General features: G+C 35.8%; 3 protein-coding genes across 3 annotated transcripts; 2 read left to right on the plus strand and 1 right to left on the minus strand.

Moving 5' to 3' along the window:
* The first annotated feature begins 21540 nt into the window (after nt 1–21540).
* On the plus strand, nt 21541–49316 carry LOC126816269 (adenylate cyclase type 2). Its single transcript, XM_056099586.1, has 23 exons — nt 21541–21575; nt 24905–25261; nt 27490–27639; nt 28963–29096; nt 30195–30306; nt 31882–32009; nt 32606–32764; nt 33400–33538; nt 35087–35233; nt 35730–35785; nt 36170–36250; nt 36863–37027; nt 37672–37756; nt 38921–39049; nt 40046–40138; nt 40740–40891; nt 41428–41512; nt 42558–42725; nt 43088–43234; nt 43660–43761; nt 44875–44989; nt 46123–46247; nt 47260–49316. Exons 2-23 carry the CDS (start codon nt 25043–25045, stop codon nt 47389–47391), a joined length of 2823 nt encoding a protein of 940 aa, XP_055955561.1. The 5' UTR covers nt 21541–21575; nt 24905–25042; the 3' UTR covers nt 47392–49316.
* Nucleotides 48717–57598, minus strand: LOC126816276 (centrosomal protein of 290 kDa). Its single transcript, XM_050542572.2, has 7 exons — nt 57525–57598; nt 56589–56728; nt 55484–55600; nt 54433–54523; nt 53539–53632; nt 52197–52291; nt 48717–49965 (listed from the first exon to the last, which is right to left on the minus strand). Exons 1-7 carry the CDS (start codon nt 57555–57557, stop codon nt 49810–49812), a joined length of 726 nt encoding a protein of 241 aa, XP_050398529.1. The 5' UTR covers nt 57558–57598; the 3' UTR covers nt 48717–49809.
* Nucleotides 57599–62250: 4652 nt separating this feature from the next.
* Nucleotides 62251–120941, plus strand: LOC126816270 (speract receptor). The gene is made up of 4 exons (XM_050542564.2): nt 62251–62439; nt 108930–109752; nt 113694–116280; nt 118044–120941. The coding sequence occupies exons 2-4, from the start codon at nt 109442–109444 to the stop codon at nt 118362–118364; spliced, it is 3219 nt and encodes a 1072-aa protein (XP_050398521.1). The 5' UTR covers nt 62251–62439; nt 108930–109441; the 3' UTR covers nt 118365–120941.
* The last annotated feature ends 16937 nt before the right edge of the window (nt 120942–137878 follow it).

Consider the following 137878-nt stretch of genomic DNA (forward strand, 5'->3'; position numbering starts at 1 on the left):
TTTTTAACTTGTAGGCAGTCTAGAAGTCACAATTTTTATCCGATTTTGATAAAACTTGAAATGTATGTTTATATCCCAAAGATCTTGGTTCCTCTTATTATTGTCGACAGTCAGAATGTAACATCCTGGATTATGGCCAGTGGTTACAGTAAGAAAAATGCTTTTTTAGCTTGTTCTCTGTTCATTTCTTGCAAAATGTGGGCGTATCTTCCATGGCAATAGCATGCTTCTTCCCTTTAGCCCTCTTTTCTGTACCACAGACAAGGGGAACCTTGGCAGAAAATCCTGAAAAAAACTTTGTCAGTCAACACACAGACCTCCAGTTTAGCGAGTCAGCGCCTTACTCACTAAGCCACTGCTGCCCCCAGCTGTGATGTGGGATTTTATACATTTGTAATGGTGTTCAAATGTTGTGACCATCTGTACACACCATCAAATGAAATGGAATGGGGTTTAGCATCCTTCTATCTGCATCAATCAACTGTCCAATCACGATTTGGGGCAATCTGACACACTCCTCTGCTCAACATCTACATTACGTGACTTTATTAGACACTTGGTCATCACACACTAGAAATGGGGGTCATGGTTTTGTTTGGATCTTGTTTTGTTTGAAACATCTGATATCACATTTTCTAGCTGTTATCCACATAGCAGCTAATATCTATTGTATTAAGTTGGAATAATTGCAATGTGTTGGGAGGTGGGGGAGGGGGGATTGTGTGATTGTGTGATCATTAGGTCTGTTATCTATGCATGTCCCCTGCTTTACTTATATATACTCTTCAAAAAAAAAAAGTAGGGGATATTCAGAAACAATACAAAACTGTGGAAATCCACTGCTGTTTTTATTAGAGGTAACCAGTGTATGTTAATAACAGGCCAATTGCCTACACATGAACATAAACAGTTCATATGGGCGGCTTATCTGACGGCCCCATTTCACTTGCAGAGAGATACACCGTCAAAAGCGAAAATGGACGTTTTTGATTTTTGTCTTAATAATGAGTAATTGCTCCACCAATCCTCAGACATTCAGCAATTCGTTGTGGCATGCTCCTAATCAACCGTCCAATCACGATTCATCAACCCTTCCTTGAAGTGTCAAATTTGACAATGAACCCCTCCCACGTGTATGTGCAGCTCAGGGGTTCTGTTGGGGCGATAAGTTCTTCATCTGTGAATATACTCTCAAAGCATATCAAATGTCCATGACTATTTATCATATCGCAATCTACATAGGTATTTGCATTTCAATATCCCCTACTTTTTTTGAAGAGTATATTATCAAACTGACTTTGCTGTTGTTTATTGCAGATTTAATGTTCTATACAATTATGATATTATGGACAAGTTGATATAATTAGATTATTTACATTTAAAGGGTTAAAAAATTGGTAAAAACAAAAATAAAAAAGTCCTCGTTAATCAAAAAGTCACCTTAAAACACACTTATAAAATCGCTGTCGTGAGAAGAGAGGATGGATCATCTTCTCCATTTGTCATAATAAAAACAAATTTAAACAGGAGGTCCAGCTGACTAATGTTTGGCATCATCAGTGCAGATAGAAAAAACCCATGGGGAAAAAGAATCCACTTGCTTTATGTGGAAAAGCAAAGTGCTCACAGTAAAACACATATAGCTGGACCCCCTGGGTTATTTACATATTGAAAACTGTTTGTCCAAAAAGTTCCACATAGTTCCTCATACCAATTTTATGTGATTGCTTTGTGCCACAAACTTTGTGGACTATTTAAGTAAAGCACCGTTCAATCAATAACAAGAATGTAATCAAGGGTTAATTAAACTAGTCCATAGAAATTGTCAGTCAATTATCACTTGATACCATGACCAAAATAGCTTTTTGTATAGAACTACAGCTTAACTTGTAGCATTAACTGCATATTAGATTACCTCTTTTTATTTTAAAGGTAGATTAACACTTTTTTGTTATAAATATTGAATAGAAATATTAAATGTTGATTAACTTCTATTTTTAATATTGAATTTATTTTAAATATTAAATGTAGATAAATGATTTTTTAATTTCAATATTAAATTTCAAATTGTTGAGTTGATATCATAATACCTATTTCTGTCTGTGAGTAGATACTAATATTATTTATCATTATTATTATTACATAATTTATATAGCACAGATCCACTATAAAATTTTGGAATGTGTTTTACTTAAAAATATAAAATTATACAAAAATGAAATAAACAGAGTCTTATAAATAAAAGTATAATGGATAAAATTATTCCAAGTAAAATATTGTCAATAAAGATATGGAACCTCTATAGAATTATTAAACATAGATAAATTATGTAAAAGCTTGTATCTAAGGCACGCTCATAACTAGCCCAAAAATGGGGGGAGAGGCTTCTTACACTTCATTTATGGGCGTCTAACCAATCTCTCTCACCATTATGGGTGCACTGCCAGTTATATTATGTGTGGCCCAACAATCGTATATTGTCATTATAAGGCACCCCACTAATCATGTCATTACGGGCGCCCCTCCGGGATAAGGAACCCCACAGATCGAGCCGTTTTGGGCGACCCATCAATCAAGTTGTGGTGTTAATCATGTGATTCATTATGAAGTGCCTCACCATATATATAACGACATGATTGGCAAAGGTGCCCATAAAACCAAATGACATTGGCATGAACACCCCGCCAAGGTCTCTCTGTTTTATGGAGAGCCCATACTGATATGGGCATGTTGGTTGTTGGCTTCGTATTGCGTCAAATGCAAAGGATGCCTTTGGTGCCCATTGGGGGAGACAGTTTTGTCCCCTATTCAGCCTTCTTGGTGTTGAGACTAGTTTGCAACAAGATATTGTCACTTTATCTTGCCCTTAACGGTTTAAGAAGTGAATTAAAAGTTGACAAGGTGTGACACATACAAACATTGATCAGAAGTCCATTCCGGGTATATAATATTATAAATACAAAAATAGATGTAGGCTTGTGAATGTCAAATTTAACATAAAACATTTTAAAATGTCAGCAGAATGTAATTGTAGAGTAATCCTTATTACAGGGTAGGCTTAATGTATTGAATAAAATATGTCTGATTACTTGAAAGAGATGATATTAAATACAGCAGATTAGGATTACATTAGACATATCTATTTGAGAATTATGTCGAATAATCAGTAAGTTTTGGTGTGTTTAATTGTGCTGTTTGTGTTTGTTAACAACCTTGCAATATGATATAAACACATGACTTTTAAGTATGTTTGATAGCTTGGTATTTGATTCTGGACCTCTTTATTTACATTCAAGACACTTCACGTGATTGGTATTTTTCATCTTGGAGTTTGCTCATGCATAATCTATTTCCCCATAACAGGACTACAAGACAAAAGTTAGAATGGAAGACCAAACAGCTCTTTATTCAGTTCTTAGTTCTTAATTCATAGTCTTTCATTCTTATTTCTTCATTTGTTGTGATATTTCGACATCTGTATACTAAGATTAACATTTGTATCTTAAATCAGTATTTATTTTACAAATCAGACATTTGTCATATCAGATTTATAAATTATATCTTTGTTTAAAGATACATTATGGGAGATTAGATAAAGAGCTGGCAGTTCTCACTATAATAGTTAAAACTAGATAATGTAAAGGGAATTTGCTGAAAATTTCAGTCAAATTGATCCACTCTGAACCAAGATTTTAGCAATTGAATTTTCAGCCTAGCCTCGATCATGATTACAGAAGTCGGTACGATAAAAAACATAGGCTCGATTATCCATTTCAAGATTAAATCAAGAATGGAGGTTGAACAGCAAATCGAAACCTAATCCAATAAACATCCCAGGCTAGTGATGACATCGAGAGTTGATTATGGTCTGGATAAGTTAATTAATGTCTAATTAATAATTTAGATAACACCTGCAATAGGCAGATTTAGTTCTTGCATAATGTATGTTTAATTTAATTGTATTTTAAAGTATTATTAGGTAAGATTAGATAAAGAGCTGACATTTCTCGCTAGAATAGTTAAAAAAAAAAAGGTAATGTAAAGAGAATATTTTGAAAATTTCAGAAAAATTACTTCACTTCAATAGTTAAAAAAAATAGATAATGTAAAGAGAATATTTTGAAAATTTTAGAAAAATTACTTCACTCTGAGCCAAGGAATCGGAGATATAATTATAGGGCAGCCTCTATTGTTATAGGGTACCTCTGCATGCATTTTTAATATAATTGTAACCAGCTTGGTTCTCAGTACTGTTGTCAATTCTTCATTGTGGTCTCTTTTTATTCATAGATCATAAACACACGATTCAGTTAGTTGAAGTACTTTATGTCGATACAGTAATAACAATTATAACAGAATTAACATAAACACAACAATTTAGACATAGATTAAAATATTAAAAGAATACAAAGAAGATTATAGCCATAGAAAATAAGCTTATAATATTAACTATATAGACCGGAGGCTCAGCGGGGGGGGGGGGGGGGTGTCCATCAAATGGGCACAAAACCAGACCCAACTTTTCTAGAGTAAAATTTTGCGTAGAATACGATGCCGAGTGGTAATCAGTCCGCCGTTGGGGCGTTTTCGAGATATTCGGGGTCAAAGGTCAAATGAGTTTATTTGCACTGAAAGTGAATGCGCAGTCATGGAACTATTTAATTGTTTTTTTCAGACAACTAGTATCATTATGTATAGCATTCGTTGTAAAACTAATTCGAAGAGATTTTGATTTAACAGTTTTTACATATTTTTGAAACAGGCTCCGAAGCGTTTTGGTTCTGTTATGCAAGATCATTTTTGATGTTCCAAAGTAAAAGTTTGGTGCTAAGACCACCTAAAGATAAATTTTAAATGTTCCTATTATTAATTAGAACAGGTTTCGCTTTAGTTTTTATATTTTACGTTGACATTTTATTGCTTTAAATCTTCCTAGTGCAAAAACGGTATATTTCACCTTTTGACCTCCAGGGTCACTAAGACTTAAGGTGAATTTAGCAAGTTTACATTTTTATTGAAAGTGTGATTACTTTCGATCATTTTCAACTTTTTTTCATAATACAAGAATGACTGCGCATTCACTTTCAGTGCAAATAAACTCATTTGACCTTTGACCCCGAATATCTCGAAAACGCCCCAACGGCGGACTGATTACCACTCGGCATCGTATTCTACGCAAAATTTTACTCTAGAAAAGTTGGGTCTGGTTTTGTGCCCATTTGATGGACACCCCCCCCGCGCTGAGCCTCCAGACTAATATACATGAATTAAAATATTACCATTAACATACATTCTTATTAGAATACCCGTTAAGAAGAATATGCTCTAAGATTTTATATCAGTGTTAAGGTAACCCATCATTAATTCAACCAAGGAAAGGTAATTATAGGGTCTTGATAGACCGTGGTGACATAATTATAAAATTTGTTTTAGAAAATCAAAAAATTACATTTACATAAACAGTAACAAGGAAACTGTGTCTAGTCGTTTGGATGGATAATTACTGATGGGGTTATTGTTCATGATAATTTTTAAGAATCTTATAAGAGGGCAAGTTTATCATCTAAGACTTGTGGTGAGGATGTTTGCTTGTCTGTCAACCTATTTATTGCACAGGAGCCAGGCTATTCACTCTATTATTAAGCAAGTTGACATTCATTAGACCAGGTCCCGGTTCCTAGAAAATTCTTAAAGTAAGCACAAAGTCATGCTTCACTTTTTCTTACGTAAGAAACTTATAAAAATACCGTCCCTAGAAAATTCTTAAGACCATTCTTACGTAAGCACAAGTGAAGTATAAGTCTAAGCACATTGTGACTGGTAAAGTTTACCATAAACTGAGACTACGATGCTCTTTAACGTCACAAAAACAACTTTGGTATGCGAATTACGTCATAAATTTATCGTCTGCTTCATTGACGTCATATGGTTGATTTAGATGCATTTGACATGTCCCCTATACACATATAAAATGTGCCACAAGATAAAAAAAAACGCAGACACATACAAACTAAATGAATAATTGTGAGAGCGCCTGATCTTAAAGTAGCCTGTGTGTTTGTAGCCTATTGTTTACTAATTGGCAAATAAATAAAATGGTTTCAGGGTAGAAGCAAAATTTTCTATAGCATTCTTAATTTCTTCTGGAGAAGGATTTTCTCTGTCGTCTGTTTGGTATCAAAAGGTGTCGGAAATGCCGTCGAAAAACTCTACGGTCAGCCATCTTTTTGAAGCAGAAACAGACTTAAGCCGTATACCTTGCTTGGGACTTGTGCTTAGATTGACTATGTTTAAGTACGAAGTTGTGCTTAAGTTTTTTCTTGGAACGCATAATAACGTTCTTGTGCTTACAATGTAGTCTACTTATAATCTTAGCACAAGAACGTTCTTAAGAATTTTCTGGGAACACAAAATAAGGTATGTTTACTTAAATGCAAAGTCTACTTAAATCTAAGCACCAGAACGAGCTTAAGAATGTTCTAGGAATCAGGCCCAGACTTTCACAGAAGACCTGGTCAAATGAACTTTTAGGATTTTCAAGCCAGTTTTCACATATGACAAGAAAAGTGTGCTCAGATGGTACGAAAACACGAGAACCCTCAATAACAGGACAACAAAGAGATGGTAACGCTTTTGTTTTATTGAAAGCTTGCATTTTATAACTAATAAAATAACAGAACGGGACATTAAGTAATGTATTGTAACAACAAGAGGGTCGTAGGCCTGAGTGTTTTTACAATATATTATGCAATGTCTTAAGCTTGGGACCATTAAACATCTTAAAATACAGACACTCCCCACGTGCTTTTACAGTGAAATATGTCACGTGAGTCCAATATTTCACTAGTATAAATAATGTACGATTGGCAAGTTGCCCATACGATTATTTGAAATAATGGTACGCCAACATCAAAGGGTGACGTCACATCTGTATTTTAAAAGTATATAATGTGTTGATGGGACATTGAACCACATTCCATACAATTTTTCATGTTGAAATCTGTGAAGCTCTTCAGATCACAAAGGATTAAAACTTGTTGAACAAATATGTTCAGGTTGATTATTGCTGTATCTAATTTCAATTTTTATTCCAACTTCCTGTCTTTCTGTTTCTGTCTGATGCTGGTATCTGTCCCATTCGATTCCATGCATATCACATTCCTAGATCATATAACCTTTATGTGTCATTCACAGGACTCTGTAGGCAAATGTTTTACTGTTATTATAGCAATCAAAGATGGTTGACTATTTGTACAGGCATGTATGTATGTATGTGCATGGGTATTTTTTTTTTTCCATTTACTGCTTTTTAACTCTTTCAGCCATTGTTATACCTTTTTTAATTGCTTTGTGATGGTAGTCTGTCATGATGTACGTACGGTACGGATGCATACTTTTTCCAGAATATCAGAATACCATTTGGCTCATAGCTAAAGCAGGGTCAATGATTAGAACATTGATTTCACAACCAGAATGTCCAATGTTTGAATCTTGGAATGAGCTAAGAAGAATCGTCTGGAATTTTCAAGTCTGATTCAAAATTTTCACAATGTCAGGGCTTTCTTTGGATGTATGTAAAAATTCTATTTGCAGTGGGAATTTGAAGAAAAGTAGGTGGCAGAGATGCTGTCTGAGTCAGTTCTCCCCTTTGTATATATATTCACACATAATTACATAGAAATAAATATTACTGTCTCCAGTAAACCCATTCCATTCTATACATGAGAGGGGATGTTGTCTTGTTGGGGATTTACGCCACTCAGATTAAAATCATATGCTATAGTTCTCCTTCATTTTATTTTGTATGATGTACTACATAAACATCTAATATTCTTTGTTTGAAATCGACATGCAATTGATGTAAACTTTTTGGTTAATCAAATTGTCTGTATTGGTACACAAGACTGTATAACATGGAAATGATTCCGAGTGGTTTATAACTATATGGAATGCAATTACGTATATAAGTGTTGCTGGTTCTGGTAGAAAATGTAAAAATCAGAAAAATTAATCAATATGAAACTGCGTATAATAGGGAATTATGGGAAAGCATTTATGAGAAAGATTGTGAGTGGTTTATAACTATTTGGAATGCAGTTGCATATATAAATGTTGCTGGTCTGGTTCTGGTAGAAAATGTCAAAATCAGAAAAATTAATCAATTTAATTAAATTCTGTTGATGTCTTGATTCCCTTCCAAGATTTAGTATTTTTGTGTTGAAACTTTGTATGTTTTTATTGTTGTTTTATTCTATTTATATACAGTTACGGTTTGTTGTTGTTGTTGTTTTTATTGTTGTTTTATTCTATTTATATACAGTTACGGTTTGTTGTTGTTGTTGTTTTTATTGTTGTTTTATTCTATTTATATACAGTTACGGTTTGTTCTTGGCCTTACTGTACTGTATATTAAATTAATAATTCATATCCAATAACTTAAAATCTTCCATGCTCTTAGATTGCTCACATCAATTGTATACATTACCTTGATTAAAATCAAGAGACTTTGTGATTTATGTCAAAAAATAGATTAATGTAAAGAGGCTATTAATTTCACAGGAATATTATATACTTACACACAGTAATGCCATCATAAAATCTCTTACAAAGAGGATGAAGTTTTAAAAAAAAAACCAGGTTAATGTAATAAACTGCCTTCAATCCAGACATAAAGAAGTATTATATTCATGCTAGTCAGAATACTATTTTTGACTTTAATCAGCTTTCAATTAAACTAATAGTTAAACATTTTAGAAGTTCTGATAATGTAAGCTTTACCTTGTGTGTTTTCACTACCTTTCTCCCTCTTCTAAAAAACTTGCATTTGAATTATTAAAATAAAGAAATATCAGGTGTTAGTCACAAACTGATCTAGTTTGTATTGAGTAGACATTAAACCCCATTTGTCTTTTTGTCCCTCTCTCGCCCTTTCGAAAAGGCAGGGGACTGATGAAATGGGTTCATCTCAGTCTGTCTGTCTTTCTGATTTGCCAATGCTTTAGAACATGATAACTTTGTCTATAGTTTCATTAAATCAATACCTTGACTAAGTTCGATAATTAGCATTTTCTGCTCAGGTCAGGCATAGATATATGCAATTTGATTGCTCGATGCTTCATAAAATTATAAATGTATAAGTAATGAATGAGTATCGACTATTTATGTTTGGAATAAGGTGGTTGAGGGACATCAACCTTAATGTTGGATTGCTCTCTTTACTATGTACATCGTTAGACAGGATTTTCATTCTTTAGGGGATATTATAAACATTTGATATTCACATCAATCATCCTATCTATTGTTTAACGGTTTATCCTGCTAACAGTCAATCAAATACGGTGTTACTATAGATTGATGGTTTGATACAAGGTGATTGGTTGGTTGTCTTTTAACTGTCATACTACTTTATTATTTCAGATGAAACAGTGAGCTGTAATGAACATCATTTGTCATGAGTGAATTACTTGAAGTAGCAATGTAACCAACCAGCATATCAATCGGAGCAATTTCCTCTGTATTAGAGTAGTCATTAGGATTATTGACAGTTAATTTGAACGGGATTCTTCAGTCAGGTAAGCTTTATTAAACTTAAAAGGAGAGAACTTCTTTGATTCATGATATACACAGTAATTAATGCTTAATTTGAATGTGCTGTAGCATGAGTTGTTAAGTACATTTAACTGTTGATTTAGACTCTAAATTTTAGATTACTTTAATGAAATATAATTAAAGCTCTTTTCATTGTTGTTTTTTTCATAAATGGTCTAAATTAACCCTTTAGGGATTCTTCTTTGACATGGGTCCTTAACCTTATGGGTTTTCTATCGGTCCTGCAGTTTCCCCCATTTCTAAAGCCCTCTTGATGCAAGCAAATGATTGAAATAAAATTGTACCATATGTTAGTCTCGAAATGTCTTAGTTTATGTTGAGTGGATGTTAAACTCCATTTCTCCTTCTCTCTTCCTGACATAGGTCATTGTAATCATTTACTATATATAGGGAATTTTCAACAAAAAACTTTCACATTATTTTTGTACAATTTTTTCTTTCTATTTTACAAAATTGATACAGATAGTTTAACATCAGTTCATTAATTTACGTCATAATAATAATAATAATAATGATGGACATTTATAGAGCGCCAACATCCAGCTAGATTAGCTGCTCAGCTGCGCTGTTACAATTCTCATAACGGTGGGGGAAAAAAAGTTTAAAATTGCACCGGGGAATCACGAAAACTTCGTTAAAAAAATGAGTTTTTAGTTTCTTTTTGAAAATGTTTATGTTGTCTACACTTTTCAGTTCAAGTGGAAGCTCATTCCATAGTGTCGGAGCAGCCACTTTATTTTTTAAAATTTCTGTTCTTGCAAGAATAAAACGTATTTCAATGTGACACATGGTGAATATTTGTATATATATACAATTATCATGGTCAATTATATACAAATTAAACAAACAGACTCAATCATCAACATCCTGTATGCCCTTACATATCACACTTATTTTCATGGAACTCAAAAATTGTTAAATTTGATAAACTGGTACTTGACAAAATGAACTACAATAGATTGATGTGCATACAAAGTTTCATAAAGAAATGAAATGGGGCTTAACGTCCTACTGTTCTGTTCCGACTGGGCTAATGAAGACGGACATATGCCATATTGTGTGCTATGAGGGAAATTTCGCTCGGGCAACGGCACTATGGCCTACTCTTATATTGTATTCCAACTGCCAAGGGATCTATTACGTGAATGCCCATGTATACACGGGACATCGTTTTTTCATCCCATCCAAACTACTAGACAGCTGTCCTTGTCAGGCCCTCAGTCCTCCACCACTGACAAGGGAAAACCATGTCGGAAAATCAAGATGAACTTTCTCAGCCAATGCAGCTAGAGATCGAACACAAGACCTCCAGACTAGCGAGCCAGAGTCTGACCCATTTAGTCACCGTGGATCCCTTCATAAAGATATCTGGGACAATTTATGAGATATGAAACTAAACCAGGAGAGATAGATCAAAATCTCTCTCTTAACTTTGTTCAATATTAATGTCTCAAAATTAATTTGAAACTTAACCACGGAAACCTACCACAATGAAAACATGTTTTGCAAAAACGTGTCAAAAGCCAGAAATTTTATTAGCTTAAAAAGAATTCAATGCGCTGAGTCATAGGCCTATGGCATAAATCATTATTAACTTATTATTATTATGATATGTTTATATACATGTAGCTCATTATTCATAAAAGTGTTCAGATATCGCATGACAGACAAACAAAGATACGTAAAAAGTAGATAGATTAAGACTTTGAAAATGAAAAAAGATCCAGAAAGATAAATAGTATTATAAGGTAACATTTACTGAGGCATAAAGTCATTAAAAGCTGATAACAATAAATGGTTTTATTCACAGGATTTGCATCTAATAAAAAGTATTAGTATATCCTCTTAAAAAAGAGCTTTAAAAAAGGGTATTTTAAAGGACCTGTATATTGTTTATGACCAGATTTACTGAAAAATGGACCCTAATCTACTGTATGTTGATATTAGATCATGGAATTATATAACTTTCGCTTAATAGAGGTACAAACTAACGTTATGCACAATAGAGTGGTAATTTGGAGTCTTGTGACACTTTTTCAAATCTGATATTACAACTATAGTTATATTACATGTATTAACAAATGTCCAAGATATAAATGCAGTGTTTCTGTTAAATATACATAAAGGTGAAATCTAATTTGTACTTTCTGTACTGGATAACACAACACTGATGATTGGTGTGAAATGATAGGCTATTATATGATGTCTGGAGTATGGGTTCTTACAGTAATTAAATATCTAATTAGATTGTATTAAAGATCATGTGCTTAAATAAAGACAGTTTTCATGTTATATATATATAGGCCTATCTAAAAATAAAACATAATTATTGCCAGATTGTCTGGTGAATGTAGATGTGCGTGCTAACAGGTAACTAAAGTTGCCATCTTTGATTTAACCATTATTGATTATCAAATGATGTGTTAAAACACATACTTTAACAACTTCGTCTTTAAACTGTTTTTTTTTAAAGAAATTTTCCTATAATTTCAGTTATTTTCTGACTTTCTTCCTACCTTTTACGTTAGGCGGTTGATAAATCAATGTTTTCTGTGGAGAAATTGATCTTTTAAAAAGTTAGACCATCTCTTTTTACGGTAAATGGCGGGCTTGTATTACTACTTGTAATTTCCTTTCAGGATCTCAAAGGCTTAATGTAAATAATGACTGACATGTACAGAGATAAAACAACAGACTTTACATAATGTAAGGCTTTGCCCTTAAAAAATACCACCTGGTTTTTACCAATGTTTTTCCCACCTTTTCATTGTCCAAAAAGGTCTAAACTCATTTTGATGAAAATAAGCTTTCAAATTGATGGAATTATTCACAGTTTTAATTAACAGGTAACACTGTAAAACAGGTAATAGAAAATGCAAATAGTTTAAGCATTACAAAATTGTGAAAAATGGGTGTACATATACTTGTATTATATACTCTACATCTAGCTTTATAAAAAGACATAAAAGAAAACACAAAATGTTCTTAAAATCCTATTTATTCAAAATTCAAGTCCAAAACAAGTCCTTTTAGAAAAAAGCATTTAGATTATTGGTAAGGCCTAAGCATTCCATATCTGTTCTGATTCAATAAGAATTCAATAAACGCAAAAGTGAACTCTTTAGTTTTACTCATTGGTCCGTAGGTTAATGGTAATGGTCTGGTACATTGGTCCCAGCTCTGCCATGTATGCTGACTTCATAGTTAAAACTCAGTTACCTCGGTATACAGGATTTGTTCTTTTTAGAGTTGGTCCACACCTCTCTGTTCAGTAATTCCGGAATTCCTGCTTGATGTCACCCACAAGATTTGGTTTTGACCATATCTAGACCTTATATTAAAGCGATAATTTCATATTTTCTAAGATAGTCAAAACATAATTATTTCTATGTCTTTTGCTCAATTATAGGTTGTCAACTCATTATTATACAATCATAGGTATTATTCTCCCTCTTAAAAATCCTTTGACCCCGGAAATAATAACACAATTACCTCCCTTGTTTTTCTATTCCCCCCATGGAATAGCTATCTTCAAACGTTTGAATTTAAAGTTGAAAATGATATTTTTGCCAATTTCTCAACTGGCAATAGTGAATTATAGGATTAATAGGATTATTCTTAAACAAGGTAGGACTGTTTATAGATACCATCTATTTTAAGGCTTTATTTTAATAAATTTTAAAAATATAACTTAAAAATATGAAATTGCAGCTTTAAGAGTTTTGCAATATCAGTAATATTAGTCTGGGGCGTTGTTTGAGAAAACTGAAATATGACCATCATATTTCTTAAAATATTTTAGTTTATTCTTCCCGTAAATATTGAATTCCTATAAAAACTAATACCAGATATTTTTACACTTATTTTTGAAGAAATGAAATAAAAACTTAGTATAAAAATAGATGTAAATGGTGAATAAAAAGTGACCTATGATCTTTTGATGTTATATATATATATATAGATATATTATGTTTCTTTACAATAAATTGTCACCTGATGTAGATTTATTAATGAGATATCCTGTCGATAATATTCTGGGGTATGTTTGTTCTATTTTCTTTAACTGTTTCTGACTTTGTCTTGAGTTAAGGATGTAGGTACAGTGAGTTAAGAATTCTGACAATTAAGGATATCTATAGACTGAGTTAAGAATTTAGACAAAATTAGGGATATAGACAGAGTTAAGGATTCAGATTGAGTTATGGTTTTAGACAGAATTTAAGATGTGCCCTGAACAAAAAGAGCAGTTCATGCATATTTAATACACCATGTTTTAAGACTGTTCTCAACCTTTTTCAACCGACAAACTCAGGACATTTTACAAATCTATGAGCATCCCCACATCTGCATTTACTCTGTTGAGTTATCTTAACAAAAATTAGGGTGTTTTAGGAATTAGAGAGTATCACCAACGGTTTCAGGGCTATTCTTTGTTTAAATATGCATACGATACATATGGATGAGCTATGAGTGGAGGGTGGGTGTAGCTCATCACTAATGAGCAGTATTCTGGAGAATACATTATATGTCTTAACCCTATTTCCTATCTCTCATCTCGGTCTGATCTCCTGTTCCCGTTATCTGTGTAGGAACATAATCTTTAAGTGGCATTTAGCGATCGGAAACACATTAATAGATAACGATAAGAGGATACTTGTCGAAACGTCGTGCTTTTAGAAAAAACTAGTGATTGTATCCCATAAAAACTGTGTTCTGTTAATCTGTGTAGGAGTCTTTTAGAGAAACTAATTTGCATACAGACAAAAGGACAATCATTTCAACAAATCAGATTAAAGATGGAATTAAGAATAAAAATATATTGTAACCAATCAAATGAAAGAAGTTAAATTAATATATAAATTTCATAGTAAAGTTTTATAGTAAAATATAATTAATAGAATCATTTAATAAGCTTTAAGCCATAAATAAAGTAAAAGCATTGACTCTTGATTGGCATTGATCTGACTGTATTGTTGATTCTATAAACCTTGCTTCAGGTATCTCTTAATAAGCCTATTGTCACCAAAGATTATAACAGTGCAGTCAAGGCCATTCTTGCTTAAGGCAATCACTTTAAGAGCTTTAAATTAAAATATTAACATATTAAATCAATGACAGACAGGCTGATAATATTAAAATCAGCCATGTTGTCTGTATATATGAATATAGAATTAAGAAATAAATTATGCATTCTTTAAATAAAATTTGAAAAAGAAATTAAAATTAGTAACAATTTTTCAGTGATAAGAGCATGCCACCACTTTTAACATAAATCTTTGATAAACCCTACCATGGACCTTCTTAATCTGAAAAATTAAATTATGAAACAAAATTGTAATTTAATAACATCATACAATCCTGTTTGTCCACAATCCACATTTTGCTCTAAAACATGGTACATTAACATGACAATCCACATTTTGCTCAAAAACATGGTACACCAACCCATAGCAGAATGATTACCATTCCTATTAATGTGTTTCTGATATTTATTGTCTGTTTACCAACAAGTTCATAATGAGTTTTACTGCTTTTGTATTGTTTTCTCTGCTCACTCCATGTTGGGAAACTGAAATGAAATGAAATAAAATGAAATGGGGGTTCTATTGTTCTGCACCGACGGGGCTAATGAAGATATGGGCATACGTCATGCAGTGTGGTATGAAGGAAATTTTTCCCATATTTCAAATTCCAAATGTCATGGATTCTTTTACGTGCATGTCAATGTGTACACTGAATCTCGGTTATTCATCCCATCCGTATGACTAGATAGTGTTCTTGGCAGGCCCTCTGTCCTGAACCAATGACCAAGGGGAAACGATGCTCGGGAACTTTCTGGTTATTGAGCCAGCACCCCACAGACTGAGCCAGTGGCTTCCAAAGTTGGGAAACACAGTTTATGAGACTTTTTTTTTGATTAGCTTATTGTCAGTTTGATTTTATCAATAAAGATGCGTGTGTCATTGGACTCGTTGGAGATATATTATTTATGATGGGACAGTCTGGGTGTATTTGGCAACCCGAGAACTAGACTGGGTTTATTTGAAACTATGTTCATGGTAATACAAGAACTAGACTGGTGTCCAATCATCTAAAATAGTAATAAAAGTTCATAAATAATTAGATAGAAAATATGCTGTTTCAAGCGATCTGTGATTTATTTATCATTTTGCCAACAACCTGTAAGCTAACCATCTTAAGTGACAGCTAATAGAATGTTCTAAGACACTATTTGAGACTACTACAATGCTTGGTCATTTGTCATCATATTGTCATCCATGTTTTGTAATTCAAAAAGCAATTGGAGAGAGCTCAGTGTGAAATATTATAATAATGTTTATGGCAAGTTTGGACATCACTCCATGTTTGATGGTATAATGTTCTTCTTTCTCAGCTTAAACACCTTGAAAATTGAGAAGTGACAAGAAAAATGTATTTTATATACATGTTTTTAAGTACTCACCAGGCAGAAAATTAGATGAAAAGAGCTTGAATTCAACTTCTTCTGGTCTCATTATTTCGTCGTAGCAAGAGACAGTGTTTGTTGCCGGGGACACCAAAAGAGACCTGGAGGGGTAGGTAGCCGAATGGTCCAAGACTTGCGATTTAGTTCTTAAGGTCTGTCATTGATTCAAGTGCTGTGGTTTTAATTCCCAGCTTGTACATGACAAGGAGTAGAGTTCCCGGTCCAACCTTGTTAGTTTTATCCAGGTCCTCGGTTTCCTCCCACTGCTAATGACCTCTATGCGCAAATGAATTATTGAGATAAAAAGGAACCATCTGTTGGTCCCGAAATGACCTGCTTTGTGTTGAGTGGACTTTTAACCCCATTTCTCTACTGAAGATATATTTTAATCATATTTCTCTGGATGCTGGAAATCAGCTTTACCTATTGTAATATATATTACAATAGGTAAAGCTGATTTCCAGCATTTAATATCCTTATCCAGAGAAATATGATTAAAATATGATTTATGGCATTCTTGTTTTTATTTGATAAAAAATATGTAAAACATGTGACATCAATTAAACTCACCTTTATTATTGTAATTACTTGTTTTAAAAAACCCCAAATCCCATGATTTTTAATTAAACTGTATTTCCTGTTGATAGTATTGTATATTGTTACATTCCATTGATGTGAACATACTGAACAGTAGGTTATAGTTTCTGAAGACAAAGTCTTTCTATGTGTTTGTGGAACTGTATTTTTCAACAAAGTCAGAAGACCAAGTATTTATGGAGCTACAATTTGATTTTTGGCAATAATGGGAGACCATATAGATTGACTTATTGTTGTGTGTGGACTTGGTATTTGGTTTTTAGAAATGAATCGAAAGACACTGTTCACAAAACCATTCAAAGGGTTTGCGGACCTATAAGCTGATTTTTAGAGCAGATCACAGAACATATAGACATACGTATCCAAAGTGTTTAAACACCCATCACTTGGTTTCTAGAACAAATCATAGAGCTAACAGATTAAGTATCCGAAGTGCTTAAAAACCTATGACTTGATTTTTAGTGCAATTCATAGAACCCACGGACATATAAGTGTTGAAAGATTCATGACTTTCTAGTGCAAATCATAAAGCCAATAGACATAAGCAACCCAACTGTTGAAAGACCAATTATAGAGCCTATAGACAAAAGTATCTTTAGTGTTTAAAGTACTATAACTTGGTTCCTAGTGCAAATCATAAAGCCTATAGACAAAAGCATCGTAAGTGAGGTAACAGATATTTCTAGTGATCAATAGATATAAAGCTACAAAATTGATTTACGCAATTTATTATTTACTATCTTCACTGTTCGTCGACTATAATCAATTCTTTTTCTTTCTTTATTTGACAGCTACCAATGTCCGAAGCTCATCAATATGTACTTATATATGGGAATTGTAGAGTGTGAGGAGATAGAGTAGTTAGCCGGCAGGGTCATGGGGTCAGAGAGAAGTAGCAGTATATTTAGCTTGGCTTCCAGTTCTACAGATAGTTGTAGTACTAATCGAAAGAATAAATCGGCCAATAATAATTCTTATAAAGACAACCAATTATCAGATCAAGTTTCTATCAAACAAGTTAAGGTAAGATATTGATATCTATATAGTGTTAATTGAAGAGGTTACCTAAGTAGCGAGTTAACTTTACATGGGTCTAGATTAAATACCCAGGTAATTCTTCTAACACATTTCTTTAATTGTCCCCCAACTTTGGTTTTATTCATAGTCAGCATTCAGCAACTTAAACTGTCCTGCAACTTTCTTTTTATTGATAGTTAAAATTCAGTATTTTAAATTGTTCCTCCACTTTGCATAAAATTATACTTGTCCCCTGCCTTTTCCCCTGCCTTTTCCTGCCTTTTCCCCTGCCTTTTCCCCTGCCTTTTCGAAAAGGCAGAACACCATTGAAATGAGCTTGTTTGTCTGTCACACCTTGTGGAACACAATAACCCTGTCTTTAAATGAGATGGCATGTTCACCCATTGACTGAGTTAGATGATCTGATGAGTATTTTCTGCTTTTGTTAAGCAGAGATAAACAATTTGATTTTTTCGAAGTTTTATTATAATAATACCTTGACTAAGTTCCATAATAAGCATTTTCTGTTCAGCTTAAGCAGAGTGATAAGCAATATGATTGGTTGAAACTTGAGTGAGAGTGATGAAACTTGGTGTATAGTTTCACTTCACCATCACCAATACCTTGACTAAGTTCGATAATGAGCATTTTCTGCTCAAGTTAAGCAGGGTGATAAGCAATTTGATTAGTTGTGGCTTTGGAACACAATAACTTTTGTTCTAATTACGTGAGAGTGATGAAACTTGTGTATAGTTTCACTACATCAATAACTTAACTAAGTTCGATAATGGGCATTTTCTGCTCAGGTTAAGCAGAGTGATAGAAGTTTGATTGGTTGAGACTTTTGGAAGACAATAAGTATTCTAATTGATTGAAAGTGATGAAACTTGGTATATAGTTTCACTACATCAATAGCTTGACTAAGTTTGAAAATGAACTTCTTTCCTGCTCAGCTTACAGAATAATAAAAAGTTTCATTGGTAGATGCTTTATGAAAAGAAATGTCCAAGTAATTGTACTTGCCACTGTAGGACAAAATCACTGGTCAAATATTTTTCTGCAGAACTATATGGACTGATTTAGTTAGCCTATAGTCTTCAAATAATCACCACACTCGATGCTTATATAAACTTTGTTTACGTCATTGTTGTACATCATTGAGAAGTTGTTTTAACGGAATTTGTAGAAGAAAAGAAATATCATAGTTTGTAAATTTAAAAAAAAAATTATGTGCATTATTTTAATCTGTGAATTTTGATATTTTTTTTGTATTTCAGATTTCGTTCAAAGATTTAAACCTAGAACAAATCTATCAGAATTATTGTATCGAATCTAAACAGACATTATTATTGGTTTATCTGACTATATTACTATGTATAACAGTTGTTACTATTATAGCTCATCTAGCTCCAGATCAGGTAATTATAACTTTTATATAAACCTATTATATTATTTCCTTATATATGTATCATTCACAAGACATTAATCACTTACAATTGATTATAACTTAAGATTTAAGAGAGAGAGTATTTAATGTCCGAAAGAGAAAGAGAGAGGTCGACAAATATAGCCAATGTTGAGATATAACATGATTTTATGTTCATCAGTTGGCAGTTTAAACCAAAAAACAAAACCAAAATTGGTAGATCTGGAAATAATGATTTTAGATGTTCCTGACAAAATTTCATCACTGTTTAACGGGTACTGTCATATAAATGCCTTTTTGAACTGTGTATTAATAAAATCAATAAAAAGACAGAAAAAAGAAAAATATGTGCCTGACATAATGACACGCACCAGAGGGATTGTGTTTGACAAAGCTTGAATTTGTACCTGACAATATCTGTATTACCAGATGCCATATTTCCAGGCTTGAGTAAACAAACCAACTTTCAAAATGAAAAATCTAATCAAACAGATCTTGTTCCATCATAACCATAATTGAAATAATTCATCAGATCATGTCAGAACTTTATTTTGACCATTATCAAACAGATTTAGCACCTTTGTGGTTCACTCCATTCAAAGACGAACTACATTTATATACATGAGTAAGACTGGACTTACTGGAGTAACATGACCATTAATTTTACATGTATTAATTAATTACATGTAGTTGATGAAGCTACTCTTACATAGAGACAGTTAATCTCTTTAATATTTAATGGCTGAAATATTTTGAACATAAATCCACCTCCTGTCTTCCTCATTGATTATTCTTTGATTAGAAATATCAATAATCTTGTCAAATATATCAATAAATGTGTCAGGCTGAGAAAGTCCAGGGAAAAATAAAGTCATTAGCATTTAACTGTGAAGGGAAATGAAAGTAATATTTATGTAATATTATATAAGTAAATACATTAGCACAGGATATACATGAATAATCACTATTAAAATGATTGATACTAGTTCCACTTTGAAAATTCCCCAAACATCAATTGGTTGATTTTCAGAGATAAAAGTGAAATGTTGTCGGTGTTAAAGACATTTTCTGTATAAGCATAGGCTTCTATTTACAAATAAAAAATCAGGAAAAATAAAAGACACATGCTGGATTTTTTATTTGTGGATTAGGAAGTTAGATTTCTAATAAAGTAGCAAATATACTTGGTATTTGTCATCCTCTACTGTGTGACAGATATAGCAAAATCATCAATTATTAAACTATTTTATCAAATTTTTAAATCGTCATACCTCTTAATTTGTTTTTATAGGTGAATTAATCTTTGTAGTTGACCAAATTACAGTATCAATTATCAATGAAGTTCATATATCTTTAAATGATTTATTGATCAAATCACTTTGTTAGAATGTCCTATAACTTGTTCATAGGGCAATTTTATTTTTAGTTTAATTCAGTTAAAAAGTTCATCATTTAGCTACCTGAGATACAATTTAAAATATTTTGATAAATAGCCACTATAATTCCGCCACATCACATGAAAGTTATTAATAATAAAATAATAAGCTTTTATTATAAACCACAAATTTATAAATATCTTATCAGGAAAATAATTTCATATTTGATGTCTGGTATTAACTACATGTAGGATTGTTATTTCTATATTTAGAATTGGTACAAAAATGATTTATTGTTTTCTTTGATGTTTTAAGAGACATAAGTTTAAAATACCTGAACAGGAAGATTAAAGGGATATAACCTTGTTGATATCTGTTTGAAAAAAAAAATTAAAGACCCACTCAGAACTTGATCTGGTCAATAAAGATAAAGTTTTAATAATGGCACATATTGTTTGTTATATTTAATCAGCTAACTGTGAAAAACTTTGAGAATCAATTACCTGGGTTTTTTATAGTTTCATAGTTCAAGAAGCTAAACGCCTAACTCAGTATTTTGCAAAATGTTGATATAAAAAACACAAATGAAAATTCGATACCTGACCATTTTAATAAATATTGATGTTATCTTATGGTGAAAAGATACAAAACATTTAAAATCAGTACACATTGAACTAAAAACATATCCCACAGGACAGCCATTAAATTATTAGAATTTAAATAATTAAAAAAAAAAAATGAATGTAAATCACTTTATTTTATACTCATTTTGTGTTATTATGTGCTTTTAGAACCATTTTCGTCTATTATAATGTTTCAAACAATAGAGCTACATGTACCGTATATGCCCTTCAATCTAGCTATGAAGTGTTTGGTTTATATTAAAATTGGAGTTATTTGAATTAAGTCAAGTTTATACAATAACCCTAATTAAAAGTATTAGATTTATAAGAGTTTGCTATACTGACTTCCAAATTTAAACATTAAGTCACGGGTAGTATGTCAAATAATAAAAATAATAGTTTCTGCCATTGGACAAGCTAATTTTTAGTCTTGAGATTGGACACAATGTTTACATCACCAGGTAAATTTTTATTTGGTACAAAGTTAACCTTTAAAATGTATTATTGAAAATCAATGATCAGGCTTTTAAGACCATCTTATTCAAATGCTTTCTAGAAAATAAACCCTGATGTTTATGAATAACAGTTATGTACTTTGAACTTTGTCACATTGGAAAAGGTATGGAAAGCTTTTCAAATATAGATGTATGTTCAAAATATTTGTTTTACTTTTCATTATTTGTCTGTACCGGTATATAGATTTTGTTATGGAACCTGAAGTCCCATGTACGCGTTGAGGGCATTTAAAATAAATTAATTGAGAACTGGAATTTGATAAAGAAGATTCTAATCACTGCTGTCAAATCACTTGCGTACATACGGACAAAAGGCACAATAATAATTTTAATTTAAATTCCTACATGAATTATTAAAACATGCATTATGTAAGAGGTAAATCAGCCTATTTCTTTGGACCTTAAATGTTATATAAATTATTAATTAGACATTTATTAACACAACAAGACCATAATAAACTCTTGATGCCATCGGATGGCTCTGATTTTAAGTAGATTAGAACGGTTCGGCCATTTAATAATTTAATTTAAAAATGGAGAAGCAAGGCCAAGATTCGAATGACCAGTATGCTGGTTACAATCAATGCACACATCTTGTCAAATCTACAACTATTGATAACTTCACACAAAATAAAGTAATTTTAATGAAATTTTTCAATATATTCATTTTGCATTATCTATTTTTGAAATATTATAGTAAGAATGGCCAACTCTTTATCTAAACCTTTAAGTTTATGGAAGTTTTAGGATTAATATACAAGTTTATAAAATTAGTGACTGAAGGATTGTGTTACAATGAACCTTGAGCAGACAGTTTGTAAATATCTTCCATGGCCAAGTGGTCTGAGCTGACGTAAGTGGTGGTATGATATTTTTGTACATCATCATGATTCTTAACTGCTCTCCTGAACAATTTCGCAAAACCCTGATACAATATTTTGACTTGACAGCAATGATATATCATTTCTGTAAATTAAATATTGCGCAAAACAATATATTCATGCCCCAAGGAGAAATAATTTGCCTGTGAAAAATTTATTTAGTGACATCTCTGTTAACCGATCCTTGATTATAAATGATTTTTCATCATGTATCAATTCATCATTGTCTTGTTTAAATTCTCAAATGTTAAAATTGACACAAGGAAACAACATTGACGTAAGAAACAAAAAGAATCCTTTATGAAATAGAAATTCCGAATATTTGGAGTATGTCATGTTTCCGTTTGTTGTAGTTGTACGTCACTGTCATTGTATAGTGTATAAATATTAAATAATGGTTATTGTAGTTTTGCATCTAACAATTAATTAATGAACTATTCAGTACCTAATTAAAGGCTCAATACCATACTCTTGTTGTAACTGAATAATATGTCCCAATCTTTTTTTCCAGTCAACAAATTGTACTATTTTACAATATTCCAATTAATTGATGATACAAATTTCATCTTAACACACCTAATATAAAAAATTGGAAAAATTCAACTAAATGATTTGAAAAGCCTGACGTAAAGCTTTTCAAATGTGACTTGGATTTAAAAATATTTTTGAACCCTCTGGACAAGTAAAATAGGATTTAATGGATAATTTACACAACAGGTAGGAAACTCACACATCTAGTACTTAGAATAAGGCTATTTTTTATTTTCTGGAGCTGTCAAGCAAGCAAGAGTGTTATTGTCCCTTTAAGGCGGTTAATAAAAACAAAAACACATGATTAAAAAGCGATATATATTTAAAAATGTTTATTGTTATAATAATAAATATGAACCAGATTGTTTGACTTACATCGTAAATAACCTGCAGATAATAAATTGTGTCAAATTGTACTTTTACATGAGGTTGTAAACATGATTTGGGTTGATGGATCACTGTTCAGTTATATAGTTGAACCGGATCAAAAAATTACTGACTGATATTCGTTTTTATATAATATCTGTCCGTCAAACAAAGGAATCTTAGCTGCCTCATTACAGTATTTGTCTAGAGACCACATTCACAGAGTCAGTTTAGAGGCCTTAATTTTAACAGAATCTCTAAAATAAAAGTCTGTGTACGTATGAAATTTAAGCACCAAAAAATAGAGGTTAGGTGTATTTACCTTGTCTCTAAATTTCAGCTCAAAATATTGAGTTGTTTGGACGTGAATGTCAAAACCGCTTATCTGAACACGTAACCCTTTTAAGATGTCAGGTCAGTTTTTTCATTGGGTGACCTGTTAATCTATTGCCATTCTTTTTGAGGTCTATACAGTGCATGACCCACATGCTGTACTTAATAACGAGAGGTAAATTTCACCTACACATTTTTTTTATAAAATAAAAGTCTGCTTTTATCCAGACACCATATAATACAGCTTTGGACACCAGTCTCCATTTCCAGTTGAAGTTGTTTGAAAACGTATCATGTATATTGAGTTAGTTGCTCAGTCCTAAGCCCTTAAGGCTTTTAACACAAAAATAAGCAGCTTTATTCTCCAAAATATAATCGAGATTGGCCCTTTAAATACGGATTTATTCTGAGAAGCCGTGGATAGGTTTTATTTCGATCATCTGAATAATTGACTTCTAGTAGTAGATGTGATGCCTTGAGGCAGGGAGGGTATGATTACTTTTATTTCAAACACCTGACATCTTCACATTAATAATGATACCGACCACCTGAAATCTAACACGATTTGCTGTCCATCCTCGCTCTTACAGTTTTTATAACACATAACTAATACCAAGGACATAAACTGATAGATATGGCCATGAAAAAAAAACTTGTTTGTCAAATACTTCTGCATCTCTTAAAAAGTATAAAACATAAAATAAAAATATTCTCATTAATTACCACACGTCCATAATTTCCCCCAGTTACAGGATATTACTCTATAAAAGAAAATTTAAATGAAATAACTTAAAAAGGGCTGCATGACCCGTTTTTATATCCAAAAACATAAAATAAAACATTCTTATTTTCCACTGGTTACAGGAAATAACTCCATTAAAAAAATTTGAATCAAATCATAAGCACAATTATCAGGTATGCAACCCTGATAAATGTTCTTGACAATCATAATTCATATAAACAATATGATCCCTTGAGAATAAAACCACAAAATTTATAAAAAAAACCCCTGAGGATAGCCTAAGAACCAGACCATTTTTTTAAAGCCTAAAAATCAGATGCACAAACAAAATTAGACAAACAAGCCAAATTAGAAAACTTTACTGATATTAAATATATTTCTAATTATTTTAACAACTTGTTTTTTGTTTTTTATTCTTACAGAAGATAGATACCCAACATGAATTGGTACAACTTTGTTTACTTGGTGTGGACGTGGCGCTTATTATTATCATCATAGTACTGGTAGCCATTAAAAAAATCTATGTTCGCTGTCCGAGGATACTCGCTGTTATAATATGGATGAATATACTCATATTTACAAACATTCATTTTGGATTAAGTCATCTGCGATCGCCGTCTGATTCTGTACCTATTGTGTTTTATACAGTGTTAGTTTCGTATATTGTATTATCGTTATCTAAACGTGTGTCGTTTTGTCTTGGTATGGTACAGATTATTTTAGATGTGACATTAAGTGGTATATTGTCTAATTATAGTACTGATATTCTCGCCCATCAGGTAATTATAAATAAATAGTATTTTTAACTTGTAACCTTGGACACTGTATGTCTGCCCATCTTCATAGGTCCAGGTGCAAAAAAGTTAGTAAACCCCATTTCATTCATATAGGATTTTCTGGTTTCCTCATGTCAATGATGCGAAACGAGAGAGAGAGAAATGGGGTTTAACATCCACTCGACACAAACTAGGTCATTTCGGGACTAACACATGGTTCAATTTTATTTCAATCATTCACTTGCCCGTAGGGGTCTTTAGCAGTGGGAAGAAACCGGAGGACCCGAAGAAAACCCACGAGGTTGGACAGGCGACCCTACTCCTTGTCACGTACAACCGGGGAATCAAAACCCCACCAGTTGACTCATTGACAGACCGTATGATACAGCGGGCGCGTGCTAACTATTCGGCCATCCAACCCCCCGATGCGGAAAGAAGGATCCGACAAGGAAAGGCATCTAGTCATTTAGATGGGAGCTAATGTTAAAGGGAGCAACAGGATCCCTTTGTTGGGCGAGAAAGTTCTGGATTTTCATGTTTGGTTTTACATTGTCAGTGGTATAGGATGAAGGGTTTGGCAAGGAAAAGCATCTGCCAGTATCTGATGGCATTGAGAGTTGGTTATGGTTATGATTTATATAATATTTAAGGCCTAAGGAAGACTTGCAATAGGCAAATTTAGCACTTTAATAATAACATTTGTAAACATCCTTCTAAGCTTTCTATTATACATGGTATTAATGGAGTACTGATCTACAATCTATTAAGAAACCCAACACATACATCAAATCTCGTCTATTTGCGGAAATAAAAAAAGGTAGACTGTCTGTAAAAATCATTAAAAAATACACTTTGGCTTTAAGCAATATTTTGATACTGTTTGAAAAAGTATTATTTCAGATGTTTGGTACTCTATATACATTTGATTTAAAAAGTAATAGTATGATCTTTTATTCTAAAGTATATTTATAAGAATAGAACTTAATGGTGGCTCTAAGCCATTAAAGATACTTTCCTGCATACAAACTGTGTTATATGATGATATATTTGGACTAAACACTTATTCAAACTAATGAATATATCAAAATTTCGCTTCAAATTCCTCTCAAAACTTTGTATTCATCGGGAGATACCACAAGCTATAAATCAACTGTTGTTAGGCGCCATGTCTGTCAGCTCAGTTCATTGAGGGAGGGTCCATTTTTCAGAATGTATTTTACGTTACTTATTTTCCATTTATCACTTATTGAGGCCTAAGTAAATTATTAATTATTTTCTGTCAACTACTTTTTCCGCCGTTTAATTGCAGTCTTTTGTACGCTGAGACCCCTCAAATTTCCCAAAACCGCCTATCCATTTGATCAAGAAATAACAACTGCTCCCTCAGTCAATCTAGCACACAATAAGCTGGCAGACAACTGTCTGGTTCCCAGTTAGTGATGCCCTGACATTTTTGCCCAGTGCTTGCCCCATGACTGTTTTCCGGGTCATCCAGTATTATTCTAGTAAGATTGGATGTCTATACTTTCCATATAGCCCCTATACCAAATTTGCCATACTTTTATTGGAAATAACCACCCAATAAATACTTTTGGGACAATATGTATTTAAATATTTGCACAATATAACATAACTGAACTGTAATTAGCATTTGGCCTGTTATAAATGATAAAGCAACGTTCATCCGAGGAATTTTTAAAGACCTGTTCTCACTTATCAGCGGTGACACCTACAGGGCTATCTGGGAAAGTAAGCCTAGTCATTCAGATGGGAAGAAAAATCAATGTGCACCCCATATTCACTTTGGCATGTATGTAAAAGAACCCTTGGCAGTTGGAAATCGAATAAAAGGAGACGAAAATGCCATCGTCCAGGCAAAATCCTCCTGTGTAGGGCACCAGAATTAACAATGGTACAGGGAGAGAGAGAGAGAGAGAGAGAGAGAGAGAGAGAGAGAGAGAGAGAGAGAAATGGGGTTTAAAGTCCACTCAACACAAACTAGGTCATTTCGGGACTAACATATGGTTTTTATTTTTATTTCAATAATTTGCTTGCGCATAGGGGTCTTTAGCAGTGGGAGGAAACCAGAGGACCCAGAGAAAACCCACGAGGTTGGACAGGCGACCCTACTCCTTGTCACATACAACCAGGGATTCAAACCCACAGTGGTACAGGAGATTGCAGTAGTTATTAACATAAATCTTTATAAATATTTTTATTTTTATTTCCAGCTAGCAGCTAACAGTATTATTTATATTTGTGCTAATTTGATTGGCTTATATCACAAGTACTTATCTGACTCAGCACACCGAAGAGCTTTCCTTGATGCTCGCAATTCTATAGAATCTGTGATAAAACTAGAAAGAGAGAAAAAACAGCAGGTACTTTATCTAATTAGTTCTTTTCTTGTCACAACTAAAGATACATTATGGAAGATTAGATAAAGATCAGACAGTTCTCATTATAATAGTTAAAAACTAGATAATGGAAAGGGAATATGCTGAAAATTTCAGTCAAATTGCTTTACTCTAAGCCGAGAAAACCTTATTTTAAAAATTACTGTAACCTTGATTGTCATTGTTAGCACTATCACGATAATTAACAAAGTCTTTATTATCCAGTTTTGCGTTTAATCATCAATGGACGTTGAACAGCAGATCAGATTCAAATCCAAAGAAAGTCGGACACATAAGATGGCATTGAGAGTTAATTATGGTCTTTTCATGTTAATAAATGTCTAATTAATAGTTTATATAAAGAAAGACCTGCAATAGGCAGATTTAACTCTTGCATAATGCATGTTTAAACTTTAGAAAATTGGTCTATTTTGCAGAAAAGTGTGCAAGACTTAAAAATCTGGGCATTCTTGCTATAATAGTTGAAAATAGATAATGAAAAATGTATATTGAAAATTTCATTCAAATTATGAGTGTTTGAAATTTGTAAAGTGCCATTACCATAATAATAAACAAAGTCTTGATTGTTAGTACTTTTATTGAATGACGTTCATTTTAATGTAACCGATTATATGGTGCGAATGGTCTAATCCATTCAATATCTCAGCCATCCGATGGTTTAAAGAGTTGATTATGAGTGCGTCATGTGAATAAATGTCTAAAAAATAATTTATATAACATTTGAAGCCAGAAAAAAGACCTGCAACCCATTGTTTACGGAAATATAGTCTCTTTTTCACTAGCTTGAAATGGTAGGTCACATCATCGGGTGGCAATTGTCAGATATCAATTATTATGGAAAATTCTGCTGAAGATAAGATTTCTGAGCCTTCTGTCGCATCTTATCAAATTATTACATTACTATTATTCTCCATGAACTCAGTGTAAATAAGTGTAAAGAAACACCATCTAAAATCATACCTTTGTTCATTTGGTAAGAGGTCTGCGATATTTATTGTAGCTCTTTAAACCTCTGGTTGCCTGTGGAAGAAGTCCAGTAAAAAAAATTCTTACTTAAATTTAATATCTTGGCCTTGATGTTCATGGATAGAAAAGAGTTATCTTTCATAAATTGACAGTCAATTATGCGAGAAAAAAATAAGACCGCAAGATTTCAGTACAAAGTACTGGAATTTTAAATTTAATACTTTTCGGATGAATATGCTTTTTGGTAAGAAGATTTGTCTGGTTTATTGTTTTAATAGTGGGCCTTTAATGATGAACTTAATGTATGATTTATATTATTAGGAAGAGTTGTTAATGAGCTGTATACCAGAAACACTTGTGACAGAAATGAAAGTAAATTTACAACGAAATATTCGAGAACAAACTCCAAAATCACCATTTCATGAACTATATGTTAAACACATTGACAATGTCAGGTAAATAATCAGTCCTTGTTGTTTATGATTTTCTCTACATGTACATCCTTAAGGCCAGATATGCCACTCTAACTTTTACTTTAACCATACTCTAAGTCGTTTTTATTAGAAACCGATTATGGCTAATCGATTTGCAAATCCTATTCAAACACCTTTACGGCAAAAATTAGTCAAAGCGGTTTCACCTAATTGTCATATTTACCTCAACAATTTGCCAAATCGATTATGCAAATCTTGCTCGCCTGTCGGATTGACGATTGGTGTACCCCAGAAGCGAAACAATGTGCCTGACATTTCATTTTCTTTTGAATTTCACGTGAAATATGAATATCATGGACTTTCCTAATATGAATACGGGGCATTTGGGAACAGTCAACTGGTACAATATCTCGTTTTTATTTTGGGGCGGTGTTTTCAAGAACAGAATAAAGAAAAATGAATTTTTTAACATTTTTCCTCAATAATCTTCAGTCTTCAGCCATCTTGCGAGGCAGCTCGGCACATTTACGAGAACCGATTCAAATACCAACTCGAGACATACGTCATGTACAAAACGTGACAGGTAATCGAAACCGATTTGTTTTCTCGTTAAAACGCCTCTAGTTTTGTCAGATGTAGCTCTAACCTCCATTTTCTTTTTAAAAGCGATATCAGACCTTTCTGTTCAAGTATCAGACCTTGCATTAACCCATACATATATACCATCGCCTTAATATTAAAAGAAGGAGAGCAACATTCCAATCACATCAGGCATCTTTGGGGGTACGGGTGGTTCAGTGGTCTGATTCATGCACTTCTGATCATAACGCTGGTCTTGTTAAAGACTCTTATACACAATGGCATTATTAAAAAAAAAGTACCATGTTTTAGTTCTAAAATGAGCTAGTTTGTGTTGAGTACACATTAAACTCACTCCCTCTCTCCTGCAATAAACACCCAATCACCTTCTTATAAAATCTTGTGAGAGTGATCCTTAGATCGATGATACTTAGTTCGCCAACAAACTGTACACTCAAAACTTGGCTTCTATAATCAATCCCAGGACATGTCTATTGCACAATATAACACCCCTCTAAATATTTTTATGTTATATTTCAGTATTTTATATGCAGATATTGTAAACTTTACACCACTAGCATCAGATTGTACATCAGGAGAATTAGTCAAAATGTTAAACGAATTATTTGGTAGATTTGATCAACTGGCTAGAGTAAGTAATTGTCATGAATTTTCTGTCTTTCTAAGCATGAACTATTTCAGTTATTTAAAATAACTAGACCCCTTTTATTTGCCCATCTTCATTAGCCCATTTTATTTCCTTTGAGATATAACTGATTTTGTGTTCCACTGTTTACAAAAATAATTCTTTGAATAATAAGGTGTGTCATTGTGTGAAACATTGTTGTATTGACCTATATGCTTTTATGTGGCAAAGTAGCAGAGAATAAGATTGTCAATCTGAGCTTGCCGGTTTTCTCCAATTGTTGAAGACCCTTGTATACAAGTCAATTACCGGGCAGTGAATAATGATTTAACATATGTTAGTCTCAACGAGACTGAGTTTGTGTTGATTAACCACCATCTCTCTCCCTCTCTCTCTCAATCTCTCTCTCAGTTGTCATGGGTGCATCCTTCAGGGCTGGCAAGTGGGTTTAGTTATTCATATGGTATGAAAAACTGAGAGCCATTGCGCAATGGAATTTTTCAAGCCAGGTTCTCTCTCTCTCATTTGTGAAGAGTGTAGTGGAGCCTTCAGTGCTGGCAAGAAAAATGTGTTCAGTCATTCTTATAGAACCTAAAACTAAAGTGTGTTAAGTCATTCTTATGGAATGACGTTCGGTGTACAAACTGGTATTATATACATGCAAAATTCTCTTAAATCTACATTTATTCTTATCTTTGTAATAAAGTGTTATTCTATCTGTAATTACCTGATGAAAATGTGTTTCTTTCTCTCATATGTACTCGTTTATATCAAAGGTAATTAATTATGGATACATGCATAATTAAGGGGTTGCTTTATCTTTGAAGAAAAATTTCCCTGTACATTAATTATTAATCTGTTAACATTCAATATAATTAAGTGACTTGTTATGATCATGATGATAAAAGCAGATACTTGAAAGCCATCATAATATGTAAACAATGCGATTAAATAAAACAATGTTTTGTTTTATATTTAGTCCAATGTGAATGTCCTGTAAAAGCCAAATGTTCATTTTATCATTCTGACCATATGTGTACTGGCCTTTTTTATTGGCGTGGGTAGAACTGCTGCCCAAATTTCTTTATTTTTGCCCAAATGTCACCAGGCACTAATTTAGTATTTTGTCCAATGTAAATGCCCTGTAAAAGCCAAAAGGTTTTTTTTATCAAATAGGCCTAAAGGACTATTGGATTGGTGTTGGGGGAGCCAGTGAGGGGAATTCAGATGCGAGGAGATTGCTATTCTTGGATATCATATTTTTTATTTCAGTAGAGTTACTGTATGAGAAATCCATTGATTTGACAATGACAATTTTGTATTTACTTATGTTACAGATCCCCAGACAGTTAGAAATGAAAATAGCAGTATTCCGTTACGCAGATGTTTTAGCAAAACTTCCATGCACTACATAGCTGATGTCTGTTTTCATTGTCCTGATTAGTGCAGCAAAAAAAGACATTAAACTCCATTTCATTTATATAAAAAGATGTACTCAATGAAATGAATTTTTAAATGGATATTATATATTAATATATTGTTATTAACAACCATAATACATTTTTATTATATATATTGTAGAAGAGTAACTGTATGAGAATCAAGATATTGGGAGATTGTTATTATTGTGTGTCCGGTGTGCCTGAACCAGATATAAACCATGCAACAAACTGTGTTAAAATGGGACTGAGAATGATTGATGTTATTAGGTATTAATTTACATATTTTCTGTATTCAACTTCCATATATAAAGCCTATTTAATTTTTGGGGCACAAATTTTAATATTTTCTGAAGAGGTCCAAGATGGGTTATCTCCCTTTAGTCTCCTTGTTCCCCCCCCCCCCCCCCTTCCCTCCCAAAAGCAAAGCTCATTTTTATTTCAAAAAATAGAATACCCTTCTAGTAGTTTCAGTTATCAAATATACAACTTTATTACTGTTATTGACAATCATTAATGACACTGGACAATTGTAAATTGACTAATGGTTATAAGGAACTGCTTGTGGATGATAAATCCTGTGAAGCACTACATCTAGTATTGAAAAAGAAATGACTGAAATTCTGCTCCACATTTAAGCACTACATCTAGTATTGAAAAAGCAATGACTGAAATTCGGCTCCACATTTACACATTCTTGAGATTAATATTTTTCTTTTGACATTCTTCGTCAACCCGGTCCAAAACATGTGTTGTATCTATTGTATTGAAGTCATAAAATATATTACAAAATAGAGTAGTTCTGAAGTTAGGAAACAGAAAAACACTTATAAGTATAAGTAAATATGTAAATGTATCATTTTCAGGGATGTACGTGAAGCTACAGGTGTTAATGTAGATATGCGTATAGGTATACATACAGGTTCTGTATTATGTGGTGTATTAGGGTTACAGAAATGGCAGTATGACGTATGGTCAGATGATGTCAGTATAGCTAATCATATGGAATCGGGTGGCGTTCCTGGGTACGTACATAATCTTTTTAGTTCTCACATAATTTGGGTAAAGGCTAAAAGCTAAGAACCATTGAAGATTTCGTCATAAATCACAAGATGTAAATAGGGTTAGGGCTTGTGATTGTTGACGAGAACAACCCTGATTACATCCCGTGGAGCAATCTGCAACGGACCATGGCTTTTAGACCTAACACATCATCCTAGATTATCAAACAGTAGTTATTTAAACAAACAATGTCACTACAGCATCTTCAGTTTTCATAGACTGTCATCATAAGTCACTTATTGTCATTTCAGTGATTTTAAATCTGTTGCAAAATTGTAGAATCTCTAAATGGATTATTTGTCCAAAAATGGTTCAATTCTCCTCAGTTTGTTGAATGAAAAATTTTGACATCGTCTGCAAATAATATAAACAAGCCATGGCCACCTAAAAGATTTTGATGGGCCTCTTATTAATTCAACTTGATCCATGCTGGAAGATTATCTACCGTTGATAATTTTGCTTTTTTTTTCTTAATTAAATGTTAAATAATCAAACTGAGTACATGCTAGCATGAATATTAGTTGTCAAATATTAGACATTGTTCGAAAAATGTATGATCGGGATCAGCGTTGAAATAAATATGCTGTTTGTTTTTCAGGCGTGTTCATATATCCAGTAGTACGTTAAAGTGTCTGGGTGATAGTTATGAAGTAGAACCAGGAGATGGTCATCTGCGAAATACATTTTTGGCAGATAATAACATTACGACATATCTTGTTGTTCCACCAGTTAAACGGGTAAATTTTTGGTTTTTATATTAATATGTTTCTAGTTATAGCCAATTTGAAATGGTCTGTCAGTAAAGATGTATGTACAATTATTGAAGTTATACTTCAATTTTCACTTTCCATTTGTGACAAATATTCATAGCATTTTAGCAGTCATAATGCTCACCTGATCGTTTTGAATAGATCTTAAACATACATTATGCAAGAGCTAAATCTGCCTATGGCAGATCTTTCTTTAGCTCTGAAATGTTATATAAATTATTAATTAGACATTAATTAACTTACCAAGACCATAATCAACTCTCGATGCCATCAGATGGCTGTGATATAAGTAGATTTAAATACGTTTTATGGTCGATGCTGTTACCGTAAAAATGGATAATCGTTACAACAGTATTAGTGAAAATCGAGGCTACTCTATAATTGTATTGCCGATATCTAGGTCAGAGTGAAGTAATTTGACTGAAATTTTCAACATATTGTAGCACTATCGTGGTTGCGACATTGTTTTTAAATTTATAGACAAGGAATAGGGAAATAAGATGCCTTTATATTTCATTAATTAATATCTTTGGCAAGTTAGTAATTTCAAACATATTCACATATATAGTGTGCACTAAATCAACTTAGTCTGTAATTGACATATTGTTATATAAAAAATAGTTATTAACCATAACATGTGTCTATAAAATACCCCGAGATGACACGTGAGTTTAATTATTCTAATTGCATCATTTAGCTTAAAGTAACCAATCATATCGTTAATTACACAAGTTCAGGGCCATGATCACACTTGATTGTGCGTGATATTCGTATGGTTATAAGAGAAACCGGGGAACTTTGTAAGGCAGGCTTCTATTAGGTTCCAGAGAGCTTACATCTGAGTTCCTAGACAGGCACGAGGCTGGCTAGGGTAGAGAAATGGTTTTAGCTAGTATTGTAATTTGTGCTATGCTTGTATACCTGTAATCAGCTATATATATATAAAATGTAGAAGCAAACTGTTGCATTGTTATTCCTGGTAAGACAAACGTCTTAAGAAACTGTAAGAAGTAAATACACAACGTGAAGCAGAAGTAAAGACAGCTAGAGAGAAATTCTACACGATCACAAGGCTACAGAAATATGTAAAAAGAAAAGATGCATGGGTCGTATGTAGGATGTGGCGACCGGTTTGACAATGTACGCTGTCCACGTCAGACAAAAAACCCATGGTGCTACAATATTCCCTTTTCATTATGTATTTTTTTAACTATTATAGAGAGAACTGTAAGCTCTATATCTAATTTTACCTAATGCACCTTTAACAGATATCTTGTAAACAATATCAGGGGTAAATTGATAATATTGGTGACTATAATTATTTTATTGAGACTCAGATGGAAAATCAATAAGTGGGTGTATGGCAACCGATATTTATGATGTTCATGAAAAATAACACAAAAACCCAAAGCACAAAAATATAAAATAGATGGGAATATTAGTTTTGTTAAATTTCAAGCTGAATACATTTTTCTACAATTAATGTCCAGCATAATACTGACTTGTCTTTTACAGAAATACAGAGTTGCACAAAGAACCAGATTTGAAAACAATATGAGAGCATCACTTAAAGTATCTAAATATCTGGAGACATGGGGTATAGATCAACCATTTTCAAACTTACATTCCAACAACATGACGACACATGTCCTTAGTTTTACGGTACATATTTTACTACTTAATAAAAGATTATTTTATTTATCATGTTATCTGTGCTTATGTCCCTCAGTCCAAGTTTTGTTTTTAGAGTTCTGGCGTGGTTCCCCCTTGTCAGTGGTGCAGGACAAACGACCTGGCAAAACTTCCCTCATAGCACACTGTATAGTATATGGCCATCTTCATTAGCCTAGTTGATGCAGAGCAGTAGGATCCCATTTCATTCATTCATTGTTTCTGGAACATATCTTATGAATTACTAAAAATATATTTACGAAACTTGTACATACATGTACAAGGTTGGACACCGTTTTTGAACGGGATAATTTTTGTGTTTCCATTGAAACATTTGAATTAGTGTTTGCTATACACTTTTTATTCTTGAGTGATGCTGTTACATGCAATTTGTGTTGATTTTTTTATTTTTATATCTGTGAACTTTTGTGTTAATTGGGTGACTTGAAGACTAAAAGGAGATAACTCTTCCCTATTTTTATTATAGAGTCTAGCTTTAGTGGATTCCAATATTATGTTAAATTCTGAAGGAATTGATCAAGGGTAAGTTAATTATACTAGAAAATCTGTATCTATTTGAGAGTTTTATCCAATGGATTTTTGTCTAGTTTTATTTTGGATATAATATAATATGTGAGTGTGACCGAGTGATTTAACCCATGCTGGTGAGATCATAAGGTCTGTCATTGAGTTAAGTGGTTGGGTTTCTCTCCTTAAGTTTATATGTGACGTGGAGTTGGATGGCGTACTTAAACTTGTGAGTTTCTCTGTGTCCTCCAATTTCAGTAGATTGCTAATGTCTACTGCTGCAAGCAAATTATTGAAATAAAGTTATAACCCTTTAGTCCCAGAATAACATAGACTGCGTGGTGTGCCCCTCCCCCCTCCCCCTTAATTTAATGATTAAACCAAGTAATTTCTGTTTAGATTGATGTGTTTAAAGAAACAGATACAAAGTGATGTTAATACAGAATTGGACAGAAAACTTAAAACAGTCAGTCATGGAAGGTAAATCCTCTACTAATTAAATTTAAACATACATTATGCAAGAGCTAAATCTGTCTACTGCAGGTCTTTCTTTAGGCCTGAAATGTTATCTAAAGTATTAATTAGACATTAATTAACTTATACAGACCATAATCAACTCTAGATGGCATCGCTGGCCTGCGATCTTTAGTGGATTATGAGCCGATTTACTGCATAACTTTCCTTCACCATTTAACGATTAAATGGATAATCAAGACTATGCTGTTTATCGTACTGACTTTAGTAATGATCATCGAGGCTAGGCGGAAATTTCAACCGCTTAGTTCTCGGTTCATAGTGGATCAATTTGAATGAAATTTTCAGCAAATTGCCTTTACATTATCTAGTTTTTAACTATTATAAGGTGAACTGCCACCTCGTTATCGAATCTCCCATAATGTATCTTTAATATAATAGAAATCTGGTGAAACAGACATTAAATAAACTTTTTACATACAATTTATGCCTTTTTTTCTAAGCAGATTAATGTAAATGAAAAAATAAAAAATAAACACCAGTCTCTACATTGAAGTGACAATCTGAATGGGAATAATAGTCACAGACAAATGATAATCTTTTATTTTTTCATTTCAGATGTCATGAAAAAAGTGATATTAATCCATTTTTACTTACATTCCAAAATTCTGAGTTTGAGAAAGAATTTAGTCAACAGTTAGATGGCATGTTTCGATACTATATAATGTGTTCTACTATGATATTTATAACTATAGTTATAATACAAGGTATCATGTTACCACGGTAAGTCACATATTTTATTTTATATTTATGGTAGCTTTTGGGGGGTGGGGGGAATGGTTAGCGTGCATGCTGCATCATAATGTCTGTCATTGAGTCAACTGTGTGGTTTCGATTCCTTGATTGAACGTCCCAAGGAGTAGGGTTGCCTTCCAAACTTGTGGGTTTTCTCTGGGTCCTCCGGTTTCCTCCCACCACTAAAGACCCCTACACGCAAGTGAATTATTATTGAACCATATGTTAGTCCCGAAATTACCTAGTTTGTGTCGAGTGGACGTTAAACCCCATTTCTCTCATGATGGATTTTAGCTTTCAAGTAAAATTCTCTACTGAGAAGGCTGTCTGCCATTCTAAAATAAATTAAATATTAACCTTGAACTAATGTTATTGTATGTTAAATTTAGTAGCTAACTGTACGAGAAATGAATGCATTAAATGAGACCTGTAGCCAGTATCATTAATTTCAATACACATTTTCTTATCCCGTAACTTTTATGGATAACAATGCATTATCAAAAATGCAAACCTATTAGAGAAAAAAGAAAAATGTTTCTATGAAGATTTTCTATGAAGATTTTCTATGAAGATAGTACATATACCCATGCATGACACTGGTCAGAGTAATGATGTGTATATATTTATTTCAGATCTGTGATATATTATATAAGTTGGTGTTGTGGTATATCTCTGCTAGCCCTGTTACTTATCATTTCATCATTACAATTTCATATGGTATGTATATTTATCTACATAAGGTATGGATCTGGAAATAAATGGGGTGAGTGGGAGGGGCAAATGCTCAAGTGGCATGGATTCAATCCCACACTTGTACGTGATAAGGAACCTTGTGGGTTTTCTTCCTGTGCTCCAGTTTCCTCCCACTGCTAAAAGACCCCTATGTGGAAGCAAATTGTTGACATAAAAGAGAGAGAGAAATGGGGTTCAACATCCACTCGGCACAAACTAGGTCATTGCAGGACTAACACGTGGTTCAATTTTATTTTAATAATTCGTTTGCGCCTAGGGGTCTTTAGCAGTGGGAGGAAACCGGAGGACCCAGAGAAAACCCACAAGGTTGGACAGGCGACCTTACTCCTTGTCATGCACAACCGGGGAATCATAACCCAGCCAGTTGACTCAATGACAGAACGTATGATACAGCGCGCACGTGCTAACCATTCGGCCATCCAACCCTCCTGTTGACATTAAATTATACCATATGTTACTAGTAGTCTGAAAATGACCTGGTTTGTGTTGAGTGGATGTTAAACTCCATCTGTCTCTACATGAATAAGGTCTTACAAAATGAGTTCCACCTGGCAATACATCAATTGTAAATGATATTTTAAACTTTTATTGGGACCTACAGTTTAACTATCAGTAAGAAAATAGACATGACTTACTTCTAGGATCGAGGGGGTGGATGGCCAAATGCCTAGAAATAAGGCACCTGTCACAAACTAGGCACCAATTCAGTCATGGTTCATCTGGTGTCTGTCATTATGTTTGGCACATGATTTGTCTTTTTTCAGTGTTTTTAAAACAGCTAAAATTGTTTTTACTTGGCCTGTAATCACAAAAAGGTTTCTTTCCCTGTGGGAGGATCCTAGATAAACCATCATATAATTGAATCTGGGTTTCAGATGGTCATCTAATGATGGTGGTCCTGTAAATAAGAGGTTGCATTATACAAAATGGGGGTGGGGGGGTGCTTAAGTTAAGGGGACTAATAAAACTGTGACAGAAATAAATTCTCTGTCACCTCTTTGCAATTCTGTCAATTCCAGAATCAGAAAGAAAGGGTCTGAACACCGCTGCAGCCCCAGATCTGGATTATCCCCCACCACATACACAATCTATATTGTTTACCATTTTGCATGTTTTTGTTTATTTCAGTCATACAGAATGAAACTTTTGGATGTTATACTAAAATTATCACATTTTATAAATAGCTATCCATTAATTAGAATAGTTATGTCACTAGTCTGCATGGCTATTGTCATCTTCATGTCAGCCATTAACTTTGTAAGTATTTACACCATAGTTGTTTCCATAGAAAATAAAGAGAAATTTGGTCTCCTGTTGTAAATAGTTATGTTATTAATTTTCTGTTTCATTTAGTTTTTTTCTATTTTTAAGTTCTAACTTCATCATACCACAGTAAGGACCGTTCCTTTTGTACACTGTTGATTTTCTATTACTGACAGAATATGAGCGACCATTACTATTGCAAGGAATATAGTCCTCTTTTACTGGCTTCAATTGGCAGCTCTGGAAATCATTGTGAAATGTTCTGCCCTTGGGCCATTCTAAAACCTGTTTACATTACAAATTTTAAGTGTGCCAGGAACGGTACCAGGCACGGCACGGTTAATTTTTTTGCAGTGTAAATGGGTCAAACATAAGCGTGCCGTACTGAGTACCAAGCACGGCACGGTTAAATTTTTGTAGTGTAAACGCTATTCGATCTAAGCACGGTTTCAGTATGGATCACTACGCATGTGCCAAACGAACCTTTTTCCCTGCAGACTTTGACAGTTCTGTCATTAGTTCTGTCAAAATGGCTGCTCCAACTAAATCAACCATCATAATTGTTTTTATCCGGGTAATTTGCATAGGGACTAAAATTAACTTTTCTGTGAAGAGTTCCACATTTGGCGTGCTTGGCATGGTTCCGAGACTGGTTATTTTAGAGTAATGTAAACGGGGCTTATGAAACGGAGATCAAATTTCCATTGACTGGAGGGCTATCTGCAAAGCATGCTGTGTTTGAACTGAATTATCTTATTCTCAAAACTTATGTCTCGACAAGCAATTAATGATTACCTATCTAGGATAACTTTCTGCCATTGAAATTGACCAACTAAGAAAATTGTTTGACAAGAGCCGAGAGCCTAGATCTGAACATGTAGATATGTGTAAGAAGTACCTGGTTAGATTGGATTTTTCAAAATTGAACTTCTGTTATCTTTATCATAGAAAACTTCTTAAAATATAACTTTTTATGGCATTTATTTATAGAGTTCATGTCAAGCAGGAAGAACAGTTGATAATTCTACCATTATTCCTGAACAAAGTACACCCCATTATTTATATCAGTGTCAACATGCAGAGGTAAATTTTTTTTAAAAAAAAATGCTTTCATATATTTTTCATACAAATTTTTTTTGGGTTGGATGGCCGAATGGTTAGCATGTGCACGTGGTATCATAAGGTCTGTCAATGAGTCAATTGGCGTGGTTTTAATTTCCCGGTTGTACATGACAATGATTAGGGTTGCCTGTCCAACCTCATGGGTTTTTCTCCGTGTCCTCCGGTTTCCTCCCACTGCTAAATGACCTGAAATGACCTGGTTTGTGTCGAGTGGACGTTAAACTCAATTTTCCTCTCCATTTACCGCAGGTAATGCTTTCATAGGCATTTGTTGAACAATAAATGCACTGGGCTATCTTCTAGAACTTCCTAGGTTAAGATCTCGTTGCGGGCTACGAAGAATCTTAAGAATTTTCAAGTTTGGCACTAGTAGGGCTGACATGATGTAAATAAACGAGATGTGCCTGTGTAAACATTGGCATGCATGTAAAGGAATCACTGACATTTGAAATACACTGAAGACTAAGTAAAACTCTGCTTTCATATATATTAATTAACAAATATGACTTTGTTGCATTCACCAAATTTCTCATATTTTTACTTTTTATTTTTTATATTTCAGTATTTTATATTTAGTTATTTACTGGCTTTAACTAGCTGTAGTGTCTTCCTCCATCTTAATTATTATATTAAACTAATCACCATGGTTACAGCATTTATTATATTTAACCTTATATTACATCTGGATGAAAATAAAGTTTATAGTTGGTCCAGGTTAGTCTAGTATTTTAAATGTAATTATCGGTTCTAGGCTGTTAAATTAATCACTGTCCATGTCCATCATTGGGCAAAGAACCGGGTGAACAACTCTAATTTTGAATCAGATATATTTCCATATTGAACCATGTCTCAATTTGCTCTGCTTTACAAAGGAAGCAGGGGACTATTAAAATGGCTTCATCCATATATTGGTATGTTTGTCAATGCTTTTGGTGGGACATAATAAAATTGATTCTAATGGTTATGTAGTTACATTACATAAATGACTTGATCAAAGTTCGATAATGAGCATTTTCTGCTCAGAAGCAGATTAGTAGGCAATTTGATTGATCAATGCTTTACAAAAAGATAAATGAGCAAGTAATTAGTGAGTGTCATCTATTTATTTTGAAATTAAGGCGAAGGATGTCAACCTCACTGTAGACTTACGACCCAGAACATCTGATACCACTTCTCATTTAAGGTGTTCAGATAAATAACAATATTTATTGTATGTTAATGATGTTTTTCTTTTTTTATAATTTTATTAGTGAGATCAGTCATCTAGATGTTAAAGTAACAGCATCTGTTTATTTAGCTTTAGTTATGATAACTTTACATATACTAGACAGACAGGTAATAATACCTCTCTCTTTATTTTATTTTAATACCATTGACCGTCATTTTTATTTCTCAAACAATATCTGATATTACATGGTTAAATCCATGCTTAAATGTACTCAACTTTATTATTTGACAATAAAATACAGATGTGACGTCATGCCATTTGATGTTTGATTACCATTATTTCAAATAATGGTATGGGCAATGTGCCAAGCATACATTATTTATACTAGTTGCAAATTGGACCCGCGTGATGTATTTCATTGAAATGCATGTGCTGAATAGTGTCTGTATTTTAAGTTGTTTAATGGTCTCATGCAAGACATTGTGTAATATATAGATATTGCCCTCATGCTTTCGCACTTGTACAGTATGGATAATCTCCCAGCAAGGATTGAGGCCCATCAAAAGATTTTACCCAACGGTTATAGGTGGCATTGGATTGTTTGGCTTGTTTATATCCTCGATACTGAACAGAATTGATCCAGTTTTGAACTGAGATTCGACTTTCACAATATTGTTGTTTGCCACAGAATCAAAATTCCCTAAATGACTGTCAGCAGCTTAAGTTACCATCTCATTTTTTTGTCTTCTGTATTGGAGGCAAATTGCTTATCCAGGACATACTCTAAATCATGGGGGGGGGGGGGGGTCTAATGGTTAGCACACGCGCTGTATCATACGGTCTGTCATTGAGTCAACCTCGTCCAACCTCGTGGGTTTTCTCCGGGTCCTCCAGTTTCCTCCCACTGCTAAAGACCCGTAGGCGCAGGCGAATTATTGAAACAAAATTGAACCATGTGTTAGTCCCAAAATGACCTAGTTTGTGTCGAGTGGATGTTAAACCCCATTTCTCTCTCTCTCTTTCTCTCTCTCTCTCTCTAAATCATGTATTTCACCAGGAATTTTTGAAAGTATTCGGTGTGGGGGTTAGGGGTCTCACACCACTCCCTACTGTTAAAACCCCAGCACGCCCACTGCAGTAAATGGATTTCAAATATATATGTATACCGTCTGGTAAGAAAATATTTTTATTTAAAGTAAATTATAATTACAGATTGAATATACAAATAAATTAGATTTTCTGTGGATTAAACAATTTGAGAATGAAACAGAAGAGATTAAAGATACAGCTCATTTAAATAAAGTTATATTAGAGAATATATTACCAGCTCATGTTGCCGATTATTTTCTACGTTTAGCCAGAAAACATGACGGTAAATCAGTAAGTATAGAACAGTTCAAATACATTTTACACAATTTGTGCACGACTGGATCTCATTTTTTTTCATCACATCTGAACCCAACAAATTATTCTGCAGGCCCCAAGTACATAGTAGAGTTATCAAATATTTTACATTAAGTCAAGGCGGTGGTAGAGGTCAGGGTACTGAACTCTCAGCTAGATTGAAATCATTCAAACCAGGAATGGCTGCCAATTGAAGCGTGCCTAGTTGTTCAGATGGGATGAAAAACAGAGGTCCTTCCATGTACACATCCATGTTCGTCTGATAAGGACGTGACTCATCACTCATCTCTATTTCCTTGAAAATTCAGCTAATATTTTTATCTTCTTTTTTTTTCCAGAGTATTTATTACAACTTTTACCCTAATGTTAGTGTAATGTTTGCATCTATACCAAATTTTAAAGATTTTTACCAGCAGAATGCGGCTAATAAACAAGGATTAGAGTGTATTCGAGTTTTAAATGAGATTATCTCAGATATAGATATGGTAAGTAGGGCTTTATTGTTATCATGCTCGGAACGAGGTTATGGAGGGATATTGAATAGACTCTGTCTATCCTAGTTTTTATTTTGAAAGCATACCTCATAAGCATGTCCAATCTTTATAAAACATTGTATTTATAATTTTCATATAGACAACTGTTATTATTCCATGCCCAACAAGGTTAAGGAGAAGGAGAGGGATATGGAGATTCGAATTGTCTTTTCTTCCCACTTTTGCTTCTGAGTATATCTCAGGGAAAACAAAATATATCTTTAGAGTACTTTGTACACTCATCCTATTTTAACAGTTATGCCTTTTGCTAATAAGAAATTTCTTAGTTGAATAACTTCCATTTCTACGCAACCGATTTGACTAATTGTGCAAGGGTTATCTTTTATTATTTTGTAATTGAAATGTTGTTTTTGTAGTTATTATGTGAAGGTGAATTTAGTAGGGTAGAGAAGATTAAATCTATTGGTAGTACATATATGGCAGCCACAGGTTTACAGCCTTCGTTAGATATTAAAGATGTAAGTATCGCATACACAGGTTTACAACCTTTGTTAGGTATTGAAGTTGTAAGTATTACATACACTGGTTTATACTGCCTTCGTTAGATATTCAAGTTGTAGTATCACATATACAGGTTTACAGCCTTCGTTAGATATTAAAGATGTAAATATCGCATACACAGGTTTACAGTCTTTGTTAATTATTACATAATATACTGTTCTACAACCTTCGTTAGATATTAAAGATGTAAGTATCTCATATACAGGTCTACAACCTTTGTTAAATATTGAAGTTGTAAGTATCACATATTCTGGTCTACAACCATATAGGTATTGAGGTCTACAAACTTCGTTAGGTATTGAAGTTGTAAGTATCACATACAATATCTGTCTTAATTCCAAGGATGAACAATCTCAAATTTATTTCTGTGTGAAGGAATTGCTATCTATTTTAAAAAGGAACTGTTGCTATGTCATCAACCATTATTTATTATTTAAATATGCATTATGCAAGAGCTAAATATGCCTATTGCATGTCTTTCTTTGGGCCTTAAATGCTGTCTAAATTATTAATTAGGCATTTATTAACAAAACAAGACCATAATCAACTCTCGATGGCATAGAATAATCAAAATTTTAACTAGATTAGAATGGTTCGCCATTTAAAAATTTAATTTAAAAATGGGAAAGCGAGGCTAAGTCTCCAATATACCAGTGCCATGGTTACCACTAGGCACACATGTTGTCAAAACTACAAACAGTAATAACTTGGCTCAGAATGAAGTAATTTGAATAAAATTTTCAATATTTTCACTTTACATTATCTATTTTTGAGGTATTATAGCAAGAATTGTCAGCTCTTTATCTAAATCATACATAATGTATCTTTAATAACTTGTAGGTTGTAACCATGAAAACTAATATTCTCATCTTATATTAATGGGAGATGGACAGTTATTTGATAAGTTGTAGATTATAACCATTAAGATTAATATTTTCCTTTTGGCTTCATTTTGGACCATAAATTAAATCTCTATGGTTCATTCTTTGCATACTTCAAGAAAATACAGGGTTATTTCTAACATGTAGAGTGCATTCTTTTAGTAACTTCTAATTTTTCTTTTTATTTAGGATGAGTCAGAGAAGAAGAAAAATATAGAAATTATGACAAAATTTGCTGTGGCTTTGATGGTAAAATTAGACAATATAAATCTACATTCCTACAATCAGTTTAAACCTAGAATAGGTGAGTATTCCAATCAGATTAAAATATAGATCTATATATTGTTTCGTTTTTTTATACTTTCGATGGCCTACACTACATGAAGATCTGACAGGTTGTACTATAAGGTCGTGTCAGGGGTCATACGAGCGGCTTTTGACCCTATGACGTCAGACATTTGATCAACCAATCAGCGTTGATGTTTCTAGACTGATGCCCACAATTCTGTGCACCGTACACCAAGAACTTGTAACAGATCATTTCATTTGCTAATCCCTCAAAGCATCCAGAACGCAGGTTATATAACAACTTTTCCAGATCCCATTGTAGTAAAGACAAATAAATCAAAATTTTGAACTATAAAAAAATGAAATGAAGATTGTAATTGTTTAAAAATAACATTTTGAAATCATCAAATATTCTTTGAATTACTGCAAATAATTGCACAATATTTATCATAATTATAGTCAGAGGCACGAACTTGAGTCCCGCGACTCAAGACTTGACGCTTGACTCGGCTATCGTGACAACTCGCGACTTGAAAAGAGCTTATGACTCCAGTCGCGGCGAGGGGGCATAACTCTCATTTACCATGAATTTCTGACTCATTTGATGAACTTGTGACTTGAACGGGACTCTGGATTTGTGAAGACTCGACTCGACTCAGTACTAAAGTCAGCAACATAGGACTTGACATGTGCTTAAGGTCCTGCGACTTGTTCCCACCTCTGATTATAGTAGAATAAAACCAGAAATTTTGAACCGGGAACTGCTCCCCAAGCACTAATTATGTTCTTCTTGGGGGTGACTCTCTTTGAAAAATGCGTAAGGCTCAATCACTTAAAGTACGATCGACATGATACCTGGCATGCTTGTTGTTTGGACAATTGACACCGAGCTCGATTCCTGGTCCATATTGTACTTGATTATTTACATTTTCTGCAGAATATTTTTATGCAGAGATAAACAATGTGATTGTTCAAGACTCTGGAACACAATAACTCTAGCTTCTAATTGAGGTAGAATTGTTCAAACTTGGTGTAGATATTCATTAGGTTGATATCTTGACTGGGGTATAACATGAATATTTTCTGTGTCGTCAAAATCCCACCAGCTCTTAACAAAACAAAAATGTTTAACCTGGATTATAATTACAGGAATAAATCAAGGTGCCGTAACAGCAGGTGTTGTAGGTGCTAGAAAACCACAATATGATATCTGGGGTGATACAGTTAATGTAGCTAGTAGAATGGACAGTTCTGGAGTAGTTCATAAAATACAGGTTAGTTTATCTTCTCATATTGTATCCTCATTGTTCTAATTTATCACCCAAAAAATATATTATAGATGTAAAAATTACTAACATGTAGAATTAATTTTCAATAATATGTCTCGTGTCTGAATCCCTTTAAAGAATGTATGAAGGTGCCAAAAATGTGAATATCTTGTCTCTAATAGTAAGTGCAGGAGGACCGCACTACATGCAAAACAAAATTCTACAAGATAAACCTGCGGACAAGACAGAAAATAGACATTTAAGACAAATAAACAAATATCAAATCAAGTGAATAGATCCGGGGGCCAGCCGTAAGCGTCCACTGCGCTGTACAGTCCCGGGCCTGTCATGGTACAGGCTTCACTAAAAATGAAAAAAAAAATGATTTACATAAAAGATGTAACAGAAATAATGCGACCAATCTTGACAGTGGTTGTCTCTTCAGTGGTGATAGTTCATGTTAGGCTATTGAACATACTGATAAATGTATGTATCTTTATCTGGGTATTATACAAAGGGCACCACAACCATCATCACATTCTCTTATTTTGCCAGAAAAAAAAATTCAGAAAAAATAATGTAAAAACTTAAACATACATTATGCAAGAGCAAAATCTGCTTATTACAAGTCTTTCTTTAGGCCTGAAATGTTATCTAAATTATCAATTAGACATTAATTAACTTATCCAGACCATAATAAACTCTCGATGTCAAGGCTAGCCTTCGATGTTGGCTGGATTAGATTCCTATATGCGGTTAACGGCCATTGATAATTAAATCAAAACAGTGGATAATCGAGACTATGCTGTTTATATTAATGATTTTAGTAATGATGACCGAGACTATGCAAAAATTTCACCCGCTTCGTTCTCGGCTCATAGTGGATCAATTTGACTGAAATTTTCAGCAAATTACCTTTACACTATCTAGTTTTTAACTATTATAGCGAGAACTGCCATCTCTTTATCTTATCTCCCATAATGTATCTTTAACTCATTCAATGGTTTATATATTTCAGGTGCCAGAACACACAGCAGAATTATTAAAATCATCACATTTTCAAATTCAATATCGTGGCATTATCAGTGTTAAAGGAAAAGAACCAATGAAAACTTACTTTATTTTACCAAATTTGGTTGTCGAACATTAAAAATACAATATTTTATACAACACTGCAAGTCTAGCATAACCAAAACATTAAACGAGAACACAGAGTTCTGATTAGATTGATAACCAGCATGGCAGATTACTAATGATAATAACAGCACCCCAGACCAGAAGTAGTTATGCATGCATTGGACAGTTTGTTTATTTGTGAGTTTATTACTTGAGAATCAACTATCTCAAAGTGCCTCTAATAGACAGTGCTACATTGTAAAAGAATAGTATTGTCGCTGTTCTAGGGAAAATGAATGTTGGGAACATTTAACAGAGAGAGAGAGTAATGGGGTTTAACATAATGGAGTCATCCATCACGGACTTAATAAACATTACTATTTCCTTGTTACTTCCAGTAATGGACCTTCTGAAAGTAGACAGTGCTAAAACTTGACTAATTCGATATTGATAATATGACCATTCAATTGTTCTAACCAATTAAAATGGCATTGAAACTGGTATTAGTTACAACATGTATAGTACGTCTGCTACACCACCTTTTATACTCTATGCAATATTCAGACTTATGTAATAACTTCTACAATTTGAACTATAAAATAAATTAGCCTATGGATAAGGGTGATTATTAAATGTCTTCCTTTTCCGTCAATAGTAAGACAATTGCTAATGTATTTCAAGGGAATCTAATCACAGCCAAGGAAATATAGAGAGATAAATGGGATTTGACATCCATTCGACATCCATGTGACTAGGGTTCTTTAACACTGATAGGAAACCACACTACTTGATTTAATGACAGACCTTATGATCTAAAGTGCATGTGTTAGACCACCCAACCACACCATAAAGGAAATAAAAGACATGTCATCAAACTCTCGTAGATTGCCTGAATTTATTGAGGGATACTGATTGTAGTAGAGATGTAAACGTGCCAAGTTTACTATATGATTGAATGTCTTTTACAAGAATCCTGGCTGGGCATCAACTAACCCAAATGGATGTGACTTGATTGTTGATTGTGACCGTTTATTTCTGCCACAGGAAGTGGATCCCTGATATGTGATTGTGAAATCATAAAAATGTGTATTAACTTATGTGCTTCAGATAATAATTATAAAGATATCTGAAAAATCAAAATGATTCAAAGCAAATTATCAGTGCATAAATATATATCTGACTATGCAGTGGCCATAAAAATAAAAAGTTGTTTTTTCTCCTACTATTATGAACTGACTTTGGAGTGGAGATTATTTTCCAAACAATGACAACAATTATAAGCCATGCGGGCATCGTTCTCAGAAACAAGTCATCTAATTGAGAATGGAATTTTAACATCTCGTCAATAGGCCTACAATACTTGCCTAAGGAGGAGAATTTTGCCCAGACAGCAGAGTTTCTGCCTACACTTTATCAGATTCCATTAATCAAGGATTCTATTATGTGCGGAGACACAAAGTGATCATGTGACATATTTTTATTACCAGAATTAAAAGACTTCAATTAAAGCCATAATATAAGACATTCCATTGTGACATATTTTATAAAATGAAACTCCATTAACCTGTAAAATTGATATTATACATCTTGATATTTATTAGTGCTTTCATCATTACTATTTTTTATTTTCTGATATTATGTATAACTTAATTTGTTATTTAACCATTGGATGTTTAAAAGAGCTGGGTAGTCCCTGGTTCCACAAGGTATCCATTGATAAATGTGGAATTAAGTAACGATATACAATTTAATGCCAAAGTAACGTAACTCATTTAAGGAATTCCACTTTTCTTTTGTATGAGTGGCATGGTGATCTCGAGAGTCACCTACTACAATAACTTATGCATGTGTACAGACATGACTATCCAGACACTTGTGGGATATCTGGGACAGCTCCTTTAAGCATTTGTATGTCATACTTTGAATTAAAATCATGTTTATTAAAGACTTTATTTGTTATGAATTTTTGTTGTTCTTCTAGTTTCTGGTCAAGATTATCCATAAATATGTCAAAGGCAGTACTATCAACTCTTATAGTACATAACACAAATTGATTATTAAACATTTAATTAACAAAACAAATCAAAGTATCTACCAGTAGATAATATCCTATCTTGAATTCAATCATATTAAAAATAGTCCTATATAAATAGATTTTACCCAACATGGGCTTATAAATATTGTGTGTAGAGAATGCCAAATTTTCTGTTCTTCTCACCCGTGCAAATGCAGTACAGAACTGAAACATTTTGAGACCAATATTCCTTTTAAAGATTCAACTTTAACAATGCTGTAGATTGCAAGGGATCCAAAATACATGAAATGATGATGAGCAGTTTTAGCAGATTACGTTCATGTACCACAGTAGCTGGTGTAAAATGCCTCTAAAACTTAAGAAATTGTCTCTTGAAATAAATTGTTCAATCACTGTTTAAAAATTGAATTTTAAACATCAGCTGCCAGTACCCACATCTAGAATTTTTTCTAGTTTAGGAAATGGTACGCCATATTTTTTACACATTTTGCGTAACAATTTATCATATTCTTGATTTAGTTTAGCAGATTGTTGTAGTGCATATTTGATATCTTCCACTTCATCGAAAAATCCCTGAAACAAAAAAAAAAATCGGATTAGAAATAATTGCTGTCAGTCCCTTAATTTTCTGTACCCGAGCAGCTTTAAACTACCTGAGAACATCTTAAAGATTGTTTATTATTTCTGTGATGCAGACATTCGATATAAAACGAAAATGATATGGGGTTTAACATCCTATTCTTCTGCACCAACTGAGTGAAATTTTGCCCAGGCGGCGGTGCTACAGCCTACTCTTATTTTGAATTTCAACTGTCAAGGGTTCTTTTACGTGTACGGCAATGTGATGATTGAAATGTCTTACACTTTTAAATTTAAAAAAATCTTTCTCTTTAACCTTATAATCCTTGAGTGGCATTTAGCGATTGAACACATTAAAAACACAACACAGTTTATATGGAAATACAATCACTGGTTTATAAGTATAGCACGACGTTTCGACAAGTATTCTCTTATCGTTATCAAGCACAAATGATGTGGTTTATAAGTATAGCACGACGTTTCGACAAGTATTCTCTTATCGTTATCAAGCACAAATTTGTGCTTGATAACGATAAGAGAATACTTGTCGAAACGTCGTGCTATACTTATAAACCAGTGATTGTATTTCCATATAAACTGTGTTGTCTCTTTAACCTTGTCGGTGCATGTAGGGTCTCCGTGGACCCCATGGGAATGTTTTATAGTGTTTTGTGATAGGCTAACAACTGGGCACTGCTGTCTGAAATTTAGTGACTTTGTCCCCTATACATTTTTACAAGTAGCGAAGAGATCGGTATTCATCTGTTTCCCCACATGCAGAGTTACGTTACATGCAAATCAGGCCCAATGCTTGAAGGGAACATGGGATAACTCACAGTAGAGATTTAGCTAATGTGTTTGCTGTCTGATACCATATTGTGTATGCCAGGGTATTCTCTCTTTTAGCGTCTGCATGTTACAAATACCAAAAATTAAATGATGAATTCCAAATTGTCAATGTTTTTTGTATCAAGCGTGAATTGCTCTTTAACCTCTTTATCACAAAGTAGCAATTTTGTGAAAATTATTAAATCTTTTTCCATGTCACTAAAGATTCGTCTACACTAGGCTTGAAAAAGTCGGCTTTTTAAAAACCCGTTTTTTTCAAAACCCGGCTTTTTCAAGTGTAGCGTCTACACTGACTGAACGGAAAAAGACGATGAACACCGACCTTCGTTATTTGTGGAACTTCCGGTTTATTTATTACGCCATCGGCTTCAGTCAATTTTGCAGAGATAATAATATAATAATAATGATTACTTTGGTTACTTTGGTGCAATTATATATCCAGTTTATGGAATATAGCAGATCGCTGACAGACTTACGGAAGAGGGCGAGAAAACGACGTGCAAGACGATTGCGATTGTATATCCGTCGAAGACACTTTCGACTAACATCCTTCATGGCTATGATCGAGAGTTTACCTGATGGCAGAGCTGGGAGAATATGGAAATACCCTACTTCCTCGGATTTATGGGATAATTATATGAACAACTGGTCTGACAGAATACGGTTATTCTCAGCCTTACAATCCTTGTATTCCTTCTTGAGCCGTTTGAACTTGCTTTTGACCTGTTCGGTGGACCGAGAGAAGCCAGCTTCGGCTAATTCAGCGCATATAACCCTGTAAATTTTATTGTCTTTGACAGTTCCATCAAACAAAGCTTGAATGTTCCCCCGCCCCCAAATCTCAATTAGCAATAAGCACTCCTCGTTAACCCATTTTAGGTTAGGCATGTTGAAATTAAATAGGCTAGGCTATAGATGGATTTGAGATCTACCGCAATTTCTTAGAACCGGAAGCAATGCCAATGTTATGAATGTACGGAAGCTCGGGATGAATGACATCCGGGTACTTGATAAATCCCGGATTTACCGTCTACACACATAAAATTGCCGTTTTTTTGAAAAAGCCGGCTTTTTGATTTTGAAAAATCCCTCAATAATTGCCGGATTTTAAAAAGCCGGCTTTTACGATTGAGAAATTGAAAAAGCCGGCTTTTAGGAAAAAACCGGGATTTAAAAGGCTAGTGTAGACGGTGAATGCTGCTAGTGTAGACGTAGCTTATAATGTTTTTGGATAATAATTTAGGTATTTTCCAGATGTCAAATATGAATGCAAATAAAAACCGCTGCCTTTTAATGTAAAAACACTGAATTATGACTGGGGTCATGGCCCCTATGATACATACTTTGTGATTCTCACAACGTGCACCCACAATTACCTTGTCTAAGCCATCAAGTTCTGTACGTAGTTTCTTATTTTCTTTCTTTAATTTTATTTTCTCTCTAGTAACATCTTTAAGACTAGCACCACTTCCTAAAATAGGTAGAAACATTAAACATATTATAACCAATCTAGACACTCTTGTAACATCTTTAAGACTAGCACCACTTCCTAAAATAGGTAGAAACATTAAACATATTATAACCAATCTAGACACTCACTAGCTGCAAACACATCCATGCTATATTCAAAATCATTGGTAATAAACCTTACAGAGAAAGTTTTAAATAATCTATTATGAATTTTGTTCTAAACTTTAAATGGCTGTTTAAACATGCATGATCCTAAATGTTATGAATTATAGATTCTTCCTTATGCTCCAATTAAAGAACACTAAGTTTTGATAAATCCTTTAAGAACTTGATCCTGCATTCTTGTATCTTACTCACAAGCTTTGAAAGTCAAAATGTGAGCTGAAATTTAAATCGGCAAAAATTTATATAAAGAAATTTATCCTGTATCATGTTCGCAAGATTTCAGAAATCAGAATGTAATGGGGAAATTGAAAAAAGTTTTAATTTCAATAGGCTTATTTCTTACAACCAAATGAACTATCTCAGTGAAGTAGGAAATAATTTGACAAGAATTCTGATTTGTAGAGTGTTCACAAGAAATTGTGGAGGAGCGTACGGATGTATAAATTCTCATCACCAATATCTGTTGGTCAGTCAACAAATACTACTTTATGAAAACAAATGTGTGATCCGATGTAGTTGGGAGATAACCAATATTGATTGCACATTATTTCAATCGTACATTACAGAGTTATACAACCATTAATTCAAAACTATAGTTCTGTCATCTCATCCCTAGCTGTGTGTCTGTTATATGAGTCTGGGAGGAGGGGTGTCACGGTGGCTAAGTGGGTAAGACGCTGGCTCGCTAGCCTGGAGGTCGGGTGTTCGATCCTTGCATTGGCAGAGAAAGTTCATCCAGATTTTCTGACGTGATTCCCCGTGTCAGTGATGCAGGACGGAGGGGCTGACAAGGACAGCTGTCTAGTCGTTTTGATGGTATGAAAAACAGAGGTCTCATGTACACATTGGCATGAAAGTAAAAGATCCCTTAAAAGTTGGGATTCGGTATAAGAGCAGACCGTAGTGCCGCTGTCCAGGCAAAATTTCCCTCATAGCACACTGTATGGCTTATGCCCATTTTCATTAGCCTAGTTCAGAGCAGACGGTAGGACGTTAAACCCCATTTCATTTCATTTCATCTGTTCGGTTAAAATCTTAATAGTGAGTCCTTTTATAGAAGATATTTAAGATAATTTCAAATACCTGTAGGGCCTTTAACTTTAAATAATTCTCTTTTCATACTGAATAATTCTTCTTCACCTTTCTGTACCTTGGATTCTAACTGAGCTATTTTACCCTGTCAAAACAATTATAGACAATAGAAAATTATCAACTAAGTTGTTAAAGTCCTGATGCGTCATTTAGGTCTACAGGAATCTCAGAGAACTACAATATTGTGAAAGTTGAAAATCTAATATCAATCCAAAAATGGAAAAATTTACAAAATTCTGTTTAGATTAAATTGAAATTTCATTGATATATGCTGTTAAAGCATAACGCGACGTTGCCACCTTTTATTGGTAGCGGAGAAACCTAATGGGCCATGTCGGTAGATTATCTAGCATTGGTATTTAAATTTTGTTTTCTGCATTAAATGTTCAATACTTAGCATGTATCAATCCGTGAGAAATTTGATATTTTAGCAAAAATGCAAATGACACATCAGGACTTTAAAATGAAAGTGGTCCAAAAAATGAGATATTTTTCATGAGGTGCCATACAACAACACATTTAAGTCAATGTTGAAGGTTTTCTTGTTAAACGGGGGTGTTTCAGATGGCCGAATGGTTAGCACGTGCGCGCTGTATCATAAGGTCTGTTATTGAGTCAACTGGTGGGGTTTCAATTCCCCAGTTGTGTACGTGATGAGGAGTAGGATCGCCTGTCCAACCTTGTGGGTTTTCTCCGGGTCCTCCAGTTTCCTCCCACTACTAAAGACCCCTACGCGCAAGCGACTTATTGAAATAAAATTGAACCATATGTTAGTCCAGAAATGACCTGGTTTATGTCGGGTGGATGTTAAACCCCCATTTCTCTCTCTCTTTCTTGTTAAAATTGGCCACGCCACTGTCCCACATGATGCGTTTATCAACTTACATTTAAGTTTGTGATTGTTTCTAGATGTTCCATATTCTGTTTGACTTCTTTTTCATATCTTTTCATCAATTGATTCTGCATGGATAATACTCTATAATTATAGTTTTAAACACAGTGTACTTATTATTCAACATATACAATTATAAAAGATAGGTTGCCAGCCAATGAAACATACCCACAACATCCCAGTTGTCCATAAAGATTGTCACATAATTATTCTTTTGCAGTTAATGTGATCCTTTACAAGACACTAAAAGCTAAGACTAACAACTCATAAAGTAATTATCAACAGAAATAATTAAAAACTTTGATTGGCTTCTACAATTAACATTCATATACCAGTAATCAGATGAAATGCATAAGATTTGGCAGAGGATCATATTCCTTGTAAAATACAAGAGAGAGGGAAATGTGGTTTAATGTCTACTCGACACAAACTAAGTCATTTCAGGACTAACATATGGTTTATTTTATTTCAATAATTCGCTTGTGCGTAGGGGTCTTTAGCAGTGGGAGGAAACCCAATGGTTGGACAGGCGACTCTACTCCTTGTCGTGTACAACCGGGAAATCGAAACCACACCAGTTGACTCAATGACAGACCTTATGATACAGCACGCACGTGCTAACCATTCGGACATCCACCCCCCTGTAACATATAAATGTGGGATCCTGGGATCAAACTTAAAATAATTTAATAGACTTTATGATCATAATTATGACAATTCTGCACCAATTAACGATTATCCAGTGCATTTATGATTGTCATTAACATTTTTCAAGGTTATGTACTTGATAATCAAGCCTACAGTACACTTCCTTCTAGTTTCAACCGGAATTGTTTGATACATTCACTTCCCTTGCCATAGGAAATATGAACCATTTACTTCCCTTGCCATAGGAAATATGAACATGCTGTAATTAATGAGAATGATTTTTACTTTTAAAAATAAAACCAGATCATCCCACCCTTTCTAACTGACATGTACCAAAATATTGTTTTAAACATTCTAATAATTTAGTTCTTGTAGCTCTATCAGTTAAAAACATACTTGGTCATTTGTTCTGATTCTTGATAAACTCTATCAGTTGTAACAGGTGTTTTAATTGGTTGTTGACGATGAGATGCAGATTTTAACCAACCAGGTGTCTCCGTTTGAACATATACACTAAAAATATACATAAACATTTTATTCATTACAAAGATGCAAATGATTTAAAATTGGCAGACAACAAACTAGATTAAATTATTTAGATTTAAATATGCATAACATGACAAACTGTTTTCAAAATTTTAAAAATCGATAGGTTTCTTCCTTATAATATATGCCATTTACAGGATTTCACAAATTTGAAAATAAATGAGACAATAACTCTGAGCTTTCTATTTGAAGAAATTTCAACAAGAGTCTCCCTTATTATCCAGTGTGTGTCAGAAGTTATAGAGTGGTCACAAATAAATTATGGATAGATGCCAGTGACAACAGTATATACCTCTGCCAACATTTAAAGTTTTAGGAGAGAGAGAGAGAGAGAGAGAGAGAGAGAGAGAGAGAGAAAGATGGGGTTTTACCTCCACTTGACACAGACTAGGTCCTTTTTGGGACTAACACATGGTTCAATTTTATTTCAATAATTAGCGTGCGCGTAGGGGTCTTTGGCAGTGGGAGGAAACCGGAGGACCCGGAGAAAACCCACGAGATTGAACAAGCGACCCTACTCCTTGTCACGTACAACTGGGGAATCGAAACCACACCAGTTTACTCAATGACAGACCTTATGATACAGCATGCACGTCCTACCCATTCGGTCTATCCACCCCTCTTAGGTCCACAGATAGAGCCGATGTTGAGATATAGCTGTTGACAGATTATTAAGACAAAAAAACCTGAGTATTAATAAACAAATGGACTTCCACTTAACATTTCAACAAAATTAAATAGGCTAATACAGATTTTGTCCCAGCACTAATCGAAAATCCCATCAGTTTATTTTGAACTAAATCACAAGTTTATTTCTTTTTCAGGTATTTCCATTCCTCAAAATAAATCATGTACTCTACTTGATAATGAAATCATAAATTGACATAATAGAAATGCAGATATTTCACATCAAGATCTACTGAGTAGGTCTAATAACTGTCATTAAGTGTCATACTTTCTGGTTGTAACAAAATTCTTCAACAGTTTTTCTACTTTCTGTTGTTCTAAAATAACATCTAGATGATTTTGTATTTTTTCTTTTTGTTGTTTTAATCTGTTGTATTTCTTCTTTAATTCTAAATTCTCTGCTGTTAACTGAAAATAATATTTAAAACAGTATTATAATAAGTAGGCCTACATCAATTTGCCTCTGTATTAACTTTACTCATTTATTCTTTGTACAAAAATAAAGTGACTGCATATCAAAACAGAAGGTTAGAACTTGTGTATTTCTTTCATAAGCACTTCCGATATATAGCTGTGCAGGACTGTTTTCTAAGATTTTTTCACACTGAATTAACCAGTTTTATTCACTGAAATATATTTGGGACTGCTCCGTTATATATGTTATCCAGTTTGCAAAGCTCCACCTGGATAGGGTTAGCTCTTGTCTAACGCCTCCTTTTGTATTTCATATATTGTATATTTTTCATCATTACCTTACCTACATATTGGATTTTACATTAGAATAAAAAGATTGGAAACAGAAGCTTTTTTTTTTTTTGATTGACCATGAACATATTCATTTTTACATTAGAATAAAAAAATTGGAAATGGCAGTGATATTTTTTTTTTTTTTTTTGATTGCCCACGAACCAACAGTTGGGGGTCTTAATTTTACATTTAACGCTCGGTAGAATTTCGTTTCATTAAAGTTATATAGTCTAAATTTTGAACCATCAAGCGTCTTTAGTAACAAAGTCTTGAATATCCAGTGAAAAAAAAGAAGATCGTTTACATTACGTCAAGACAAACAAGGCTATGCAAAAACGAGAATCAATTCCAAGCGTTATTAGCTGTTAACTGCTTTTTATCGTAGAGATTTCGTGACATATATCATTGAAAACTTCATTATAAATACTGATAATTAATAAAAACATATAATATTTACCATGGAACAGCAGTGTATGTCTGGAAAAGACATGTTTGTTGACGAAGGTTCGAATCCCACGAATCTCTTCAACGGAAATTGCAAAATTCACTACTATAAATTTTAATGAAACGAGATTATCTGTACAAATTATTTTGTGGGTACTTTTAACGGGTTATTTGTCTAAATCATCGTAATCCTACTACTTTTGATGGCATTGTAGGATTTTTTTTTTAACTCTCCCAATAACTGATTTACTATTGGGGGTTACCTCCCTTGTACCACAAGCATAAATATAGCCTGCTGCGGACCCTTTAAAATGTCCGACGATTAGATATTAGAAAGTGTTAGGCTTGACGGTAGAATCATAGGACTATATTTCTGTGGTAGAATATATACAGTTCAAAATGTCTGACATAACGGATTTTTTCAAAAACTTTTGCATACAATTAAATTTTAACATATCCAATTTATTCCTCTTTAATTGAGATCATATTATATTATTATATGAATCGCTCCTCTCTCAAGTACGAGTGGAAAATGTAGACTAATTAGTTTACTTAGGCCATTGGCCTCGGGCTTATTAGGCTCTAACACTAGCAGCTAATTTTTCAACACCCAATATTAACATTATGAGATCACGTGAGATTGCATCTTGCCCTCGAAAATCAGTGCGTGCTTGCCCAGTCACAAGCGAAGGACGTGTTTCGAAGCTCTTTGCTTATTTGTCATTGTGTCTTTTTTAAAAAAAAGTTTTTTTTTTAATATTTGAACATTTCTGTTGCTAATTATGTGTTGTGTGTGTGTGTGTGTGTGGGGGGGGGGGGGGTATTATTATTTTGTGCTATATGATGACTACTACTTGTTATTTGCTTAGCACCTTTTCGCTGTATAAATATTAGAAATGGTACCACCACTGGTAGATTAACTTCTGCCTTTGGCTTACAGCCCGACTAAGAACATTTTGTATATATATATATATATTGCAATATATCTCTGTAAGTTATTCTGCGATCGCTTCAAAATTAATATCAATGGAATCCAAGCATTTAAAGGATGGAGACTGAAAGAAAAAAGAAGTTATTATATTATACACACTCATTTCAGTGAGGGCGTATTATGTCGTCACCCAGTCCGCCGACCCGTCAACAATTGGCTTGTGAACGCGATAGGGGCTAGAACTTTGTGGTCTCGAGAGGACGAACCCTGTCGATTTTCAGCGTTCCGTGATTATTCGTTCTTGATTTATGCCCCTTTTACCGAAAACATTGTGAACGAGGCAGGGGCTTGAGTTTTAGTGTGAATCATCGTGGTCACAGAGAGAAAGAACCGTATCCATTTTCAGCGTCTCGCGACTTTTCGTTACTGCGTTATGATCCCATGTCCGAATACATTGTGAACGCGATATAGGCTAAAGCTTTGATGTGAAGCATAGTGTTCATGAGAGGACGAATCCTATCGATTTTCAGCGTTCCACGACTCTTCGTCCCGGAATTGTGCCTTTTTTTCACGAAAACATTGTGATCGTGATAGAGGTTATAGTTTTTGACTGATTTTTTTAAAATTTGATGCATTGGCCGAGAAAGTTCATCCAGATTTTCCGGCGTCAGTGATGCAGGACGGAGAGGCTGACAAGGAAAGCTGTCTAGTCGTTCGGATGGGACGAAAAACCGAGGTCCCGTGTACACATTGGCGTGCACGTAAAAGATCCCTTGGCAGTTGGAATTCGATATAAGAGTAGGCCGTAGTGCTGGTGACCGGGCAAAATTTCCCTCATATCACACTGTATGGCGTATGCCCGTCTTCATTAGCCCAGGTTAGGAGCAGAACAGTAGGACGTTAAACTCCATTTCATTTCATTTCATTTCATTGATGTGAAGCACTGTGGCCACGAGAGGATGAATCCTATCGATTTTCCGTTACAGAACCCCCCCCCCCCCCTCCCCTTGACGAAAAGCTTGTAAGTGAGTGCGATAGAGGCTGTAGAATCCGGACATAAAAATATTTTTAAAAAAAATAATTGTAACAGGATGAATGAAAACATAAATACATTATTATCCGCCCACAATTCAGCATGGGCGTATTATGTCGTCACAATGTCCGTCGGTCCGTCAACAATATGCTTGTGAGCGCGATAGAGGCTACAGTTTGTTGTCGGATTCTTTTCACATTCGGTGTGAAGCTTGTGGTCATGAAAGGACGAACCTTATTATGTAGATATTCAACGTTCTGCGACTTTGTGTTCCGGAGTCCCCCCCCCCCCTGTCCAAAACCTTGTGAACGCCACGGAGGCTACAGTTTTTAAACAATTGGTATGAAGCATATTCATTCTACCAAGATAGAGGCTGGAGTTTGTAACGGATGTTTTTCATATTTGGTAGAAAGCATTGAGGTCAGGGGATGAACCCAATTTATTTTCAGCATTTCCCAACGTTTCGGATTTACATCATTGAATTCTTCACTATAGAGGTAATTCGGTTTTTTTTAGCAGATGATCTGTCATTTTTTCGAGACTATAGCCTTATTTATAGATACAACTACTTGCAATAACGAATGAATGAAATAGGGTTTAATATCCCACTTTTCTGCACATGGCATTACAAAGGGAGTTGCCATTGGAAAATTATAATAAAATAAATACGGAATATAAATCCACTTAAAAATAGATAAATATTCTATTTGCGCATAGAACTGAAAATCATTGAACGAATAACTTATATACTACAATAGAAATAAAATTTATAACTTATTTTATAGTTGTGCCTGAATATCATTAGAGATAAAATTGATGAATGAATAAATACAACTAGACACAGATTTTCTAATCATTTATATATATAATCAATAGTACAACAATCCCTATACAACCACTATACAATATGCCGTTATAATATATTGGCTTGAGGGGGGATATTTATTTAATAAGATAACCCAATCATTGTTAGATTTAGTGGTGTTTATAGAAGTATGGTATAATGATTACCTGTCATTAATAAATATAATATTTTATACAACATAACCTACGAACCCTACAGGAACCCTGAAGGAATCTCAACGATGTGCAAATATTTGTCAAAAAAATAAAACCATATTTAACCCGAACTGCATTAAAAATGCGAAAGTAATTAAAAATGACAAACGACAAAATAAATTTTAAAAACACGTGTAAAATATACTAAGCAGGCGCAAACGAAACTCGTTCAATTTGGATTGTTCGTGTATTTCACCGAACATAATTGATTACGCATTACAATAAAATGAATTAAAAAGTTGGATGTAATTCACTTTACATACACTCACATAATACATTAAACATGCATTATGCAAGATCTATAAATCTGAATATTGCATGTCTTTCTTTAGGCCTGAAATGTTATATAAATTATTAATTAGACGTTAATTAACTCTCGATGCCATCAGGTGTAGATTTAAATACGTTTTTTGGTTGATTCGGTTGCCATAAAATGGATAATCTAGATTTTGGTTATTTTCGTAACAACGGAAGTAATGACAATCGAAGCTAGACTATAATTGTATCGCCGATATGTAGGCTCAGAGTGAATTTGACTGAAATTTTCAGCACATTCTCGTTTCATTATCCATTTTTTAAAATATTATAGCGAGAAATGTCAGATCTTTATCTAATCTTAACGCCGCTTTATGATCTCCCCCGGCGTCGAAGCCGAGGCGGCTAAAGGTATATGTCTCTCTAAAATTTCTGTATGATGTCTTAACCCAGCGCCGAGCCACAGGCTGCGGGTACATCCTTCTAAGAGCCCCGCATGGTGTCTCTATCCCAGCCTCTAAGCCGAGGGAGCTGTGGGAACGTGCTAAAAATGATGTCTGAAAATAGGTTAGCGTCATAAAGGTGGCCATAGCCACACTCGTCTTAATAAATCTACATGATATCTGTATCCGGCCTCTAAGACGAGTCGGCTATACGTCCCTCTAGAAACCTTAACGATGTCTGAAGCAAATTTAATCGCACTCTTTAATTTATATTAAACGTTTGGCTACATCGGCTATTAGGGTGGGGCAATTACCATTTTTGGGTAAGTGTTTCATTCGGACACCTTCTTACGTCAACTTTATTGTATCTAAATGGTCTAATCTGTGCACCCGATGGCTGGGCAGCAGTAACACACTTCCAGAAATTTATGGTAGCAGAACTGTCAGTGAGGGGGTCTAAGAATTTCGTAGAATAATACAAGGTACGTACTTAACCCAGTTCTCGCTGTCACCCATTTGTTTAACCACTTCAATACATTAAACAGAGCACCTTTCATTATTGTATGCGTTGCAACCCATTTGGCTCAATTTCTAGGTTCCAAATGTTAGCGATTTAGCTCCTTTAATGTCAGACTATCGAGTAAATAATTCAATTTCCCTGTGGGAAGTCGATCTTTTATTTGCTATTCGACACAATAAACAATAATCATACAGACCTATATCCTATACCCGAAAGGTTAAAAACAAACGGTGTTGTTTTCAGTTACTCAGTAAAAGACAGTTAACGGGTGATTTATAATGATGATCTACTAGTATTTGAATAATTAATCAAGATGGGTGACTCTTACAGATAACAATGTAATGTCTACTATTATTATATAGTGTACTATGATAGGTCCATTGTTTTATCCACGTGACTAACTTGCTTACGAATTATCGATCTATCAGCCAATAGGTGATTTACACTATTATAACTGTGATACTATTCATACTATATTCTATTCCTTGCTCACTTTAACACGTCCACATTTACTAAAGTTGCCTGAAGTTTCAAAAATAAAAATATATTCTGTCCCTTGCACGCTTTAACATGCAACATTTACTAACTAAAGTTGCTTGAAGTTTCAAAAATGGACTCATGAAGTGATCCAGAATGATCTCGGAATTTAAGAAGAGTCGCCAGTCGGACCAGTGGTACATTAGTTTGGTAAGTAAATTTTAATTTGTGTATGTATTAAATGTAATCTAGAATATTTATACTTAAAATAATTTTTAAAGGGGCATTAGGTAAAGAGCTGACAGGTCTCGCTATAATAGTTAAACTATAAATAATAAAAAGAGAATATGGTAAAAATTTCAGTCAAATTGCTTCACTCTGATCCTAGATATTAACGATTCATTTTTTAGGCTAGCCTCGGTCGTCATTACTACCGTTGTTACGATAATAATTAAAGTCTCAATTATCCGGTTTTACGGTTATTTCATGTATTCAAATCCACTAAATATCGCAGGCTAACGACGACATCGAGAATTAATTATGTTATTAATGTCTAATTAATAATTTAGATAACAGGTAGACCTGCATAAACAGATTAAGCTCTTGCATAATGCATGTTTAAAGTCGAATACAGCGGTAGCTCCGTGAATAAAGCACTGACTCACTAACCAGGAGGTCCGGTGTTCGATCCCGGTGTTGGTCGAGAAAGTTTTCCAGGATTTTACATCGTGGTTGCCGCTTTTCAGTGGTTGAGTATGGAGGGTCTGGAAAGGACAGCGTCTAGTCGTTCGGATGGTATGAAAAACCGAGACCCCTTGCACATATTGGCGTGAAGGTAAAAGAACCCTTTACAATTGGAATTCCTTATAAGCGTAGGTTTTAGTGCCACTGTCCGGACAAAATTTCCCTCATAGCACACTGTATGGCGTATTCCTGTCTCCATTAGCTCGGTGCAGAAAACTAGGGCGCTAAACCTCATTTCATTTACGTTTTAAATCCTATTGAACTGAGGTGGTTGGCCCAAATAACATTTACACAGACTGTAATTAAAGAAACAACTGCGATCTGTGATTGATTTCTTTTTACAAGTAAGTATCGTCTTTGCGAACCGTAATTAATCGAACCGAGTTTTAAAACATAAAATGCCAGGAAGCTAGTTACATATTTAGTGGTTGTCGCTCAGCGGCCGTTTGGTCTAAATCAATGTTTCGAGATGTGTTTATACACCGGGAAACTATAATATAGAATTATTGTATATGTTTGAATTTTTTTATTTTTTTATTTTTGTGTTCAAAATAGTCTGAATAATAGTCGAATGTCGTGTAATTGGAGATCTTTGAAGTGAAAAGGATGTTGCTGCCCTAGAAACTATTGATGATTGTACCCTATTACATAGCTTGCAAACTGCCTTGTTGGACAATTTCCTGGGGGGGGGGGGGAAATTTTAGGGAACGTTTACAGATCCCCTGTTCAAATACCGAAGAAAAAATCTCAAAATGGATTCCAACCGAATTCTATTATTCTATTATAATATACAAAATTTAAATAATCAACCTGGATTTGTTGGTTTAAACTTGGTAAATGTCAATGTAGGTAATTTAATAGGTATATGTACGTTGCAATCTTTGTGCCTTATCGTAGAATACAACGGGATATTGCGTAATAATGCTGGTCTATATTGATTGTGTTCGATGAGAAATATTTACATGTACGTAAAGAACGACACCATCTCTGAAAAAAGATCCTGTTTTGCCACAGATCTCCTGTAAACCAGTATGTTTACGTCCGAAAAGATCAGGAATGTAATCAATATTATCATTAAAATGAAATGAAATGAAATGGGGTTTAACGTCCTACTGTTCTGCTCCTATACTGGGCTAATGAAGACGGGCATATGCCATACAATGTGCTATGAGGGAAATTTTGCCCGGGCAGCGGCACTATCGCCTACTCTTATATCGAATTCCAACTGCCAAGGGATCTTTTACGTGCATTCCAATGTATACATGGGACCTCGGTTTTTCGTCTCATCCGAAGGACTAGACAGCTGTACTTGTCAGGCCCTCCGTTCTGCACCACTGACAAGGGGAAACCACGTCGGAAAATCCAGATGAACTTTCTCGGCCAATGCAGGGATCGAACACCCGACCTCCAGGCTACCGAGCCAGCGTCTTAACCACCTAGCCACCGTGGCTCCCGAATATTATCGGGGATCACGTGGCTAAGTATGGGTACGACAAATATGGCTCTGAAAAACCAAGGGTCATTACAACTTCTACAGTGGCCAAGGTTGATACCCAATACACATCGAAAACGCCATCACGTTAATTCAAGCGGGCATGAGTATCAGAGTCAATGAAAGCAACACTGTAAAGTAAAGGGAGTAGCTAAGGATCCCATAACTACGTATAAGCAATCGTTTAGAGACAGATGTTCCCCATGTGGGGCGTGGGGCTGCTAGATATGGACAAACGCGTAACCGACTTTCGGTTTTTACCTCCTGTGTGCTTCTGTTTGTATAATAAAGTTGTTATGAATTTATTTGATAGGAACAATTTGTTTTCTCCTTGATATATTTGAGCATAACTCAGTAGAAACGGCACTATCCTGATTCATGTTTCCTCATAGACTTTGCTCGATATTATGGTTGATATATTTCCTATTTGAATTTATAATGTTGTTTAGTCTTCAAAAAACAAAACCGTTTCAGCGTGTATACTAAGGGGTTGGGTAACTGTCGAGATTGCCAATAAAACAAAAACAAAACTAGCATGCCCGCTATTTCTATTGCTACCCCCCCCCCCCCCCACACACACACACACACACGCGCGCGCGCGCGCTCATCCAAGCAAAATATAATTATTGTCCTCAGTACGTGAGATATTTGACACCACCTGATTATGTAACGTTTCTACTATAATATTAGAATTATGGTCTTGTTAGTGGTAAACATGATAACAGACCTGCCAGCCATTTGTTAAAAAATGTCATTGATTTGGGGGACCGGTGTTCAATGCCAGTGCTTTTAGTAGTATCTGACATCTTCCTCACCAATCGAGGAAAAATAATATTATTATTTGTCACCAGTAAAGGAAAAAACCCACGAAGTGCGATGCAAAATTCCGAATTTTGAAATGGCTATTATTTTATGGTTAATTAAACCCATCTTCATTGGAAGGCATTAAAAAACTGACACGCTATCGTAAGTTTATTATGTTATATTTGTATAATTTATATAATACTGAAGACTGCATATAACGGAATATAATGTAATACAAAAGAAATACTATTGATTTTATAAATAACAACCATAGCAAGAACAATACACCCAAAAAATTACTGTTCATGCGCGATCGTGCATACCAATTAAATTTGACAAGAAAACATATCACATTATCTTACTTTACAGAATAGATTAGTTGTCGATTTTATAGACGACTTTTATATAAAAAATAAATAAATAATTTTCCTTTGTTACAGTCAGTGGCGGCGCCAGCCGTCGATGATTGGAGGGGCAAAGCTGGCGCAAAGTCCAAGGTTAAGGGGGCAAAGGCACGAGCTTCAACTAGGGGTAGGGGGCCTCTCCCAGAAAATTTTGAAAAACAGGTTGCCGGAAATGCAGCCTGGCAGTAATTCAGGCACTGATCGATGAGGTAAAGTGTCAAACGAACGGACTTGCGAATCACGACGAAGCCCACTCACGAGCGTCAAAGTAGGGAGTCCTCCCCCAGAAAATTTTGAAAAATAGACTGCCGGAAATGCTGTCTTATAGTATTCCCAGGCACCGATCGTCGAGATAAATAGATTTGACCAGATACCGTCCGTCGCCTGATCACTAGTTTATCCGACTAGAGAACAAAATGTCAAACGAACGGACATGCGAACCTCAACGAATTCCCCCTGTGAACGCCAAAGTAGCGAGTCCATTGGGGACCTCGCCAAGAAGATTTTGAAAAATAGACTGTCGGAAATGCTCTACAACATGCAAGTTTATGACTGAGTGGGGATGTGGGATTTATTCACCGTAGAAGGTATTGATTACCGAAACGTATCACAAATATTTTTTTTTATTTTCTAAAATTATGGGAAGGGGGGGGGGGCAAACAGAGGGCAGACCAGATAAATGGGGTAGCAAATGCCCCCCCCCCCCTTGTCCCCCCCCCCCCCTGGCGCCGCCACTGGTTACAATATTTACTCTGTTAGGTAGCTTTCATTAATATTTTTCAAGGCAGCTATTGAATAATTAATAGCATCATATAGCTCGTGTTCTTAAGACCGTATCGCTAATTCACTTATTGTAATTAATTATTCGGGTAACTATTGGAGTATATAACACAGTTTATTCAGTAATTAACACGGTCTGTAGAATCAGGCTACATGTTGGCCGACATCAATCAAGAAAATGAAATGGGGAATAACGTCCTAGTTTTCTGAACCGACTAAGCTAATAAAGTCGGCCATATAATAGGTAATTACAGTGTGCTTTGAGGGAAGTTTAGCACGGACAGCGGCGCTGCGACCCACTCTTATATCGTATTCATCCAAACGTCCTGCACCACTGACAAGAGCGAACCACTCTGGAAAATCCAGAGGAACTCAACACCGGGAACAAACCCGAGACCTCCCACTTAGCGAGCCAGCGTCTTACCCACTGAACCACCACCATCAGACAGGTGATTGGACCTTGAAGAGCACATTAACGAATTAAAGGATTTGTTTTAGGAGCCAGTTTCAATATACAACAAATCCAAACAAATCTGATTGAAATTATAAGATTTTATTGTATTACCCATTAAGAGCACCATTAAGTTAAGATAATATTTTATTGTTTAAATATGCCCATTAAGAGCAGCATGCATATTTAAAGGCTCAATACCACTCTTGTTGTAACTGAATAATATGTCCCAATCTTTATTCTGGTCAACAAATTTTACTATTTTACAATATTCCAATTAATTGGTGATACAAATTTCATCTTAACACACCTAATTTAAAAAATTGGAAAAATTCAACTAAATGATTTGAAAAGCCTAACGTAAACCTTTTCACATGTGACTTGGATTTAAATATATTTTCGAACCCTCTGGACAAGTAAAATAGGATGTAATGGATAATTTAAACAACACGTAGGACACTTAAACATCTAGTACTTAGAATAAGGCTATTATTTATTTTCTGGAGCTGTCAAGTCAGCAAGAGTGTTACTGTCTCTTTAAAGAAAAAAAAAAAGATTTAAAAATAGAGTAGTACAAAAGAACTTTTTTTATTGTTGTTGATACAAAAGAGAAACACAACATAAATATAAAATTTAAAACAAAATCTACATGGAACCGGTTTCATTATATCCATTATACTTTAATTCCACACAAGTCTGATGGAAGATTTTATTATATCAATACGTCCATTAAGTGCAGCATTTATATTTAAAGAAAAAAGATACAAAACAAAAAAAAAAAGAATAGTACAAAAGAAAACAAAAATCTGATGTAGTAGAAGATAAATACACAGGGACAATATACCATTCCAAATACAATTTTACATAATGTGCCTGATTGTTATATAATACACAAAAATAAAATGGTAAATTAAATATACCTTTATCTTCCGTGTAGTATATGATCGTTTATGTGTCACAAGTGTGTCAACCATGTTTGCAATAACAATTATATATGCAATAAATTAAATTATTGCAAACACGGTAGTAATAATAAAACATTTTAGCAATAATTCAATTTTATTGCATAAGTTAAATTGCATAAATTATGGTTATTATTGCAGTATTGAGAGATATTACACGCATTAAAGGACAATGTTGGTGGTGTCAGCCATATGTGATAAAACTGGTTAAACACATTCCAAATATAATTTTAACACAGATCATTACTACGGTAAATGCGTAACGATGATTTGAAGAAACGGAAGTGACGCAAACAAAAGGAAAACACGAGTTTTCCTTATATAATTGACTGCAGTAGACAACGATAACAGATATACTGATAATTCCGTTGAAGTTGTTATATGAGACTGTGAGAGGGGATCTGTTCGAATCTAACAATTCATAAAAAGACAAGAGAATGCCAGAAAAGTAGAAAAAGTCCGTGGATTACCTTCTTTTTGTTAATTCTATACTTACAAATTCTAAGCAATATAGTTTATTCCAGTAGCCCTATAAATATATATCATTATTTTCTTACAATCACTATTGTCTCCGCCACGTGGATTACAAATTGCAATTTTGTATGCGCTCTAAAACAGCAATTAAGCGACCTTAATTTATCAAATACTGCTAGGTATGCGAACTCATAACATAAGTGGTATGAGGTGTTATGGAAAGCGTAAGCGTATCCCACCTCGTTCACAACGCCAATCACTATTTATAATCAGAAGTTAATTTCAGAAGCCGGAACTACGAAAATTTCTCTGAAATACCACACCCACGAAAACGAAAATCACATAGGGGCTTACAATGTGCAAAACGGCCGGAACTTTAGTCTGGATAAGCAGCAAGTTTGCAATTATGTTTGTACTGTAGTTAATGCCTTGATGGCAAAGAAATAAAGATTGCGCATATTGTCGCACGCGGAATTGCTATTTCTAATCTACAAATCGACATCACTTTGTAATAATATACCGTAATGAATATGCTTGTCTCGGGTTTTAAACCAATATATTGATATGTTTCTATAGTAGCACACGATTCATCAGTAAATCAAACAGAACAAGCAGTATGCCTAAACAGTTTTCTCTTTGGACTAGTTCGCCGTGTTGCGATTTATAATACATACGGCGGAGACAGTCGTAGCTGTTAAGAAAAAAAATAATAGTACATGTATGTCTATATTTATAGGGCTACCGGAATAAACTATAATTATACCTTAATATGTGTAAGTAGAAAATGAATAAAAACAATGCTCGGACTTTTGTTATTTTTCTAACTTTCTCTTATCTCGTGACAGTCAATTCTTTTTATGAGTTCTATAGATTTGAACAGATATTCTCTCTTCAAAGGAATTATCAGTAAGCTGAAAACCGACCGTGTATCTGTTATCGCTCTCTTCGTCAGTCAGTTATTAATATTATATAAGGAAAACTCGTGTTTTTTGTTTTTTTTGGGTCACTTCCCGTTTCTTTAAATCTTCAAATATGACACGATAATTCGATCAATCCATTGAGTTTACTTTCGCTAAAGCCCTTGTCACTGCGTTCTGGAAAAGGCCCTAGAAAATCGTAAATCGGGTTGTGGTCGGGGTCCAATCTGTAAATAATATCTATAATACGATCCTAGTGCGTTCATAAACAGTCCCCAATACATCTATCTCGTCTGTACCCCGTCCACAGTCCGTTTACATTTATAAGTTCAAATCGAGTAAATTTGCCATTTCCAGTCCGTCTATGTCCGTCCGTAGTAAGTCTAAACCCGTTCGTAACTAGTTCTACCCCGTTCCCAATATGTCCGCAATTAGTTCTAACTAGTTTGTAATTCGACCCATCAGTTTAGAGACAGTTCAACTATAAAAAAAACCAGTGCGTTCTTGCCATTCCTCTTCCCGTTCAACATTTCGAATTGTGGTCAAGCACCCATCACACCAAACTAGTTCTCACTACGTTCTGGAAAATGTTGTCAAACGGACTCGAACTGTGTGCGAGCTGGGTGAATGCAGTATCAACTGTTTTCGATTTGTTTAAGAATTTTTTGGACGGACTCGGACTAGTAGGATGCTCTAAAACTTTGACTTTGAGCCTGTTCAAAATTTTCCCCGTCCTGCAATTAGACCAAGGTGCTCTTAAAACGAGATGAACGTACTATGAACGCAACGGAATTACCGTACTATGAACGGACTTGCCGCACTATGAACGGAATTACGACGTACTTCGATCCTACTATAAAAGTGTTATAACCTGACGTGGTCGAGTATCAATAAGCATTACGTTATTTTTTTATTTAGTGGGAGTGGATGATTGGTTGTAGGGGTTGTGGTACTAATATATTTGATGGAGAATAAAACCATGGCTTTTATAGTCGTCGTGGCATAATTTAAAAACCCATAATTAATTTTTTAACGTTACCGCATGCAATTTATAAAACCTTTTATATTTGAATTTATTAAAGTGTGTTAATTTATTTATTTCTATAATTTAATGTTGAATGGAGCCATCTTCTAAGCATTCTTTTAGTTATGAATGTTTGTAGATCTGGGCATCAGACTGGGTTCCACAACCACCAACGTCTATCCACGTGTATTTGTAATCTGCATTTAACAAGGCCATTAACACCATTGAGAAAAAACCTTTGTAGTTGTTGTACATGGTTCCAATCTTGGGAGGCTTTCTGATGGCTATATGTTTCCTATTCAGGACACCACAGCGTATCCGGAACCCCTCAACAGCTTTGTTCTATGTGTCTGTCAACGGGACAGGGTAGAGGATGACATCATTTTTGAGCTTTATCACTAAGGTATCACGTCATGCAAGCATAATAATATAGTGTTTCTAGCTGATATTGTGCTGATATTGTCCCACGGCTATTTTCCGTGTTTCAGCCACTTCCAAACCCAATGGTTTCTTGGCTTTCTATTTCTGTTTCCTACAACTTCAATGCTTAAATCAGACGTTGCGTGAAACCGATATTCTAAATGTTAAAGACCCCAGGGTTCTGTTCAAAACTACAATGCAAGAAATCTCGAGTCAAATGATGAACCAGTGAGGAAACAGTTCATAATTTTATACCCTACCTTGTCTGAGCGTACTGTTATTTGATGCTCTAACGAGCTACTACTTGACCCAGTCGTACTGCCATTTGATGCTCGACCACGTCACGTTGTAACGCGTCCCTAGTAGGATTGAAGTACGGCAATTCCGTTCGTAGTACGGCAGTTCCGTCCGTAGTCACGTTGTTACTCCTTCTAATTGCAGGAAGGGGAAAATTTGAACACATTTAAAGTTCTAGAGCACCCTCTCGTCCATGTAGTTCATAAGCAGACTGTAAACAGTTGCTACTACGTTCACTCCGTTCGTACACAGTTTGAGACCGTTTGGCAACATTTTCCAGAACGCAGCGAAAACTAGTTTGGTGTGATGTTGGCTTAAGTCGACCCGATAATCGGTTATAAGCCAGATAAACTTTAATTTCATTCAGTCATGTGACGAAATGTACGGAAATTGCACGAAAAGAAATGAAATGAAATTGGATTTGACGTCCTACTGTTCTGCTCCTACTGGGCTAATGAAGACGAGCATACTTCATGCAGTGTGCTATGGGGAAAATTTTGCCCGGACAGCGGGGCTACGGCCTATTCTTATTTCGAATTCCAGCTGTCAAGAGTTCTTTTGCGTGCATCCCAATTTGTACAAGGGACCTCGGTTTTTCGTCCCACCCCAACGACTATACATTGTTCCTTGCCAGGACCCCCGCCCTACATCACTGACAAGCGGGGACCATGTCGGAAAATTTCGATGAACTTTCTCGCCAACGCAGGGATCGAACACGGGACCTCCATGCTTGCAAGCCAACGCCCCACCAACTGAGCCACGGTGGCAGAAATAGATGATTTACAAACTAAAAACTAAATACCCAAGTAACAGTTTATTATTAATTAATGAAATTAACAGAACAGATCCACTGCTCATAAACAGTTGCAGGAAATATAACCAATATTTTGCGACAAAGTGTTACGGTCTGCGGTATAGCTTTATCGAAGTTGCAGGGTCCCTTGTAGAAAATGCGGGTCCCAAGTTAGAGGATATGAATACATTGCAGGATATGAATAACAGGCCTAGTCATTCATATTTAAAGCCAACTACATGTATGCTTTACTTCACAATTAGTAATTGATTAATAGCTGAAAATAGCCACACCTGATAGCCCTGGTGCCAGATTATCTTTAAGTTGGTGAACTGCGGACTCCTAGCTAGTTGCGCTAATTTGGGGTGCTTTATTCTTCAGCTTATCATTTATTGATTTAGCAATAGCATGCCTCATAACAAAATTAAATATTTTAATAATTTCAAACTTATATTTATAACAGAACAGAGTTTAATTCATTATTAATTTATCATGTTACTTAGTTTAATTGAAAAAAAGGAACCAACAAAGGAGCATTGAACTATCTGAGATCTGTAGGTGTATATGTAAGAATACATTTCTATATCAGTTAGCTAATATTATAAATAGATCCATTTCATTTTCGAAGTAGTTATATAGCTTATATAACAGTACTATTAACGGTTTGTTGTTAATTCATCGGGTGATAAGTTGTAATAGGCGTTTTAGAAAGAGTAAATATACCCTGCCTCGTACAAAGAGCTCGAAATTTAACTCTGACCATGAGTAATGTTACACTATAGCACTGTTAGCAAACCACGGCACACGCTAATATAAGGACACGGGCAAACAATATTTGACACACGATTTAATCTGTAATACCCCCGTCAGACCAGGGTGGCGTCCTTACTGCGCTGCTACGACGACGGAAAATAGTCTCAGAGCGCGTCAAGATCGTCATTGGTCGCCAATGATCGCCGAGGTTCATCCGACCTGGAAAGCTGCGAGAGGGCGACTTTTTTCAATTTTGTATTTTTTTGGGACATCTTCTCACGCTGTGATCACGTTTACCGGCGACGTTGGGCATTTTTTGGTCGCCGTATGGTCGCAGCAGCGCAGAAGGACGCCGCCCGGTCTGACGGGGGCTTAAAAGGGTTATTCATGAGACTGAACCGCAGGATGTAAATTACATTTTACAGTACAACGAGAAGCGCCATAGCAGGATGCGTATTCAAACATTTCGTTAATCTGACAATTATTTTAAAACGCCAAATCAGAATATAGCCATGATATGTCCGGTTACACCCACTCTGCTGCACCATGAGAAATTATAACAAAACTGGACGAAAGAAATACTTAACTAGTCTGAAAACACCCTTTTTAAATCTATTATATATCACAATCGAAGAAAGGAAAGACAAGAATATATTAGATCCAACTTCATTTATATTCCAGCATTTCAGTCAACCTGCTAACGCCCAGGAAAACTAAACAATCGAAATGCTGAAAACGAACGTGAATGGAGGTAATTCGACGACAATCTGATGGCAGGTAACAGCGACGGCTCTTGCAACACTTTCAAATATAGCCGATTACGTACTGTCACATGTCACGCAAGACGGCGGATGGTTACTGAATTAAACATTGGCGTTCTTTGTTTTTTATGACAATAAGTAAAATGTAAAGTACTGAATCGCATGTGTGTTTTGTTACATACATTTTCTGACATTCATTTTTTACTAACTACAAATGAGGATTTCTTTTATAATGATTAAACACACGCGATTGATGTTACTTAACTGATCTTATTTAGATCAGTAACTCTTAGTTCTGACTATCTTGTGTGGAACTTATCGATAGTTCGTTATACCGGGCACGCTGTTGTGATCTATAAGTCGCAAAGTCTAGTTCTTTATATTTATTTATGGCTTGTCAATATTTACAACAGTTCGCTGTATCTGTAATTTATTGTCAATTGTCTTCTTGTAGCACCATGGGCCTTCTGTCAGACGTGGAGAGCGGGAGTTGGAAACCGGTCGCCACATCCTACGTACGACCCATGCATCTTTTCTTACCACATATTTTAGTAGAATCTGTCTCTATCTGTCTTTGCTTCTGCTTCACGTTGTGTATTTACTTCTTATTGTTTTCTTAAGACGTTTGTCTTTCCAGGAATAACAATGTTACAGTTCGTTTTAACATTTTATATATCATATAGCTGCTTACATATGGTACAATGCATAATAGAATAAAGTCATTCTCTCAAACCTCGTCCAGCCAGACTCGCTAGGCGAGTCTGCTGATAGAAATTGCTACATCTTTTCCCTTCCAGAATCTAGCTGTTGTCTGACAATCGCCCCCTAATATGATAGTTTTGTAGCTTTGGGCTTTGGACGTTCAATTATCTATTGGTCAAATATGATGTAATCACAGAGATTGGTCAAACTAAACTAAATGACGCAATAGGGAAATTTCCAGTCACATGTTTTTTGACACAATCTATCCTTGAACTTAGACCCTCTTTCCAGTTATTCTCACACTATTTCATAAACAATTAATTTGCGTTTTAAATAAACTCATACCATAGCTAATATACTGACAATAGAGAATAATTTGTAAAGATACAAATATTGTTTAAACCAACTTATATCTCTATTCCTTGTCTATAAATTTAAAAACAATGTCGCCACGACGGTATTACTACATTCTTAGTAATATATATCTGATAGTCAGTTCGATGTGTAACGTATAGTCAGTTGTCTATATGAATATATCTGATAGCCCGTCTTCATTAGCCAAGTTCGGAGCAGAATAGTTATAGGACGTCAAACCCCATTTCATTTCAATTCATTTATTGAAGAACCAGTCTTTATTAGACCGGATGGAGCAGAAAAGTAGTACGTTAAAGCTCATTTCATATCTTTTGAAGTAATCTAAAAATACATCTCTATCCCAAAGAAATAATAACCAATTAAAACAACGAAGTATAAAATCGACTGCATAATAATGTTTACCCATTCTTTTAAAAGTAAATAGATCCAGGTTAGTTAAATGACGGAAGTGAGCTGGGAAGTTGATTAAATACTTATTGTGTTAGTGTTTTTCTAAGATTTATGGAATGCTATGATAATATTTAGACAGCGCCAGTTCAATTAGTGATGGTCTACTCTTACCGTTTAGAGAAATTTAAATGAAAATCAAATAATATCGATCGTAATCTTATCTTATTATATGAACACTTCAAACAAATAAATGAAATGAAATGTGCTTTAACACCCTTAACTTTTATGCTCTAACCGAAAGGTCTAATGAAGAAGGGTTCAAACAAATAGCATTTCTATTGATATTTACAAAAAGTTGTCTATTTGTATTTCGTTAAATTAAATAAAACCCGCAGAGAAATTTTGGATTTAAAAATGTCTTGCCCTAAAAAACAAAGGTTGCCAAGTAACAAAACATTGGCCCATCGTAATTTATGTTTTGATTAGCATTTCTGGAGAACTTCCCTCATCAAACCTTTGACTTGTTGAGTGTTTACATTTACAAGATTGAACAACTTCTTGAATCTCAATTTGGCTCTTGACCCATAACCATTTGAACAATCTCAACAAGTCTCAAACAATCTCAACAGGTTTCAAACAATCTCAGCAAGTTTCAATATTAAATACCAGAGTACAAAAACAAACACCCGCGACCAAATATTTCAATACGGGTCTGACAAATCGCAGCAATTTTGGAGAAGAAAAAAACAACAATGCATACGCCTCAAAATCTGAAAGTTAAATAAATTTACAAATAATTGATTCTGGACTCTAACCTCGCTGTTTATTTTTTTTCTGTTTTTTTTTGTTGTACTTCTTCAGTTTCATTATATCTTAAGTGGTTGAAAATGTAACACAAAATCAGTTACATCTCAAAATAGACTCAATCTGTAGACCTTAAATTTCAAATGTAGACATAATATACCTATTTAAAACAATTCAATTCATAAGACATAATTAAATGGACAATTTTATATTTTATCCATTTTATAATGTACTATACTGTTGAGTTGGACATTGTCTCTGGATGGTCCAGGGCTGAATCAGTCTCTGTGTTCCATAGTAGTGCTTATATCTCTTGTTTGTGTATTGTCTGATTAAGATCTTCAAGAATACTTAAATTTTAACTCACTGTTGAATATCGATCGACGTATAAGCAAGACTTGAGGCTTGAAAATATAAAACAATACAACAATAGGTGTACAGTTACATAATCTGTCACGACTATTAGCTATAGATTTTAAAAACGGAAGTTACCCGTAAGCCAAAATCAATATAATGTGAATAGTCTTTTTCGAGGAAAAAAAATATTTACTTTATTCAGCAATAGAACAATTAAAATAAAATAGTTCAATTAAAATTTAATTACAATTTCGCTTTGTTAAAAAAATATATTGATCACAACAACAAAGGTGTAATGTTTAATTCAGATTGTTCCCTAGAAAGTTTTGTTCAGCAGACTTGTCGCATAGTGTTTCGTATGCATTGTTCAAGATTGGGCGTATCCGTAGACTTCTTAGTCGGAAAACTTCTGAGAAACTAGTGCATGCCATGATCACCCGATACTGGATTACTGTTATATTCTGTATCATAACATTATCCTTTGACAAACAAAGAAAATCCAGGGTTTAAAGAATGCAGCAGCCAGGTTGGTCACTCAACGAAAAGGACTGATCATATCACACCAGTGTTTTCAATCTCCATTGGCTCTCCATAGTTGAGCGTGTTGAAAATATGGCTCCGGCTTATCTGAACGAACTCTTGTCCGTAAAACAACCACCGGAAACCTACCAGATTCATCCAGGCTCCATCGTTGGACTATCCCATCGTTGAACACAAGAGAACGAACAATACATTTTATGGAAATAGGATTTTTTCGGCACTATGCACCTTCATTATGTAATAATCTCCCTAGTGAGATTCGCGCTGAGAATGACATTGATAGTTTTAAACGTTCAGTTAAAACCATGCTCTTCAAGCGTCATGTCACTTGCTGATCAATTCTCTGAATCGTGTGACGAAATATATTTGAAGTTAAAAACAACAGATCTACAGTTACGGATATATAGTATTTTGACACTGTCACAAGCCTTTCTTATGCACTCAGTCTAGTCTTCAACACCTGTCACCATCCTCGGCTTTGCTCAATTGTGTTTTAAACACAATTCCATCTTCCTCCAGTTGTAAGGGTAGGCGATTGGAGGGACATCGCTTCATTTAGATCCGGATCTGCAAATTTAGAACGTATAATTTCAGTCTTGTAATTGATACCTATTTTCCATTAAAGAGTAAAACTTTAGAAAGCATAAAATCGTCAATTTTTAAGAGAAATAAATGAAACTGGAACCTGTCCTGCCAGGGTCAGTCTTTTCATGTTGTACGAGGGGTGATTGATAACTATTGAGCCTCGATTGGAAAACCGTGCCACACAATGATACACCACGTTTTGCACGTGCACTATTATGTTCCTCGGGCTCTGTCACAAACTTTCATCACATTCGGTTAAACTGTTTGGTTGTGACAGGTCATAACAATCAAGTAGGGTCTGTTGTTATCAGAAAATGGACCATATCGAGCTGAGAGCTGTGATTAAGTATCTGCATAAAAAGGGTCTAACACCGAAACCCATACATGATGATATGGTTGAGACATAAGGAGATGATGCCCCTTCATATGCCACAATTAAAAGGTGGTCAGCTGAATTCAAGCGTGGCCGAGACAGCATTGAAGACGAACCACGCCCTGGTCGACCAAAAACTGTGTCAACACCTGAAATTGTACAAAATCCATGATCTGATAATGAATGACCGGCGAGTTACTAAACGATTCATAGCTGGGGTAGTTGGTATTAGCCAGGAGAGAGTTCATTCTATTATCACTGAAACTTTGGAAACAACAAAGGTTTCAGCACGATAGGTGCCAAAGCTTTTGACGCCTGATCAAAAGCGTTCAAGACACATCATGTCAGAAGAGAATTTAGCCTTATTTGAAACCGATCCTGACCTCATCCTAAAACAAATTGTTACTATGGATGAAATTTGGGTCCACCACTTTCAACCAGAAACAAAAGATCAGTCAAAACAGTGGAAACATGTGACGTCGCCGACCCCAAAGAAGCCAAAGACTGTTTCATCGGCAGGAAAGTTGATGGCCTCAGTATTCTGGGAATTTAAGGGTGTTCTCATGGTTGATTACTTCCAAAAGGGTCAAACAATTAACGGTAGATACTATGCAACACTTATAAGGCAATTGAGGCAAGAAATTAAGACCAAAAGACGAGGAAAGCTGACCAAAGGTGTGATTTTCCACCAGGACAATGCGTCAGTGCACAAATCAGCTGTTGCCATGTCAGCAATAAATGACTGTGGTTTTCAACTTCTTCAGCATCCACCCTACTCTCCTGATTTAGCTCCCTTAGACTTCTATCTGTTTCCTGCTGTGAAGAAATGTCTTTCCGGTAGGCATTTCCCGTCTGACGATGGCGTCATTGCCGCTGTGGATGATTTTCTACACACCCAAGACAAAGACTTCTACAGAACTGGAATAAAGGCGCTGCAACACCCATGGCAGAAGTGTATTACATTGAAGGGGGACTATGTTGAAAAATAAATGCATTTGATTTGAATTTCTTGTTTCTTTCTGTGTTAGGCTCACTACTTATCAATCACCCCTCGTACATGCTGCAGCTTCTGAAACGGTTGCTTTCCACGACATTGAGTTCAGTGTCAATGCTTTACGTGATTAGTCTAGTCTAGTCTTTTACCAAAAGCTAATGAATGCTAGTTGTCTAGGCTTTTAGTGAATGCTAGTTTATTAAGTGAGCGTTAGTCTTAGGCTGTACGTGAAGTGAAAACTAGTTGCTAGGTCATTCGCGAATGTCGTCTATAGGCTATAGTGTAGTGACTGTTCTATAGTAATATATGCAGTATCTATAATGTCGTGCACGATGCAGGCCACGCTTAACCATTCTTTAATTCTATACCACTCTTGTTTGTTGTTGCTGTTGAATCTTAGTGACTGCTTCTAAAGTAGCCCTCGGCGTCCGAAACCAGCAGTAACGATGCGGGACATGCTTCCTCATTCTTGAACAGGATACCTTGAAACTAATTCGCGTAGCTACTAACCATTTGTTTGTTGTTGTACTTTAGTAATTACATTATTCGCATCTCGTGACGATTGATTGTAAAATGTATCTATACAATGAATTTAATTGGTTAAACCAATAATAAAAGTACATAACAGATCGATATTATAAATTCCCAAATGCCGCGCAAACACGTTATGTTTTAGTGCATATTAGACACCATTCGATATTTGTATATAAAAACACGATTTAACATGGCTTTATAGCACGAATATGGAACTTGTAATGAAATAAAAATAGGTAATATTATTAAACAAGTACATATCCACAAGACTTATCTTATGTAAACAAGGTAAAGTTTGAACGAGGAGAACATATTGTTGATATTGTCTCGTGGCTCCATGTCATCGTTTTAAATAACTAGGAACATTGATTAAGACATAATAACTCATTGATTGTAAGGTAAGGTAGGAAATTCTTAAGAGCACTTCAGTGGCGGCGCCAGTCGCCGGTGGTTGGAGGGGCAAAGCTGGGGCAAAGTCCAAGGTTATGGTGGCAAAGGCGCGAGCTTCAACTTGAAAAACAGGCTGCCGGAAATGCAGTCTGGCAGTATTTAAGGCATTGATCGTCGAGATAAATAGATCTGACCAGATACTGTCAGTCGTCTGACTACTAGTTTATCCGATCAGAGCGGAAAGTGTCAAACGAACGGACTTACGAATCTCGACGAAGCCCTATAATGAGCACCAAAGTAGCGAGCCCTTACGGTGGGTATGCAGGGCTGTCGGTAATTTTTCACAGTTGATTAGCAGCACTGCTAATCACTGCTAATCAAAAAGTCCAATTTTGCCAAATTTGATTAGCAAAGCCTAACCAATTTTTAAATTGGTTAGCAGTTTTTCAGTTTCAACATAAAACAACCCAAATAACTAGATATTACTTTAATTATGATTAGATTTCATTCTTCCAATTTTTTTAGCACTGCCACATGTAGTTGTGACAGTTTGTGAATGTGATGTAAACTTTTGGTTAGGTCTTATGTCTGAAGCCAATTCTTGGCATTGTCTTCCGATGCCCCACTCATTTTAATTGTTACTTCTTCGTTACTTTAGAAATCTTCGTTAGAAAACAATTTCGTCTGCTTTTTATCGTGTATTACTATTTTTGTTCAATCGGGCGCACATCGATGAACTAGACAAACGCGCAATAATATATTACGGGAATTCTTACTTTGATTTATCATTTAACAATACGTTAACACGTATTTATTTTTTTTATATTTTATTTACAATACGTGGGGGATACACTGGATTTACTGCTTTCAAAATGCATACTGATATAATTACTTGAAATTGACATGACTCGCAACGTGAGTGGTACTACTTGATTCCCTATTTCCGGTTTAATAGTCCCTATTCATAGAGTTATGTCCCTGTATTATATTCATTGATATTGTATTATGAATTCAGTCTGGGTAGTCCGAGAAGAAAATGTCACACGGAGAATTCAGTTTTGTTTATAAAATTTTATTTGACATTTTATACACGTTGAAAGTGTTGAGAAAGCCTCCTAGTCTTCAAACTGTGGATAATCTTTCTGTCAATATCCATAATGGCAGGCATATTAATGATTCGCAGTTACTGCGAATCAAAAACGTTAGATTTTAATTTTTGATTAGCAACGGACAAAATATGTATCGCAAATTGCGCTGCGATACTGGTTGTCGGTAGCCCTGTGGGTATGGGGGACCTCCCCCAGGAACTTTTGAAAAATATTCAGGCACCGATTGTCGAGATAAATAGAGTTGACCAGATACCGCCTGTCGCCTGATCACTAGTTGATCCGACCAGAGAGGAAACTGTCAAACGAACGGTCTTGCGAACCTAATCGATGCCCCCGAAAAGTTGAAAAATACAGTGCCGGAACTGCAGTCTGTCAGTATCCCAGACACTAATCGTCGAGATAAATAGAGCTTACCAGATACCGGCTGTCACCATATCACTAGTTTATCCGACCAGAGAGGAAAGTGTGAAACGAACGGAGTGTGTGAATCAGAGTGAATGAATATTTTCGCCACGATATATTGAGAAATAGACTGCCGGAAATGCATCCTGGCAGTATTTCAGACACTGGTCGTCGAGATAACTAGAGCTTATCTGAGCATAGAGCGATATGTCAAACGAGCGGAGTGAGTGAATCAAAGTGGACGAATACTCTTGCCACGTAAAACCCATACCCAAAAATTTTGAGCATCGTAAAAAGCACTTCACAAGTTCTTTTAGAAATCACTCGGACTCTACAACAAACAAGTTTATGAATGAGTGGGAATGTAGGATTTAATCACCAGGAGATATTGATTACCGAAACATATCACGAAGGCAGACCAGTTTTATGGGAGGAAATATGCCCCCCTCCCCTCCTTGCCTGCCCTTGGCGCTGCCACTGGAGCACTTACATTTTAAGAGCAATGAAACTGTGAAAACCAAAGTAGGACAAATCAATTTCCACATATGAACTTCTCTTGACAAATAACAGAACTTTTATAATATAGCAAGTCGTTAAATTGAATTCGGATCTGTTCAAATTATATTGTTCACGGTATCTAAGATAAATCTGCCAAACATTAACCGACATGATTCAGTCGTAAGCTCAACGGGCCTCACAGTCAGTTTCTTTCTTCTTCTTTGGCTGTATAAGGTCTGGTTCTGCTGCGAACCTTTGTGTCGGCGGTTTCTATCATAGTCTGTATAACTTAAAGTAATTCCGATGTGGCTATCAAATTAGAATCATGGTCTTATATGCGCATGTAGCTGACAAAACAAGCTGTCTCCTGATTTGTTGACGTCCCAAAAGCCTTGTCCGCCATGTTTCTTTTGATGTGGTATATGGTTGTATCACAATTTTGGATTGTCTTATACTTCTGTGCTATGGTGTTTTAAAAAGCACCACAAGCAACACCGTTCACATAAATACTTTATTCATTTGATAATGCGTCAAAAATACAATCATATTTAAAGGAGCTAATTCGCTAATATTTTGAACCTAGAAATTGACACAAATGGGTCGTAACGCATATAATAATGTAATAGGAATATATATATAAACTGATTTACATTCAATCGTTTCCATTTTTACTCTAATTTCAAATAGTTACGTTCGGCGAAATATGTCAGAAGTCTCAATAGCGTCTGGTTATTTTAGTCTAAATAGTATTTATTTATTTACTCTCCCGATATGAATATGCCGTCACCGTTTGACATGACTTGTTGAATGTCTAGCCTCGTTCTTCGAAACCCTGGTTAGAATGGGCCTAAAACTCATTATAGTACACGATTCGTGTACAATGGTAAAACGTGTATTTTGTCTTAAATATTGGATATCAGAAGCCCATCTTTTCCCGGTAAGATCACAACATCAATGTTGATTTAAATTGACAAATAAATCGTGTTATCAATGTCGAAGATTTTGGCTGATATTGAGTTAGAGACTTAGCTACTTTAACGTTGAGACAAACATAATATCGTAATTTTTATTTTCTATGTGAGTTGGGAGAATTTTGAACGGAAAGCGGCGTTTACGTCTACTTTTCTTCGATTTCTAATTGCCAAGGTTTATTTTAGACGTATGCCAATGTGCACTCAGATGGACCTCTGCCAGTTCCGCAGTGAACCTCGGGCTTGCGAACATATTCAAATAAGTCATATGTACTATGTTAAAAGTAAGATGCGCCACTTTTTTCGCTAAAAAAACCCAATCTGTCGGGGTTTAATCCATGCTAATATATACTTGGATTGATTATGGAAAAGGGCAGTAGGTACGATTAGAAAAAGAGCTGACATAAATAATGAAATAGATAATGAAGACAGAATATGCTGAAAATTTCTGTCAAATTGCTTCTCTCATAACCGTAATATTAGCGATTCAATTTTAGGCTAACCTCCATCGTCATTACTAACGTCTCGATTATCCATTTTTAAATAAAATTATCCGTCAGAAAATACATTCAAATCCACTAAATATCGCAGGCTAACGATGGCATCCTGAGTTGATTATGGTCTGGATAAGTTCAGGTCTAATTTTTTAATTAGATAACATTGCGGGCCTAAAGAAAGACCTGCAATGGGCAGATTTAGCTCTTGCATAATGTATGTTTAACATTTAATTAAGTGAATTCAAAATCAAAGTACCAACGTATTGGATTCAATCGGATATTTGAAAAGGCCCATCTATTCTATAGCCCCGTTTATACTTGACCGCGATAAGTGTTCCATTCTCGGCACCGTACCAGGCGCGATAAATTTCACGAAATTGACCTGTTTACATTACCCTACAATAACCGGCCCCGGAACCGTGCCAGGCACGCCCTATGCAAATTACGGGGATGAAAACAATTATTGTGGTTAATTTAGTTTGAGCAGCCATTTTGACAGAACCGATGACAGAACCGACAAAGTTTGCGGCAAAAAAAAAGTCAAAGATCATTTGGCACATACGCAGTAATCCGTAATAAGTACCATTCTTAGTCCGGTTAGCGTTTACACTACGAAAATTTAACCGTGCCGTGCCTGGCACCGTGCCGAGACCACCTCACTTGAGTGGGCCAAATCGGCACGGTACTCTGTTTGACACTTTTACACTACAAAAAAAATAACTGTGCCGTGCCTGGCACGCTTAAAATGTGTAATGTAAACGGGGTTAATTAGTGATTCATCTTTCACAATATTGTAGGAATTCCCATTGCGAAAAAAAATGACGGAACGAGACCTTAATGTAGGGACTGTTATATAAATATAAAAAAGCTCGCATGAAGAATGAACTGCAGTGTATGAATTTGTATGCCTTGTTGTTAATAGCACTTTTCAATGTGTATGGTCTTGAACACTAACCTTCATATCAGCATGTCGGGGCTTTAATTAATAAATATATTTACATATATACAGATATATGATCTTATTGCTTTTCATGATATCCAAGTGAAATATTTATTGTAATTATAAAACCCGTATGGCTATAATAGAATGTTTTCATGAAAAACTTTCAATCCAATAAAGATCACATAGATAATGGCCGATTATTAATGATTTTATGCATATTGTTGTACTAATATCAATATTTAGTTAAGATTGTGGTATTTACTCAAAGATCTATGGGTACAAAGGGCGAAATGATTTCCAAATGTCCAGATTTAGTATTTAAAAGGTGTACAGTTTGCCTTCATTTTGTAATTTTATAGAACTCATTTCGCTTTTCGTTTACGTAATATTTATTCAGACGTAAAAGATGAAGCTAGGGCTATTAAATTATCCTGCTTGTAGCCCACAGGGATTATCTTTTTTACTCATTACCACTCTCATTTTCTGTAAAAGAATGACTTAATAAATGTGCCGCACTTTATAAATTAAAGTGAATGATGGACGATTGGTCGGAATACATAGCGGCTAATAAAAACAACAACCTCACGAAGCTATTTATTCCCAAAGGGCTTCGATATATCTGAATAAGGATATATGAATTTCATTTGTTCTGTAGAGCCAGAAGTACTAAAGCAACAATATCATACGAGAGTTACGTTGTATGTGCTTGGGAACATAATTAACTGTATGCAAAAGCCTACAACGTAAGCTATATTCGATTCAGCGTTCCAAAATAGTTCCCCAAGCAAATCAAAACTAAAGGTTTGGATTGAGTCATATGTATTTCCTAAAGTACAGTTGTTTTGGGGTTTTTTTTGGCAACCCTGTTCGAGTCCTTTGACTATTGGAATTTAAAATAATAGTAAGCCGTCCGGGTAAAATTTCCCTGGTAGAACATTGCGCGACTGCATGGCGCAGGCCCGCCGTATTCCTGTTTTCATTAGTCCGAAGGGATCAGACGCGTACTAAGTTAAACCCCATTTCATTTCATGCACCTTTAATTATAGCACCACCCAGTTATTAGATTGAATAAAATTGAAATATATGTGTGTATACAGAACTTTCATCCTGTTAATGATGCATCGTTTAGAATCATAAAATATATTTATCTTGAACAGTGTTGTTTAGTACAATTCTCGTTTTTGCACCCAGAAACTATTATGTGCTGACATTTTGATGAGTTTATGTCATATTATTTGTATATCGGTAGATATAAGCAGTGAGTTATAGAGGTTACTAAATTGATATTTAATTCTATTAACTATTCATAACAAAACACAATACAACACAAGGTATGGATATATAGAGAATCTCCTACGAGTCTTTTATATCAAAAAATATCAACACAAATCGATAAAATAAAAATAAAAACGAGGCTCTGTATACCTTTTTTTTTTACCTTATCGACGAGTTTAGATAATTTTTGATATCAAAAAGACGAGTTGGAGATTTTATTTATCATCTAGCCCTTTCTTACATGCACAAATAAATAAATATAATTCTTTGCTGTAGATTTCACTATTACTGAACCTGATTACATCACGGCGTAGTGATACATCAGTTTTTGACAACAATTCAATCATTGTTTCTATCAAGGTCAATTAAATAAAAATAGTCCATTTTTGATAACAAAGCAGTTACTTTTAATTAAAAAAATGAACTGTTCTTTGAAAATTAAAAAAAGTAGTTCCTTTTTAACTGACCAATCAAATTCATGTAAAGCGATATCTACTAAGGGTGATAGTAGTTCCTTTTTAACTGACCAATCAAATTCATGTAAAGCGATATCTACTAAGGGTGATAAAACTACTGCTCTATTATTTAATAAAAAGTTTCGTAAAAATACAGGTCACGTTGTGTTAACATAATATTATGCAAGAGCTAAATCTGCCAATTTCAGGTCTTTCTTTAGGCCTGAAATGTTATCTAAATTATTAATTAGAAATTAGTTAACTTATTCAGACCATAATTAACTCTCGATGTCATCGCTAGTCTGCGATATTTACTGGATTATAATCCGATCTGCTGCTCAACACTCATTTATGATTAAATCAAACAAGAGCATCGCTAACGCAGCAATATACGTCCACATTCCTGTTTTGTTTGATATGGTCCAGTTTGCATTGAGGGTCTGTGAAATAAAACTGGGTTGTAGGACTGCTATCAGTTTAACGTTTCGTTCACATTAACAGAACACAATTTTTATTTTAAAACAATCGATGTCTTTATTCTAAAAGCATGACGTTTAGAATAGGTATCCCCATTTCAAAAGGATCGGTTAAGAATTGCGGCCTGTAGGCAAAACACAAGACACACAAACATTAGGCGTGACTCTGTCCCAAGGGGTTGAGCATGCACCAAAAATAATAATAGAGGCCAGCCTTAGGATTAAGGAATAAGTGTAAAAACGTAGCCTTAGGCTATAAGGAATAAGTCTAAAAAAAATTTCAAGATGATCGATTAAGAAATGCGGTCTGCAAGTGACACACAGACATAAAAAAAGAAAATGGGCGTAGCTCTGCCCCTGGGGGTTGGGTATTCACCACAACTAATAGGGATGTTCCTTAGGATAGAAGGAATATGTATGCTAAGTTTCAAGGTGATACGATAAGAAATGCGATCTGTAGATGACAAACAAATAAATAAATATAAGGGATGGGCGTGGCTCTACCCCTGGTGGTCGGGCATGCACCAAAAACAATAGGGATCATACTTAGGGTATAAGCAATTCATATGAAAAATTTTCAAGACGATTGATTAAGAATTGTGGCCTGTAGGTGACACACAGACATAAAAAGAAAAGAAAATGGGCGTGGCTCTGCCCCTGGGGGTAAAAAAACAATAGGGGTCATCGTTAGGGTATAAGCAATTCATATGAAAAAATTTCAAGACAATTGATTAAGAATTGTGGTCTGTAGTCGACACACACACATAGAAAAAGAAAATGGGCGTGGCTTTGCCCCTGGGGGGTGGGCATGCACCCAAAACGATAGGGATGTTCCTGAGGGTACAAAGAATAAGTATGCAAAGTTTCAAGATGATACGTTAAGAAATGCGGCCTGTAGACGACAAACAAACAAATACAAAAATGGGCGTGGCTCTGCCCCGGGGAGGCGAGCATGCACTAAAAACAATAGGGATCATCCTTAGGGTATAAGGAATAAATATGTAAAGTTGATACGTTAAGAAATGCGGTCTGTAGATGACAAACAAATAAATAAATATAAGGAATGGGCGTGGCTCTGCCCCTGGGGGTCGGGCATGCACCAAAAACAATAGGGATCTTCCTTGGGGTATAAGGAATAAGTATACCAAGTTTGAAGAAAATCCAGTAAGAATTGCGCCCTGTAGGCGACACAAAGACACACGAAAAGAAAATGGGAAATGGGCGTGGCTCTGCCCCTGGGGGTTGGGCATGTACCCCAAACGATAGGGATGTTCCTTAGGGTACAAAGAATGTGTATGCAAGATTATAAGTTAAGAAATGTGGCCTGTAGACGACAAACAAACAAATACTAGAAATGGGCGTGGCTCTGCCCCTGGGGGTCGGGCATGCACCAAAAACAATAGGGATCTTCCTTGGGGTATAAGGAATAAGTATACCAAGTTTGAAGAAAATCCAGTAAGAATTGCGCCCTGTAGGCGACACAAAGACACACGAAAAGAAAATGGGCGTGGCTCTGCCCCTGGGGGTTGGGCATGCACCCCAAACGATAGGGATGTTCCTTAGGGTACAAAGAATGTGTATGCAAAGTTTCAAGATTATTAGTTAAGAAATGTGGCCTGTAGACGACAAACAAACAAATACTAGAAATGGGCGTGGCTCTGCCCCGGGGGGTCGGGCATGCACCAAAAACAATAGGGATCTTCCTTGGGGTATAAGGAATAAGTATACCAAGTTTGAAGAAAATCCATGAAGAATTGCGCCCTGTAGGCGAACCACAGACACACACACACACACACACACACACACACATACATACATACACACACACACACACACAGACAGGGGCGACGGCATAATACGTTCACATTATGAATGTGGACGTATAAAAATGGATAATCGAGACCATGTTTTCTTTAGTAATGATGACCGAGGCTAGGCCCAAAATTCAATCGTTAAATTCTCGGTTCAGAGTGGATCAATTTGCCTGAAATTTTCAGCACATTCCCTTTACATTATCTAGTCTTTAACTATTATAGTGAAAACTGCCACCTCTTTATCTCCCATAATGTATCTTTTTAACTTGAAAACGTGACCTATATGTATTACGAAACGTCGTTATTAAATAATAGAGAAGTAGTTATATCCATATACCTTGTGTTGACATTTGTCGAATCATGAGTCGACACAGCTTTTTAAAAAATTTAATAGTGAAGATTTGGTACTATCCTTACCCGGACTTCCGTCACGGACAAGGGGAAACCGAGTCATAAATCTCGAAGAACTTAGTCGACAAACTCCCGAAAAATGAATATTCATTATGAAAGCTATTTCAGTTGCACTTCTGATATTTTTCGGCTATCACGAAGTAAATTTTCATCATCCTAGGTCAGTGCTTATGTGGAGACTTAACCTCTCCTCCAAATTATTAAACCTAGCCACCGATCACGTGCCTTGGCCTTGTTTGCATCTCGGGACCTTTGCCCTAGAAGACTGTCCTTTTCAGTTAGCTCCTTTATCTTCCGCTTCTGATATCGTATTGCCCAAAGCTGCAGACAGACCCACACGTCGGATACTTTATAATAAAATTGAGAAATATTGGCCGTCGACCGCAAAATGTACAACAGCCTAATGTTAATAGCTATACGTGAAATTTACAATTAAGAAAAAGAATCCTATTAAGTGAAGTTACTTTGACATTAAACTGGGTTAATCTGTAATTAGCCAAGGCGAGAAGTTGCTGTAGCTATATATCATAGAATAAAATAAATAAAGAATACAGCAAGATGCTCGATACTGAATTTAATCAGTAAGCCAAACAGTTTTCAATACGTGACAGTAACCTGGGACTTTTTTTTTTAAAGAAAATTTATGGGACAAAGCTGAAAGAGCTCAAACATTAAAGATACATTGCCCAACGTATATTTTGGCATCGATAATGAAATGTGAACAATAAAAAATGATATGTGGTGATGTGAGGGAAATCAGGTTGGATCATCTGGATCAAACTCGGGACCCCCTGCTTAGCGAGCTAGCGCTCTACTGAACCAATGTGGCTCTATGGACTGGAAAACGAATATAAACCATTTCACATTTTTTGAACACTAAAATGTTTTTATGTATACCTCTACCTATAATTATTGTCGTGTATGATGTGAAGGTCTCAAAATCTACCTATGAATACCAATCAGTGTATTAGGCCCATTTTATGTCCACTGACTTTATCTGTAGTGCAATCATAGTAAATGTTTCTATCTCTGTGGTTGCGAGTATAATGCCAACAAGTGAAGCATGTCTGGACCACTGTGTTTCACCTGCTCTTCTGCATAGTTACAACTGTACCTTTCACTTCCAATTGTTACAAGGAGACCTCGATTTTATGTCATATTCGTACGACTAGACATGCTCTTCTTGTCAGTGGGATTCTAACCCATGACATTCTGATTGTAGGTCCAACGTTCTAACAACACAATCACCGCGAAACCCTAATATTTCGAATAATAACCACTGTTTAATCATTTTAAAGATACCTTCCCGGGTACAAACTGCATGGGTGATTTGATGATATATTTAGACTAAAAACATATTCAAACTAATTAGTTTATCATAATTTTGCATCAAATCCTTCTCAAAACATCGCAATTGTCAGGGAATAGCCGACTATAAAAAATCGATCAAAAGAGGTCATGTTTGTGTCACGTGACACAACGGTTGCGAGATCGGAGGAGAATTCATTGCATACACAAGACGATGTTGGCTTTATCGCTGACTATTTTTTACAAATATCGAAGCCTAATTAAATTATCTGATTATCCACTGCCCGCGTCTTTTTCCGTGATTTTTATCTAAGAAAGTGTTGTAGTCTAACTCTTCATAAAAGTTATCAACATGTACATCAAGCGCTCAATCTCCACGTGCAACCTTCGACGTCACGCGTGCAGCAGACACTCCTAATCGTCGGGCTGTCGATTAGGGAAACCCGTACATTTTTGTCCTCTATGTGCCCCATGGGGGGTTTTCAGGGAAACCATTATTTTTATAGTAAGATTGGATATTTCTGCTTTCCATATATACCAAAATTGCCATAATTTTATTGGAAATAACCAACCGATAAATACTTTTCTGGGAACATAGCTTTAATCACTGTAAACTAAACGGATTCCCCGTGTTAGTTAAAGATGTATTATGTAAATCTATCTATTGAAAGTCTTTATATTGGCTTCATTTATTATATAAACTGTTATTTAGATATGTATTAACATAACAATTAACTCTATAGACCATCGGATGATAGGGATTTCAATGGACTTGAAGACACGCGAGATTTAAAAAATTAACGATAAAATGGATAATCGAGACTTGTCCAGTACCGTTGCTACGATAATAAACAATCAACGCTACATTTTCCAACACTCATAACTTCGCTCCGAATGAATTAATTTGAATTAAATTTTCGATATAAATATTTTGCATTAACTATATTTGAACTATTATAGCAAGAACGGTAAACTCTTACAGAAATCTTACGTAATGCATCTTAAATATATAAAATAAAAGAAAGACTTTGTTATAAAATCAACAAGAATAGCTCAGGCCATTGCTATACCTTAAAGTCATTACAGTACTTCCTTCAGAGTATTGGATATGATAGAAATCAAAATGGCGACTATTGACCGCTTGAGATATTTTAAATTATCCGAGTATATATATATACACAAGATCAAGATGTTTATCTTAATTGACACGAGAGAAAGATTTGATATAAATTATACATCAATGATATATAATGCTGTAATTAATTATTTTCTAATCAAACTTCAAACAAACCGCTAATTACACCGCCAGATATTTTTTGCCTGCGGAGCTGATCATTTTTTATACGAAAGTTTAAAAAAGAGCACCTGCTTTTAATGGATTTTCCATTTGTGCTGTTCTGTTTCACTTTTTAAACCGATTTGATATGAGTTTCGTCGGGGTACTAAAAATAACCGCCATAAAACGATTAAAGGGTTTGTAATCATGTTTACCATCAACAGATATTAAACTTACAGGTTTTTATTTTCCAATAATTATCTGTATATTTTTTCACAAACAATCTTCCCATTTTTTTTAGGTCTTTAGTACTTTTGAAAGAGAAATATAGATATAAATAGAATGCCTTGCAAAAAACAAATAGCCAGAGGCCGCGGCGTACTTTGTTTGTGATATGGGGTTGTGTGGGGGTGTAAAGGCGATGGGAGTGGGATATTTGGGTTTGCGAAAACATCCTTCTCTTTTTACAAAGTCCGCCAATATTGATTTACTATGACAGATAATAAAGGTGATCCAAATTGACAGGAATGGCGATACCTGAATATTCTTGGATGTGCCACTTATTCAGAAAAAAAAATAGGGAAGGTAGAGTGCAATGGACAGAATCCTATACCCCTCTTACACAGTATTTTTAAAAAAAAAAAAAAATATCATAATTTCAAATTGTTGCGCCCCAATTTAAACTGACCATTTCGTCTCTCAGCTGTCGCTAAAATTAATATTGTGTGCGATTAAGTTGTTTGTTCAGTGGGACAACGAGGCCTATCAGTTCTCTTTGGGTTGAGGTCTGTAGGTGAACAGATGACGGGTCAGACCATTCTAGACCAGGTGTTCTGTTTGCCATGTTCAGCAACTCCAACCCTGTTAGCGCCGTTGGCCTCGAGTCTGTTGTCCTGAGCAGACTCTTCTCATGTGGCGTGACTCGTGTTAAAATGACTTTAAAAACATTTTTAACGTGCTCTTGAATTCTCTTTTCATTTCTGACAGGTTCATTTCAAACTATAGCAGTGGAAATGTCACTCATAACTCCGAGCTTTCAGTTATTTTGAGGTCCATACAAAGCAATGTTTTCAAGCTTAACACACCGTGTCAAAATGTCTTATTATATATATATACAAGATTAAAGTATCGATTCTTGGTAAGCTAGTATCACTCGTTGAGGAGAGTGATCTCAGCATGATCTCTAAGACAAAGTAATTTGCATGGACTTCAAGCGCGGCTACAGCAGATGGTGGGGAATGGTTCAGGGGTACGTCACCACAACCATTTCTATTGGCAATCGTTCTGGCGTGTCTGTACTGCAATAGGAACGCATCTTGAGATAAAAGGTTTACAAATTTATCGCACTGATTTCTTTGTCATAACTGTTGCGTGAACATTTGAAATGGAAATATTTTGAATATTACTATTTGGGCTTTTGGTGCCATTCATTAATTTATACCTGAGAAAGATTTACTCTGCAATGCAACGAACGAGTGTTTCGCAATGAAAACTATGGTATAAAAAAACACGAAAAATCATTTCTGTGCGGTGGAGATTGAAGAACACATAAACGGAACACGGTTTTTATAGGGAATCAACTACTGGTTTTATTCTACAGCACAACATTTCAACAATTATCTTCTTTTTTGTTATAAACAATATTTTATTCACAGAAAAGGATTGAGGAACAGGCTAGGCCTATATTACCTCTTTCCTATATGACAGAAAATATATACAAAAAGACTATATAACCATGTTATGATAAAATCAATCTAAATATTATAAGAATAAAATGAACAAAAAAAAGGGGGGGGGGCTATGTACATATTTACAATTTCAGGTTTGCCATATTCATATATTTAGCTACTGGATAAATTTTTTTATTTAAACCTTTTTTTTTTATTTAAACCTTCCGGAGATGTCTAGAAATCTATGGACTTGTTCAAAAATAATACTTGAAATAATAATATCGTCAGTGCCTTTTAATAATGTCTGTATTGAAATCACGTTTTGGGGTAAGGTAAAAATTGAATGTTTACGGGCATCGGAATGTAGAGGACAGGTTAAAAGGTAATGTTCGGTATCTTCAAAATCATGACCACAAGCGCATACAGGGCTCTCTGAGATGTGCCTTAAGAACTTATGACCATTTAAGTCACTACAGGAAAGGCGAAGTCGACAATGTAAAATCTGATTTTTTGTTTTTCCTGAACTAAAGTATGATGGCGCTTGTGTGTCAAATTGTTTCAATTTACTTTTAAATATACTGATAGAGGGAGATGATTTTGTAAAGTCAGAAAGTCGGTTCCATTCCTTAATCGTAGATGGTATATATGATTTCGAAAATAAAGATGTTCTACAAAAGTACTCTGATAAATTAGATTTGTTACGAAGGTTATAACCCTTTTCCGGGAATAATATCAGTTCATGAAGATAAGGTGGTGTAAGATGATTTATAATTTTGTAAAAGAGTATAAGTTTATGACGCCTTCACTCTCCTGTAGTGTGATAAAACCGGTTTCCTCGTATAAAAGTCTATGGCTGGTCCCCCTAACAGCACCACATATAGTCCTGAGTGCGGCAAGTTGCAATGATTCTAGTGTGTTAGTAAGTTCGTCGGTGCACCCATCCCATATGACATCACAATAGTCGAAATGCTATGATATGTACAATGTTTTCAAAGAATTTCTATTTAGTCTGTGCTTCAGCGAGCGGAGAACGTTTACAAGCCTAGATGTCTTCGTCAAGATATTGTCGATATGTCTATCAAATTTACAGTCATTTTGAAAAGTCAGCCCCAAATGTTTGTGCTCGAATACTTCCTTTATTGCAGTGTGGTCTAGTGACAGTGTTGGCAATATTGGGTCCTTTTTAGTAGATACTGTAAGTGTTTCAGTTTTCAGTGGGTTGAAAGAGACCAGCCAAGTTTTTGCCCATGTATTGATTTTATCCAGGTCTTCATTAAGGACAGCCGCGCATGCAGTTGGGTCATGGATTCTCAAGTACAAGCTGGTATCATCTGCAAATAATCTAGCATTATAATTAAGGTTTTCAACAATATCATTTATATAAATAAGTAAGAGGAGCGGTCCGAGGACAGAGCCCTGTGGAATACCAGTAGGGACAGTCAAAGGAGAAGACGAGGTACCACTGACAATCACAGATTGGCTTCTATTGGTTAAATAACTTCTGAACCAGTCAAGTAGACCTCCTCTTATCCCCACCGCCACAAGCTTATGACAGAGTCCTGCGTGCCAGACCCTGTCAAAAGCCTTGCTAATATCACAGAGCATTACCCTCGTGTACTGGCCTTCATAAATTGCTTGACAAAAGAAGTGTGCAAGATCAATTAATTGGTAAGTCGTTGATTCGCCGTGCAAAAAACCGCTTTGCAGATTAGTTATAACGGAGTGTGTCCGAAAGAAGTTAAAAACATGCTTATATACACATTTTTCAAAAATTTTAGCAACTATACTCAGAAGAGAAACGGGTCTATAATTGCCACATTCCGCTGGGTCACCTTTTTTCAAAATAGCTATTACATTAGCCGTTTTCCAAATAGAGGGTACTGTTTTAGAAGATAAAGATAAGTTAAATAAATTACATAGTGGTACAGAAATTAAAAAAATTATAGACTTCAAAAGTTTACCATTGATTTTATCTGGCCTAATAGCTTTAGAAACATCAATAGATAGAAGCATGTCTTTAACCTCCTGAGGTGTTAGCTCAATATTGCACAGTGAAGATGGATTTTGTTTAAGAATTGAAAGATGTGCATTGGCTTTGTCGAGCTGTGATTGTTTGATAAAGAATTTGTTAAGAGTGTTTGCCTTTTCAAGGTCAGAAAACGCCGTGACTCCATTGTTGACAATTGGGGGTAAATCGATCTTTGTGGAGTGTTCACCCTTTACATATGAATTGACAAGATGCCACCAATCTTTACTGCCAAAGTTTTTGGGATCGTTGATTTTATCTTCTGCCCTTAAAATAAAACCACTGACTGATTTCCCATTAAAATTGTGCTCTGTTCAATGTCCGTGTGGTATTTGTATTATTGGTTGCATTCGCCTACAGAAATATTTACTATTTGGTTTATTGTACATACGTATCAATATCTATTGGAAAAATTTTTATTAGTATACTTTAGTAATGTCTCTGTATAGAATATTTCTTTTTTTAAAAAAAAAGATCAATTGTTTTAATCTCTGGAATAAAAAACTACTGTAATAATACATGTTAAAAAGAACTGAAATATAACATGACATACCTACTTTACAATTATTTTAAATAAAATATTGGCGAATTTCACAGTGATTGATTTTATATTATTCAGGCCCGTAGCTAGCCCATAATTGTTGTGGGGGGGGGGGGGTTGCAAAGGCTTCTGGGGGCGCCGATGGGGCTTCTGGGGCACCCCGATGTACCTACACCTGAATGTCCACGGCGAACGGTACCATGTATACTCCCCCCTTTGGAGAAGGGTCGAGGGTGCTCTTCCCCAGACGATATTGGAAAATAGGGTTTGCACCTGAAAATGATGGACAACTTCAATTTTAAGGCTGAATTTGCGATATTGGCGTATTATGATATTTTGATATGCACATTATAAATATTTGAAGGAAGGGATACGACTTTAACGTACCTATAATAATTTATGAGAAAAACGAAGAAAAGTTCGGAATCGGGTTAGAGTGCGACTTGTTTGAATTTTGAAGATTGTGTCCAATTCATTTGCGGGCGCCTAACCAATCTCACTCGGCATCACCGCTGTTGAACCGCAGATCAGACTTAAATCTATTAAATTTACATCTAGACTATACGATGGCATCAGGAGCCACGGCGGCTAAGTGGGTGAGACGATGGCTCGCTTGCCTGGAGGTCGCGTGTTCGATCCCTTCATTGGCCTAGAAAGTTCATCGGGATTTTCCGACGTGGTTTCCCCTTGTCCGTGGTGTAGGACGGAGGGCCTGCCAAGGACAAATGTCTAATCGTTTGGATGGGACGAAAAACCGAGGTCCCGTGTATACATTGGTGTGCACGTAAAAGATCCCTTGGCAGTTGGAATTCGATATAAGAGTAAGCAATAGCGCCGCTGCCCGGACAAAATTTCCGGAGCTGAACAGCAGGACGTTAAACCCCATTTCATTTCACGATGGCATTGTTGGTTGATTATGGTCTTGGTAAGTTAATTAACGTCTAATTAATAACATTTAAAGACCTGCAATAAGCAGATTTGGCTCTTGCGTAACGCCTGTTTAATCATTTATTTTTTTGTAAAGCTTTTATCATTATACCCAAATATGAATAATATAAAAAAAAATTAAAAACAAAAACGAGCGTATATAGACCAGGAATCGATTATTATGTCATCGCAATCATCTTGGAATTGTGACGTCATATCAACAATCGAAGTCCGCCAATCGATGCCCATTTGTCCGAGGAACATCCATGCTAAGTTTCGTGTCGATCGTCATCGTATTGGGGGAATCTTCGGTGTCTCCGTAGAGCGTCGCCCAAAAAACAAGAATAAGAAGAAGAGGATGAGTAGCCTCTGGGAACCAATTCCTGTTATAACAAAAATTTAATTCAGTTGAATTTAGAATCATAATTGTTAATCGTGTGCTTTTCTGGTGGATTATACATTTAACACATTGCATTAATTCGCTGAAATGGTTTTTGTTACCGATTAGAAATCGATGTGGGTCTGCAACGAAAAACCAAAAACGATCTGTAGTTCAGCTGAAAAATAGATTCGTCTGTGGGTATTAGAATTTGAATATAAGCGTAGTAAGCGAACAGAGTTGATTGGGGTTATATCTGAATCAGCAGTAGGCCTAAACATCTGTTATGGGGCTGTCACACATTGGCGTATAGCATCAGCGTATGCCGACGTATGAGAAATTTAGCAAACACGCTGGTGTACGTTGTATACGTTATGGGTACGTTTTTAACAAGTTACGAGCACGCTGAAAAGTTGTTAACGCCGAACGCGGCCCAAAATTTTGTGCACGCATAAAATTTTCAGCGTATGCCGCCGATGTATTGCTTACACGTTAGTTTAGAAGTACGCGATAGGTTAGTCTCGGTCACCCAGAACCTCCTAGTCTTCAACGTACGGAGGGAGGGTCTGGGACATAGACATAATAATAATATAGACTGCTTCATCCAATGACGTCAATATGGACAATAGTGACGCCACAGGAAGTAGAAAATCCGCCATCTTCCGCTACCCCACATGACGCCATTGTTCAACGTTGCCGTATGTAGGATTGCCGATAATGCCGTGTTATGTTGCATTCAAAAGCAGCCACAAACTTTCCATTGTGATTTTATCATTTCATACGTGATTAAGTGGAGTAACAATCATATTTAGTAGAAAATATGGTGAGTTTAGCCACGTTTCACGTATTATTATTTGCTCACAAGACAAGACCGACGTTCACGTTGATTTAGAATTTAGGCCTACATCCGATTCCCAGCTTTTACTATAATGAAATCAATGACGCAAACGTAGTCCAATATGGCGGACCGTGGCGTCACTGATCTGATGACGTTATCAGTCTATATTATTAGTATGTCTATGGTCTGGGACCGTTGTCAATATTTGACGTAAAGTCCATTGCCCATGCGTAACCGGGAGTTTGGGTTTTAATGTGGTTGATTATCCAGTATCTTTGGTCAAGTCAAGTAAGAGTTGCTCCCCTTCCCGCAATAAATCCCATAATCCCGCAATAAATCCCATAATTCTTGCATTAATATAAACAAACAAGAACCGTGACGAAGAATTAGGATTAATTTAAAAACATAGATATGGCCCATAAAGAGAGAAATTTTACAACAAAAAAAAAATGGCATGCAATCAAATGGATTATTTGAAATGACATTCTTAAATTAATTTCAGGGGCGTCATCATCATGCTTTAGGACGAGTTACCTCCCTTAGACGTTGTTTATCATAATGTAAAAGACCGGAACACGTCGGAATAAGCTGGCTAAAACGTTATAGTGTGACAGGCCCATTAGGCTTCAATAAACATTACGACATACATCACAGGTTTGTAATGGACGTCAGTTAACTGAAACAGAGTTGATTGTGGTTATATCTGAATCGGCAGTAAACATCTGTTAGGCTTCAATAAACATTACATCACAGGTTTGTCATGGACGCTAGTTAACTGGAACTCCACATAACTAAACAAAAATCTAAAAAAAGAAGAAAAACAAATGTAATCAATTTTAAAGAAGATCAATAGCTTAAACGTGCAATATACAAGAGCTAAATCTGCCGTTTGTAGGTCTTTCTTCAGGCCTGAAATGTTATATAAGTTATTAATTAGACATTAATTAAATATACAGGAGCTAAATCTGCCGTTTGTAGGTCTTTCTTCAGGCCTGAAATGTTATATAAGTTAATAATTAGACATTAATTAAATTGCCAAGACCGTAATCAACCCTCGATGCCATCGGATGAAGACGATATTTAGTGGATTCAAATACGTTTTTTAGTGGATGCAATTACCATAAAAATGGTTAATCGAAACTTCATTTATTATCGTAACAAGGGTATTAATGACAATCGAGGTTAGCCTATTATTAACCTTGGCCCAGAGTGGAGTAATTTGACTGAAATTTTCAAAATATTCTCTTTTCATTATCTATATTTTAACTGTTACAGCTAGAAATGTCAGTTCTTTATCTAATCTTACCTAATGCCGCTTTAATATTGAATATCTATTGTTGAAGTATCACGATCATTCTTCCTTAGAATGATACACATGAAAATGCAATTACCCAAAACAAATGGTCATTATTGGTTTAAACAAATGGATAATATATATTTAGAAACGATAAATATTATACCCTTCTTTGATCAACTCGACATATCCAACAATAATAATACTCTTGGAGTTAATGGATTGTGCACAAACCATAAATCGTTTAAACATACATTAAGCAAGAGCTAAATCTGCCTATTGCAGGTTTGGGGCCTGTTTCACGAAATTTTAACTAAGATAAAATCCATATTTTAGTAATTTGATTAGATAATATTAGACTGATTTTAGTGCTTAGCCAAGCAAAATTGAGGTATCTACTAACATTTGGATTTTATCTTTAGTTAAGATTTCGAGAAACAGGGCACTGTCTCTATTCCTGAAATGTTATCTAAATTATTAATCAGACATTCATTAACTTATCCAGACCATAATGAACTCGCGATGCCATCGCTAACCTGCGATATTTACTGGATTTGAATACATTTTGTGATGGATACTTTAAAGTCACAATGGATAACCAAGACTTTGTTTTTTATCGTACCGACTTTAGTAATGATGATCGAGGCTAGGCCTAAAATTCAATCGCTAATATGTCGGTAAGAGTGGATTATTTTGACTGAAATTTTTAGCACATTCTCTTTACGTTATCTTAAACTATTATAGAGAGAACCGCCAGCTCTTTATCTAATCTGTAAATCTCTTAAAATTGCGAAATATTTAATGATAGACACATTTTTAATTAAAGCGACATTATCATAGACACATTATATAATTAAAGCGGCATTATCACTTTTACCAGAGGAATAAATGTAAAAAAAACCCCAAAAAACTAATTGAATAACATCATATTCAAAATAACATTTATTCACAAAATTATTGAAAATCCAGACACTGATAAAGTCTTAAGAAATTTATTTCAGAGTTTCTATACAATCATATTTGAACACATGACCAGATGAAACTGCACAATCAAATCACGTGGCTTCGTTCCAATTCTTGTACCTGAGACCGGGAGTGGGACGTATATGCTCCTCGCTTTCAACCTATATACCATTAGTCCCGTAATGATATAGTAGAGTTGAACGGACGTTAAACCCAATTTCTATCTATGTGTTTTGTCTCGGCCACCGTTTATTCTTTGGATTACTATTTCAAATTTTGCATTTACATCACATTGAAGATGTAAGATGTACCTGCAAAACCAAATCACGTCAAATACATGGAATATAGATTTATTTACATTTTACCAATATATGAAGACGTCCAAAGTAATATGTCATGCACCCAACCAAATTGCTGATATTTGCTGATCAATGTATTTTCTTTTTTATAAAATTCGAATACAAGTTTCATATTGATTACTTCTGTTTGAATATATGAATGATTAATTTGAAATTATAGTTTTGTCAATAAATTTCACTTAATTGCAAATCAACTCGGTGTTGCGAAACTGGAAGAGTTTGTCAAGTTCGGTTTCTTTATTATTTTTTGAAAAAATGTGGCGTCGCTTTGTTCTATAAAACCGTATGTCATTACTTAAAATGACCAGACTTTTTTTATTTGGGTAAAAAATAAAAGTGTTTATTTAATAAGACCGGTGTGGTTTCTCGTCCCATCCGAACGACTATACGTGGTGCCTTACCAGGCCCTCCAGCAGTCTAGGGTTGGGTCAATATGCGACATTTTCGAAAAATGAAAATCGCTCGGGTGTTTCTATGGCGAAATTGACCGAATAACACGAATCCGGAAGAATTTTGCCCGAAAAAGTGCTCTTTAGATTGGTGCAGGGCCATTTTTCAAAATGGTGGCCAGAATGGCGTCAAAATCGATATTCTTTGCATATACTGTACATAATCACTTCTAATATCCACCGTAGGGTTTCTTTTATATGGTTTTGGGGGTCAGAGAATTCATATCTGCATCAACAATTCATCTCAGAAAATCCAATATGGCGGAAATCAAATACGGCGTCCAAAATGGCGCCAAAATCAACAATTCTCACCTAAGCGGTGCGAAAACACCCCCGTTATCCACTGTATGGCGTCTTTTCTGCGATTTTCGGGGTCAGCAAACGCAAGTTCCGATATGAAAACACTTTGGAAAAATCCAATATGGCGGAAATCCAAGATGGCGACCAAAGTTGTGCCCGAAACTCCTATATTCCGAACGCGCAGAGCGTAATCGCATGCCGTGGTCGATGTATGGTGTCCCTAATAGGGTTTTTGGGGTCGGCGAGTCCGAATCTGCAATTATTGGACATGTCTGGTGATCCAATATGCCAGAAATTCAGAATGACGGGGGAAATCCCACGGAACACAAGCAAAATCACCCGTCGAGATAAATGAAATCTCCAGTAATCTAAAAAGAAGTATTTTCTAGGAAGTACTGAGAAGAGCATTCTGTTTGAATCATTATATATCTCGAACCTGATTCATTTTTATTACGATTTTCGATCAATCCAATAATATATCATTTATAATTAAGTACTGCAATTATTATTGCAGATATGAATTCTCTGACCCCCAAAACCATATAAAAGACACCCTACAGTGGATATTAGAAGTGATTATGTACAGTATATGCAAAGAATATCGATTTTGACGCCATTCTGGCCGCCATTTTGAAAATGGCCCTGCACCAATCTAAAGAGCACTTTTTCGGGCAAAATTCTTCCGGATTCGTGTTATTCGGTCAATTTCGCCATAGAAACACCTGGGCGATTTTCATTTTTCGAAAATGTTGCATATTGGCCAAACCCTGACACCACTACACCACTGACAAGTGGAAAACTCGCTTGCAAATCCTGCTGAACTTTCAAGGAATTTAATTACAACAGATAGAGCCAGTTTTGCGATATAGGCGATTTGGTGTCGACAGTTTAAAGGAGGTAAATCGCTAGCATTTGAGACCTAGAAATTGACAAAAGTGAGTCGCAACGCATATAATACTGTTATATGAATGTATATAAACTGATTTACATTCAATGGTTTCCGTTTTTACTCCAATTTCAAATCAGTTATGTTCGGCGAAATAAGCCAGCAGTCTCAAGCGAGTGCAAATTTCTAGCGTCTGGTTATTCCAGTCTACATACGCCGTTTGATTTGGTGCAATGTGTCTAGCCTCGTCTCCCGAGTCTCTTGATACATCTGGGGCTGAAGCGCATTATGGTACACGATTCGTGAACCAATGGTAAAATGTTTATTTTGTCTTAAATATTGGATATCAAAAGCCCATCTTTTTCCGGTAAGATCACAACATGAATGTTGATTTAATTTGACAAATAATTCGTGTTTTCAATGTTGAAGGTTTTGGATGATATTGAGTTAGAGACTTAGCTACTTTAGCCACAAAACGAAACTAATAATAGTATACAAATTGACTTGGGGATCACGGTGGCTCACTAGCCTGGGGGTCGGGTGTTCGACCTCTGCATTGGCCGAGAAAGTTCATCCAGATTTTCCGGCGTGGTTTCCCCCTTGTCAGTGATGCAGGAAGGATGGGAAGAAAAACCGAGGTCCCGTGTACACATTGGCGTGCACGAAAAAGATCCCTTGACAGTTGGAATTCGATAAAAGAGTAGGCCGTAGTGCCGCTGTCTGGGCAAAATTTCCCTCACAGCACACGTATGCCCGTCTTCATTAGCCCAGTTCGGAGCAGAACAGTAGGACTTTAAACCCCATTTCATTTCATTTCATTTCACAAATTGATCGAAATAACACACCAGATTAACACGGTTTAATAGTTTGTTTTGAATAGAATGAGATTTAATGCCTTTAAAAAGGCAGTATGTAAGAACTAAATCTGACTATTGCAGGTCTTTCTGTACACCTGAAATATTATATAAATCATTAATTAGACATTCATTAACTCTTCATGCCATCGGATGACTGCGATATACGTAGATTTAAATACATTTTGTGGTCGATGCGGTTACCGTAAAAATGGAAAATGGGGACTTTGTTTATTATCGTAACAAGATAGTAATGACAATCGATGCTAGACTATAATTGTATCACCGATATCTAGGCTCAGAGTGAAGCATATTCTCTTTTTATTATCTATTTTTTTTAATTATGATAGCGACAACTGCCAGCTCTTTATCTAATCTTACCTTATGCCGCTTTAATATTTTTATTTGTAAACCTTATATAACGCACGGATATATGTCAATGAATCTGATATAACTGTTTTAAATCAGGATGTGAATGTTATTTCTATAATGTAGAACTATCATTAACTTATAAATAACTTAGAAATATATACAATTAAACCAAATTATCCATTTCAGTAATGAATACATGTCAGTAGTAGATATTCAGAGATTTATTTTAATAATGGGTTCCTTTATACGTGTAGTAGATAATTATATCACAACAGATTACAGCTTCCAGTGAGGTTCCTGGAAAACAGGTTAACAATTTTACCCTATGTCTATACCTTTGATGGACGAGGGGCTTAATCATTAGACAGTTTCGTCCTTTTCACCTAGCGTGAACGTTTCTTTCTATTGACAATTTATGTTTTTAGGGGTAAAGGAGGCAGGTACTAAAAAGTATAACTAAGAAATAGTTTGAAAAGTTAGTGCGAATGACATGGGAACGCCCTGAAATGATAATAAATTTCATTCTATAAAACATTTGAAAATACAAATAATTTCACGCCACTAAGGCTTCCCTATTTCCACCAGGTCTTTCAAAGCTGAATACCGCCAAGGTACAACCCGAAGCCACCAAGGCTATTGGCTACCTAATCCAAAATCAATAAGCCACCAAGGCTATTGGCTACCTAACCCAAAATCAATATGCCACCAAGGCCATTGGCTACCTAAGCCAAAATCAATATGCCACCAAGGCCATTGGCTACCTAAGCCAAAATCAATATGCCACCAAGGCCATTGGCTACCTGAGCCAAAATCAATATGCCACCAAGGCTATTGGCTACCTAAGCCAAAATCAATATACCACCAAGGTATCTTCAAATAAAAATAAAATTACCGTTTAATGAAACAAGAACACGTCTGTTCACCTAGCTGTCTTAATGAAGAATAAATTGAATGCATCATACTACGTCATCATCGGAATTGTCACATGAGGATCTCGGTAAATGTTTAATATTTATCAGAATCCACTTGAGTATAATTCTTTCGATTGCATTGTAGTATTTATCTCACCCGCAAATAGGAAAAGAAAATATCCAGGACTGAAATTAGCTGTTTAAATTATTTTCATAGAGCCCCATCCCCACCCCCACCCCTTCACACACACTTACATATCTACACACATTTCGTGTTATTACATTCAATCGATTTTATTCTGCTCCTGTATAGATTTTAACGCCTTGCTAAAACAGAACAACAAGCTTTATCAACTCGGCGGGTGCTTCTATCGCTCTATAAAATACAACAATGAAATCTCCATATACAGTGTTACAATGTCATCAATATCGCGAAGGTCGTCGTCGGGTCTTGGTGACTCGGGAGCAGATCTTGTTAAAGGAGTATCAACTCGACCTCTTCCCGACGAGTGACCGTGACAGTCCAGGTCGAGCGTGGATCGCGTTACGAAAGCAAGATCTGTTCCGAGTCTAACGAGAAGCGTGCCGGGGTCGTGTACACCGTGTTGAGGTCGTGTTCAGGTCGAGTTGGATCGTAAGATAAGCGTATCATTCGCTGGTACATGTCAACTCGATCTACATCCGACCTCAACACGACATGAACACGACCCCAATACGATCAACGCGACCTAGATACGACCAACTCGCTCCCGTCCAGATCCAACAAGACCTTGATAAGACCTACTCGACCTAATCACAACCCCAACACGACAAAATCACTTCTGTCCAGATACTGTACAGATCCTGTCCAGATCGATCACGACCTCTGCAGAATAGTATGAAATGATAAGAAATAGGCGTGTAGTTTCATATCCTGCATATAGTGCTATATGCACGGACCAGATTTAAAACGTTTGGTGATCCAATTTCGAGCAGGTCGCGTATAATCGCATTACAAATTTGATGAACTAGCTTTCACTAGTCTCCAGAACCGACAGGCTAGGTATCTGCACGACGTCGATATGACCAAAGAAGACCTCAGCACGCCCTCAATACGATGAAGGCGATGCAATCAGACGTTAACACGACCGAAAGCGACCCCAATGCGATGCAAAAAGACCACTCCAACGCTCCCAACGCGACCCAAGCACGACCTTGACCATCACGGTCACTCGTCGGAAAGAGATCGATTAAATGTCTTTTCAACAAGATCTGCCCCCCCCCCCCGATTCATAAGACCTGGCGGCGACCTTAGCGATCAAGGCTTCTCCAGCTTTACAACGCGACTCAAAATAATCTTAAACGCGTTAGGTCGTGCTTTGGTCTGACGGGGGCTTAAGTATTATCTAATAAAAAGTTCAACATTACTTCCTTATATATAGTAGTAAAACAACACTATTTACAATATACTTTTACGCACATTTTATGGTACGTCGTACATAACCAGCATTCTGAGAGTATTGCTAACACAATTAATGTCCACTACCGGGTCCACCATAACTGTTTCTATTGTCGTTAAAGATGGGTTCCCAGAAAAGTATTTATCGGGTGGTTATTTCCAATAAAAGTATGGCAATTTTGATATATATGGAAAGTAGAGATATCCAATCTTACTAGAAAAATACTGGATTCACCGAAAAACACTCATGGAGCGTATACAGGACAAAAATGTAAGGGTTCCCCTAATCAACAGCCCGACGATTAGGAACTTCTGCACGCGTGATGTCAAAGGTCACAAGCGAACATTGAGCGTTTGATGTACAAGTTGATAAACTTTATGAAGAGTTAGACGTACAATACTTTCTCAGATAAAAATGACGGACAAAGACGCGGGGTAGTGGATAATCCGAGAATTTAATTAGGATTCGATATTTGTAATAAATAGTAAGCGATTAAAGACAACATCGTCTTATGTATGCAATGAATTCTCCTCTGACACCAAAGACGTGACGTAAACATGACCTGGTTTGATCGAATTTTAATAGCAGGGCATTCCTTCGCAATTACAATGTTTGAGAAGGATTTGAAGCATAATTATGACAAATTAATTAGTTTGAATATGTTTTTAGTCCATATATACCATTAAATCACCCAGTTTGTACGCGGGGACCCATCTTTAAATTAAAATAGCATAACATAGAATATAAAGTTTAAATATTCACCTTCTGACACGTTGTCCCTTTAACCTAATTACGTATTCTCTCAGTGTTTCTGAATGATATACTTACAATCAAGAGGCAATCTGTACAATAAAACAATAAACATAATAGCTAAAGTCCTGTGCACACTCAAGATTATTTGTCTCAAACAATCCAATTTTTTATCGGCTACAAATTGAATTGAAAGAGGCTTAACATAATTAATATTATTCAATAAACAGAGATTGAGCAACAGGCAAAAAACTGGTGATCACTCATAAACATTGAGGTACAACCCGATCTTGTCACCCGTTACCTACATGAACACCTGACCTACAATGACATGTCGTGCAGTATTGTTACATGGCAACGTTAAGCGTTCACTCAATTCAAATATTCCTGGTGTGTGTGTACCATGCTCCTCCGCAATTTACCACTGATGAGCGGGTGTCAATCTGCTAATTCATTGATTTAATTCGGAAAATCGCCAACCCTATTCCATCAACGACTAAATTTCATATCGTGGGGGGGGGGGGGGGAAACTTTAAAATTGGGTAGAAAAATAGCAACCATGGCTACAGTTGACAAGACAATCTCTATATATTAAGACTCTGGTGTGAACATGCCTTAACAGTGCACAAAGTACCAAACCTAAATGAAAAGTATTAACTGCATGAACCTATCACAACAAAACAGATCCAAAACCCTTGGGATACATAACCGAATTTGTTTTCAGTTAAGTTTCAGATGAAGAATAAAGCAATGATTACTCGATCTGCAGAATAGTTAATGGTATAGTTTAAAAAATGTTACAAAAAAACATTTTATTATACCAGAGGGAGCGTTTCGGGCGAAAAACAGATAAATTCTAGATGTTTTGTTAGGGTTACATACAATCGCTTTCAAATGCATCGCTTTCAAATGCAGAGTTTGGCCGTTTGAGGATGGAAAAGGAACATTTAGTGTAAAATGACACGGGCGTTAAAGAAAAGAGCAATGATTATTAGACAATCAGCCAGGCTGTCGAAATCGCCGCAAGGTGTGTAAGCGCACACGCAATTTGCCGACGACGGTTCCTAGATTTCGGTCCCATGTCCACGTTTCGTCGAATCGGTGACCCCCCAATTTATAAGATCACGTGATATTTTAATATCCGTTAACTGTTACAATACATAATTGCTCCGCATACAGAGCGATTGTATACAATTTCAAAGCGACTAACAGTTCTTTATTGGTATAGTTAATCTCTTAATGTTCCGGAAGGGGGGGGGGGGCTGGCGGATAGAAGGTTTTCGATCCCGTGTCCATATTTTCGCCAAAATCGGGGTCGCAACTTTGTAAGATCTTACGATAGTTTAACTTGCGCTGTCTGTTCAAACACATACAAATTTCAGAGCGACGAGCAGTTGTTTATTGGTTCGGCTAGGGGGTGCTCATTGACAGAATTGCAATTGAGTGACGCGGAATTCAGTCCTGTCACAGTTCTATCAGTCCCAACAACAGAGGTGGTGTCAGTAGAACACAACGAATTTGTTTCAGCTGTCATGGTTAGTTGCAATTTTTTCCCATGCAGTCGGCGCATTTTGGGGTTTGACAGAATCCAATTCCGCAACGTTCATTCGAGCACCCACTTTGTCTCTAACTTTTACGAGGGTGGACGGACAGGCGGTTTTTACATAATCTACTCTACGGCTTTTCTCTGATCCAAAGAACCATTCGTTGAAAGTTTCCGTCGACTTCGGAATAAGAAAATGATTATTATCAACGATCAGTTAAGGCTGATGTTATATGCTTGGCTGAAAAATGTTGTACAGTTAATCCTTTTCCAGTTAACCAAATTGTTAGGAGAGATCAAATTTGTTGAATTGCAAGCTCGTTTGGCTCAGCATGGTGTTTTCAAGAGTCAGTGTTTTTCAAACCCATTAAGGATCTGTGTAGATATTTTGGGGGCCAAAATTTAAAAAAGTACCCACACACTTTAACACGCATTATGCAAGAGCTAAAACTGCCCACTGCATGTCTTTCTTTAGGCCTTAAATGGCATATAAATGATTAATTAGACATCAATTAATTTACCAAGCCGGTAATCAACTCTCGATGCCATCGGATGGCTCCTATATTCAGAGGCGTAGCCGTGAAATATATATTGGGGGGGGGGGGTCCGCAACCCTAACCCCTAACCCTAACCCATTTTTTAAAGCCCGTAAAAAATATAAACAAACACCATGTGGCCATGCTGTCTACCAAGACACCGCGTGGAAAAACATTATGGTTACGTTGCTGGCTGAGCGGGCGATAAATATTTGGTTTAGGCGGTTATGTTTTTGGGTACCTACATGCGATTCACATGATAAGTGGCAGAAAAAAATTAACAAAATATTACTGACAGGCTATAACTAGATACAATTTTATGGAACACAGGTACTTTTCACTTCACACATGTTTCCAGGATGATTATCTCTGTGTTTTATTTTAGCAGGATAAACCATATTGGGATATGTACAGGTTTTATACAGATAGAATCTTAACTAATCCTAATAATTGTTGTAAATAAATAGGAGTTTGGGCCTACTATGTAATTTTTTTATTTTTTTTTTGGGGGGGGGGGGTCCAAGTATATTCAGACCCCTCCCCCCCGAAAAACAATTGGGGGGGGGGTGGACCCCCCCCCCCCGGACCCCCATGTGTGACGCCCATGCCGATATTAGGTAGATTTAAATATGTTTTGCTGTTGATGATTTACCGAGACTTTGTTTATTATCGTAACAATGGTAGCAATGGTGATTTACCGTATAAATGGATAATCGAGACTCTCTTTATGATCGTAACAACGGCAACCATGACAACCGAAAATACACAATTATTGTATCACGAGAACGGTCAGCTCTTTATCTAATCTTACCTGATGCCCCTTTAATGTTTTGGTGGGGTTTTTTTTAAACATGGTTTCGACAAAATCCACAAAATTTGCACGTGTGTTTTCAATGGAACTTAATTTATTATTAATAATAATTAAATAGCCGGAAGTTAGTCTAATTGTTGTTCAATAATCTTGTTTAACCGTTTCCAGGCAGTTCCGTGACTATTTTATTTAATTGTCAGATTATGGCACTTAATATACGTTTTTCTCATTAATTTACCGTGCTTTTCTTTCTAAATTGTGAATTAATCCATTTTCTTGTTCATTATTTGATTTCAGATTGACGCAACATGACTGTTATCACCTTCTGGGTCTATAATATGTTGCGGATCAATATGACGAGATATATCATTCACAGGCTGTGTCTGTCATACTGGAAAACGTGTACAGTAAAAAGGGGTGAACTATTGAACATCATAAGTGATTGACGTTAACAAGAAACGAAGTGGTAACAGGAATTAGTGTCTTCCGAGAGACAGTTAGTGAGCTATCGCAGACATTCTCATACTCTCGGATGTGTTTTATGAATTTGATTTTTTAATGGATAAAAGAAAAGCTACAGATGAATTTAAATCTCTTTGGGCATAAAAGATTGCCCGACAGAGCAGATATTATGGGAGTTGTGAAAAAAATGGGGTATTGTCGAAAAGAATGTAATTAAATCGAGAAATCGAATTTGGTAGAAAATAAATTGACAAACTCGTTGACAAGTCCTCTGGAATTTGAAGGATGTAACATTTACCATTCAAACGAAATTTGAACTAAATAAACAGCGGAGATTACTTTAGAAAATGGAAAGTGGCGTATTTGTCAGTATCTATATTGCACTTTATCTTTCAAGTGCGGTACGTGCTGAAATTCAGTTAAGAGGTGCCGGTGCTAGTTTCCCCGACCCGGTTTACAAAAGTTGGATTCCGTCATATAAAGCATACAGACAACAACATATCTCACTGAACCTGAATTATGACCCTGTGGGAAGTGGTACGGGTAAAAAGAGAATTATTGCAAATGTGGATATAGAGTATGCTGGAAGTGATTCCCGACTGTCGGCATCTGATTCACAACAAGATCCGGATCTGGTTATGTTTCCTACAATGGCTGGGTAAGTAACTGTTAATTTGATAATATTAGTCTCTTTCCCATATGCGCGTCAACCCATCCCTTCCTACGGCCCTTTATGTACAATCTATTGTCTACTCTGATGGTATCAGATAGCGCTAGTCTTCGGATATTTCGGGTTGTGTTGTATAGAGAGAGTATACAACCATTCAACTCTAACTGGGTCTTTGGAAGTGGGAGAAAGACTGGAGAAACCAATCGGGATTATTCTGGTGACTCCACTCACTGTCACGTACAACCAGGAGATTGAACTGAGTAAGCCTTAGGTATGATTTACAGCGCATGATATACCCCAGTGACGGATCATGAGGTCGTCGGGCCCCAGTAACAAGATGACAATATTGGGCAACTAACAAGACCGCTGTCTGTCAACCATAAATAATATTTCGGGTTTCGGGTTATGGAAACATTTCTGATCAACTTCCCGCTGCCAACCCACCCAGCGTAGAATCGATAATGCCAATTGGTGTCCCCCAACGTAAAAATTTAATTACTCAGCGAAAAAAGGCCACTATGTTTCACGATTTTTTGGAAAATGGGTCTTCATTATTTTTGTCTACAAAATATTTTTTTTTTCTTTGTCACCAAATCGCCGGGCCCCTAGGCATTTGCATCTATTACCCTCGCCATGATCCGTCACTGTGTACCCACTTATTTAAAGTCTGAGAATTCCCCATATAATTCACCAAACTAAACATAGCTGCTTTCACCAAGGGCTTTTACAAACAATCTGCGTTATAAAAGCGTGCATTTTAAAATATATTTTTTGAACCCAAACGGTTTGCCAGTGATGGATTCGGCTATTTTCTGGCCAATGATGAGGATAGAGATGAGAGAGATAAATGGGGTTTAACGTCCACTCGATACAAACTAGGTCAGTTCAGGGCCAACGGATGGTTCAATTTTATTTCAATAATTCGCGTCGGGGACTTTAGCTATGGAAGGAAACCGGAGCACCCGGAGAAAACCAACGAAACTGGACAAGGGATCCTACTTAACTTGTCACGTACAGGCAGGGAATCGAAACCACGTCACTTAGACCATTCGCCCCCACCCAATCCCCGGGGATAAAGAAATAACTCTGGGTTCTGTAAGCATGGACCCTTGGGATGGGACTAGAAAGGTTACTTTAGAGTTAGAGAAGCAGTACCGAATTTAGATGAAGAGAGGCACTCGGCTTTTCCACGCATGAGGCCCATTCCACTCCCCCACCCCTATCACTAATAAAGAAGATAAACGTATGTTTTCAATACAATTGAAGATAGCACAGGATGGCGAAGGTTCAAGACTATACAGCGCGATTAAGAAAGGCTTATGACAGTGTGAAAAATATAATGTGGACAATGTAGAGAGAGACGGAAGTCCGAATTGTGTATGGGATAGAGAAAGAAGAAATCTCAGTTCTTCAAGTTCGGTTATGCCCGGTTACTTCATTTATCACAAACCGTGATAGAAAAGGTTCTTGAAACTCGATTAATCGTCGCGGGGATGACAATGATGTTTATCTAGCTCATCCTTAGTATGGAACGAAAATTCGAGGACGCTTGGACATAATGATGGATGAATACATACATGTATTGATTAACCAAAACCTACAAATAACTGAAACTTTAGTGGACTATACATATTGAAACAGGACCCTTAATGAGTGCCATCTTAAGCGTGCTTAACAACCAAATATGTATTTTGAAAAATATTTTTTAAATCCCAAACAATTCACTGGCGGGTTTGTTGACAACCCCCGGGCTTGACATATAAGTTATATTGATTGACAGAATTCAAGATGTTTATTTGCCTTCTAGTTGCTGATCTAACATTCGACTAGCATAGTCTTTAATAGTCGCACATTATTTATAAGGCATGCCGTAGGCAAGTAACAACACACTTGATAAAACAGTCTTACCTGTAGACTCGCCATATTGTTTCTAGAGTAAACACGGTGTAGTAATTAACATGGAGGTACCAGAAGCACGAAATGTTATAGTGGATCCATAACCATGTGAATTCATCAGATGTACGATCAGTGACATCATGTTATTTTTTCTTATTTAAATGTATAAAAAATATAAGTGCTGAAATCTGACAAGAAGCGTGATTTACAATGTTTTTTGGGACAGGGGCAATACCTCACTCAGTATAGAGTTGATGTGCGACTAGCCAAGCGATCCCAGCATATTCCCAAGACCCGGTCCTGCAGTGCGCTCGATAGGGTTCCTTCTTAGCCCCCCCCCCACCACGTCTTCAGTTGCCCAGTCGGTACAGAATAGTAGGACGTTAAACCCCATTTCTTTTTTTTCCTAGCCGAACAATCACACATATCGAAATTGCGAACGGATCGAATATTTTCACGGCAAGATAACGGAATCAATATTGATCGAAATGGACCAATATTGAATTCCATTTCGTGTTTTTAATTTCGAATATTATAGACAATATACAGAGAACCAAATTAAAGGCTAAAATTTCTAGGGTGATCACCAATACATGACAGTGGCTGTCCGCTTAGAACCGGACGACAAGAACTATTTTTTTTTATCCAGGTTTGCGCGTCTTTGTTTAGTTCTATTAACTTGTCTTACTTGTGTACCAAAGTCTGCAATCTACCCCCCCCCCCCCGGATGAAGAACCTCTACATAAAGTCGACAATAAGAATATCCTATCTACCTGAAATTGGTTCAAATATAGAAATTTAAAACTGACATTTATCGACTTTATGGATATGGAAAATAAAAACAAAATAATTAATTGATGAGGATCCGTGTACATGAGAAAACAAACAAAATCATTGTTAAGAGCTTTTATACGTTAAATTATAAATTGTTTATGTACACTCATTGTGTATTATATTTTTTGTATATGTAATATATCATAATATTAATTCATGCAGTTGATTCATTCAATGAATTCAAACTATAGAATATTAATAAAGAAACCCAGCTGCGCTTAGAAACACTATGACATTCATTTGATTGTATTAGTTTCTAGGCTTTTAAAATGTCAATTGTATGGCTTAATAATAAATCCGTTCCTAATGTTTTGATAAAAAAAATAATAAGAACATAGTTACAATAAATCAGAATGGCAACTAAATCAATTTAGACCACGATTTTATTAAATAAATAATGGTGGAGTTTAATAGTGATCGAGAGTTTAATTAGTAGCATTGGACCCTCTCTGTTTTATCCTGTATAAGTCATGGGAACTACTCTAAATAGAACTTGTAGCGGATGTTCTATAACTGCGCTGTGCATGACATCGGTTATTACAGGTAGATGGAACGATAGTTTGTCCGAGTGATATAACGCGTCTGTACATCATCAGGCTTGTCACACGTTCAATCTGTGTGTATTTGTAAATTGGAGAACGGTTGCCTGCCCACCCTCGTCAGGTTTATCTTAGTACTCAGATGTCCCTTAAACATACATTATGCAAGAGCTAAATCTGTCTATTGCAGATCTTTCTTAAGGCCTGAAATGTTATCTAAATTTTTAATTAGACATTAATTAACCTATCCAGATCATAATCAACTCTAGATGGCATCGCTAGCCTGCGATCTGTAGTGGATTTATGAGACCATTTACTGCATAACTTTCCTTCACGATTTAACGATTAAATGGATAATCGAGACTATGCTGTTTATTGTACTGACTTTAGTGATGATAATCACGGCTAGCCTGAAATTTCAACGCTTAGTTCTCGGTTCATAGTGGATCAATTTGAATGAAATTTTCAGCAAATTACTTTTACATCATCTAGTTTTTAACTATTATAGTGAGAACTGCCAACTCGTTATCGAATCTCCCATAATGTATCTTTAAGGTCTATTATATAGACCCCTGGGTACAAGAGAATAATATAAATTGTTGAATCAAATGTGAATTTGTTTTTCAATTATTTTCTTAATTGTTTTTGTTTTAATTTCAGAGCTGTGGTGATTGCGTACAATGTTCCTGGTTGCAGTCCACGGTTAAATCTGACAAGATATCAAATAGTTGGAATCTTTAATGGTACCGTTAGAAACTGGAACGATACAAGTTTTATAGATAAAAACCCCAATTGTGTGATGCCTAATGCAACAATCAAGGTGATAGCAAGGGCAGATAAGTCAGGCACAACGGAAATATTCACAGAAGGTTTGGCTGCCTTTAGTGAAGCATGGAATAATACCTACGGCACTTTTGCAGAGGGTATTGATACGGCAACTGATCTACCCGAGAAATGGAAGGCAGATGCTATTTTTATGTATGGCAATAAAAATGGCGGCATGTCCGGTCTTATATCGTCTATTAAATATTCTGTTGGTTATTTATCCGTGGCAGAAGCGGATGCTCAGAAAATTAAATACGCCGTGGTTGAGAATAGACGGGGAAAATATGTATCTCCAACAAGCAGTGCTGTACAAGGCGCCATGGATTATGCAGCGGAAGTGACGCATACGCTTATGACTAGCTTAGCGGATGGTGATAATGACGACGCTTATCCTATGGCCGGATACACTTATTTCATAGTACATTTGACCACTATGGATAGCTGTGAATCTGCTCGGGAACTCGTGCGTTATATTGAATGGTTTAATACGGAAAAAATGGCTCGAAAAACTTGTGAGGATAGTAAAATGGCACCCTTATCCCAAAAGATAATTGATCGCGTCACAGATCAAGTTTTAAAGAAAATGACGTGTCATGGTCAAAATGTTTGGGCCTTGATGGAAGCCAACAAACAGGATGAAATTGAAGTTGATAATACGTGGATTATCCCCGTGGCTGTATGTGTGCCTTTGTTTCTTATTCTCATATTTGGCCTTTTAGGATACATTCTACTTCAGAAATACAGATTAAATAAAATGATTGATAATAATGAATGGGACATTCCTATTGAAGATATCGTGTTTTATTTCGACGACAAAGCCACCTCTAGTGGAAAATCTAAACTACTTGGCATGAGGTCCATAAAATCTTTAAAATCCATTGAAGACATCCCAGAAGGGTCTGAAATTTTGTTTCAGATACTTCAATGGCCGGGGAAGCTACACGGGAACACGATTGGAATTCGGTTGCTGGAGGTCAAGGAATTAAAAATGATTAATAGAGCTATGAAGAGAGACATGTTGTGGCTGCGTGACAAGGTGATGCATGTGAACGTGGTCAGGTTTTTTGGTTTAAGTGAGTTGGATGGCGAACGATATGTAATTGGGGAATATTGTGGTAAAGGTCCCATGACAGACATCCTTCAAGATGCTAAATATACCTTAAATAACGATTTTAAATTCTCATTGGCCTTTGATATAGCAATTGGTATGGCGTTTCTTCATGGGCTAGGTATTGTTCACGGTCATCTGACTTCAACCCATTGCTTTGTAGACTCTCGATGGACGGTTAAAATAGGGGACTGGGAATATATCAGACTCTTACAACATGTTAAAAGCAATAAGAACCCTTTCATTTACATCCATAAGGACGCTAATGATATCGGCAAACAAGAAGCAGCGTTTCGTGACTTTTGGGTAGCACCCGAAGTTCTCCGTTCTGACCTGGAGCTGCCTTGTGCGCCTAGTGGCGATGTATACAGTTTCGCAATCATTTTACAAGAAATATTCACGCGGGAGGATCCGTATGCGGAACACGCAGGTTTGATAATGCCGGATCAGGTTATCAAAGCCATCCTCAATAATAATCTAAGACCGCAACCATCTGATGATACGCCTATTAGAGTTAGACAAATCATGGAAATAGCGTGGTCCGAAACAGCCACGTCACGTCCAAGTTTTGAGCAAATGAACAAAATGATGCGGCAATGTCGGACGACAAGAAAGTCTGTCTTGGACAGTATGATGGAAGCCATGGAGGATTACACGACACATTTAGAGTCGCGAATTGAAGAAAGGACTTCGGAATTATTTGTGGCGAAATCTAACATTCAACATATGCTAAAAGATGCGATTCCGCCACATCTTGTGAATAAGTTGTCAAACGGTGAAACCATAGAAACGCGGATACATTCCATGTTAGGGGTGGTGCTAGTTGAGATTGTGAATATGAAAGACTTGGTGGAGACGTCATCCGCCCAGGATATAATAGTGTATCTTAATGATACCCACAGTGAACTGGAGAAGATCTTTAATCGTTACGACGCATATCGTACAAATTTACAAGGTGATACGTTCACCGTGACAGTTGGCTTAAACCACGAGATTAAAAACGATTTGAAACGTGCCGAAGAGATTCCCCATCTTTGTTTAGACTTACTAAATACCCAAAACAAAGTTCCTCACCCTTCTAATCTAGATAGACCATTTGAATTTAAAATAGCTGCTCATGCTGGTAGTGTAGTAACGGGGGTTTTGGGCACAGCAGCTCCTAAATTTGTGGCTTTAGGTGAGACCGTGGAGATGGTAAAACATGTGATAAAGTTATCTGAACCCCAAAAGTGCCTGATTACAAACACTGTTTATTCTCTGATTGAAAAAAGTTCAACTTTTGATGTAGAAGAAGCCAATAATATGTCTTTCCAGGTAAAGTTTATATATTGAAATATCATTCTGATATACGCCATTAAATTACTGCTGTAGGGGAGGGCAGCGGTCGCATGGAGAGGGAATGCTATATTTTCCCTGTTAAATAAAAACAATAAAGTTACGGTAAACAATTACTGAAATTAATACAGCCAACTTTCAATTATGCTTCTCGTGTCGTTATAAAGCCTGAACCAGAAATAGCTTCTTACATAAGCAAGACCGCCCAAAATATTTCAAAAAATGGACCTACGCATTAGAGATAGGCCGTACCAAAATTATGATGAAACTATTTCAAGTTTACATTTGTACAAATATCTTTGATACTCGTCTTATACGAGTTTCCTGGAAATTTCAGAAAAATCCAATAAAAACTGTAACCTCTATTGTCATTGGGTTATTTATAATCTTCTAGTCTGTGGGATAAACGACAGAAAAGGGTCAATTCAAATGAACTTCAGCACCCGTGCAATTAGGTGCTAAATTTTCAATCTTCTTCATCTTATGTTTTCAAACGGAATTGTATGATGGAATTGTAAAAGCCTTTTAACGATTATTTTAAGATTATTAAGTAATGCACCTGGCTAGACGAAACAATATAGACCACCTACATCCGGTCTTACAAACGAAATGTTAAAACAGCAGTTGATTAAAAGCATACTTTGTGTTTAGTTATTAATAATTGATGCATTTACAAATGTCTTGTTTCCTGCAAAGATTGGACTAGTCTTGAAAGTAGTGCAGCTTTTTACGTAGCATCTCTGTATTATACAGCCTTAAAAATATTAGTGCTCACACAAATATTCGAATATTAGCATTCGAATAGATTTTCAAAACTATTCGATCCGATTTTTGATATTCGTTATTTGATGGAATTGGAAACTAGTGGAATTTGATTAGTTGTTTGGCTACTAATATTAAGAAGTTAACAGCTATAAAAGAAATATATTGATTTTAAAGATCGCATTGTCAAGTAATCTGACAAGGGTCCAAAACAATCCAACACTGATCATTGAAATGGAATCGAATATTCGAATACTTGGAATTTTAGTTGTGGCTATTGAGATAAAATTAATATATGGTTATTAAATGTCGTGTCTCGGGGATGCGTTCTCTTTTATCAACCTAATCTGATTAAAACACAGATCCTATTTCGTTTCGTTTTTTATAGTTCAAAATTTCGTTTTACTTGTCTTTACTACCCTAGGATCTGGAAGGGTTGTTATCATTGGCGTGTTATGGGTGATGTGAGGGTTTAGCCAATGAAGCGGTCTGTTACAGCGAGCTTTTCGCGTTTGGTGTGGGTAATCCACTAGAAACATCAATGCTGATTAGTTGATCAAATGTCTGACATCATAGGGTCAAAAGTCGCTCGTATGACCTCTGACGCGACCTATCACTACAACCGGTCAGATCTTCATGTAGTGTAGGCCATTGAAAGTATAAAAAAACGAAAAGAAATATAGATCAGTATTTTAATCAGATTGATATCAACTGTGTTTTAAAAAATAAAAGTACACTAATTGTAGGGCGAGATTTTGATGAGTCTCGTGGGCACAGTTAAAACAAAAATATCTCTCATTGCGCCCCTTACCAACAGAATCTGACTTTTTAAAAATTATATAACCCTCCTGAAATGTTTAATTGGGGAAGCTCTTTCTCGTGTTAACTAATGTTTCTAAGGTGTCAATTGTTGTTGCTGTAGATTATAAATTATGTCTGTATACATTTTTAAAACATTGTTGATTTCATTTTCATTGCAGGATCAGATATTGGAAACTTTCTGGTTGACCGGAAGACATTGTACATTTGTTGATATTCAGTCGGATACCTCTACGGATTCTGGAATCGATGCCGACAAAAACCGACCGAATTCTAGAGATTCTGACAAATCTCAGGAGGATGCTATCGTTGTCATTGAATCCGCAAAACAATCGGTGGAACTAAAGAAAAATAGTAAATGGTTGAATAAAGCGGTACAGCCTGACAATTCAAAGCGAAAATATCCCGAAAAATCAAACTCTCTGCGTCCATCAAAGAATAATAGAATTTCTCCATTAATTGAGGAAACATCAGAACTCTGAGAATGGCTTCTCCCTGCTCCATTGCTACAGTTATTATTAACAGCATGCATGACAGATTGCGCATTTGTGGACCGTTTGTCACCGAATGCACCGTTCATGACCAGAATTAGCTGTACATGACCGCATCTTGACGAAGTTCGCTAGAAACCACGGGGTTGTTTAAGACGTTTGTTTTTTATACTCTGTCTACGTGAATTCAACACTGAAGGTGTGTTTGATTGCTGTGAATATAAGTCATGATTCTTTTCAGATTCAGAATCCATACCTTTTGTTCCTAAATTGGTTAAAATCCGAAGCCAGATAGGCCAATATCAATCTGTTAATCCACATGGTGATCTTAACTCGGCGGATTCAAATTAATGGCGGTCGTTCACATGTCGGTCCTCCGTGAAATCAAAATCAGCATGGCTCGTAAAAAAAAAAATGTCTAGTGAACTTAGATTTGGATTCTTCACAATCAAACACCCCACTAAGAAATCTCCTGTGTATTCTATCACCGCTTGGTGTCACGTTGACGAGAACTATGCTTGGATGCTTAAAGTCGAATGTGTTACAGTGACATAAAAGTATCCATAGCAATAACAACGCGAAACGTTTACACTTTTCGTGTGGCAAAAAGATTGTATATGTGGTTTCATTAACGATGCATTATGTAAGATTTAGATTAAGAGCTAGCCCCTCTTGCTATGATAGTTCAAAAATAGATAATGCAAACTGAATGTATTTAAAATTTCATTCAAATTACTTGTTATTAATGTTTGAAATTTTGACAAAAATGTGACATAGATTATTCATTATCTAACTACGGTACTTGTCATTCGAGACATGTTTAAATTAAATCATTAAATGGCGATCATGTTTTAATCCGTTTGAATCTCCGCCAACCGATAGTCTGGGGAGTTGATTATAGGCTTGCCATGTTAATAAATGCCTAAATAATAGTTTATATAACATTTGAAGCCAAGATATAGACCCGCAATAGGTCGGTTTAGCTCTTACATAATGCATCTTTAATCACTGCCATAATTTTTTGACTTTTCAAATCAATATCTGGGAATATCATGCATTGATGTAAATTAATACTTACTGTTAAATGTACAAACCCCCCACTTACAAACACATTAATCAATCGTAAAACATGGATCCAGGATTGTTATATTACTTTAGTGTCAGCCATTTTGATGGGTTATAGATTCTATGGAGGTATATATATTAATCAATATCGATGAAATATATTGTGCCTTTAGATATGAAGGTCTCCTCGTTTCCCTGTGGTGTCGGTAGAACTTGTTGCCTTTAAATCTCCTTCATAGAAATAACAACATAAAACAATAATTTTAATCTTTTAAAGGACGCGACCTACTTCGTTTGGGTCAGAAATAAAAGTGTCGATTTAACTGAATTTTATGTTTAGTGTTTTCCTTCGCGCATAAGCGAATATTGGGATATATAACTAAATTTGTTTTGAGCAGTTGATCGGGTGGGTCGAATAAGAAACTGAAATTAGTAAACAGACAGCTAGCATTATCACAATCTAATTTTGTTTCACCTGCTTACTGAAATTTCGTTTCGTCTTATATGGCCCAGTTATGTAAATGTGTGCGTTACCCTATTATTTAGATTTTAACGGCTCCTGCCAATCCGCTTAGCAGAAGGGGGGGGGGGGTATTTTTAACAGCATGATGTATCGCGCATAATGACTCTAGCAAGGTAAGCAAGGTCTTATTTTCTCACTAAAATGTTCCTTTACATTGTAGAGGCGTTCTCTTGCGACTGACACGCGACCGTTTAGCAAAAAGTTGCCAATTAAAATTGACTGGGCTGGGGTTCGAAAGTTTTTCGACAAGGATTCAACAGGGCGGTTCCCGAACGTACAGGGCGAGTGTAATGAGACCTACGTTCAGAGCTGAACTAGTGCAGGGGTGCGGTTCTACCAATAACAAAGGGTAAATGATCCCTTTTCTTTGAGGTTTTAATGGTCTATGATGTTTTTCGCCCCGCCCCGCCCCGCGTACAGTAATGCGCCTTTGTGGATAGATACACCCATCCCACACCCGCCTCATTACAAAACACACTGGAAGTATTTTTTGGTATAAATTTAGAGTTTCCCATTTGCAATACAAACTCGATTTCCGTGATGCCTTTCAAGCAATGTATAGTGTGGAACCTCCAATATCGGAGGACATTATTGTAGTTCAAGATATCGCCCCTCCCACCGCCCCGCCACAGATCGAGACTAGCCTGCCTACAAGCACACACTAGTACAAATGTATTCTGTACTTCTGATTAAATGCTAACCTAATTAATAAATGAAATGAACATTCCTGTTAATTGTTTTTTGTCATGTTGAAATGAACTTTAAACCTCGTCGATTAAGTTGATAGCTTTTGAAACGCACTCTTTCTTTGATAATTGCGTGACCAATTACAACTAGAGGTCAATACCAGATAAAAAGCAGCTATTGTATAAAAGAGAATCGCTGTAAACGAGATATTATCATGGATTAGTTGGGCGAAACTCAAGTTCCTGGTAAAACCAGAAACTAAGTTTTGTTTACGTACGCGTTGGGCTTTTGGACACTGGTACCAATCTTTAATTTATTGTAAAACAAATTGAATAAAGTTTTTTAAAATGAATAAGTCCAACTGTTTGATTTCCATAGCGAAATAACAAACAAACGGTTTCTTTATATAAGTAGTGTAATATATATACTATTCAAAAAAAGTAGGGGATATTTGATTTTGGGGGCATAATACTAAAATATGCAAATGACTACGAAAAAAGTCACTATAGAACCTAACAGAAGAAACATTTCCAGTTACATGTGACGCCCAAACGCACCAATAGCTACCGCATGGAATGCAGGTGATGCTTGGGATTATCATGGGGGTCCAACCCAAGATTTGCACGACTCTGACTTTGAATGTTACAGTCATTGTGGCATTGAATTCCAGGGTGGAAACATCAGTTTAATTGTTTTAGTGACCAGAAAACAAATTTTGATATGCGTCAGCTTACCCAAAATGAAAGGTTACGTGCCCTTGGCATGCTACAGATCGGCACAACACAGGCGGTTGTGGCGCGGACGATGAATGTTTCTCAGTCTGTCATAAGCAGGCTATGGTCCAGATACCGTGATACACAATCTGAACAGGACAGACCACGCTCAGGTCGACCAAGGGCGACAACTCAAGCCAAGGATCGATTTATCCGTACCTTGGCCTTGAGAAATCGTGTCATCACAGCAAATCAGATCAGCGCTCGTCTTCAAACAGACACTGGTGTGAGAGTGAGTGGCCAGACGATTCGGAATCGACTGCATAGGGGTCACCTTCGCGCCCGACGTCCTCGCGTGATCCCTTGTTTAAGAGATCATCACATTCAGGCAAGACGTCGTTGGTGTAGGGATCGTCAACACTGGGATAATCGACGCTGGAGCAATGTGATGTTTTCAGATGAGTCAAGGTTCACTGTTGTTTTTTTGGACAGACGTAGGAGGGTGTGGCGTCGTCGGAACGAGCGCTTCCAAGACGTTAACGTCATCAGACATGATCGATTTGGGGGTGGTTCTGTTATGGTGTGGGGAGGCATCACTGTTGCTGGAAGAACGGCTTTACATGTTGTTGCAGGGCGTGTTACAGGCCAGTACTACCGGGACAACATCTTGGCAGTCCATGTTGTGCCGTTCGCACGACGTCATGGCCGCCGTTTCATCTTCCAGGATGACAACGCAAGATGTCACAGGGCCAGGATCGTTACAGGTTACCTCCAACAACAGAACATCACCACATTACCTTGGCCAGCACTGAGTCTGGGACATGCTTGGACAGAGGTTACGTCAACGTCAACAACGTCCTGCCAATGTCCAAGAACTTGCTGCTGCGTTGCAACAGGAATGGGACAATCTGGACCAAAATGACCTTAGACGTCTCATTAGGAGTATGCCACGTCGGATCAATGCTTGTTTGGCAAATAGAGGAGGATTTACCCGTTACTGACTTGGTTGTGATGCTGTGGTAACTTTGCTGTTTGACCCCGGGTATCATTTTACCCTTATAATGGTCAGTCTGTGCCTTACTTAGTCTAACGATCATTTGGAATAAATCGATGAATGTGAACTTCATTTCATTTTGTCATTTGTTTCTTCGTCAGTTTCATTAGGTGACTTTAATAACACTTAAAAATCAAATATCCCCTACTTTTTTTGAATAGTATATTATATAGTCCTTAATATGCTAATGATTACCAAAGTAACCGCCATTCGTTAATTAACAGTACAGTAAGGAATGGAACTAGGCATCATTAAAACCTATCCATATCCTTTACAAAATTGTTATAATTATTACCCTTATGTTATGTGAGTTATCAACCTTATTGATTTGACATATTTTGTTTTAGCCTAATCACGTCATTCCACTGATTTTTCATTTGCGCTGGCATTCGGAATTTAATCAATCGTTCGACATTCACTCGACATTCCTCAATATATTCCGGTAGTTTCCAGCTTGTTTGAATTTATCTCGTACGTCATGTGGGCCATTTAGGGCTAAATAATTCTCTCGGTGTTGGGATTACATCTGGACAAATCACTAAACAATCTTTGAGGGGCCAAACCGTCTTTTAATTTTGCTTAAGTATGAAGTGAGTCAAACACTCACTTTCTATAGATGAAAACATGAGATTATTTGCACTTAATAAATGGGGGGTTACTACCCGATGTTATAAGAATAGAACATCGAAGGGAAATGGAGGTTACTATCCGATGTTATAAGAGCTGAACATAGAAGGGAAATGGAGTTTTATTATTTAAACAGAGACGGGGTAATATATACACATTATATGGATAATGGTCTGTTTCTAAAACAAATACTATAGTAAAATTATTTACTTTGTATGAACAAATCGTAACATGATATTGGGGAAGAAAACTACCAGTATATAAAAGCACGTCAAAACGATACCATACACAAATATGCTAAAACACCTATGTTTTCTTTGTATTTATAGTTTGTTTTATGAAGAAATAATCTGAAAAGCCTCTTTTGTTTTGTTGTTTACAGTGTGTCGTGAATTGGTACTCACAACAATTTGTAAACATTACAAGGCTATCAACATCTCTTATTGATTGACTACAGATAGAAAATATCCCAGATCATAATGCCATTTTTGTGCCAGGGTCATTTTGACCTCTCTTAAATGCGAACAATATGCTCTATTGGGGAACAGAGGATTTGGGGAGGGATGGTGTGTGTGTGGGGGGGGGGACTGGGATAGTTACCGAAGACCAGGGATGGACTGAGAAGGAGAGCGTAAGTATCATAGGCTCGGTGACCCCTCAAGAAGTTCATGTTCTTACGTAGTTTTGTGGCCCTTTATAGACTTGAATTTACGTCGTTTTTGATGAATTGGTAAGTTGACACACGCTAATGTAGTTAATTTTACATCCGATGCAATTTGAACCGCAAGGATTTCACATCATGCGAACCAGTTTGAGTAAAAGTCGTTAAAGTACTGTGTACATGATTGTAAAGAAATCAATAAGTATGACACATATTATCAGTACGCCAATAAAATAAAAGTGGCACAAGATGTTCTCAAAATAATAAGCATACTCATTTCATTTTAAGTTTTATTTGATAAAGGAATACATGTTGTATTAAACAATTAAAGTCTCTTGTCGTCATGGTGAAATTTTGATCTCTGAAGAAAAATATCAATTCAAAAATGCTTCATTTCCGTTCAGTATTTAAAAAGATATGATGAATTGGAAATTATCATCACCAGGCATCAATGCAAGCCAAGGACCAACAAATAGATAACAAACCTCATCTCTCAACCCGCCGTGTTTCAAAATGAAATGAAATGAAATGAAATGAAATGGGGTTTAACGTCCTACTGTTTTGCTCCGAACTGGGCTTATGAAGACGGGCATACGCCATACAGTGTGATATGAGGGAAATTTTGCCCGGACAGCGGCACTACGGCCTACTCTTATATCGAATTCCAACTGTCAAGGGATCTTTTACGTGCACACGAGACCTCGGTTTTTCGTCTCATCCGAATGACTAGACAGCTGTCCTTGTCCTGCTGTCCTGCATCACTGACAAGAGGGAACCACGCGGGGAAATCTGGATGAACTTTCTCGGCCAATGCAGGGATCGAAAACCCGACCTCCAGGCTAGCGAGCCAGCGCCTTACCCACTTAGCCACCGTGATCCATCCGCCGTGTTTCAAGATGAGAGATGGTGCTATACTAATGTCCAATAGAAAGTATACACTGTGCATTTCGTCCTGCTTCAAACAAAGTCGTTTTTCCATTGTATGCGGTATTTTTAAACGGGAGATGTATGACGGTGTATGTCGGATAAAAACAACGCTTCGTTAATTTAAACGGGAATATTTGGATAGTTGTGCCACTACGTGGGCCTCTGCAGGTATAATTAGTCATAATAGTATAAAATTATCTTAGTTTTAAGATGTTAATAAAGAAATTGAGTATGCCGCTTTTAACTAAAGGCACCCAATCGTAGCTAAAAACAAGTATATCTCAACAACAGTCTTTGCGAAAACTTAGATGGGTCTCTTTTTTATTCCAACTGAAGCCAATAGTGTTGATATTTTTATTTTACAATTAAATAAACAATTTGAGTACGTCCTAGCGTGGATTAATTTGTGAAAAATAGATATTTTCTGAAAAATGCAAATGACCATCAATGGCTTTATCACTGATTAATTGGAAACTAACCTTAATTTATAAAATTATATTGATGTACCATATTGATGTAATAATGGGCATTTTTATTCTTATAATGTAACCAACCAAAACATAATGTATTCATTTATTATTCTTATGTGTAATCAACTAGAAAATGGTAGGCGTTTTTTATTCTTTTATGTAATCAATCAGAAAATGGTGCATGATACCATGTATTATTGTCTATTGTAAGCAAATAATGACTATTATAAATTTGATAATCAACAACAGAAACTCCCTGACAATAAAATGATCACAATACTAACTGAAATATTTACAACAAAAAAAAATGACAAGGCGTAAACATGAATTATCTGGGGAGGTATTTTGTCTCCGGGTTACCACAGAAGATAGACTTTAAGCTATGATAGTATCTAAAACAATGGACGTCTATTTTGGCGTCTGTCGTAAACATATATATTTATCTTCACAAAAATATAAAATGATATAACACCCTTAAATACTTGGTTTGTTATTACATTTTGAATCGAGTTGCTAGGCCGTCATCTAACAAAATTAACTTACTCACTGTAAGTATGGTTTTTCTGAATGTACTGGAATATTCCGACACTTTAAAACTATAAAAAAAAATAAGGAAATGCTATGGGTGTAACGTGCTACTTTTTTGCACCGACTTGGCCTATGAAGACGGACGGACTGGATACAGTGTGCTATGAGGGGAATTTTGCCGGAACAGCGGCACAGGGGCCTACACTTATTTCCAATTCCATCTAGCACCACTGACAAGGAAACCGCGCTGGAATGTCTCATGTAATTTAAGCGGTAGATACTGGGACTGAAACCCGGAACTCCTTGCTCACTGAGCCAGCTCCGTGCTCACTGAGCCACCGAGGCATCCTCACGCTATAGGTTTAGTAAATTTGTTATTCTCCTTGTTAAAGAACCACATAAAACAAAACACGAGTCATAAAAAGAAATGTTTCTATACTGCGTAATTTACTATATATAATTCAAAACAAAAATCAAACAAAAAAACACGCATCAAGACTGATTAACTTTATTTAATAATAAAGACACCGTAATCAAAGCCCTGAAGAGCTCTTTTCATTGATTAATTTTCCGATCTGGTTTCCCAGTTTTAGAAGTCTTTATAATCATATCCTCGACATAAGGAAGTTCTCTTTCTATTCTAGTGTCTAAATCATAGAAAACGTGAAAGAAGGTCTATAATCAATCGGAAGGCAATATTCGTAAACATAAATTTGACCGAAGATGGTTCAAATCCATCAGCAGAAAACAACTTTGACCCTAAAAAGAGAATAAGACCAGGCTTGTGTCAAGAGCGGTGTGTGATGATGTGTGTGTGGGTGGGGGGGGCAGGTCAGACTCTCCCCTGCTCGCGCAAACCATATTTTATTTTCTCCTATATTATATATTTTGGCTTCATTCCACAATACTTATATACATATGCACCATTCATCCCTTAATCCCCCAGACTCTACGCCAAACTCTATATAGAGTACTCTTTTCTCTGAAAATGTTTGGCTATTCTTCAAATGCCTGATAATATCTCTTATTGTAACTTTATCTATGTCTAGCTTTTTCGGGAACCACGGTTCTGGACTGGTCTTCCCTTGGCAGTTGTGCAGGAGAAAGAATCTTACTGGAAAAGCGTCTAGACGTGTATACGATTGGCAACACGGTAAAGATCCCATGGCAGGTTGAAATCTAAATAGGCCAAAGTTATCTGAAACTTTTCCTGTGTGACGTTCACAATTATTGATGGGGGAATAAACCCTGCTCATATGCAGTTTTATATGCTTGAGAAGGTAACTCTAAAATTCTGACCTGATGAACAGTCCCTGTAAATTGCCTGTTTAATATTGATAGACTAGGGTTACAACACTAACTCTTATTGCAATAGTTGTTACACATATAGTTCATAAGGTGATTGCTAAATGGGCGTATAAAAATTGCCCGGGCATTTTTTTTATACTTAATTAAAGCACCAATGCATTTCTAAAAGGTGCGATTGAAGATGAATCGGACTCGTTTTTTTCCTGGCTTTGGACTAGAGTCCATCAGCCTATCCTTTGAGCTATTTCATATTTCGATCCAACATATTGGGCCGTTACCTATGGAAGGGTATCGCTGCCAATAATAAATGCTCAGCGACAATACCGTTTCCATTGATTATATGTAAAAAATAAAATGTACATTGTCGCAGAGCATTTAATATTGGCAGCGATACCCTTCCATAGTTACGCACAGACACAATTTGTGCGTTAATAATTTTAAAATAATGTCATAATAGTATTTATTTGAATAATATATAAAAAGTGTCAAACTGCACAGACAAAGAAGTAATTTGCATATTTATCATTTTAAAATAATGTGTCATAATCTTATTTATTTGAATAACATATCAATAGTGTCACATTATTTAAATAAGGAGTTAATGTTTATTTTCAAAATACAATGCTCTCTGGCTTTAAGTGCAAATCCTTTTAACTCTGTATTTATTTTAAGAATGGAGAAATGCTAACTACGCAACAGAGGAACGGGTTACATACGACGCATATTAGCAACAGTCAGACTCCTTAACAACAGACTTTTCGCGGCAGCGTGTGGGCGGGGGCCCACTGTATAACACGTACATTACAGTCGTAACAGTCTGATGTAGAAAGCTGAGTAATATTTTCTCATTTGCCAAAAAAAAAAAAATATATCACACAATTAAAATTTTGAGATGGCCATGAATGAAAAAGCATTGGGCTTTGTCTTGGATGGCAGAGCGTTAAGGTGGTCCTGAATGACTGCGCTGGGATGGTCATGAATGACAAATTGTTGTGATGGTCATGTATGACCGAGTGTTCAAGGTGATCATGGATTGAAGAGCGTTGAGATGGTCATGAATGTCAGAGTGCTTAGAAGGTCATGAATGATAACATTGACATGGTCATGAAAAGCAGTGTTGGGATGGTAGCGAATGACAGAACGTTGAGATGGTCATGATTTGTGAATGACAGAGCGTAGAGAAGCTGGTGAACGAGATGGGACTTCTTTTAAAGCATTTAAGTATGTGAATGTGCCTTTTCAAAATAAATAAGTGTCAACGATAAACCTGTTTAGGTATATATATATATATAGAAATGCATGGTAGATATTATTTATGATAATAAATTTGCACAGATATTTTGTTTCGCGATTATCCTATTTTAAGACCAAGTACAATCAAACGCTGTTTTGGTCCATAAACCTAGTCATTTAAAAGAGGAAATGTCATTGCTGATAATTAACCTTCTTTGTCCACAATATTTGTTTAGATTTTCAAGTAAATACAGAAATCGAACTCCTTCCATACAAACCTTTATGGAATATTTGACGATAAGGAAGTGGAAACAGTTTCTCGTAATCGCGAACCTATACAACAATAAACTTCTAAAATTAATTCATGCAATACCATCAAATTTCAAAAGAAAAACACTTCGGCAAAAATAAATTACCAAGTAAAGGTGATTATTTTGTGTAGGTCTTGGTAGAGCTTTTGTCATGTCTCAGACCCACATTCCACACCGCCTGCGCAACCCTGGGGTTTGGATGGTAACTATGATTATAAATTATTCCAATAATCAACTAAATATACAAATCTTGAGTGCTCTATGTTTGTGAGGTCGAGTTACAAACGTGCTTTCTATTGTCACCCTTTTCCATAAAAGTGGTTCATTATTTGTTCTGAAAACATTGAATTTGAACAGATTTTAGATGGAACAATAAATTAAAACATTTTATCTGTCATCTAGATTTACATAATCAATAATAATTGTTCTTTGGAATGAAAAAAATATTAATAGATTTGTTATGTGGAAAGGTGCCTAAATGTATGTCAGCTGGTTGAGTTTGGGGAGTGGCGGGTGTGATAGATGGTCTATCCGATGTGTTCTTTCTGGATGGCCCTGAATCCTCACTAATATTTGACACCATCTATTTTATCCTAGAATAATCTATCTTATCAACTGTAATCAGCTTAGCATAATCAACCTTGTAATCATCATATATATGATAATCTTTAATGTTTTTGAACAGTATCTACCTTATCAGAGGTAATCATTTATCGACTGTCACTGTAATCATCTTGTATCAGATGTAATTATCTAGTGTCATTATCAATCTTATCAAATCACGTATCTATCATCTATCTTATCAAACCATGTATCCATCATCTATCTTAACAAATCATGTATCTACCATCTATATTATCAAATCATGTATTATCATTAAGTATCTTATCAAACCATGTATCTACCTTATATCTTATCAAATCATGTATCAATCATCTAACTGATCAAATCATGTATCTATCATCAATCTTATCAAATCATGTATCCATCATCTATCTTAGCAAATCACAGTGTTTCGTCATCTATCTACGTATCTAGAATCCATATGGCTAACAATAATGATCCTATATTAATCATCATGTAATACAACTGTTACCGTCTTGTATCTCTCATCATCAAGTGATCATCCTGTATCACCATATATTTAACTGCATTTATCTAAACATCGCCAAATTGAAACGGAACGTTCATGATTTGCCTGAATAGATACTTCTGTTTGTAAATGTATATTTCGTACATCATACGGGCCATTAAACTAGAATGCAATTAATACATGTATGTGATTACTGTACAAATTATATACACGAGTCGCGCTTCATTTCATTAATGTAAATAATAGATACATAATAATAATTACATCGATTTTTGAGAATTTGTTTCATGCAGTGGTTATGTAAAATAAAATGGATTATTATTATCATTATTAGAATTTTTATTATGTTTAAAGGCTCAATACCACTCTTGTTGTAACTGAATAATATGTCCCAATCTTTATTCTGGTCAACAAATTGTACTATTTTACAATATTCCAATTAATTGGTGATATAAATTTCATCTTAACACACCTAATTTAAAAAATTGGAAAAATTCAACTAAATGATTTGAAAAGCCTGGCGTAAAGCTTTTCAAATGTGACTTGGATTTAAAAAAATTTTGTACCCTCTGGACAATTAAAATAGGATTTAATGGATAATTTACACAACAGGTAAGACACTAACACATCTAGTACTTAGAATAAGGCTATTTTTTATTTTCTGGAGCTGTCAAGCCAGCCAGAGTGTTATTGTCCCTTTAACCGCCTACATTTCCGCACCAATTGGGATAATGAAAACGAACAAACCCCATGCATAGTGCACTGAGGTCAGTTTTCCACGGTTTGTTTTCCTCTCGTCTAAACGACCAGACGATTTTCCTTAACCGTTCACACTGCATAACTAACAAGGGGAGAATCCCAACTTAAAAATCCCAAGGAGCCAGAGCCATTCTCATTGAATGTACCGTGGTTCTTTCATTAATGTAGACAGTCTATGTTGTAATTTACCATATTAACTTCATGTAAGAATATATAGTTTAATTTGCTTAAAACTGGTTATTTTCTTATTAAATTTTCCCCAACTATAAAGAAATCGATGGTAATTGTTTTGTGGGGATTAGTTACAGAAGTTCAAGCTAAAAAGAAAATACATGTTTATCTTTGATGTTGTATTATAACAACAGCATGTTCATGATTTCACAAAAGGTAAATCTCTTAACACACAACCATTATGTCGATATCTTATGACGTCATTGATTTTTAATAGGTTTGTTCAGGGTCTGTATATTGATTAGTAAAAGGTAATCGAATCTGAAGAAGATATATTTCTTTCCACTAAAACGTGCTTAGTCATTTAACGTAAAGCTTTCCATTCTTCCGGTTTCAGTATGTTTTTAAGTTAAATAATAAAAAAGTTAATGCCCCACGTAGCCTGTAGCCACCAGAAGAATCCAGCGCCCTCTAATGAATTAGATAATTCGATAACTGAAATTTAAATTCCGAGTGAAATGCCGAACTGAGGATGTAATAGTCAGAGTTTTGTATGCTTCTTATCAAAGGAGAGCAGCGCTGCTTAGGGAAGGGGGTAACACCATACAGAGTTTTATTCACTGTGCAAATGGTACAACTGAACCAGAACCCGCAAAAGCATCCACACAATAACAACAAAAATAACACCTACATATACATCAGAAATATTAGTTTATTACTATTAGCCTTATTAATTTAAACTTGGGAATTAAGTTTTGTTTTATTTCATTTCGTTTTTATTTTGAATTACATATTTATGGGTAGGGGACATCATAATCTTTAAAAGGCTTAATCCACCCCTTTAAGTAATGTACATGGGTACCACAATAAATAAATATCAATCTTTTCACATGAACACGCAGCATCAAATTACTGTTATTCAATTGAAAAATAGAAAAAAATAATATGTAAGACAAAAAGAATCCAAATTAATAAATGGACGTGGATACCATACGTTTGTACGTTTTAGTGCTTAGGGGTTCTAAACATCTAAATCCAGCCATCATGAACAAATGGAAGAGAATTCCATAGGTTTTGTATATTTTCATTGATTTAGTATTTGTCAATTACATTCGTTTTGTCATCGTACCCCAAACCAAAGAAATACAATTCCATGTCCAAACTGATCCTGTAGTAACTTTTCGTTCAGCTGCGATCGAAACTGGACAGTTTATTCTAAAGTCCAATGCCAATACCAGAGAACAATGCGAATATCAGAGAACATAAAAGCATTTCTAAGTTATCAAAGGAAAGAGGAAACCATAGACCACTGTTCAAATCACATTATGCTATCACATGTTATAATCATCCACGGTTCATATTTGTTCACTTGTGTATCACATACCAAATTATGTTATTTGATAATCTACTTATTACTATGCCAAACACTTTTAAACACGATTAGTTCACGAACAGAAGGAATTATTTCAAATCAAACACGATATTAACACGAATAACCCATCATCACTTATGATATCATCATAAGTGTCGGATTACTGTTTGACCTTATCTTATTAATGTATTTGTTCTGCTTTATCTAGATCTATAAAGTTTATCCTACAATAGATTCTATCTTGATGAATTAATGAGATTTATATTCTACAGTAGACACTGTCTTGATGAAATACGACAACCATATTTATTTATATTCTTTAGTAGACACCATGTTGATGAAACACGGAAATGAGATTTATTTATTTTCTTCAATACAGAGTGGGTTTATATAGATAATAACAATTATATATAAATATATTCATAGTACTTACTAGTACTCATGGCCCTTTGAAACATACAGAAGCTTGTAAATTTGTTAATAGCCACAATTGTTTTTTCGTGTCTCTGTTGAAGAGTCCGTCGGACTCGAAAGCTAAGAATACACATGATTATCTGGATTTATGTGTTTTTTCATTTCCTTGTCTGGATAGATGTTTTTAATTGGAATATATATATATATATATATATAGAGAGAGAGAGAGAGAGAGAGAGAGAGAATAAAAAATTGGCAAAAGAAAACTACATATAAATAAAAAATGGCAAAAGAAAACTACATATTTTCCGCTAGCGCTTTCTCAACTTACGTTGCTCTTCAGGCGGCTTTTAATATTGCCACTATACTATATATATATATATATGTGGGGAGAGGGTGTGTGTGTGACTGTCATTTGTATGTCTGACTGTTTGTCTGTTCGGGGTTGGCTGCTACAGGGATGCACGAGCCTGCAGGAGTGACATACGGGGGATGTTCCAATAGTTCCCGGCCTTACCATGAAGGGATCGCCCAATCCGCTCATGTTACTAGGAAAGTATCTCAGCAAGTACTTGACATGCCAAACATGAATTCCAGTGCTATAATTTCTATATAGCTGTTAAACAGCATGACTCTCTCATTTGCTCCCAAAATGGAGAAAGTCGAATGCAGAGCCGTGATCAAGTCTCTTCATTTGAAAAAGTTTACGCCAAAGCAAATTCAAAAGAACGTCTTCCAGTAGCAAGAAAAGGCCTCCGTTTTCTGGGGCGCATGATAGATTATCTAAAGAAGTGTTCCACCAAGAATGGTGCATATTACGAAGATGAATTGCGCGGATTGTGTGATCAAATCAAAGTAAGGCGCCGATGCGTCTGGCTCCCCCAGAACAATGCTACAGATTCGCACCGCCCTCGTAAACAGTGGACGCTGCCAGGGCCCGTGAGGGGGTGGGGGTGACAGCTGGGACGCTTGTCCAGGGCCCGGAACCTAGAAGGGCCCAGAGGTAAGCTGAGTAATGTTTTATAAAAAGAAATGTTGGTATAAATTAATAAAAAATAAGTAAACTGTTACTTGATGTAAAGTAGAAGAAAAAGGTGGCTTTCCTGTATGTGGGTAGATAGTGGCGTGGTTAGGATTAGAATATCGGATTCTGTCAGTCCACTTTTTGGAAAAATTGGTGAATTAATAACTATAAGTCTCCTGCACTGGTCTTAGCGCCATGGGGCCCCGGTTCGTACTCGTTCCGCTTGAGGCTCTCGTCATCGTCAGGGTAACCGGCTCCCCATCCGTTTGAATCCATGATTTTGGGTATTGAAAAAAATAAACGAATAGTTTATGTGATGAAAAAATGTTCTTTTTGATATTTTGGCATTTGATGGTGACGGCTTTAGTTTTTCCATTTGTTTGCCCTTTTACGGTAGCTTTGGGCCGAGCTCATAGCGGTGTTATCATGTCTACATAGACATTTTCAGTTTTATCTCCAAAACCAAGTTCTCGGAAGAAAGGTATCTCCAAATAGGTGTCACGATGAACTTCCCCATGTGCACAGCAAAGACGTACATAAAATGATCTGTGAGACTTAAGCTGCGGAGTAGGGTGTCTGTGTATCGCCATCGGTGGAAGCGAACGAACGGGTCTTGAGATTGGGCTCTAAGAGGTGTGCTAAAATCATCAGAAAGAGTGTCTCCTAATTTCTGTATAGTAGCTAAGTCGTAAACTCAATATCATCCACAGTCTTCGACATTGAAAACGCGATTATTTCTCAATTTAAATCAACATGGGCTTCTGATATCCAATATTTAACACACAAAAAAACATTTTACCATTGGTACACAAAGCGTGTACCAGAATGTAAAATCATCTTATATACATTCATATTACATTACTATATGCGCTGCGACCCATTTGTGTCAATTTCTAGGTCCCGAATATTAGCGATTTAGATCCTGTAAGTTATGTCTTTTTGAGATATCAGATTTATATGTTACATGTTTATCAGTTTTAACTTCAAAATATCGGGAAAGTGGGGAATGACTACACTGTCGAAGTTCTTAACCCACTTTTCCCTTATATGTGGGGGCCACGGTGGCTAAGTGGGTAAGACGTTGGCTACCTAGCCTGGAGGTCGGGCGTTCGATCCCTGCATCGGCCCAGAAGTTCATCCAGATTTTCCGGCGTGGCTCCCCCGGTCAGTGATGCAGGACGGAGGGCCTGACAAGGGCAGCTGTCTAGTCGTTCGGATGGGACGAACCGAGGTCCCGTGTACACATTGACGTGCACGTGAAAGATCCCTTGACAATTGGAATTCATTTCCCTCATTGCACACCGAATGGCGTATGTCCGTCTTTATTAGCCCTTTTCGTGGCAGAACAGTAGGACGTTAAATTCCATTTCATTTCATTTTTATTTCCCTTATATGTATGGGAACTTTTTTGCTTGAAGAAAGACGTGTACTTTGTTAACATTCTTGTACATATTTAGCACTTCTAAGTGTTTTTAATCATTCAATTCTTTTTTCATTATCTTAGTTCACGTAGCTAATACTCTTGGCTGACATTTATGTTTTAAAAACATTGCCTTTAACAATCACGTACAATGTCACGTACGTATTAGTAATCTGGGCTCGGCAAACAAAGCTGTTTTTTGCTTGTTTTGTTTTTAAAAAATCAATTAAGAGACACACACAGAGAGAGAGAGAGAGAGAGAGAGAGAGAGAGAGAGAGAGAGAGAGAGATGGGTTTAACGTAGACTCGACACAGACTAGGTCATTTCGGGACTAACATAAGGGTTTTGTTTTGTTTTGTTTTTTTAATTTTATTTTAATAATTCGCTTGCGCGTAGGGGTCTTTAGCAGTCGGAGGAACCGGAGAAAACCCCCGAGGTTGGACAGGCGACCCTAGTCCTTGTCACGTACAACCGGGGATTCAATGACAGGCCTCATGATACAGCGCGCACGTGCTAACCATTCAGCCATCCAACCCCCCAATCAATTAAGCAGGCAATACATTAATCGACATGCGATGAAGTTAATCGGTGTAATTATACTATTTTCTTTATTCCTAAAAAAAACGGCGTTTAGGAATCGGTTTTGTTGTTATATACAGGGGCGGATCCAGAAACTTTTGCAGGAGGGGGGTTTGCCAGGTTCCTGAGACAATGTATCCCCCCCACCCGACTCCTCGCGGCCATGAAAAGTTTTGGGAAATATATGTCTCTATCGTCTTTTTCACGTATATACACACTGAGCTTTTTAAAGAGGAAACCCCAACCCCGTTTGACGTCAATTTTTATTATGAATTTATATGATCACATTGTGATTCAATTTCATTGATGCAAAGCATTCATTGTGATATCAAATATCATTATCTCGCGCTGTGAATGCGCATCCCATCCCATCCCATCATTCAACGTGCACTTGGGCATATCGAACAATACGTCCTAAATAAAAAAGATAAACTTTTTCTAATAAAATAGCATAAATAATAAATCGAAAGTTTAAAATATGCGTCGTGGGATAGTATTTAATACATCTGAATGATCAGTTAATGCCAGTTAAAGAAATGCAACCTTTGCCTAGATGTAAATATCGTAGGTGTGTTCAGCGGGAATCGGTGCATGCATCTTTTAATATTTTATATTCCATTCCAGTCTAGTACTTCAAACTTAATAAATAAATAATTTGAGCTTCAGGTGGTGCTCGATTGTCAGTCCAGAATCTTCCGAAGTGATGAAATTTCAGCCGAGTTCTGAAAACAGGTATGGCTTGAGCGAATTCGTCACGTAATCAAACGTGACAGCTATGGTGATTGGTGGAAACAGTATCATATTCAATTTCCGAACGTCCGAGTATGACATTAGAGCAGTAATTCTCACCCAATGTGCCGCGAGAGCTTCCTGCGAAAAACCAAAAAGGGAAAAAATTCAAATTCCAGATGAACGTTTCACGGTAATCGATCTAGCGGCGAGAAGGCGGAGACTGAGCTATCCCTTCACCTGTGTGAATTTCCACTAGGTGATCGGTGTAGGCTTCCCCGCCGTTATATATATTAGTGAATCGATTAATGAGAGAGTGGTTGGATAAAAGATATGTTCTTTTTAATCTTTTAAGGGTAGTTGGATGGCCGAATGGTTAGCACGTGCGCGCTGTATCATACGGTCTGTCATTGAGTCAACTGGCGTGGTTTCGATTCCCCGGTTGTACGTTTCAAGGAGTAGGGTCGCCTGTCCCACCTCGTGGGCTTTCTCCAGGTCCTCCGGTTTCCTCCCACTGCTAAAGAACCCTACGCACAGCGAATTATTGAAATAAAATTGAACTATGTGTTAGACCCGAAATGACCTAGTTTGTGTCGAGTGTACGTTACCCCCCTCCCTCTCTCTCTCTCTCTCTCTCTCTCTCTCTTTAATCTTTTAATTTCACCTTGACGCGAATTAATCAATTTATGTGAAAAATTAATTAATTGTTTGGGTTGCGGCAAGGAGAGTAATTGAAGTTCGGTTAATGACAATCTTTGATCATATGTGTGAATGCTAATATTTATTGAAGTGACGCCTCATAGATTAATTTGCAATCATAATGACAGCAACATCATAGACAACTACCGAAGAAAAAAAGATCAAACCCCACACAATAGGCATATCGCATCAATATTGTAAAATAACAATCCTATCCCGAGTCAATTAAATGGGATTTAACGTCTTGCTTTACTGCACCTACCTGCTAATATGAAGACAGACATACGCTATATAGTGTGCTATGTGGGAAATTTAGCTCGAAAAGCAAGTTGATTTCCAACTGTCAAGGGGTATTTTACGTGCATGCCAACATGTTCACGAGTCTTCGGTTTTTTGTCCTATCCGAGCGACTAGGCACTGTTTTTGTCAGACCCTACTTCCTGCACAACTGACAAGGGAGAACCAAACTCTAAAATCCAGAAGTTTCGTGGCCAATACCGGGATGAAATCGGTGATCGAACCTCCGGGTTACCTAGCCAGCGCCTTACTTACCCAACCACCGCGACTACCGTTATAGTATACAAAACAAAAATCAAATTATCACTGTCTCTATTGTCACCCAAAATGATAACTAGGACAACCAAACAGAATAAAGAGCATCACACCAATATAGGAATTAAAGATATATTACGCCGAGAATAATTAGGGCAGACCATTTGCTCCAGTCTACAAACGTATTTTACTGTTTGAACTTTGGCCAGTAAAAATCAAATCATAGATTCAAATCGCCTGTTTAGAACATAATAAAGAGCATCAGATATAGGAATTAAAGATACATTCCCTCCATCACAAGTAGATCAGATCACCCGTTCAACACTACAATATACGTATTTTACTATGAAGGTTAGATATTTAATCTCCTGATACGCCCATGAAAAATTAAACAAGTTAATAGACACTCGGCAACTGTTTGTAGTTCATATAGTATTGTAAATCCATCGGCATTTCGGGGAGGGGGGCGTGGAATAAGTATCCAATATGCGCCCCCTACGCCCCCCCCCCCCCCGAAAATTTATATATTGACACAAAACATGACTACTTAATTAAAATCGGCATATCGGTCTATTTTCCAGTCAA

This window comes from Patella vulgata, chromosome 3, assembly GCF_932274485.2.
Source record: "Patella vulgata chromosome 3, xgPatVulg1.2, whole genome shotgun sequence".
In the NCBI taxonomy this organism is placed as follows: domain Eukaryota; kingdom Metazoa; phylum Mollusca; class Gastropoda; family Patellidae; genus Patella; species Patella vulgata.

Coding starts and splice junctions, on each gene's coding strand:
- LOC126816270 (XM_050542564.2), top strand. CDS start 109,442: ATGGAAAGTGGCGTATTTGTCAGTATCTATATTGCACTTTATCTTTCA. Junction 109,753..113,693: donor ATGTTTCCTACAATGGCTGG/GTAAGTAACTGT, acceptor TTTTAATTTCAG/AGCTGTGGTGATTGCGTACA. Junction 116,281..118,043: donor CCAATAATATGTCTTTCCAG/GTAAAGTTTATA, acceptor TTTTCATTGCAG/GATCAGATATTGGAAACTTT.
- LOC126816276 (XM_050542572.2), bottom strand. CDS start 57,557: ATGTCTTTTCCAGACATACACTGCTGTTCCATG. Junction 55,601..56,588: donor AATTTTGTTACAACCAGAAA/GTATGACACTTA, acceptor GTATATTTTTAG/TGTATATGTTCAAACGGAGA. Junction 49,966..52,196: donor AACTTGATGGCTTAGACAAG/GTAATTGTGGGT, acceptor TTTTTGTTTCAG/GGATTTTTCGATGAAGTGGA.
- LOC126816269 (XM_056099586.1), top strand. CDS start 25,043: ATGAATATACTCATATTTACAAACATTCATTTTGGATTAAGTCATCTG. Junction 37,028..37,671: donor CAAGGTATCATGTTACCACG/GTAAGTCACATA, acceptor TATTTATTTCAG/ATCTGTGATATATTATATAA. Junction 41,513..42,557: donor TACATATACTAGACAGACAG/GTAATAATACCT, acceptor TTATAATTACAG/ATTGAATATACAAATAAATT.